This window comes from Canis lupus (genome assembly GCF_048164855.1).
Source record: "Canis lupus baileyi chromosome 15 unlocalized genomic scaffold, mCanLup2.hap1 SUPER_15_unloc_2, whole genome shotgun sequence".
Lineage (NCBI taxonomy): Eukaryota > Metazoa > Chordata > Mammalia > Carnivora > Canidae > Canis > Canis lupus.
Window position 1 is genome coordinate 107,456 of NW_027326421.1, and position 121,896 is coordinate 229,351.

The 121,896-nt window shown below is 43.3% G+C and overlaps 1 protein-coding gene across 1 annotated transcript; it reads right to left on the reverse strand.

Moving 5' to 3' along the window:
* Positions 1-1,751: 1,751 nt before the first annotated feature.
* Positions 1,752-119,502, reverse strand: CREB3L2 (cAMP responsive element binding protein 3 like 2). Its single transcript, XM_072819018.1, has 12 exons — positions 119,007-119,502; positions 51,870-52,086; positions 36,338-36,513; positions 34,837-34,924; positions 30,614-30,798; positions 28,304-28,450; positions 27,262-27,320; positions 25,883-25,951; positions 8,464-8,563; positions 8,057-8,183; positions 6,509-6,725; positions 1,752-4,852 (listed from the first exon to the last, which is right to left on the reverse strand). Exons 1-12 carry the CDS (start codon positions 119,106-119,108, stop codon positions 4,777-4,779), a joined length of 1,563 nt encoding a protein of 520 aa, XP_072675119.1. The 5' UTR covers positions 119,109-119,502; the 3' UTR covers positions 1,752-4,776.
* Between the last annotated feature and the right edge of the window lie 2,394 nt (positions 119,503-121,896).

Genomic DNA, 121,896 nt, shown 5'->3' on the forward strand with positions numbered 1-121,896 from the left:
GATGCAAAGCCTGCTAGCTGGAATTCACAGAACATTGGATGCACAAGACCGGAGAGGAACATCTGGTGGATACTTCCAGCAGGAAGCACAGAACCGAAGGTTGCACGGCGGGGCCAGCATAGGGAGCAGACACTGTGTTTCCTGCCCAGAGAACCTTACAAGTTCATAGAGAGGAATCTGCCCAGCTGAACCCACGAACTGTACTTCCTTGTATCCCTCAGGGGTTGATCTATCTCCTGGTAACTAGTTGCCATTTTCTCTGTCCATAAAATTAAAAGTCAATTTATGACGCACAATACCCAGCACTGAATAAGGGCTCAAGAAATATTATTTCCCACTCTTCTCAAAACACAGACAAAAATAAAGCTTTCCTGAATTATGATGCCCAAAATGACAAAATGAACCCACACCTCGATTTTTTCCTGCACTAAGTATAGGCTCTGTGGCCACCATGAGATTGGGCATTAATCATCAAATGGGCCAGGTTCCTTGGCCCTGAGAAAATATTCTGCTGTGATGATTTATGATAACTTTGATCCAAGCTTGCTGTTGTTTTGATGTGACTGCAGCTTTGCAGAGTGGGATTTTCCTGATGGACCGAACCCTATTTCTTTCCCCCTGATGTGCAAATCTGACCATGGCTCACTTTTAGGAAACCATTTTTGGGCCTTTGGAAAAAGTCCTGTCCCCACGCTCACTTCAGTCTAATACTGCAAGGCTAGCTGTAAAATCTCCCAGGGATGAAGGAGGCCTCGGTCATCCTGGAGGATACGCATAAAGTACATGTAAGACAGGGTTTAGAGCCACAGGGGGACTGTGCGTATGTGTCAGGAGGGGAAGAGAGAGACCCGGTATTTTGTCTTTGGAATAGCTAATGATTGATGAAATCTCCTCAGCCCCCTTAACTCCCCAACAATCGCTAGGGCTCCAGACAGCACTCTTGCCTCAGTAAACTGAAAAGTCCTACGACTGACTAGCTGACTGCGTGGGAAACCTGAAATCCGCTCCGGCTGCTCCACTCAGTCTCTCCTGTAACTGGCCTCCCAGAGGGGCTCAGGCTATCACCCTTCCCCTAATTGCCTCAGCTGAAAAGCATGCAAAGGCAATAGCTCTGAAAGCCTTCTCCTCCATCTCCCCATGTCAGCAAGACCAGCACCGATGGTCCATTGATTCAGCCAAGAGCGGGATGTCTCAATTTGTACGTCATGCTCAAGTACACACCCTACAGGACATGTGTGTTCCAGAGCCGTCCCCAAGAGGCCTCTGATTCTCTCTTTGTGGTTTTGCTTGGTCTGAGGACATGGAAGAAAGGAGCCATGAAGTGTTGACAAATTTTAATGAAACACATGTGACCAGAATTCTGGACACCGCCTTGTTGCCAGAATAAGGATGAATCACTTCAACACTCCTGCTCTATGGGCGCATGAGCTTCACCGCCCTCCTTTGGCATTCAGGCTCAACTGTGAGATTTAGGAAGGAAGAAAAACGTGGTAATTATAGTTGGTTTGTAAATAAGTTGAGCTACAAGCTTCTTTCACAACCTACAAATTAGTTCTCCGAATCAATATCATTTTTATTAGTGAAAAAGTTATCTAATTTTGCCTACGCTGGTGTCAAACCTCACCTCCCCACCCCCACCCCACCCCCACGCACACAAAAGGAGCAACCTAGTTCAGCTGTCAGATTTTTACATAACACTCTCTTTATGTGATCGAGGCTCTAGAGTCCTCACACTTCACAGAAATTCCTTCTTAAATTGGCACTGGGGCCTTTCATCTCCAGCATCCATTTTTAAGTATAGGGTCAAGAGCTGGGGAAAGGGCCAAGCTGGGGGGGCTTGGCTTATTGGGGCTCAGCCAGTGAAAAGGTGCTTGTTCTTTGAATGTTTGCAAGACACCTCCTTCACCGGGGTAATCAAAGAGAGGCAAGAGGAAACGCTGTTCACATGACAGAAAATATAATTAATGTATTAATGAGTAACCTATTTATTATTTATGGTTCATAGTGATGCTAACAGTCTCATGCCTTTCAAAACTCGAGTCTGAAAGTCTGCTTGAACTCTTCAGGGCTAACCAGGTATTGCCGACTGGTCTATTGCAGGGCTTCACCCCAGAAAAGCCAACGAGCACACAGCCCTTAATCACTTGGCATTATCTGATTCCTCTACATCGTCCTGACCCCATGGCATCCTCCTAAAGGTAAATCTTTAGTTCCCTTGATTTGCCGAAGCAGGGAGTGCAGGGCAGAGGTTTTTCTCAAAACAGAGCAGGGTTGGCTCTTGGAACCCCCTGAACATGGCCATCTGAGCACCCAAGTGGATGTCTCCTGTCTCTAGATACAGATTCAGTCCTGGAAGAACGGCTTCCCAGAGAGAACACCCTGCCGTGTGGAGGTCTGCAGAAGGGGACGACAAGGAAAGGTAGGTGGGGCAGAAAATAAAATCCTCAGGACACTAAGGGCAGAGACTGGAGGTTGGCCAGCCTTTCCCTTCTCCGGCCTCATTCGGAAGAGCAGCTCTCCCACCCTGGCTGATCCAGGAGCCTTCAAAGCCTGATCTGGTTCCCTTGCAGCAGGTGGGTAGGATGACCCATTCTCACATGTCTGCCCTTACTTATAAAACCTTTCCTTTCTCGTTGACCAAATACTACTTGAGTTCATTCTTTTTACCTTCTTAGGGCCCCACAGGCTGCCTTTGCCTGGTAATTATATGGTATTTTAAAGAGAGGGATGGGTCGGCAGCAGCCCATGGCTACCTGACAGCAGCCAGGCCCAGTAAGATCTAGAGCAGAAGAGAAGGAGGGAATGGAAAGGAGAGAGCCAGGGGTGGGGGGCACGCTGGTAACCCCCCTTCCCGCACAGCTCAGATGGCCTCTGCTCTCCGTGGCCAAGGTAAGGGGTTGTGAGACTGCAGACAGCTGCCCCAATCCAGCTTTACACACGGCCAAGAAGACACAGTTGGCATCTCCCCTGGTCTGGAACCCTCTCTACCACAGCAGAAAAAGAGAGAGCGCAGAACCACTCCCAGGGAGCCCCAGGTGTACCAAGGCAGACAAAGCAGGGATCTGCTTATGAGGTATGATGGCAAATGCTTAATGACACCAAATCCTGCATCTGATATGGAATGGAAGGCCCAGGTAAGGGCTTAATCCTGTGTAAATGCAGGTTTCAATGACAGTGTAGACCAAACACAGAGTGAGAGAGAGCAAGCGAGGAGTTAAAGCTAAAGGACCTTCAGCTACTACTAAAAATAAAATACAAAATAATAAGCAAAGATAAAATAAGCAAAAAAAGATTACACAAAATCTTTCACAAGCTAGGGGAAAACACTGAAAGGGAATCTTCTACACTATACAATAAAAAGGCAATTTCCATTTCTTATTTGTATGAAAGAGGAAAGAATTCTTTTTTAGCTACAAAAGTTACTTTTAATCATTACAAAAAAAAAAAAAAAAAGTAGGTTGGGGGGTTTAGGTTGTATCTCTTTGGGTAAGCTGCAAAGTAGCCAAACCTGACCACAAAAGGTAAGACTGTGACTAAACAAAGTCACCTGCTCCCACCCCAGGCCTCAGACCCACCCCCTGTGTTGAGGCAGAAGGAGGGTAAAGCAGAAGTGTAGGGGGCTGGGGAGGAGGGCACTAGGAGCAGGTGTGGAGAGGCAAGCCAGCCAGGTTGTCCAAATCGCCTATTATCAGGGACAAGGATTCCCTTCTCTTATGGGAAGATGACAGAAAAAGCATCTGACCCTAGAGCCACAGACCTGATTAAGGCATCCCTCCATCTTTCCCTCTGACTCCATTCTGTAGGAGGACAAGAGCTTAAGGGGATTTCCCAACTAGAATTATAGGCCTCCAGCTGTAGAAGGGGGAGGAGGAGGAGGGAGGAACAGGAGGAAGAGGGGAAAAAAAGGCATCTGGAGGATTGGGGATCCCAGGGCTTAGGGTACCCTCCAAGGTCCCAAGGCCAACAGAACACTGCCAGTTTGGAGGGAGGCGTCAGATCTTTTCAGCGTGGCTGCTAGCAGGAAGCCTCAGCGAGCTAATAAATACTATTTACAAATGGGGAGGAGAAGCTGGGGAGGCAGACCTATGGGTGTGTGGGGACGCAGGTTGTGGGGATGTCCTACAAGCAACAAGATGGGGCAGGTTCGCCTGGAGTAGAGAAGCCTGATTCCTTCAGGCATTGCACTTGCGGCCTGAGAATGGGGAGGGGAGCCCTCGCTCCAGTGCGGGGAGGACGATGTGCGAGGGCTCGGGAGGGGCCCAGTGGCAGGGGTACTCATGAAGGGGCTGTGGGGGGCAGACACATGGGAGATCAAGGCCAAGAAGGCAGGACGTCAGTCAGTGCTTTGCCAGATCCCAGCAGGTATCCTGGTGTTTTTGTGGCTGGAGTCTGGGGTCTCATAGAAACAAGAGTCATCTCATCTTCAGAGAGGTGGTCACAACCCACAGTGAAAATCAGGCTGTATATTTTTGGCACTATTGGTAGAAATGAGCCTGCTCGTCCCATCCCAGCCTCGATCCTAAAATAATTTCCTATGTCAGTAAGCAAGAGGGAGGGAGGGATGCCACGGGCTCCCCTGTTCAGGGGGGCATGTGATGGAGGGGAAGGAGCTCTCTCACTGCAGGTGGAAATCCCAGGCTATCCTCTCATCCAAAGCCATGACTGCTCATCCATGTCTTCGTCCAGATAAAAGGCAAAAAGGGAAAGCTTATGACAAAGGTGATTTGGGGATGTGAAAGCAGAGTGAAGAGAAAGAGGGAGGTGGAGACAGCCTCCTCAGAAGGTGGCGTTCACTCTTCTGTCGAGTTCTACAACTTTTAGTGTCTCATTCCCCTCCAGTTTGGCGCTGACCCTGGAAAGATACCAAAAGGAGAAAAGAATCTCAGTCACCAACTAACAACTCTGATTCTCAAGCTTGGGCATATGACACAATCATTCCATGACTACAACTTTGCGGGCGAGCCCAAGTGGGTTCTCCTCTTTTTCCCACCAACTAGCAACCCTCTGTTCCCAGTCTCCAGCTACCAGCCCATGCGCTCGGTCGTGTTCCTCCCTTTATCCCAACCCAAGAGGAGACATCCCAACCCAGAAGATAAGCATTGTGGCTTGATGCTGATTTGCCACAAATTGCTTTAAGTGAATGTATCTACTGATGATGGCGAGCCCTATGCTAGGCTCTGGAAAGAAGAAAATAAAAGGATAGAGTCCAATTCCTGGTCTAGAATACTAATAACTCAGATAATTTTTTTTTTAAAAAAGCTAACCTGAAATAATACTAAACACGTAACAGAAAATAAATGTAATCAAATTGTACAACAGCCTAGAAAGCCTCTAGGTACTCAGACGAGGGCTATGAGGGCTTTGGTATCTGGGAGACACCCCAGAACAAGTGAGATTTTCAGTGGGCCCTGAATATTGAGCCAAGAGGGGAGAAGACTTGTGGTATGAGCCATGTAATCAAGCAGCTAAGTCTTCTACAGCTCCCAGTGGCATCTCTACAAATTTCTCTGTGATGGAAATAAATAATAATGCCTAGACTCTTACAGTATTTAAAAGGATTTATATATCACGTCGGTACAGTACTTAAGGGAGTAAGTGCTGGTAAATGTTAAATATGCATGTATAATGTAAACATATAAAAGTACATGCAATTATAAACCTTCCCCACAGCTTTAGGGGAAAAAAGCTGAGGAATCCAAAGTAGAATCTTCAAGCGGGGGAGCACTTGCTTTGGAATAGCATCATTTCTGGGAAGCACAAGGGGGAATTAAGCTCGATCAGCAACCACAGCATGTGTAACCAGGAGTGTGCATGCAGACCCTCCTTCCCATGCTGTTTGGCATTTTCAGGAACCTCCCCCAGCACAATAACAATATCTGGCCATCCTATAAGCCTTTATGTTTACAAAAAGACTCCCCCCGACCCTGCAACTACCTAAAGAAACAACTCATGGAGAATTGGAGCCCAGTCTTATTTTCAACATGGAAACATGTTTATGCGCAATGCCTCTCAAAGGATGCCCCTCAATAAAAATATATAATTAATACATGTTATTTATATATGTCATAAAACTGTATATGAACATATAGCATAACATATATGTATCTCTAGTTCGAAGGAAGGTAGGGAAGGTGTCCTAAGGCTGTACCTGCATAGCAAGCACACTGCTAAGGTGGGCTCTGTGTTTACTTATGAGGCTTTATGGGGAGGAAGGTGGGAGTCAAGCCCTTTGCCACTCCTTGCAGGCACCACGGCCAGCTCCCCAGTGACAAAGCAGACATGGGGGCAGCTCACCCTAGGTTTTTCCCCTCACCCCCACCCCATGTCTACTAAGAGCAGCTGTTGGCAAGTAGTAAACTCTTCAGAGTCCCAGGTCCTGAAAATAGGTCCTGAAAGAACCCAGGGTTTGGACTGGGCCTATGGGAAAGTCTACACCCCACATTCCGGGTTGCTGACTCACAACCCATCATCATTAGAGGAGTTGCATCTGTGTGTGTTCTTGACTCACAAGTGCTGCTGTAGCTCCAACAGCACCGATTTCTCCAGGCTGGTCTCATTTGAGATAATGAAATGGGGAAGATCCACATCAGGCCTGGTCTCCAACCCTGATGCCCTGAGCAGGGAGGACCCTCTGTCCCAATGCCCAAGTTCCCCAGCCGAGGCTGGGCTCAACGGCTCCTCCAGGGGAGAATGTTCCTCATAGATCAGCAGATTCCTGGATCTCACTGAGGACAGAGCAAAATAAGAGGTGTTAGGGAGAGACCACAGGGTTTATCACATCCCCTCACTCAATGCCTAGGGCTGGAAGCAGATGATAATTTGTGGGTCCTTTTGCCCAGAACTGAGGGTGCCAGCTAGAGTTGACTTTCCATAAAGGCTTCAGGGTTTCAGAGTTTTGTGCATTGAAAAATTATACCAATTATACAGTGCTGGAAGAACAATAGAAAAGCAAACAAACATGAAGCAAACTGCCACCCCCATTGCTTTGAAAATAAAACTCCCCTCCTTGCCCACCCATAACCATCTGGGGGAAACAATTCATGAAGAATGGAGTCAAATACTTGAAGATGTCCAGACCAGCTAAAATAAGAAACATTTCTAATGAGTTGGTCTTGCATGGAGAGAAGGTACAAGGGCGGAAAACTGCATTTTCATTTAGAAACCGGAGAGAAGCCACAAAACCAAAGCCATAAATCAAATGACAGAGACAGTTTCTTTGTTTTATAGTATAGTTGCATAGCTAGATGGCTCTGTAGCAAATTTTCTACAACACAGAAACTCTGCTCTCATTGGCTTCCATCTAAATTTACAGATACATTCCCTTAGGGAAAAAAGAATTTCCCAAGAGATCACTGAAATTATTTGGTTGAAATGCTAGCATTTCTGTCATAAACCTGGCAGGGCTACAACCACCTGGTGAAGACCAGAGACCTTTCAGAACTGCAAAGAGTGTGCCAGTATCCCCAATCCCACACTCATTATTATTAGTGGATATGTGTATTCGCGTATATATAATGGTCCCCAGAGGCCACTTCATTATTTCCTGCACGCTTGGATCATCGATCTAGGTGAGGCTATCACACACTTCTTCTCTAACACCTGAGTCTGTAAATCTTGGCCATACTGTTGTGTAAGACGGACAGATTCATTTCACGAATTCTTACTACGGTAACATATAATTCCACTGAGTGGAAGTAGAAATACAGGAGGTCCTTTAAAATGTCATGGAGAGCTTAATGTCCCCCTCTATTTACTCATCCCCAAATTCACATCCCTCCCCCTTATCAGAGCTCAAAAAGGAAACCTCAGAATTTGCTAGGGAACATAGAGCAAGAGTTTGTGAAGTGACTCTGCCAAGCTCTAGAGAATTCCCACTGGTGCCTTAGGGACCCCGAAGCCTGGGCACCAGACCCCACCCCTTCAATGGAGAAGCTACGCTTTGACCACTTTTTAAAGATTAGACTTTCTCCTCAGACTTCCTTCAGAATGTTGAGCTTTCAGAAAGCTCCAGAGAAATTCAGCATGGTACTTTACGAGTTGCTGAGTGCTATCTTACCAACAGAGGCTGTATACGGCTCCTGCACAGAGTGCTGGCTGGGCAGAGCCATCTTGGTGGCAGAAGGATAGGGCCCGTAGCCCTGAAAGAAGCTGCCAAATGCAACAGCAAAGCATAGCACAACCACCTGCAGGGGGAGGAGAGAACACAGGGAGCTGTCAATTCCAGGATCCTCAGAGCAAACCTCTAGCCCCGCAACACCCAGGAGGTCCAGGGAGACAGGCTCCCCTTCACCAGGCTGGACTAAGCCAACAGGTAAACCTCGGGAACGTCACAGCAAAGAAACTTCCTCTCAGAGTGAGGTGCACGACTCCTCCAACCTCGCCTGGACTAGGCAAGCTGGGGACAGACTGGAGACTAGGAGGTAGGCCAGGGCATGCGTGGTGCTGTCCCTTTGGGAAACTCACCATGAGGCACGTGCCAGTCTGTGTGCCGGCCAACTTGCAGGTGCGCGAAACCTTGCCCATCACCAAAGTCTGAAGCTTTTGCAGCTGCTGCAGGAGGGTTCTGCATACACGACAAATCAAAGCCATGAAGAGAATTGAGATGGAGGTGAATGCTTTTAGGTGACCTCTGCCCCCATGCTCCAGTGAAGCTGCCATAGCTTCGTGTCTGAATTTGAACACAGTACCGAGGGGAAAGTCTCATTTGGAGGGAGATACGGACACCAGTGCCTTTGGGCCCCCATGTTGCAGAGCTTCCCAGAGCTTGGAATGAGCCCACTTTAACAGCCTGGCCAATTCTTGTGCTGTTCTGAATAAGAGGTCAATGCCCTGAATTATCCCTGACATGCTGCAACTTGTCTGTCAGCCACTGAGAAAGAAAAACCAAAAAGAACATTTTGATGGACAGGTAATGGTGGTACAAGGAGAACTCATTTACCCACTAGACATAAGAAGATGTAAGAAAAGGAAAAAGCAAAGAGAAGAAAACGCCCCAGAGACCTGAAGGAGTGGCCACAGGTGGTGGCCATCATTGGAAATGGAAGCAGTATCAGTGAGCAACAGTCACTCAGATGGCAAATCTGAGGAGAAAGAGAGGGAAAACAAGAATGGCAGGGAGGCACAGCCAGAGGCACCTCAAGCCCCGGGTCCTTGAAGGCTCACAGCATTGCTACAGTTAGAAATGAAGCCCAATAAATGCAACAGAGCAAAGAAGCCTGCTCAACTGGATTTATGCTTGGAGCCAGGGAGCTCGGCAACCATCCTCCCATACAGACTCTGATCCTTCTCCAGAAAGAGATGAGGAGCAGGAGGAAAAAAAGAGTTATCCTCTCCCTAAAATTGGACAACCGTGCATACCCTTAAAAGGAAAGGGTTTGGGATGAGAGTACGATATTCTGGTCTGTATGACATCAGGTCACAGAGAGAGCAGATGGTGACATTCTTTGCAAATTCTGAACACTCCAAGCCGTAGAATAGGATCTTACAGCCTCCTGAATCAGAGGCTCAGGGATAAATCGTTGTGAGCAGCCTAGAGCTGAAGCTTCTCCTTGCCTCACCCCTTTTCCCAAGCCCTATGCACATAGCAAAGTGGAAAGATTTTATAAGCAGATGCTTCTTCTTGAGTCTCAGAAATTTTCAAAAAATTCATGCTGTGATGTCACATCAGAAAGCCAGACAAGTTCATTGGGAAACATCAGCAAATCACTCATTTGCAGAGTTCTGGGCTCTTCCAGAGAACCTGCCTCTTGATACAATCTACCTCCTGAAGAGCCTTCAAGCGCTAGAAGGACAAGCTGGTCTTCCAGAGTTTGCAACTTGCAACCTGACAAGTGCCAATGAAAAGAATTGTCCCGGGGTGTAAGCGAAGCAGGGACGGCTTTGCCATAGGATGACACTGCTTTCAACAGCTAGCTGGCTAAGACTGGGGGCAGAATTTGGGGCAGTCCACAGCACATGGGGCAGAGGCCTTCTGAACTCAAAAGCAAAATAAAACAAAACCAAAAAACCCCCTTGTGGTCCTGGTGAATTTAATTTAAACAAAACAAAACCTTTCATCCCATTAACCAATATTATTAATTTAAATTCTATTAAAATGAAGGTCTTTTTAGTACCTTGTTCATTTTTTGTTGTTGTTCTTTTATTATTATTATTATTGATTTATGATAGTCACACACAGAGAGAGAGAGAGGCAGAGACACAGGCAGAGGGAGAAGCAGGCTCCATGCACCGGGAGCCTGACATGGGATTCGATCCCGGGGCTCCAGGATCGCGCCCTGGGCCAAAGGCAGGCGCCAAACCGCTGCGCCACCCAGGGATCCCTGTTGTTGTTCATTATTATCTAGAAGTATAACCACATGTAGTTTGGACCTGGTTTATATATATTCAGGGAACATGTTCTCTAAAGGTGTTCTGTATATTACTCAAGGCTGAGACATATGGAGAGTATGATTATTTTAAATTCCTCTTACATGCCTGTCATTTGTGAAAATATGGGTGATGAATCTGGAGGGCACTGTGCTAAGTGAAATAAGCCAGAGGGGGAAAAAAAAACACCGTATGGAATCACTTGTACATGGAACCTTAAAAAAATTATTATTATTATTATTTAAAGATTTATTTATTCATGAGAGACACACAGAGAGAAAGAGGCAGAGACACAGGCAGAGGGAGAAGCAGGCTCCATGCAGGGAGCCCAACGTGGGACTCAATCCGGGGTCTCCAGGGTCACGCCCTGGGCTGATGGTGGCGCTAAACTGCCGAGCCACCTGGGCTGCCCCCCCAAAATTATTTTTAAGTTGAAACAGAATAGAAAAGTAGGTACCAAGGGCTAGGGGTTGGGAGAACTAGGGAGAGGTTGGTAAAAGGATACAGACTTTCAGCTATGAGATGAATAAGGTCTGAGGATCTAATGTACAACATAATAACTATGCTCTGTAACACCGTAATGGATGACTGAAATTTGCTAAGAGAGTTGAACTAAAATGCACTCACTAGAAAATTAAAAGCAAAAAAGGTAAATATGTGAGATGACGGATGCATTAATTAACTCGATGCGAGGAATACTTTCACAATGCATGCATATATCAAATCATCATGTATACTTTATAAATAACAGATTTGTCAATTATACTTCGACGAAGCTGAGAAAAAAAAAGGGAAAAAAAGAGCTCATAACTAAATGATCACATAACGCAGCAAGTTTTTTCCTCTTCTCCCACCACTTCTCCCCCATTCTTATTTGCTAGCATAAGACTTCCAAGACTGGGTGCTAAGTGACCTCATGCATGCACCCACTTCCTGGGTGAGCATTCATGCTTGTAGACCTAAGAGGGGGCTGGCAGTAGCTTGTATTTTATTGACCACCATCTGTGGTGCTGTCCCCAAAGCCTTCACTGGGTTCTCCTTGCTGTCTTCTGGGATTCCCAGAGCAGATATACAGGTGAGCCCACAGAGAAGACTTGTACTTGACCAATGGGCCTAAACCCTTTTCTCTCACCATCTGGCCTCCTCCTGTGGCACTGATTAATGTTTTTACTGCCTGCCACACTATGGAAAGGGGCCTCCCAGTTTCCTAGCTTGCTGCTGAGAAGTCATGTCTTGAAGCAACAGCTGCCACTTTGGGTGGGAGGGTGGTGCACCTCAACTCCCACGGGACACTCCTGCAGCCTGAGCTAGCAGCCCGAGGTATTCAAGCCCAGCTGGGCTCTGTGCACCTCTCCATCCAGGCTTCGGTTAGACAGCAGCTTTCCAGATGTTAGCAAAGCTATCTCCCTTTGCTCCCAAGTCCTAAGGTGATTTTTTTTTTAATTTTTATTTATTTATGATAGTCACACAGAGAGAGAGAGAGAGAGAGAGAGAGGGAGAGACACAGGCAGAGGGAGAAGCAGGCTCCATGCACCGGGAGCCCGATGTGGGATTCGATCCCGGGTCTCCAGGATCGTGCCCTGGGCCAAAGGCAGGTGCCAAACTGCTGCGCCACCCAGGGATCCCCTAAGGTGACTTTTAAAGTGAAACCATTTCCATATTTTACCAACCAACCTTATTCACCCATGACCATCCTACACTTCCTCCCTGCCTGTTCTGGCTGCTTGCCCTGCCTTTACAGTGCAAAACACCAAACCAAACCAAACCAAAACACCACCACCACCACCAACAACAAAACAAACAAATTACTTGGAATCACTCCTTCCTTTAAATTTCTGGCTGAGAACACTAGGCCTGATACTCCCTTCCCTAGGCTGAAAAGTCTCCCAGAAGGCTCCTTTGCATCCCCTGAAAGCAGACCTTTAACATAACAGACACACTGAAACACCAGTGATAAAGTGTCTGAGCCTCAAGTTGAGATCTCTTGCTACCGGGACAAAGTGCTATGGGTTCGGAAGAAGAGCTGCTTAAGTCTGGCTGGGGGAGAAGGAAGGCTTGATGTTTTCCAGTTGTATGCGTTTACTTGGCATTCAGCAGCACATCTTCTCCAAACTCAAGATAATTATATTCTGAATCTACTGCAAATGAAAATAGTTGTTTAGGGCAGCTCTGGTGGCGCAGCGGTTTAGCACCACCTACAGCCCAGGGTGTGATCCTGGAGACCCTGGATCGAGTCCCGCATTGGGCTCCCTGCATGGAGCCTGCTTCTCCCTCTGCCTCTCTCTCTCTCTCTGTGTCTCTCATGAATACATAAATAAAATCTTTAAAAAATTTTTTTAAAAAGAAAGAAAATAGTTGTTTAATGGTCCCTGATTTCTAACAGTTTATAATCCAACTCTTTGAGATGAGCAAACATGTAGTTTAAAAATATAATTTTTAGGGACACCTGGGTGGCTCAGCGGTTGAGTGTCTGCCTTTGGCTCAGGGTGTGATCCCCAAGTCCCGGGATCGAGTCCCACATCAGGCTTCCTGCATGGAGCCTGCTTCTCTCTCTGCCTATGTCTCTGTCTCTGTCTCTCTCTCTGTGTCTATCATGAATAAATAAATAAAACCTTTAATAATAAAAATAGAAATTTTAGCTTGAAATTTTGGTGGAAAGGAATAGTGACATAATGTGCTATTTGCTGCTGCTTCTCCTACTCAGATCAGTGAAGGTGAACTGAACTGATGGTGGAAATGATGACACTCTGAAGCCCATCAATCAGCAACTCCGAGTGACTTCACCCAAGGAAGGTGATTGAACTCATCCATCCCCAAATCTAAACAGATTTCTATGATCCAATCAAGTCTGGGACATTCATATATATTCATTCATTCAAGAGAAACACTCATTTTTGTCATAAGGAAAGGAAATTAACAGTAACTGAACATCCACTGATTGAGCTCTAGGAACTCTATACACTGAGATACTAAAAAACTGTCTCAAAGACATGTAACTAATACAAGCATCCATTCAAAAACTGGAAAGAACTCAAATACAGAAGCTAACCTTACACATAAAGGAGCTAGAGAAAAAACAACAAATAGATCCTACACCCAGCAGAAGAAGAGAGTTAATAAAGATTTGAGTAGAACTCAATGAAATCGAGACCAGAAGAACTGTGGAACAGATCAACAGAACCAGGAGTTGGTTCTTTGAAAGAATTAAGATAGATAAACCATTAGCCAGCCTTATTAAAAAGAAGAGAGAGAAGACTCAAATTAATAAAATCATGAATGAGAAAGGAGAGATCACTACCAACACCAAGGAAATACAAACAATTTTAAAAACATATTATGAACAGCTATATGCCAAAAAAATTAGGCAATCTAGAAGAAATGGATGCATTCCTGGAAAGCCACAAACTACCAAAACTGGAACAGGAAGAAATAGAAAACCTGAACAGGCCAATAACCAGGGAGGAAATTGAAGCAGTCATCAAAAACCTCCCAAGACACAAAAGTCCAGGGCCAGATGGCTTCCCAGGGGAATTCTATCAAACGTTTAAAGAAGAAATCATACCTATTCTACTAAAACTGTTTGGAAAGATAGAAAGAGATGGAGTACTTCCAAATTCGTTCTATGAGGCCAGCATCACCTTAATTCCAAAACCAGACAAAGACCCCACCCAAAAGGAGAATTATAGACCAATATCCCTGATGAACATGGATGCAAAAATTCTCAACAAGATACTAGCCAATAGGATCCAACAGTACATTAAGAAAATTATTCACCACGACCAAGTAGGATTTATCCCTGGGACACAAGGCTGGTTCAACACTCGTAAAACAATCAGTGTGATTCATCATATCAGCAAGAGAAAAACCAAGAACCAGATGATCCTCTCATTAGATGCAGAGAAAGCATTTGACAAAATACAGCATCCATTCCTGATCAAAACTCTTCAGAGTGTAGGGATAGAGGGAACATTCCTCGACATCTTAAAAGCCATCTATGAAAAGCCCACAGCAAATATCATTCTCAATGGGGAAGCACTGGGAGCCTTTCCCCTAAGATCAGGAACAAGACAGGCATGTCCACTCTCACCACTGCTATTCAACATAGTACTGGAAGTCCTAGCCTCAGCAATCAGACAACAAAAAGACATTAAAGGCATTCAAATTGGCAAAGAAGAAGTCAAACTCTCCCTCTTCACCGATGACATGATACTCTACATAGAAAACCCAAAAGCCTCTACCCCAAGATTGCTAGAACTCATGCAGCAATTTGGCAGCATGGCAGGATACCAAATCAATGCCCAGAAGTCAGTGACCTCTCTATACACTAACAATGAGACTGAAGAAAGAGAAATTAAGGAGTCAATCCCATTTACAATTGCACCCAAAAGCATAAGATACCTAGGAATAAACCTAACCAAAGAGGTAAAAGATCTATACCCTAAAAACTATAGAACACTTCTGAAAGAAACTGAGGAAGACACAAAGAGATGGAAAAATATTCCATGCTCATAGATTGGCAGAATTAATATTGTGAAAATGTCAATGTTACCCGGGGCAATTTACACGTTTAATGCAATCCCTATCAAAATACCATGGACTTTCTTCAGAGAGTTAGAACAAATTATTTTAAAATTTGTGTGGAATCAGAAAAGACCCCGAATAGCCAGGGGAATTTTAAAAAAGAAAACCATATCTGGGGGCATCACAATGCCAGATTTCAGGTTGTACTACAAAGCTGTGGTCATCAAGACAGTGTGGTACTGGCACAAAAACAGACACATAGATCAATGGAACAGAATAGAGAACCCTTAAGTGAACCCTGAACTTTATGGTCAACTAATATTCGATAAGGAGGAAAGACTATCCACTGGAAGAAAGACAGTCTCTTCAATAAATGGTGCTGGGAAAATTGGACATCCACATGCAGAAGAATGAAACTAGACCACTCTCTTTCACCATACACAAAGATAAACTCAAAATGGATGAAAAATCTAAATGTGAGACAAGATTCCATCAAAATCCTAGAGGAGAACACAGGTAACACCCTTTTTTAACTCGGCCACAGTAACTTCTTGCAAGATACATCCACAAAGGTAAAAGAAACAAAAGCAAAAATGAACTATTGGGACTTCATCAAGATAAGAAGCTTTTGCACAGCAAAGGATACAGTCAACAAAACTAAAAGACAACCTACAGAATGGGAGAAGATGTTTGCAAATGACGTATCAGATAAAGGGCTAGTTTCCAAGATCTATAAATAACTTCTTAAAGTCAACACCAAAGAAACAAACAATCCAATCATGAAATGGGCAAAAGACATGAACAGAAATCTCACAGAGGAAGACATAGACATGGCCAACATGCACATGAGAAAATGCTCTGCATCACTTGCCATCAGGGAAATACAAATCAAAACCACAATGAGATACCACCTCACACCAGTGAGAATGGGGCAAATTAACAAGGCAGGAAACCACAAATGTTGGAGAGGATGCGGAGAAAAGGGAACCCTCTTACACTGTTGGTGGGAATGTGAACTGGTGCAGCCACTCTGGAAAACTGTGTGGAGGTTCCTCAAAGAGTTAAAAATAGACCTGCCCTACGACCCAGCAATTGCACTGTTGGGGATTTACCCCAAAGATACAGATGCACTGAAACGCTGGGACACCTGCACCCCGGTGTTTGTAGCAGCAATGTCCATAATAGCTAAACTGTGGAAGGAGCCTCGGTGTCCATCGAAAGATGAATGGATAAAGAAGATGTGGTTTATGTATACAATGGAATATTCCTCAGCCATTAGAAACAAGAAATACCCACCATTTGCTTCAACGTGGATGGAACTGGAGGGTATTATGCTGAGTGAAGCAAGTCAGTCGGAGAAGGACAAACATTATATGTTCTCATTCATTTGGGGAATATAAATAATAGTGAAAGGGAATAGAAGGGAAGGGAGAAGAAATGTGTGGGAAATATCAGAAAGGGAGACAGAACATAAAGACTCCTAACTCTGGGAAACGAACTAGGGGTGGTAGAAGGGGAGGGTGGTGGGGGGTGGGTGTGACTCGGTGACGGGCACTGAGGGGGGCACTTGACGGGATGAGCACTGGGTGTTATTCTGTATGTTGGTAAATTGAACACCAATAAAAAATAAATTTATTTAAAAAAATGACATGTAACTAGTAGGTTGAAAACCTATTACGTAAATAAAACCTGATTCTGTAGTTTCTGTGCTTTCCAATGCTCTACATCATGGTACCCAAGTTTATAACCTAATAGAATCAATAACCAAAATACCTCTTAGGTAGATTTCCCTTAAACCCAGTGAATTAACATCATATCAACAACAGCTCGATGGAGAGATACATCCACCATTAGATAAGAAAAGGTTACTATGAGGGTGCCTGGGTGGCTCCGTCCGTTGAGCATCTGATTCTTGATTTCTGCTCAGGTCATGACCTCAGGGTCATGAGATCAAGCCTCACATTGGGCTCCATGCTAAGCTTAAGATTCTCTTTCTCTCTCTCTCCTTTCCCCTCTGTCCCTCCCCACCACACTGATTCTCAAGCTCTCTAAAAAGAAGGAAGGAAGGAAGGAAGGAAGGAAGGAAGGAAGGAAGGAAGGAAGGAAGGAAGGAAGGAAGGAAGGGAAGGAGGGAGGGAGGGAGGGAGGGAGGGAGGGAGGGAGGGAAAGGAAGGGAAGGGAGGGAGGGAGGGAGGGAGGGAAAAGAGAAAAAAGAAAAAGAAAAAGAAAAAGAAAAAGAAAAGAAAAGAAAAGAAAAGAAAAGAAAAGAAAAGAAAAGAAAAGAAAAGAAAAGAAACAAGAAGAGAAGGAGAAAAGAGAAGGTTACTATCAACAGGGGCCAAGCCACAGATGGCAGAGCCACAATAAAAATCAGCCCAATGGCAAAGACATACATACTATAACAAAGTTTCCATGATAATGATACAAATAAAAACAATAAGGGCAAATGAATATTTATTTCCTGACACACCTCCAGGTATGCCAAAGATAAACTGCTACGTGACAGGTAAAAGAATCAAGGGTGCTCCTTGTGCCATGTCAGGTGTCTGAAGTCAAATCTGCACTTTGTTTAGGAAAGTGGAAACTATAAGACCTGTCGCTCTGTGAGACAGTAGAAGAGCAGACAGGATGGCTTAGGACTGGTGCATCTGCACCAGCGCAGGAGATTGGCTGAGTTCAGATCTTGATACCACTGTTGCATTACTTTAACCCAGTTATTTTGGTCCTGAGTTTAGGCGGCTAATCAAAGTTTATTCCTTTGACCTCATCAGCTCACAAAATAGTGAGAGAATCCCCCCCTCTTGGTGTCCTCTGGGCTTCTTAGAAGCAAAGCCACCTTTAGAGAGTGCTTGCTGTCTCTTTCCACTGATGACGGATGAAGCCAGCCCTTTCCAGGGCAGCCTGGGACCTCCTAACTGAAACACTGGTCAGAGATGATGTGCGATTCTCCCTGGAGCCACTGGGACAGATGCCACGGCCTGCAGCAGTGGGAGTGTGGATGACAGCTGTTACCCTGCTTGCACGAAGGGCTGGCTGAAGAAGAGACAGGCATCAGAAGAAATGGAAGAATTATTTTAAAACTACAGCTATAAAAAGCCACCCATAGGACAGACCCAACAGTGCATTCAAAGCCCAGTATAAACTTTCCCTTTATTACTGTATTTTAAATCATCAGTGACCGTGGCTAATTATGGCTTAATGAATTCGTGGGCTTCCGGGAGCAAGGTCTCAATTTAGAGAAAGGAGTACTCTTAGCAAACATTTATCTGGGCCAAGAGATTTTTCACAACTTGTTAAATTGGAGTATCCAATTCTTGATTGAAAATGTGGATTTTCTCTTGTGGTGAGATGTAAAAATAAACTTAGTGGCTGTCCTCATACACTTTCTTGCAAAAGAGCAGTCAAAGGCAGCTGCCAGCCTTGCCCAAAATAAAGTATCACCCTGGATCTCGGGAGGCATATCAAGAGAAATTGGGCAAAACATTCAAAAGTAGCCAGGAGGCCAAGACATACTCTTATAATAACTGGGAAATACATCAACAGCCTCATGGTTTTCTTTGTCTTTCACTTAATTTTGTATTCTACTGTTCCCTTTCTTTATGAGAGATGGCGGGGGGGTAGTGGGAAAAGGTCATAGAGTATTGCATGTTATACTTTTCAGGTATCTAATTTCCCACTGGAGTGACAAACCAGAACCCAGGAAAAATAATAAAGTGAGGGTTCCCAAATACTTGCTGTGCCAGAAGCTCCAAACCAGGAATTCAATAGACATACTTTCCATGAAATCTTATAACACGCCTTACTGAGAAATGGAACTAGCCAGGCTACAGTGTGTGGTGCACGTGTGTGTGTGTGTGTGTGTGTGTGTGTGTGTGCACATGTGTATGTGTGTATAAAGCACTCTCTGGATAAGTCAGACTCTTACAGAGATGCAGGAACTTTTTTTCATATCCTTACGTTACTTTCCTTTTTTTTTTTTTTTTTTTTCTTACGTTACTTTCCAAAGTAACATAATATTTTCCAAATTCTCCATGATGAACCATGTGAACCATGATGAACCATGAGCTGTAAAGACACTTGGATTGCCACTGGTATACTTTTTTTTTAAGATTTTATTTATCTATTCATGAGAGAGATAGAGGTAGAGAGAAGCAGACACACAGGCAGAGGGAGAAGCAGACTCCATGCAGGAGCCCAACGTGGAACTCGATCCTGGGACTCCAGGATCACGTCCTGAGCCAGAGGCAGATGCTCAACCACTGAGCTACCCAGGCGTCCCTGCACTGGTGTATTTTTTAATGAAACAATCAACTAGAACACATGGTATCAGAGGACATCATGCATAGTATATAAGCATTCATTTGTGAAACATTCATACTAGTTATGCATGTGATGTACACGTTCCTGTGGTATGTCTGGGTTACTACATAAAATGCAAAATGATTACAATCAAAAAAGTCTAAGTTTGGGCAGCCCGGGTGGCTCAGCAGTTTAGCGCTGCCTTCAGCCCAGGGCATGATCCTGGGGTCCCGGGATCGAGTCCCACACTGGGCTCCCTGCATGGAGCCTGCTTCTCCCTCTGCCTGTGTCTCTGCCCCTCTCTCTCTCTCACTCTCTCTCTCTCTTTCTTTCTGTATCTCATGAATAAATAAATAAAATCTTAAAAAAAAAAAAGTCTAAGTGTCACTTAGCTAGTGCACACGTGGAAAGCAGGTGGCTTTGTGATGGAAGAGCTAAGCATCCGTGTGCTTCTGAAGAAAAAAAAAAATATCCCACTTGAATCCCTTCCCACCCCATCTTGGTCTTTTAGAGTTTAGAGAAACTCTGAGGGTTAGGTCTTTTAGAAATTTAGAGAAATTTCTGAGGGTTAGAACAAGGGTGACCAGAAGCTAAAATATCTACCACAAAGTCCTGGGGTGGAGGTGGAGAGGTCCTGGGATACAGGGAATACAATTCAGAGTTCCACACGCTGCATAACAATAGTAAAGAGACTCACCAACCATCTCCAAGACTTTTCAAAACTGAAGTGTCACATACGCAAATAAATGACAGTCGCACTGTGCTAAAATACTAATTTTTGAATAGATCATTCAAAAATGATCTATTTGTCATCTTTTACTTAAGCTTTGAGGGTTGTTCATGGGGCTTTGGCTTAAATGGGGAAAAAAAAAAAAAAAAAACAAGGATGAATTTTCTCCTCCTTCTTCCTGTGTAATCGCTGTGTCACAAAGGGTTGGTTTTGCAGGGACCAGAGGATACTTCTGAAATATTCTATTATCTCCTTGCCCAGGAACAGGAACAAGAGAGCTCTAGAATGTTCTCTGGGGCTGAGGAATGGCTGACTTAACCACAAAATTATATTAAAATGCCCTTCCAGTCTCTCTGGGGAACTTTGTCTAGTACCCAAAGATCCACTGAAGTCTGAAATATGTTCACGTAAAAAGAAAGCTTGTACTCTTCACACAACCAGAAGTTACAGAAAATGGAGAGATGAAAGTGAATTAAAGCCAGATAAAGTTCTGCAGAGGGGTAAGCTGCATCTTTTGCCAGTACTCTAGTGGCTTCTCTGTGGATGGCAGCAAGCAGGATCGGCAGCTACAGTCAGTCCACAGAGTAAAGGGGAACCTGTGGGAGAGGGTAATAGTGTATAGGGCAAATGGGCACAGCCTCAGGGGTCACGTGAACAAATGAGGAGAGGCAGAAAAAGGTGAAAGCCCAGGGCACTCAGCTGGAAAGACCTCTACCAGGAACTGTATATAGATTCAAAGAACAAGAAGAGTGGAGTTAGAGATTAGAGCTGAGAGGACCTGATACACCATGGAGGATTTCAGACACACACCAGCCAAGGTTCACAGTCCTGACACATCCCATCAGCTTAGGCCCTCTGGTGGCTTGGTGTACTTTTTGGAGAAGACGGGGTAGAGATCCACACAGGCCCTGGAGATAGGCCCAGGTGGTTGGGGCAGGGAATTCCAGAATCCCAGGTACCAGGGTGGGGTCTGGTGGGGTCTGAAGGGGTCCAGTGAGAGCACCACATGCAAGCATCGCGTTGGGCCTGCTGACTACTCTTCTCTTGGAGAGACATGTGGCCAGAAGGGAGCCAGAGCAGGGTCCTTGGAAACACAGGTCCAAAGCAAGGCCCTCTTCAGCAGGTTTAAGTTAGCCCCAAGCTGGGAAAAGGCAGTGGTCCTCGAGAGAGAAAGGGGCACAGCAAAAGAAAAATTAAGGTTTGGACCAATTTAAAAATTAAGTGGCTAAGGTCTAGTCCCTGTTCTAGCTCTAGATATCTGAATGACCTGAACCTCACTGGGGCTCAGTTTCCCCTTCTATAAAAGAAAGTGAGTAGAAGGCAAATTAGATGGTCTCTGCTAAGGAGCAATTCAAGTCGAAGCTCCCCCGGCTCCACACATCAGGGTGGGAGGAGAGGACCTGCAGCTCACAGCCCTACAGATGCAATAGAGCAAAATATGGAACAAGAGGAGCCAACTGAACTGCCAGCACTCAAAACTGCCGGGCTGGGCAGTGTGCGTGTGTCACCTGCACAGGATTTCTCTGGAATGGGACAAGGGCAGGCCTGTCCAGAGAGCCTGCAGCTTAGAGGGGTGAATGATGAGCACAGAAGAGCCAGCACAATCTTCTAGCAGCCACACACACACAATACACACACATACACACACACACACACACACACACACACACGGACCTCGCCCAGACTTTGTAAGTGAAAATGTATTTCCTGATCGAGCGCAGGAAGACAGGCCCCCTGGGAAACTCTCATCTCTCATCTCACACATTTCTTGATGGCACGCAATTAGTGGATCACCTTAGCAGAGCAAGAGCGAAGGTGCTTTCACACTGCTTGGCTCTGCCCCAAGAGGCTCCCGGGTGAGCCTACAGAAGTGTTAGCAGCATTCTCTCCCATCCTCATCCTCTTGTAGCTTCCTGAGCTCAGATAAAAGGGTCTCTATACCTAGAAACCAACAATAAGCTCTGCTAGGTGGCTGCTGCTAAGTCTAGTGTAAACCAAAAGAGTCAGGATTGACTCATAATCTGAGAGCTCATTTTCATCTAGAGAGATGGAAAACTCCCCCGAGGGGCAGGGGGAGTAAAAATAGTCTTCCTTTAATTTGGCCAATGAGGATATATCCACTCACTTTTCCCACCCTGTCATGTCATAGGACACAATGGCTTCCAAAGGGCTCCCACCCCACTCTAGTGACACAGGATCCTGTTCATGTACAGCTGTCCTATGTCTGTCCAGCCTCCTCCAAAGGATAATAAATGCTTATTTTTATTTGCATTTATTCTATGCAGAATTTACTCCCGGGCCATAAGTTTTTGTTTCTTCAGTTTCTCTAAGAAGCATGACCAGGAACACAAACAGAGGTGTGTGTTCACCAGGCCTAGTCTGTATTTAGTTCAAACACTGTGTCACTTACGCAATGTTATGTGACCAAAGGGACCAAAAGTTTCCCCTTGTGACATGGCCAAACCACCAACACCTTATGACAGGTGCAGGGTGGGAGATTACCAAGTTTACATTAGAGTCACTGCAGTTGGTGCCTTGTCCTCTGAGCAAGGTGAGGCCCTTGAGATGGGGTAGGCGCTGGAGGGAATGCAGACCCACCTTCCCCGCCTCAATGAGAACAGCACTGCTTTTATTTCTTGATCTCTCAGGCTAAAACATATTAAAAATTGCTTAGAAATTATGACCCCACGAGTCCCCTGATACGATCATCTGTGGGAAGACTAAGATCAGTCAAGTATCAGCCATCAGCACCATGAAAGAAGGGCTGTCTGCCAGGAGAGGTAAGTTTTGAAGAGGGAACACACACACAGGGTGGGCAAGGGGCAGCAAGGCACCAATATCATGAGGTAGGTTGTTTCTTCAGTGGAGGTTTCACTAGGCTAGATGCTGGAAAAAACTTCCACATGGTCCATGAAGAAGAAAAGAGGAAAATCATCATTGACTCTCTCAGGGAAGAACATATCTCTCAGATATGCTGACCCCAAGCTCAAATATGCCATATGTTCCCATAACTCATATCCTATAATAACAAATAGTGGGTTGAAATCACCATGGCCATTATTTATAAAGATGAAAATAACTGGCAAAACACAGATTGTTGTTACACAGAATCAGATGTACCTTATGTCAGTGTTCCTCACATGATAGCTCTTCATTAGAATCTGATAGAAATAAAGATTCTGTAGAAATACACAGGTACAGGAGTGGGCTGAGGTAACCTCCAAAAATGGTTCTCTACTGCTGGACCCAGAAAACCCTACAAAATCATACAAGTCAAGAGGTTCAAATCTTCGTGTTCACTTTAAGAACACACATCAAACAGCCCAGGCCATCAAGGGTATGCATATCTGAAAAGCCACCACGTATCAGAAAGATGTCACTTTGCAGAAGCAGTGTGTGCCATTCCATCGCTACAATGGTGGAGTTGGTAGGTGCACAGGCCAAACAGTGGGGCTGGACACAGGGTCGGTGTCCCAAGAAGAGTGCTGAATTTTTACTGCACATGCTTAAAAATGCAGAGAGTAATGCTGAACTTAAGGGTTTAGATGTAGATTCTCTGGTCATTGAGCACATCCAGGTGAGCAAAGCCCCCAAGATGCAACGTAGAATTTACAGGGCTCATGGCCGGATTAACCCATACATGAGCCACATCGAGATGATTCTTACTGAAAAAAAGCAGATTGTTCCTAAACCAGAAGAGGAGGTTGCACAGAAGAAAATGATATCCCAGAAGAAACTGAAGAAACAAAAACTTATGGCTCAGGAGTAAATTCTGCATAGAATAAATGCAAATAAAAATAAAAACAACAACAAAAAGAAAAACACAGATACGGAAATATGTCCAGAGTATTCTGTTAAGCAGAGAAAGTTCCTAACAAAAGAAGATGCATATATGCACAAATACATATGTATAAAATATTACAAAGTATAAACATTTCTGAGTGAAAAGATTGCAATTTTTTTCTTTTTTAACTGTAGTTTCTGATTTTTTTTTCTGCAATGAAAAATATATTACATATGTGGGGTTCTTTTAAGTTAAAAAGTATAGGGGTTCCTGGGTGGCTCATTTGGTTAAGCGCCTGCCTTGGGCTCAGGTCATGACCCCAGGGTCCTGGGATCCAGCCCCATGTATGGCTCCCTGCTCCAAAGGAGTTGATTCCCCCCCCCCCCCCGCTCCTACCCCCTCTCTGCTTGTCCTCACTCTCTGTCTCTTAAATAAATCAATAAAATCTTAAAAAAAAATAAAAAAAGATACAGCACAGTCAGCCTAGAGAGGGGAGGAGAGGCCTTTCTCAGGATGGGGGCAGCAGAACCCTTCTAATGCCAAGCACCCTGCTCCCCAGCACAGCCTGTACTGCACCTCTGCTGCCCCCGTGCGGTTTGGGGAAGACCTGGCACCCAGAGCCTAAGGAGGAAACCTGAACCAGACTCCAAGGTTATCTTGGACAAATTCTTCTTTCCCCTTTCACCACTTCATGGTGCGCATTTGTCCCACTCATGAACATGGGACATGGGGCTTCTGCAGCAGCACGTGCCAAGGTGGGCATTCAGGATGCTAACAAGATGGATACAGACTCTGGCAGGGGTTCAGGACCCAGAGATCCACTATGGCAGGAGAGAAGGTGGAGGTAAGACGGGGCCCAGCCTCTGGAGTCGAATATCCACAGGCAACCATGAAACCAGAATCCTAAGGCGGTACTGGAAACTGTCTCCTTTGCCGCAGAGGCTTGAGGTGCGAGCACACAGAGCTGGTAGTTGCACTTATTTCTGCCACCTGTCTGTGGAGCACCTCAGGTGACCGCCCTCGGCCTGCTATTTGAGCATAGACATTCCCAGAAATGCAGAGGGAAGCCCAGTGGGCTTGTCCAGTGTTCCCAACGACGGTAGTTTTAACTTATGAGTAGGAAAGCCTGCTGCCTGGGAATCAAACCGTGAAGATGGGAGCCAAATTTAATGTTATTATCAAATGACAGGCAAGTGGACTTAACCTTAATAACTGCAAAATCATTATTAAGCATTAACACTAAGCCTTAAATGAACAATATTTTTCTTATCTAAAAATCTATTCTTCTCTACTTGAATTGTCAGCTCTATAACAACTAAGGGCGACAGGATCCCTTGACTAATGAACATTTTAATTTTTAAAGTATAAGTAGGCACTGTGTACACACACACACACACACACACACACACATTCTGGATTAAATTCCCCACCCTTTAACCCTGTATCTTAACTCCTTTTTCCTAACTCTATGCCTCAACCTCTCTTGCATATGATGCAGGATAACGTTCATTATGCTTCTCCTATTCTAAGGCTGCAGAGCCAGATGGCCTGCATGACCTTGGGCAAACCACCTACCATTCTGAGTCTCAGTGATCTCCTCTATAGAATGAGGATATTAATAGGACCTCTTCCTAGGGCTGTTGGAAGGTTAAATGAGTTAATATCTGTGATGTGCTGAAAACAGTACCTGGCAAGAAAGTGCTAGAAGAGCCCATTAACTCACTCTGTCCCATAGTTATTTTTAAAAGTAGCCTTGAAATGTAATTAATTAATTTTTATAAAGAGTAATTTAAAAAACAAACCTGGTTTCTTCTTTTCTTCTCACTAATAGCCACCATTTGTTACCAAAGTTGGGTGACGATGAAGTGGCCAGTCCCTCCCTGCCCACCTCTAAAGTTGAGTGTCATTTTCAGGAGAATCAAACTTATCAGCCTTATTCTCCAAGCTTTCTCCCATCTATTTGAGGAAAAGTAAAGAGAACACACATGCGTGTGTGAGTGTGTGTACAAGGGCATGTGTGTGGATAAGGTAAGTGGATCACAGTCGCCCAGAGCCCCTGGGCACAACCATACTTTCAGTGTGATCTCTTCCACTTCCCTCCCGCTCTGGTCCTGGACCTGCCCCCTCTTGTCCCCACCTTCCATCAGGCAGTTTGAGCAGCATCTCACTCTAGCGACACTCACCTGTTGGTATTCTCCAGAACCTCTACTTTCTTCCGAAGCTCCAAGTTCTCCGTTGAACAAGACTCCACCCTATAGGGGAGTGAGAAAGAAGAAAATTAGTTGTATTTTGAGCAAATGCCAAGCTGGGAGCTAGAGTGGAGGAAGATGGGGCTCACAGAAGGAGGACTGGGCATCAGCTACTCTAGAGAGGTGAGAGAGAGAGCCTAGCCAGCCTAGGTCAGGAAGAAGGGTAAAAAGACAAAAGAAAAAAAAAAAAAAGAGATGAGTAACACATGCCTCAGGTACAGAAAATGAATAGGGATGGGACACAATGTAAAGCCTCCTAGAGTGTTCCAAACTTGATTCCTCTCACCTGCCCTATTGCTCTCAATGCCCATCATTCACCTCCCTCATACTATAGGAGCCTGGATGCTGCCAGTTGGATTCACGCCCAGAAAGACTAACAGGAGACTTGCTTGGGGCAAGAGGGGAAGACAAAAACCCAGCCCCTCAAGACAAGGAATCCAGCTGCAGGAGCGTGCATGCCCGGAAGAGGCAAGAGAGGCCATCTTGACCCTGGAAGCCTACAGCAAATAATGGAATAGAGTGGGACCACTTAATGGAAAATTATCAGTATCGAAAGTAGGATGCAGAGACACCAATTTTCAATAGCAAAGTCAAGAGCCAGCCAGAATGTTCCAGAATGTTCTGTTCTTCTCTGCAGACCCACAGGAAGATTCATTTCTGGACTCCATTTCCATCTTAAGTGATACTCCTTTGTCAGCTGGAGAACTATATTCTAAGGCCAATATGGAAATTGTATTTCAATCATGTTTTTTTAACAGCCCTCCTGAGATTTTGGGCTATTTAGAAGAACAAAAGGTGCCTTCCAGTGTTTTTGTGGGAAGTCACTAGCCAGTGGCGTGAATTATAGTGGCTAGAAAGTAAGTAATGCCAGCCCGACTTTCTGCACTGCCTACGTGCTTTCTCTAGGATGTGAGGGATGTGGCCAAAGAGACTGATTAATCAGCCCCGGTCCTTTCAGCCGAAACAGTGCCTCTCCTCTGAGGAAAGCTCCAGGAATGTGAACGAATGTTAATATTTGCACTTGTTTGAAAGGAGACCTTCAAGGACTTGCTTCCGTTAGAAACGGTGTGGTCCAAATGCCTAAGATTGAGTGTACTTTTTACTTCTGGCCCTATTTATAAAGCTTCCCCCCACCCCAGCCCCGCCCCCAAAAGCCACTAGGTGGCAGGCAGCACACAGCTGATGAACCAACGGGCTCTGACGGTGGCCAGAATGAACTTCACTGGCTTCTCGGGGAAAGCAGATGCTTTGCGCACACCCATTTCCCTATGTCTATCACCCAATAAACACACCCAGTTTCGCAGGAGGCTTACTTTTTCTCCAAGCTGTCCATGTATTCTTTCTTCTTTCTTCTACTCTCCTGGGCAGAAATCTGAGATATAAGGGGAGAAAGAGAGATTAACCTCCTGCTCTGTCAGTATGTCAATTACGAGTAAATGGAAGAGAGGAGTCTGTTGGTGCAGAAATCACCAGAGCTCCCCCTCATTTTTGTGGCCCCTCTTCATTTACTTAACCTGCTGGCTCATCTGTGAGTCACTTCTTCTGACCTCCCTGGTTTCAACCAGCCTGTGTTGTCACCAGGTCCCATCAAACTGGGCCCCGTGTGGGAAGCATGGCAGGCCTGAGTCAGAACAGAACATGTGGTTCACAAGCCATCTATATGGTCTTAGATAAATGATTTCAACTCCATGGGGCTCAGTTGGCTCAACTTAACATATAAACGAAGATAGTTGGGCTCAGTCATACATAATCCTCTACTGCTTCTGTACATGGGCCAAGAGTCATAACTGACCTCTTTTTCTTCCTTTTCCTGCCACCTTCCTTCTGGTCTGCCTGTGCCCGAGCCATGCCCTGGGGCCTCACCAGCTCTGATCTGCACTGTAGGGGCCTAGGGCTAAAGAGACTCCTCAATCCAGGCATAGAACAGTGGACAATAGAATTTTTTTTTTAATAAAAAAACCCAGTGAAAAGTTAAACAAGCACCCATACTGCATTTATATTTATTTATAAATTATATACACACTCACTAGAAGGAAATAATGTATATATTATAAAACAGAAACTAAAAAGGCTAAGATTAAAAAAAATTAATGGGAGTTCTGATGTTTTCCTCTCAGCCCCAAATGGATCCCCTCAGGCACCAAGGAGTATGCACACCCAGTTTGGGATCCACTGACCCAGAGGATGGGCAAAGGGACCAGAGAAACACAGCGATCAGTGTTCCAGTTCCCTGCTGGGGAGCTCTCCATGGCTCCATGGGACGGGCCAGTGTTGGCCACAGGGAAGGGGGCAGTGGGAGCACACAGCCTGGTCATGGTCTCTGCTCCTAGAAGCACCTAGATTTGAAGGGGTCACCTTGTTCTTGATTTTCCTCCGAATTTTCTTCAGAGCCTTCTCCTCTGATTTTGTTAGAGGCAATTTGGTGGGGATGGGATAGCCCTCGGCGATCAGGGTCCTCTTCTCCTCTTCAGTCAGAACCAGTGGGCCTGATCCTTGCAGTTTCTGTGCCGAACAAGGAGCAGTAAAGGGTCAAAGCGGGGCAACTGGGCACACTGAAGAAACTTGCAAACATCTGAGAGAAAATGATGCTCACCTGCTTTGGGTGAGAAACGAGTAGTTGGAAATGGAAGCAAAGATGGAGAACACTCATGTGTTCTCATGTGTTACACCCGAGGATTATCACTCAAGGGAAAGGGTAAAGAAACCTCCACCCCTCAGTTCTCAGAAAGTACACCACTGGCTAACACATCAAAGGTAAAATTACAGGAGTCATTTCCCACATCTCCCAAGATTGCATGGCCTTGGAGTGATGGCGGATTCACTTGGAGCTCTGTTTGTGAAAGAGTTTCCTTGTTCTCCTGAAAACACAACTTTGCAAGATGCTCGCCTCACACCAAGGGTCACTTCTTTCCCCCACTGACAGCTCAGGGGCCAGGGTTCCCAGAAATACACCTGCAGGTACATCCCATGGAGGTCTCTGGCTTGAGGACAGTCCTGGATTGTTCATCATCAGTGAAGATGAGAACTGTAGCTCATCCCATTCAGCCCATAAAAAAATGATGTATTTATGTAGTCAAACAAGCTGAGTGCCAACTGTGTATGAGGCCCATGTTAAATGTCAAACACTCAAAACAAACTGCCTCTCTCAAGCTATAGCTTGTGATCAAGACTAAGACTGAATTAACACCTATTAAAAGCTGAGGGCAATTACGTGCTACGCTGTAATATCAACTCACGGTGCACTCAAAATCCAGGGAAAGAGACACACGAGTGTGTGTGACAAGCAAAGCCTTAGGGTAGGAGAGGAGAATTGCACTGGGCCTTTTGAAAAGACGGGGATGACTTACATAGAGGAGGGCATTCCACGCAAAAGGCAGTATTCTGAAAAGCACTTAAAGATGCTACTCTGCCTAGAATGTAGAAGAAGTTCTTGAAACAGTGAAGAGTCAGGGCACCTAATACAGAGTAGAAGCATTAGGGCTTGATACTAAGAGCCAATTGAGCAACACAACACGCTGTGGAGGTGTGATATTGGGAGGATTTCCTCCATAAATATGTAGACTGGACTGATTGTAGGAGGACTCACAGATAATAAGGATGAAAGCTATTCTAGTTACCAAAGGGGTAAGGAGTTGAGTTAGAGTTAATTCCCTCATCCTTGGTAATGGTGAAAGAAACAAACATGGTCACAGATCGAGAACTTTGTGAGACACACTGAATTTAAATTGCCAAAAATATATTAATTGAGAGATGGTTCTTACGGAACTCTTAAACATCTCACCTCATTCAAATTTTCTCTATGTGATATAAATTCAATAAGGATGATTATAATTTTATCATTTTTCAGATTTCACAGAAATCAACGAACACCTCAGAACAGTAAAATGTTAAGTATCTGTCCCTATTTTTATCTGGGAATAGGTGCCCTTATATACGTGAGGGATGAATGATGACTCATGCTTTCTAACCTGAGTCTCTGGATTAGGAGTTGGACCACAGACAAAAAAAGTTTAAACTATATTGTTGAGCTTTTGACCTCAAAACATTTGATCTCAAAGTTTAAAGATCATCAAATATTGTCTATTTGAAAAATAAGCTATTTCCTGTTGTAGGCCATAGGACCATCCAAACTGCTGGTAATATTTGTGACATGACTTTGAGGAGGAAGGGAACACAACATTTTTACTATTTGTGCTTCTGGTGATGTCAGAGAAACATAGGAGTAATAACTGAAGGAGGAAAAGGAGGAGAATTGTGTTAGCATGGTAAGGTTATAGGCAAGTCTTAAAAAATGTTCTTTAAGGAGAGCCTGGGTGGCTCAAGGGTTAAGTGTCTGCCCTTGGCTCAGGTCATGATCCTGGGGTCCTGGGATGGAGTCCCGCATTAGGCTCCCCGCAGAGAGCTTGCTTCTCCCTCTGCCTATGCCTTTGCCTCTCTCTCTCTCTCTCTCTGTGTCTCTCATGAATAAATAAATAAACATTTTTTAAAAAGAAAAAAAAAGTTCTTTAAGATGGTTATCACTGGTTTTAGCAATTAAGCCTACAATTGTCTTCCAAGAACAGAAGTCCAGCAGCCTTGAAGAGCACCTATTCCTAGTGAAGTTCCAAGTGACCAGAGGGAAAGGACTGGTGTCCAGAGCTGCAGATGGGGTTCTAGAATACTCACGTGAGGCGCTGTGAGGAGAGGAGAGTTGGACAGGGCAGAGGGGGCCCGTGCCACAGCTCTGGCCGGGCTGTGGGTCTGAGGCAGGCTGAAGGGGTGCAGGCGGGGGTTGGGGCTCAGGCTGCCCTCTGAGTCACTGCTGTGGCTGCTGGGAGGGGTGGGAGGTAAGTGCAGGTGTTCCACGGAGGCTGAGGGAAAGAAAGTGGATGGCATCTATCAGACAGCAACGAAGCAGAACTTGGGGGTGACTCAACAACTGTACATCCACATAGCGCAACTCAGGTCAGCTGAACAAAGAAAGGGATGAGGGTTCTGCGTGTGCAGATATGGAAAGATCTCCAACATCTATTGCTCAGGGCGGGGGCATCCAAGTGCAGACCAGCGTATAAAGTAGCCTTCCTTTTGTATGAAAAAGGAGAGGAGGACAATACAGACTCATATTTGATTGTCTCTGCATAAAGAAACACTGGGAAATATATAAGATACTGATAAAATCATGACCTCATGGGAGTTGGGGTGGGGAATTAGAGTAGACGGTGGTAGTGCCAGCACAGCTTCTCACTGTGTTCACTTCGTATCATTTATATAGCTTGACTCATCAGCAATGTTCATGTATTAGGTCCTTGAAAAAAAAATCAGCAGAACCTGGGGCCCACGAGGTTTCCCCATGGCTGCTTTGAGAAAAGCTCATTTGTTTCCAAAGGAATGTGCATGGTAGGGCCTGTGGGCAAGATGCCAGGCATTCTTCCTTCAGAAAATACTAAAGCCATCTGTAGATAGGTAGGTAGGCACTGGAAAAGAAATCTGTGTGTGTGTGTGTGTGTGTGTGTGTGTGTGTGTGTGTGTGTGTTGGGGGCCTTTCTGCTCCATAGTCCCCTAGCATCTGAAAGCCCACCTCTTGCCTCTCCTCGGGGGGTCCCAGACATGCTGTCTGCTGGAGCGTGGGCCTCAGTTGGTGTGACCAATCACACATCTCCAGGGCAGCAGGGATGGGCTCCAGAAGGGAGAATTCACTGAGTTCGACCTTTCTGACAAAAGAACTCTGCTTTCTCTGGTCTCCGTTCTATTCCCACCAAGCCCAAATGCCTTGAGAGCCGGCCACTGCCAGTGAGCCAAGGGGCGTAAACTTTGGGTAAGCCTTTCTCCCCACACCCTTCCGGGGACCCAGAACAACAGAGCCCTCAGTGGCACAGCTCAGCCAGAGAAGTGCTATGAGTGGGGAGGGCCTTCTGAGGTACCACTGACCTATGAGATACCACCCAGAGCTGCCTTTGGTGGTGACAAGCGGTAACTAGGTGGCTCTCTCTCTCTCTTGAAATACCTGAATATCCAAGATAACAGGTAATGTGCCTCTCAGCCACCCTTCCTGCCACCCTCCCCGCTATTCACAGCAGAGTTCTTCTCTCTTTCTTTTCTCTCTCTCTAACTATAACCTTCTCTTTCTCTTTTTCTAACATAGTGCCTTGCACTATGCTACCCTTTATCTCTGGCAAAGTCTTGCCAGAGAGCTCCCTAGGTTTTTTAGTGTCTCTGGGTACTCTCAAAGCTGAAGAATATTCTAGAATAATCCTGCATCTCCCCACTGCCAACATCCCTGCCGGCAGTCCTGGGGCCTCACATATGTGTCCACCTAGAAAGACTCCTGAGAGTGTCAACCAAAGAGTCCAATGACTTAAACGAAGAGGCTGTTGGACCGAGGTGGCTCTAATGCCGTGTGGCCTACGTGAGCAAACCAAAATCTACGCCTCTAGATGCATCAAGGTTACCAAATTGAAACCTAAGGACAACCAATTACAAAGAGCCAACAAGGCTTTACACCTTGGCCAATCAATAATTTCCTGACTTTGCTTTGGCAAAGTAGAAAAGTCTCTCCCTGAGCTTCCCGTTGGTGAAACACTCCTAACACCAATCTGCTTTGGCACTGTCAACGTGAATACATTTTCACTCAAATAAACTCCTAAAACAAAATTTTAATATGTCTCCGCTTATCTTTTAACAATGGTGGAAAAAAAAAAAAAAACCCAAAAGCAAAATGTATTAGGGGCTCCCACTGTCCGCCACACTATGCTGTTCAATTCCAGAGAACCAGCCAAGTGTGCCTAGAGCTTACTCGTCCCGTTCACATAGCACCGTCCAAATTAACCTAATATTTTTCTCCTTTCCAGGTAGAAGGTGCTCCACAAAAAAAAACAGAAATGGCATGACAGGAAAGGTGAGGGAAACTCAAGTCCCCTCTTTCCTACTTATTAAGAGCTACTGACCTGGCTCTCAATGGCTCAGTGTCAGATTTCTAAATATCATTTGAAATGCCAGTTTCAGATTACTTAAAAGGTCTGGGAACAACAAGCTACTTTGCCTAGAAGCTCCACTGCATACAAGGATATTGAATTTCCCCCTCTCTGTTTATCTAGGATAACGAGGAAGGACTGCCCGCCACTTACTTTACTGTGAATGTTTCTCCTCCAGTGATCCCAGCATCTGAGGCCACTAGGGGCTTCATTGTTATAGTTGGGACACTTTCTGAAGCATATTGCAACATAAACTAAAAGACTAATATGTGTAGCTTTCATGAAAATGAAAGGAATTACTTTAGAACAGTATATAAACTGAAAGACACCAATGGAGAACACTCAGTGGAAAGAAATATTGTCTCTATATATGGATTCTAGTCAACATTGTTCATTTTAAGAATGTAATCATTTCTTACTGATAATAAAGGCAAATACTAACCCTGATTAAATTGTCACAGACAAAACCCTGAATTTGTTTCTAGTGGAATGAAGAAGGTTATGCTTTCATGAGAACTATTCATTTGTAACACCCATAGATTAAGTATACACAGAAGCCTTTTCTATGACAATTGCACAGACGAATTTCTTATTTGTTGACCACACTAATGAACTGTCCTTCTAACCTTGTCCCAAAGACATAGATGAAAAGGAAGATGATGGCAGGTCCAAAGGCACAGAATTAAAAGCACAAGGCCCCTGCAGGGATGTCTCAGTTAAAAAAAAGGCAAAGAAAGCTTCCTTCGACTCTATGACATTTGACGGTCAGTGTTCAGGATTCCTAATTATGGGCTTTGTTCAAGAACAGGAGGGAGAAGTCAGAAAGAAACTGACATAGAGGGGCACTTGGGTGGCTCAATGGTTGAGCATCTGCCTTCAGCTCAGTTGAGATCCAGGGTCCTGGGATCCAGTCCCACACTGGGCTCCACACGGGGAGCCTGCTTCCCCCTCTGCCTATGTCCGTCCCTCCCTCCCTCCCTCCCTCCCTCCCTCCCTCCCTTCCTTCCTTCCTTTCTTTTTTTCACTTCCTTTCTCTGGATGTCTCTCGTGAATAAATAAATCAATTCTTAAGAAAGAGAGAAAGGAAGAGAAGGAGAAAGAAAGAAAGAGAGAGAGAGAGAGAGAGAGAGAGAGAGAGAGAAAGAAAGAAAGAAAGAAAGAAAGAAAGAAAGAAAGAGAAAGAAAGAAAGAAAGAAAGAAGAGAGAGAGAGAGAGAGAGAGAGAAAGAAAGAAAGAAAGAAAGAAAGAAAGAAAGAAAGAAAGAAAGAAACTGACACAGAGAAGGAAAAGCGAAAAGTGTGACAACTTTGAATATGACATTACTTTGTTATAAATGGATGGCAAGACACCCAGTGAGATGCATGAACTAATTATAAATAATGAAGAGTCTCCTTACAACTACTGTCATCTAAAATTAACATTTAAAAACTCTGAACGACCAAATTGTGAATTTACAAAGAGTTTAGACTAGAGTTGCTTCAAACAGGCAAGGCAAAGTGCCTCTATGCATGTTTGTTTATCTGCCTCTACTGATCACCACCGCAGCACAGGGAACCAGGCTTGATTCACACGTTCACACCCAGAAGGGCAGCACTTGCCTTGTGCATCAGCAACCAAGTCATAGCTGACTATGAAGGTTTTGGAAACAAAACAAAACAAAACAAAACAAAAAAAACCCACCTCTGCTAGGAGTAAAAGTAAAACAAAAGATTTAGCATAAAAGCCTGAAGCATAGACATATTTAGAGAAAAGATTTAAGCATATACATATACGGGAAATTAAAATTTAGCTTTCAAAATGTGTCTTTAGAATCAAGGTTTTAAAGAGCAGACTTCTTGCAGAAAGCAAGCTCTAATCCCGACACTTTCTCCCACATTCGCTTTCTCTGTGCCCTGACATCTGGTCACCTGAAGGAAGGCAGGGAGAGAGTAAACAGACCTTCTCTAGGAGAGAAGTTTAGGAACTGATCCACTTCATGAGGCTCCAGCTTAATCTTAGGAATAATTGTCTGGCACGAGGAATCAACCTGGAGGAAGAATTTCAAACACAGTTTTTAAAACCCAGTAACAAAACTTTAGGGACACCAGGGGAGTTATTTGTCATCAAACTATGTGTCTTCCTGTCCTGGCAGCTCCACTTCTCTCCGCTGGCAGAGGCAGGCTCCTTCTTTGACGGGGAGGTGGCTTTGTTCTTGACCTTTCTCTCCCTGCCAAACCCAGCACTACAGCTGATGGAACACTCAGGATGCCAAAGCCAAAAAACCAAGACTCATCTTTCTATTGTTTTCATGATCATATAAGGCCTTTTATCATGAAATAATCTAGTAAATTTGTAAAGGGCCACAGGCCTCCACTAGTTTGTCCTATAGCAGGAACTAAACAAACCCTCCAGGCTTCCTCGGGACCCACAGCATTTAATAATAAAACTTTCAGTGCAGGAAGGACAAAAGCTCTCTGGCCTATGAGTGGAGCAAGGCTGTGACTGATTTTTCTTAGTTACATACTAAAAAAATCAACTGACCTAACATCTCATGGAACAAGGAGACTAATATACACTCCAGGAGCCCAGTGCCATGAAAAGATCTAGGCAGAGAATGAGAAACGAATTCTACAGGACAGCTGCCGAGGTGCTCTGTCCAGAGTCCCCCATCTTTTCCAAGATGGACTGTAAAGAGCAATAAGCACAAGTACACACCGAAGCTTTGGTGACTCTGCTGCTTCTAGGTGACCTCTTCCTTAACACGTTTGGGTAGATATGACACTTTGCTCAGAGGAGACCTGACTTAGCATCAACAGAGTCAGTGTTTATATGTAACCTCTGGACATTGGAAATGCCGGGAGAGAAGGTGAAATAGGCATGTAGGCATGGAATCAAACAAGGAAGAAATGCCCAATTTTGTATGTTTTTCCATGCATAATACAATAAAACTTGGTTGGTGGGAGATCCCTGAATTGGGTCAGGGCACCTCAACATTGTACTAGGAAAGTAAAACGTCACACGGGAAACAACACTTCCATCAGCCCCAGCATGCAAGCCAAGGATCGCATCATTAGTTACTTCCTCTCTTTCCACTGGTCTAAAAGGCAATCCCATGGAGAGTTTGGCATTTTTTAACTGTGGATATCCATCTATTTATCATAATTTTGTAACAGCAATCATTGGAAAAATAAAATAAATTAATCAAAAAATAAAAAATAAAAAATAAAAAATAAAATCAGACTTGCTACCAATTTTCTGAACATAAACTTCCTATAAAGGAAGTAGTATAATCAATGCTGATCCCAGGTCAACATATCCTTACTATACACCTACATATAGGCAATTATATATCTTGAAACACATATAGGCACTAGCTCCTTAATAGGTTAAATGCCGTATTTGAGAATGAGAATCCATGTCTTTTGAGTCATGTGTGTGTATAGAAGAAAAGAGAGCGTACCCCAGGATTCATTTCCAGAGGGGGTTCCTCCTTTTCACAAGGGGTGGAGATGGCTGTGATGGTCAGAGTGACAGAGGGAACAAGTCCTGGGGGCGGCTCCTCTGTAATCGGCTCTGTCTTGATGGTTGTTGATGGAAAGTCTGTAGACAGGTACCATTTCTCACTTTCCACTTCATCTATGGGAAAAAGACAAGCAGACGTATGAATCTGTTCACAGTATCGGACAGAAGTAAAACAAATGACCACTGATCTTGCTCCTCAAAAAAATAGCTCCAACAATAAGCTACTGAGAGTAGAATAAGAGGAAATAAAGTAAGCGTGTGAGAGAGGAGATAAATGGATAAAGAAATGAATGGTGAAGTAAGAATCTATACTTGTGTTCGCTTGAGTGTAAGTAAGTATGCCTACGGAAACCTCGAGAATACACATAAAAGAAAGAAACCTGCCTTTCCTGGTCAGAGTAGGAAGGAGACTAGGTGGATGGGAACAGAACAGGAAGGAGAATCTCAACGTGTGACGTTTTACACTTTTCGGTTTTCAAACCAAGTGACTGGGTTATCTATTTAAAAATAAATAAGTACATTTTTAAAAAAGATTTCTTTATTTACTTGAGAGAGAGTGAGAGAGTGGGGGGAGGGGAGAGGCAGAGGGAGAAGGAAAGAGAATCTCAAGCAGACTCCCCACTAAGCATGGAGCCCTACACAGGCCTGGATCTTACAAGCCTGAAATCATGATCCAAGCCAAAATCAAGAGTCAGATGCTTAATCAACTGAGCCACCCAGGTGCCCCAATAAGTACATTTAAAATTAAGAAACAGGGGCGCCTGGGTGGCTCAGTGGTTGAGCATCTGCCTTTGGCTCAGGACGTAATCCCAGGGTCTTGGGATTGAGTCCCACATCTGGCTCCCTGTGGGGAGCCTGCTTCTCCCTCTGTCTATGTCTCTGCCTTTCTCTGTGTCTCTCATGAATAAATACCTAAAATCTTTATTTATAAATAAATCTAAAAATAAATAAATAAACTAATTAATTAATTAAAAAATTAAGAAACAAATGGCATGTAACCAGAGTCTCAGGAGAGAGGACTGAGGACCATGGTTAGGTGGGCGCTACTCTTCTGTCAGTGGACAGTTATTTGTTCTCTTTCTTTTTTCTTCTCACTCCCTGTTTTTGTACTCTGGCTTCCCTACAACCCCACTTATGCCTTAAGCCTGACCTAGACTTCCAGAACTTGACCGAGCCCTCTGCAAAATTTCAGAGTTTGTAACAAACATCAGCCTTTGCTGAAATGGACCAAAGGTCTAGAGAAAAGGGCTGGATCTTGGCAAGTGTGGATCTTGGCTCACTACTGGTTTTCATGATTATTACTGGGGGTTGTGACAAAGGAATAACAGACAGACGCACCTCTACATTCTTCTAGAAGCTTACATCCACCTGTTTCTTGCCAAACTACTTCAGAGCTACTAGCAGAACACAGACCTGAAAAGGAGGGAGATGGGCAGGATAGGAAAAGACCAGGAGATTGCAAACAGGTGCAGAACAAGAAAACAGAGATTCCCAAAGTCAGCATTCCTTACCTGAAGCCATGTTTACTGGTGAGACTAAAATAAAGCAAAGATATGTTCCTTGCTTTATGAAAATGTTTAAACACACGTGCACACCCCGCATGCTTAGGGAACCCTGTGTACAGAAGAGCAAAGTTGTTCCCATTAGGAAATGATTTTACCCTCAAGAATTGGACTCAAGCTTTCTTAAGAAAAGGTACATGAAGATCGTTTAGAACTGTTAGAGGCGGGGAAAGAGCAGGCACAGAAGCTAAAAACTAAATTTCACAATAATTAAAATTGTGTTTCCTAAACAACTTCCTCAAAACCCAAGAAAACGTTAGATTCGCATTTACAAAGGAAAATGATTCCCCCTTTCCCAAATCCAGTTTATAATTGACTTGATTAATTATCCCAGCCCTGAGTTCTTTCCTAAGGCAAAGTAAAGATGGGCAAAACTTCTGTGGGTTGAAGATGTTTTGCTTTTGGAACTGGTTCTATAAAGCTGCTGAGTGCAATGGTGTGATGGGAGAATTTCCATCATTCATGGGGTGCACACCACATCCTGGCCGAGGGGGAAGGGTAGGAAACAAAGGGCCTTTTGATGGCGGCCAGGGGAGGGAGACCACACTGTACTTGACACCGAATTCTGCTGGCCAGATGGGCGCCTGGCTCAACTTAGGGAAGCAAATGGTTGAAGAGCCAATAGACGAGTCTAATACCTCCCTCAAAATAAGCTTAAGAACTAGAAAATTCTATCACCAGCAAGGAAGACACACTCAGGACAGATCTGAGGAGGAGCTGGAGAGATAGAGTACACAGATCACATTTTCTCTATTCAGCAATGACATATGGATGCCTTTGCTTTGTGAAGGCAACACTTGCAGCCTGTCCACACTGCATGGTATTTATCCCTGCCAGAGGCTGGAAGTGAGATAGTAAGATGCAATACTGCCTCAGTGTATTTAAAAATCAACAGTAAGGAGGCATTGCTGAGAAAAGGTCCCACCAGGAAGTTGTGAGATAAGGCCAGATCCCCTGGCCATGCGCTTATGACTACTTTAATGAAGCTTAATTCTTGGGGGGAGGGGGAGCGGGGACGGGTGAGCAAAAATAAAAACACAAAGCAATACAAAACTATAAGACAAAATGAAGACAGGTAATGCAATCAGTTCTTCCAGTGTAGCTAAGCCAACCTCAAATATAGGTCAAGATAGTTTATATTCTTTTTTTTTTTTCTTAAAGATTTCATTTATTTATTCATGACACAGAGAGAGAGAGAGAGAGAGGCAGAGACATAGGCAGAGAGAGAAGCAGGCTCCATGCAAGAAGCACGATGTGGGATTCGATCCCTGGACCTCAGGATTACGCCCTGAGCTGAAGTCAGACACTCAACCACTGAGATACCCAGGTGTCCTGATAGTTGATATTCTAAATGCTCAGTGTCCTATAAGCCTATTTTAAAATCATATATATATATGTGTATATATATATATATATGATTATGTATACATACATACATATAAAATTATGTGTATATATATACACATTTATATTTATACTAGATACAATTTATATGATCATATATATACTATATATGTGTGTATATATATAATCATTACTGTGTCAGGAATGGAGACTGAAGGACAAACAATGATACTTGAATTCTGAAGCAAAACCTCCTCTCTCAAAGACGACTGAACTCTTCCAAGTGAGAAGCCCAAGGAAGTTGCCTGTCTTCCCATGAACTTTGTTGAGGACAAAATACCAGCATTGCCTTTATGCTTCCACTTCAATAAAGTGACTTATTACTCCAACTTAAAGATGATTTTGTTTAAAGATTTTATTTATTTACTCATGAGATACACAGAGAGAAGGAGAGAGGCAGAGACACAGGCAGAGGGAGAAGCAGGCTCCATGCTGGGAGCCTGATGTGGGACCCCATCTTGGGTCTCCAGGATCATGCCCTGGGATGAAGGCAGATGCTAAACCGCTGAGCCACCCAGGGATCCCCATGATTTTGTGTGTGTGTGTCTGTGTGTGTTTAGAACACAAAGTTTGCTTTAAATATTTTTTTAAGTGAAGGGATACCAACCATACTCCTACTCAATTAAGAGAAACACTTTTACAATCCTGAGGTCTTTTATTCTCTTTACAGTTACCATGCCATGAATTCATAGGGAATGGGTTCCAGCAGTTCAGGCTCCCTTCCATTGGTTCTCACAAAGTGTGCTTCTTTGGTGGGGACCCAAGTACCTTGCTTCAGTTGGACCCAGGTACCTTTCTCTTTGGCTTCCTTCTTTTTCTGATCATTTTCTTTCACACACTTCAGGAAGCTATCTCAGCTCTTTGAGTGTTTAATATGCTCAATGTGGACATTAATTCTCTTGGCAAGAATCTTGCCCTTAACTTGTTTGTTTACAACAATGCCAACAGCATGCTGAGTAACATTTAGACTCTTCCAGTTTTGCCATGGTAACATTTGAGGGGCATTCCTTTTTCAATAGTGCCCATTCCCTTGATGTCCACAATATCACCTTTCTTATAGACTCGCATGTATATGGCCAAAGGAACAACTCCATGTTTTCTAAAAGGCCTAGAGAACATATAGCGGGTACCTCTCCTCTTTCCCTTTGTGTTGGTCCTTTTGGCAAATTACTGAAAGATGGTGGTTCCGGCCGAAAGGTCCCCATGGTTTTTGAATTGGAAAGAGGTTTAAGGTCATGAAGCTCAAATACATCAATTTTATTATGAGGAAATTGACATGCAGGTCCAGATCACACAGTGAACAAGCGGCAGATCCATATCTCTGCACTCCTGTAGTCTTTCCATTAAAAAAACAACTAAAAATGTAAATAAATATTTGTGCACAGATATGCTTACCGTACCATTATTTATAATCACAAAACACTGAAAATAACCAAAACAGTAAAGAACAAAGGCCAGTTGAATGAACTATGATGCATCTACACATGGAACATTTATATATACAGTAATAGTATATATACAAAGTCTTTTTAATAACACGTCAAAGAAAGATTTATTGTAGAATATTTTTAAAATCTGGATATAAATTTATATACTATTAATAAAGAAAGTGACAGGAAAAAAAGACGGAAAGGAAGTATGTCAAAATAGTAAAAATGGGATCCCTGGGTGGCTCAGTGGTTTAGCGCTTGCCTTTGGGCCTGGGCATAGTCCTGGAATCCCAGGATCGAGTCCCGCATCAGGCTCCTGGCATGGAGCCTGCTTCTCCCTCTGCCTGTGTCTCTGCCTCTCTCTCCCCCCACCACCCCCCTCTCTATCATGAATATATAAATAAAAAAATCTTTTAAAAAATAGTAAAAATAACTCTGGAGAAGAATTCAGAATATGAATGACTTTTTTTTTTCTTTAGATTTTATACTATTTTAAAATTTCCTGTACTGGGAATACACTGTCCCTGGATAATCACACATGGTCATGGCCTGTTTCTACCTGCTGTATTTTACAATGCCTTATGATGGTAATTATTAAACAGAAGCCCCGGTTGCTCAAGGGGGTCCCTTTAGAGTCCCTTGACTCAAGAAAAGTCAATGAGTACTTTCATATTTGTTCTAAATTGCATAATTGGCTTCAGGTCTATACTCATCCCTCTATCATGTCCATTTTGCCATGTAATTTCTCAGTGCCCTCCCGCTGTGGACTAATCCTCACCTTGGATTAGCTACATGACTTGCTTTGGCCAAAAGGATATTAGCTTCCTAACACAGGTAGTGTCTTAAAATGTACTTGTACAACTGGACTTACAAAACTTATAATTTTGCTATCCTAATTAAAAGGATATGCCAGGACAATCCAGTGACCCCAGGAAAAGGAAGGCAGCCATGTAAAACAGATTTTGTCCATTTTGCCATGTAATTTCTCAGTGCCCTCCCGCTGTGGACTAATCCTCACCTTGGATTAGCTACATGACTTGCTTTGGCCAAAAGGATATTAGCTTCCTAACACAGGTAGTGTCTTAAAATGTACTTGTACAACTGGACTTACAAAACTTATAATTTTGCTATCCTAATTAAAAGGATATGCCAGGACAATCCAGTGACCCCAGGAAAAGGAAGGCAGCCATGTAAAACAGATTTTGTCCCCCAATGAGCCTGACCAAGATCAGCCAACTCCCATCCTTAAACATGTGAGTAAATCTGGTTGAAACTAGGAAAATCACTCAACTGGGGTATCTAGAGTAGTCAAGCTCTGGCAAGGCAGAGACATATGAACTGTAAGAGCAAATGATTATTGTTAAAGCTAAAGAGTTTTGGGGTGATTTGTGACATAGCAATATAGCTAGCTTATACAATATAGCTGAACGTATATACAGGAAATTAAATCCATTACATCAGAACCCACTGCAACAAAATAGCTGTACCTATTTGCCATAATTCCTCTAAACTATCATTTGTGAACCATACCAATAAATCTGTAGATCAACTGATTAGATCTACCAGTTACATCATAAAAGAAATGACATGATATGAACAAAGTCAGCCAGTACAAAGTTTGGTGAAAATAACATTCCAGTGGCAGTTGACAGTAGAGTTTTCATCCTAAAAACTACTTAAGGGCTTGTACTCTCTCTCTCACTGGAAATAAATATCAAATCAGAGAAAACAAAAGGACATATGTAACCTATGAGGCAGGGAATTAGCAAAGGGCAGAGTGAAAGGGAGTAAGTAGAACATATATCACAATTTTCCACATAGACTTATTTTTGTAGTTTTATTTTATTAGAAAAAGATCAGTAACGCCACCCGGGCTCAGAGCTGAATTATCCTCAGATGTTTGAATAAAAACAAGAATCAGTACACTCTACACCCACTAATTTCTAAAACCTGAAGCTCAGATATGGAGGAGAAAAAAACCCTTTTTTTCCTAAATTATGCTTACACGCCTTTTAGGTTTCATTTCAGAAGGAAAACATCACCCAATAGGGTCAGTAGTACATACCACCAGGCATAAGAACAACCCCCATATCATCTGATTTTATTTATAAACAGCTTCCTGTCAAAGGTCAAACTCAACTGGCACATTTCCTCAGCATCCCCTTTTAGTTATCAGCAAGGAAATAAAAACAAGCCAGTGTCTCCTAGTGGTGAGCAAGTCCTTCCCCTCCAAGGACAAAATGGAGCTGCTGTGAGAAATGGGGCTAGACTCTAAATAAGATGACTCACACCGCAGGGTGCACGGGAAGGCCAGGAAAGACAAAATTGAAGCCAACGTGGAAGCAACACCACAGTGCACATCCTCAATCACTTCCATATGCAATGCATAAATAACTTCATCGAATAGATCCTGATTCCTTGGGAAGGAGGGGAGGAGATTAAACTCTAAATTAGCAGGAGCCAGGATCTTTGCAAATATGTTACACACATACTTATATATGTATGTGCACATATGTATATAGTGTGTGTGAGTATGTATTCTTAAAAAGAGAAATCACATGGGGGCAAATACCACTTATATGATACATACACCCATATATATCCATTTGCTATTTATACAACAGGACTAACGTGAAAAGGAAATTTTTGTAAAGTATGCCTCATCTAAATACCTCAGCATTTGATAACTATGTTTGCTCTTTGAAATTTTTCAAAGGAGTTGGCAAATCGGGAGTGAGTTTTGCTGCAAACAGCTCTTAAAGGAAGAAATGCTACTAAAGCTGGGTTCTGGAGCCTGGGAGAAGGGCAAGAACTCAGCTGAATGTGTCAAAATCCTATTAAACTAGAGCCCACCACATGTTGGAATGGAAGTTAGAGGCCAGTCTGTCCATGGTCCCCTCCCCGAGAGCCTTCACCCTGAAGTAACCTTCGGTCATGAGTGACATGATGAAGTGTGGAAAACAGTAAAAATAGCAAATGCTCCACTGTGAGTGTTTACTATGCGCCAAGTATTGTTCTAAGAGGTTTACATGTATTAACCGAATCTTAAGAGCAGCTCTGTAAGGCAGGCAGGCACTACTGCTACCCACATTTTCTAGACAAGGAATCTGAGACTAAATAACTCATCCCAAGTTACCCAGCTGGTGTGGGGCAGATCTGGGATTCACAGCTGGTTCTCTTTGCCACTTCAGTATACCGTTTTTCAACAGACCAATAATTAAATAGGTCTCTAGCCAAAAGTGATTTTATTCAGTTCATGTGTTTTAAGACCATAATTAGCCCCTACAAAAGGTGCAATATTGGTTCTTGCTGTCTTCTCAGCTTGGTTTATATAGAATCCAATGCTCCCGAAGATCCACAGATTAAGATCAATGAATAATAGCTAAAATGTTTTGAGTGTTCGCTACATGCCAGGCACGTTCACTACTGTTCTCAATGTTTTTGTAGATCAGATGGACCTCTGTGATCAGCACAATTTCTCTCAGATGCCTCCCTGACTCCGTGTCCTTTCAGTGCCTGTATGGAGAACCTCTTTCCCTTACTCTGGTCATTCCTACTGTGGCCAGCTGGTGCGTTATAAATTTAATTCTGCAGTAATCTGCTTAAAGACAATAATATTTATTTAGTGCTTACTAATTGACTTGCCCTGTTGTGAATATTTAATACACATTAATTCATGTAATCCCTACCACAGCAGTATGAGGTAGGTACTATATCATTATTTTCATTTTAAAGATCAGGTAAGTGAGCAACTTGCCTAAACTCACCCTATTAGTAAGTGGCAGGGTCCAGGGTCAAATCTGAACAATCTGACTCTAGAGATTAGCAAGTGTTCTGCACTCAGCCTCTCAGGTCCTCCTATAGGATAACATGTTTAGAGTATGAATTAAATACCTATAGAACAAATGGTTGACTTCGAAAGATTTATTTAATACACACAAAAAAATCTCTCCTGTATACTTCTTTTCCTTAAGCAAAGTTATGTCTCTCATGCATGAATATCCAAAGTAACTTCAATTGCCAGATAGATGTGCACATTGTTTTCTTCTGCTATTCTAACATTGTAATGGTTGGGCAGACAAAGAAGTCATTCATTCTTTTTTTTTTTTTTTAAAGATTTTTTTTAAAGGGGAAGCATCATTATTCTTTTTGCCTATTATAAAAAGAAAGTAAAGGTGATACCAAGAAAGGAGGTGAGTAGCAAAAGAGCATCTATCATAAACCCAGGCATCTGACTCAGAGAGGACAAATGCTCCTCTGCTTGTCCAACCCACCTCTGTGGCTCCAGCCCACCCACGTCAGAGGATGGGTTCTATCCTTGCAGATGACTTAGGAACTATCTACCTTTCCTACCTTTTCCACCCCCCCTCTATAATGGCTCTGACCAACTGATGTTCTTGTCACCAGCTCAAATGAAATGTGATGAAGATTCAGCTGTTTATTGTCTCTCTGTGACTTTCTGTCCAGTCTCACCTCCTTGGAACATCTCAACATCACGATGTCTTCAACATGTCACACTGCAAACTCAAGTCACCTATGACTCATCTCTACCTTTTACTCCACATACTGGATCATGGGCTATTCGTGCTACGGGTTTCATCTAATTATTTCAAAACCCATTATTTCTTTGCCATGCATGCTACACACCCTCCCTTTCCTCCCTGTATTACTGATCTATGTCCAGACACACCTTCCATGCCCTGGCATCATCAGCCATGCAACATTATTTTCTTCTAGTCTTCCCCAAAACACCATCGTATTTTCCTAAAAATCTGTTTCCCCAAAAGCCGTGAGTCTTGGCTCCTGCCAGGCTTCTCATTTACCAGCAGCATTGCTCATCTTTAGCTCACAGTCTATAGTTTTCAGTCCAACCTGTGACAATAGCTCCATAAATTTAGGGTCTCCATACCAAGCAAGACTACCCAGCCATCCCTCACCCTTGTTACTACTAAAAGCCCAACTGGCTTAATCAGAAGGAAGATGATTATTATTTACGTCCCTGGTCCCACCTTCTCTAGAACCTGAAACAGCCATAGTTACAATCCCTTATTTCATCCAAAATAAAATTACTTTGGCTTGTGCATCATAGAAATATTATATCAGATCACTTCAGTACTTGTATATTTTATGCTGGGTCTGTTGGTATTTTATATATGTTCTAATTTTGTTCCTAAGTCATCTGCAAGGATAGTGGCCATGTCTAGTTCTCTCTGAACAGACTTAACTCCAGTACGAAGTTTCTTCTTTAGGAAGAAGACTGAAATTGAAGAACAAAGCAAATGAATACCTAGTGTCCCAATTTAATTACAAAGGAACATGACTAAAATAGAGTAATTCATGAAGATACCTACCATGTGGTAAGGCACAAGACTTGGACATCCAAATATAAGCTTTTTTCCCCCCTAAATCAGAGTATAAAAATATCCACAGACATTTTACTTGAATGTTTCTGCTTATCTCTTTATAACCTTCTCTTTCTCTCTCTTCCTCTCTGTTTTTGTAGACAGAAAACCCTGCTTGGCGTATGGTTAACTGCCTTAATCATGGGGAGAAATCAATGAACTGGATGCAGGATGTCTTTCTGGTGGTTTGGAAGGCCAAACCCACATTCTAAGGGCTGGCTCTTGTGGATGCTGAGCCCACATGAAATTCTGTAGCTCTAGTGTTTCACAGAAGTCTATAGTCAAATTCAGCCCTGAAGATAGATGACTCCTATGTAATCTTAGATCAGATTTTCTCAACCTCTTTTTTTGGAGGGGAGAGGGTGTGCAGGCTCTTCTGAGGATCTAAAAAAAGGTGTAAATGTTCTCAGCAGAAAAATCGACAAATGTAGATAGCCCAAAATGTTATATACAATTTTAGGGGTCTACAACCCACCTGGCTCCATGATAAGTTAATAGGATAAGAGCACCTACATATACCCTATATATCTGGCGTGGGGTTCAAGGAGGGGGGAAGGGGAGAAAAGAGGAGGGAGAGAACAAGGAAGGAGAAGATTAAGGAAGAATTGGAAGATGGAAGAGGAGAGGTTTTTAAAAGGGAAGAAACAGGGACAAAAAGAAAGAGAAAAATCCTAATAAACTAGGACAGGGTCTATTCAAACTATTTATCACTTTCTTTTAGGCTTAGGAGCAACTACAGAAGAACTCCACTTAATCTGAGTAAAATTGGACAAGGAGGGATCCCTGGGTGGCGCAGCAGTTTAGCGCCTGCCTTTGGCCCAGGGCGCGATCCTGGAGACCCGGGATCGAATCCCACTCGGGCTCCCGGTGCATGGAGCCTGCTTCTCCCTCTGCCTATGTCTCTGCCTCTCTCTCTCTCTCTCTCTTTTTCTCTCTCTCTCTCTCTGTGACTATCATAAATAAATAAAAATTTTTAAAAAATTTTAAAAATTGGACAAAGAGATCTGAATTACTGGCTTTTCCAGGTATAATGAAATAATTAACTCACTATCCATCACTAGAAACTGGGACTCCTAGTTCTGCTTAAGCTCTTTTCCCAATGCAAGAGAAAAAGAATATAAAATTTAACGTGAACAGCAATTATTAAATACGTATGCATTGCCCAAAGAGCAGGTCCCCTTCTCAAACAGGGAGGGGACCTGCTTGACAGAGCACATGGTATAAGAGGGATCCTTGGAATTGATCCTCCCTCAAGGCAGATGCAAAATCGGGGTTCAAATGAATAAAATAATTCTGCGCCCATTCACACAAAACTCAGGAAAATACTAAAAGTTCCCCATCTACTCATGTCCACTGTCTTAACTTTGATTTCAAAGTCCCAGTGGTTACTCTCCTTGTTCATGATTCCCTATTTATTGTACAAGTGTTTTTTCTGGCATAGGAAAGTGGCTTTAATTCAGAAAAATACCAGTATTTGAATATAGACTGTGGATCAGAAACCCTTTGCAAAATATATTTGATCCACACTACCTGTCCCCAGCATATCATTAGCACATCCCCTATTGCAGCACAGGATCTATAAATAGAACAAGGCCCGAGGTGAGGGAACTGAAAGGTGTGTGCTTTGGCCTAATGCTAAGAAAGGCTTCCTGTAAGATTCATGGGTTCTTTTTTCTCCAATACTCAACTACTGGCAGAGGTGGCACTCAGGAGTTCCCCTATGCTGCATTTCTATCGATTACAATTAAAATACAAAGAAATCGTTTCATCATGGAAGAGAAAGAGACCTTGAACTTTTGGAAACCTGCTTATTTGGAATTATTCCACTAGAGATCTTGTTTTAGAGAAATCCATGACCTCACCCTCGGAACATCAGCTTCCACACAGCCAATGCCACTGTCCCAGCTCTACTCAAGGCTTTAAGATTTCAAGATTCCCCGCGCCCCACTGAACCTCCCCTCTCCCCCCACCAACCAAGTTCTGCCTCATTCATGCAACATTTCCTATGATCTTCCTTGGGCATGCTCCCTCTGCTCTGAACTTCTACAGTTTAACTCCCCTTGAGACATTGTTTATATTCCATCTGGGAAAGTATTGGAGTATGTGGCATTTTCACCAGACTCTGAGTTACTTAGAGGTGGGATCCAAGTTTCACTACCATGTCCTTTAAGTATGACACACAGCAGGTGTCCAACAAACACACATGGAATTGAAGAGGAAAGTCAAACTGCCTAGACTATTTAGGCCTTCTCTACCTGCATATTCTAGAACAGCAAGGCTGCAGAATGGCTGATGACTGCACAGATGCTAATGGTCTCAATGGAGACTAGCACTCCAGCCACACAGCCTGTGCCCTGGGCTCTTGCTGTTTCCTCTGCCTAGAAGCCTCTTTCTGAGACATCTAGCTCTTTCCCTCATCTCCTGCTGACCTTTGTTCAGATGTTACCTTCAAAGAAGGGCCTTTTCTGTCTATCCTATTTTTTTATAAATTTATTTTTTATTGGTGTTCAATTTGCCAACATATAGAATAACACCCAGTGCTCATCCCGTCAAGTGCCCCTCTCAGTGCCCGTCACCCAGTCATCCCTACCCCCCGCCCACCTCCCCTTCTACCACCCCTAGTTCGTTTCCAGAGTTAGGAGTCTTTCATGTTCTGTCTATTCTATTTAAGATTTCAATTCCTTGGACAGCCCAGGTGGCTCAGCGGTTTAGCGCCACCTACAGCCCAGGGCCTGATCGTGGAGACCTGGGATCAAGTCCCTCATGGGGCTCCCTGCATAGAGTCTGCTTCTCCCTCTGCCTGTGTCTCTGCCTCTCTCTCTCTCTCTGTGTGTTCTCATGAATAAATAAAATATTTTTTAAAAAAGATTTCAATTCCTCCTCTCCTATTAGGATGTGAATGTTTATGCTCCCCCCAAATTCTGATGTCCTATATGATGATATCAGGAGGAGACCCTATGAGAGGGTCTGAAGTAATGAGGGTGGAGCCTGCATGAATGGAAACAGTGCCATTATTAAAGAGACCCCAGTGAGCTCCCTCACCCCTTCCACCATGTAAGGGTACAACAGAGGTCTGAGACCAGAGAGGGCTCTCACCCAACCGTGCTGGACTTCCAGGCTCCAGAACTATAAGAAAGAAATTTTCTGTTGTTTATAAGCTACCTAGTCTGTGGTATTTTTGTTCAAGCAGACTAAATAGGCTATGACCCCTGCCCATCTTCTCCAGCAATTCCCTATCCATTTTTCTGATTTTTTTTTTCTGTGTATCACTCATCACCATCTAATAAACCATGTATTTTACCTCTTTCCTTTTCTTATTTTCTACTCTACACCCATCTCCTAGAATGTAACCTCCACAAGGGCAGAAATCTTTGTTCATTGTGTTCACTCTTTCACTCTCAAGGACTATGCTTAGGATAGTCCCTGGCAGGTTAAGTACAAGGTAGTGACTCAAGATATTGCTATGAAGTGAATTTTAAGGGTGAATCATAAAGCCTTTATAAAATATCTACTTCTCCTTGGTACTGTTTGCTTCTATACAAGACTGCTACTAGAAGCCAAGAAATACCACCTGATCTAATGCACAAAGCCTAGTGTATCTGCATCATTAGAGAGCTAGCAACGCATGGAAGAGCAGAACAGGTGTCTCCCCTGATGCCAGCACCAGAGAGATTAGGAAAGTGCTTCACTTCCATACCTTCTCCTTTAACAACTTGCTGCACAATTAATTCAATGAAATAACTGTTTAACAGATACCTTCAAAGTGCCGAACACAATACTAGGTGTTGGGAACACATAATCACACTTGCTCACAGCCAGCTCAAAGTAGAGAACAGAAAAGAGAACAACAAAATAAATAGTGACTGAACTATAAGGACAAGTGTAAGAGTCTCCACAAAAATGGCAAAAACAAAACAAAGAAACAAGCAGAAACATGTTTTATATGAAAACATATAGGGTGACAACTTCCAGATGGGAGAACCAGACATTGGATGACGCTGAGTTGAATCTTGAGGGATGAGTGGGAATTTGACTAGTAGAGTTGACAGGAGTGTGAGAGGAAGTAACAAAAACTCAGAGTAATGAAAGCACTGTAAGGCATGGGGTGGAAAAGTCAATGGCAGAGCCATGCAGACAGGGAGCGATGGGAAAGGGAGGTAGGATCAGCCCACAAAGGGCCACAAAAGCCATGCTGTGAGGTTGGCTTCCTTCTACAGAACAATAGAAGACTATTTGAGATTTTGCAACAGGGAGTGAATATGAACAAAAGTGAATATCTAACATTCTTCTTGAATCTTTTAATATCTTCATCCCATATAATTCCTTGGAGTCCTAACTTTATGAGTATCCTAACCACCATCCAAAGAAAGATTTCCCTCCCTTAGTCCTAAGCAACCATCTCCATCAGATTTATAGTTTATTCCTACCCTCTTAAAGATTATCATCTAAAGCAAATTCACTGAATCAACAGAAATATGAAGAATAAACAATAAAAAACAAAATAATCCAATAGTAAGTTTGATGGGTAGGAACCCACTATCGTATTTCATTGTGGTATAGGGCCTGGAAGTTGAGAAATCCTCCACAAAACCTTCCCGATCACCTAAGGTCCTGCCATCCTCTCATAGTTCCTGGTTTGGAATAATAATGATTGCAACAGCAGCTAAGAACAATCACCTTACTATGAGTCAGGTCCTGGGCTAGGCACTGGCATAGATTCTCTTGTTTAATCTTCACAACAGGACATGAAGTAAATGCTGTTTTTATCCTATTTTAACACATGAGGAACCTGAGGCTTGACAGAATTAAGTAGTTTGCCCCTAACTAGTCACCGACATAAATCTTAAACCGAGGTCGGACTACAGAGCACATAACCTTAACCACCACCCTTAGTACATGTTCGACATTTTTATTCTCCATTGTATACATTTCTAATGTTCCCCACATGGGTAAGTTCTAGGAGACAAATGTGCACATTTTTTTCTTTATATATCCTTCAATGTATCACCTGTGAACTGGAGAACCACTAGTGAATGAATGGCTACACTTTAAGGCACTGATAATATATGATAAAGGAGTTCAGACATCGAAGACAGTCACTTTACAGACAAGTGGTCATACAGCTTAATACTCTAAGGCCAAGAAAACTAGACCATCAACAAATACCATTCTGATGGCATGGATGATGGGCAAGAATCACCAAGAAAGCTAGGGGACCTAGGAATGCTCACCAAGATCTCATCTATGTGTGGTCAAGGGAACATGCTGAATATGGGTTAAGAGAATGCCTAAGAAGCTTCTGTGGAGAAGAGTGGTCATAAAAATTCTTTCTCAGAAAAAAATGACATGACCTCTTAAAACAACAGACTTAGTGGAATTATCAACCAGATGGGCCAACCTGATTTGCAAAAGGATGCTCTGCCCAATCCTTAGGGGCAAAGAAACCAATTACTACCATTCTGTTATAACAAGCTCCCAGAGCACCCAGCCAGGGGTGAAAAAAATGTGTCCGATGCCCCTTTCCATTTCCCCACAGCCCAAACTCTAGGCTTTACATGGAGTAGATATGTGGTTAAGTGGGTGCTGACAATAGTGTAACGTACTCCACACCCTCGAGAGGTTCAGAAGCAAAGGTGTCACAATCCCAGCTGCTGCCCCTGCTCTGGGCTTACCGTCATTGACACTGTCACTGGTGGTAACATGGGTAAATGGTGACTGGGCCCGAGGCTCCTCACACAGGGAGTAGCTGTGTTCAGCCTGGATGAGAGGTGCTGGGGATGTTGGGGATGGCTCCACCTCCATCGACACGCTCTTCTCTGAGAGGAAAGGGTCATTCAGGAGCTGACCCAACACGTTCTGGGAAAACTCATCCAGGAGTTCTGAGAAGTGCTACAAGAAACAAAGGAGGAAGAACTTTAAACCATAATCTGAAATTTACACATTATCCTGAGGCAAATACATCATCTAATGCCTCAGATGGAGTCACTTACATACAATGTCCAGTTATCTATTGCTATGTAGCAAACTACCCCAAAGTTTAGTGGCTTAAAATAACTACAATTTATTATTCCTTATTACTCTGTGGGTTGGCTAGGCAGACACGCTTATTTCATGTGAGTTCACGGAGCTGCTTCACCATCTCCCTCTGCCCACTGACTTATGCTCTTTCTTTCACTCTATCTCAAATTTTTAAAAATCTACCATTACAGACTACATTAAAAATAATAAAAACAAAATTTAAAAAAAATTGAAAGTCCATTTTGGCACCAGCTGCTAGAGCCATTTCTTTCCTCTTAACATTCCTGAGTCACAGACTAATAGGTGTCATCCTTACTGATTTAAATTTCGGGATATTTCTGGTATAGAAAGAAAGTTACAAAAGCAGATACGGCAATAAGAAGAACTGATCACAAATGGTGATGCTTAGGGTAAGCAAAGAAAATTCTTGAGATCCACATGGATACTAAGTTCTACCACTGAAGTGTTAATATCACACTCTGAACATGAATTCACTTTGGGGATGGGGAGGCAGGAGGTTAGAGTTCTAAGATTATGCTAGTCATAGGACAGAACTTCTTCTTTAATAAAGGAGAGAAGTAGACAAAAGGGAAGAAGCCCTTGTAGGTTAGGTCCTCAAAGTAGAGTTGAGATTGTGGTTTCGCCAACATCACCAACATGAGAAGTGGCTGCACCTCATCAGGATAAAATAGAGGGAAGCAACAGGCATTGGGCATGGCCTGATAAGCATCAGCCATCTACAAGAATAAGAGAGGTGCTTGGGGAGAGAGAGTTCTCTGCACACAAATATGTTTAGAACTAAGTCCTTAGGAGCATCTAAGGCAAGAATTACAAAGAATTACAAAGGTGTGTCTACATCACAATTACCAGGAGAGTTTTGTTTTAGTCATTTTATAATGAAATGTTTTAAACATTTTTGTTTGTTTGTTTGTTTGTTTTAAACATTCAGAGAAATTATAGAAATGGTACCATGAATAAGTATGTATTCATTCCTTTGGGGAAAAAATCTCATTTTTCCATGTTTGCTGTTGCAACCTTTTTTCTTTACTCTTTCCCTTTTAAGAAATAAAACATGAAGGGATTTTTTTAAATAAATTTATTTTTTATTGGTGTTCAATTTGTCAACATACAGAATAACACCCAGTGCTCATCCCATCAAGTGCCCTTTCAGTGCCCGCCACCCAGTCACCCCCACTCCCCGCCCACCTCCCCTTCCACCACCCCTAGTTCATTTCCCAGAGTTAGGAGTCCTTCATGTTCTGTCTCCCTTTCTGGTATTTCCCACTTATTTTTTTCTCCTTTCCCCTTTATTCCCTTTCACTATTTTTTATATTCCCCAAATGAATGAGACCATATAATGTTTGTCCTTTGATTGACTTATTCATGAAGGGATTATTAAAGCTCTCACCCATTTCCCTTCCTCCTTCCCAAAGCTAACCAATACCCTGGACTTGGTTAACATCCCCATTCAGGTCTACATTCTTATTATATATGCATATTTCCATTACATACTTGGTATGAACTTGGTAAACTTTAAATAAATAGTACCATCCCTCACACATCCTTCTGCAACTTTATTGTCTCCAAAAACATTCTTTTAGATTTCTTTATGTTTATAAATAAATAAAAGGCAGCTCAATTTCATTCATTTGAACTTCTGGCTTGTATTCCATTGTATTTATCTTTTTCTTCCTGAGAGATATTTAAAGATTTTATTATTATATGTGTGATATTATAATTAACATTCTTAAGTATGATGGGAAATTAAAAAATGTATATATAAACCTTGTGACTCACTTTCAAAGGGTTCTGAGATGTTCAAAAGCGTCTGTATGAAAACCATCACCACCACCTGTACTTCTAATGCTCATTTCAGTTTTTCAACCACTGAAGATCAACCCCATCCCCAGTCACTTCCCCCACGCCCTCACACCCCACTCTACACCCCCAGTTACAATTAGTTCCCTAGAAGCTTACAATGTCCCTAGAGGTTGAGATATGCCCAAGTCTTCCAACTCATAAACATTGCAGGCACCATGTGTTAAACCTGAAATAGGTAGTGGGGACATGAGATAATATAGAAGAAAAGAGACACGCCTGTGCCTTTCCTGAGCTTGCTGTTTAGAGAAACCAGTGGTTCTCACACTCTGGTGTCTGTATGAATCCCCTTAAGACCCAGATGGTGACTCGCAAGGCCAGGTGGGCCTGGGGATCTGCATTTCTAACCAGCTCCCAGATAATACTGCTGGCCCCCAGACCACATGCTGCATAGCAAGGAGAACACCTGCAAAGCTAAGATTAGGATACAGGTTTCCAGACTGTAAGACAACCTGAAGTCAGGAGTTGACTCCCTAAGCAGGTCCTCAAAGACAAATTCACTGGTTGCCTGAGGGTGGATATTCCGCAAGTATCTACCAGAGTTCCTCTCAAGACCAACATTCAGACAACAAAAAGAGAAATAAGTAACAGATCATTAAAATGCAAACTCAAGAGCTGAACGCACAGTCCCTGTATTTCCCAGCCACGATTCTGTCCCTTGTGCTGTAATATCAACTCTGGCCAGCTGTGCTGACCCTGCTAAACCTCTGGAATCCTGTTCTACCCTGAGGCAAGACTCTCTTTGATTGTCCTGCTTTCCCAAGGAAGCTGCCAGGTTGGGTTAGTCCGCTGACACCATTTTCTTTCTCCTGAGCAGCACTAATGAATGTTTTCATGAATGTCCCCCCAAATAACCAATAATAAACCTTCTCTAACTCTGCTAATCATCTCTAAACTCCCCCTACTTTGGGTTTTGTAGTAATTATCATGTTGCCAAACAACGTAGCCCTAAATGATAGGCGGTCCTGGGGAACTCGCAGTTGTTACTGAACGCATTATGAACCTCCTCAGAAGAAGGGACCATCTGTACCCGACCTCCACCCATACCTAGGAACTTGGCAAGGTGGTGAGCACTGAATAGGTCCCAGGGGGATACTTGTGATTGAAAAGATATTGTCCCAACTTGTCCCAACAGATGCTGTGACTCAGCCCAGCAGATCAGCTTTAGCTCAGTCTCCTTGGCAGCTGTGGGTTCAGGCACTCGGCATACAAGTCAACATCCTATTGCTGGTGCAGGGATGTGGCCCGAACTGGTCCATCATTACTGGCAGCCAGTGAGGGGAGATGGTATATGGTCTTGGAGACCAAAATCCAGACGAAGGGACAAAGTGAACCTCCTCAAAGAGAGAGCCTTCCCGGATCCTGCAAACACTCTAGCAAAGGACTATGCATGTGAATCTAAGGATTATGAAATTCTAGTTGACATGGCATCATAGCACTTTATCATTCTGCCTAATAGTCTAGTCAAGGTCTCTGGGTTTGTAAAGTATTTTCATAGCTTTCCACTCAATCAACGCTCAGAAGACCTCAGTCACCTACTGCTCGAGCTAGGCCTGGAACTAAGGTCCTCTTATTTCAAACTGACTTAACTTTCCCACAGTATTTCTCCTAGGAAAGAGGTGTTTGAGCTTCATGATCCAACTGCATGGTGAAGTTCCATCAAGTATAACACCAGGAAGCTGCTGATGATCATGGATGATGATGGTGATAAGACCAGGTCATCTGGTGGAGAAGCGCTTCACATATTAGACTTGCAGGAAGTGAGGGAGATGCTCTCCCCTAAAAGGCAGACACATGCCCATTTGCCAGTAAGAAAATGGGGGTTTGGGGCAGGCAGGCACATTGCCCAGGGTTGGAGTCACAGATTCCAAAGTCCATGCACTTTCTACTATAGAATGCTGCCTTATTTAAGTCTATCTCCAAAACTGACACATAGTGGGGGCTGGAGTTTCAAAATTATTTATATAGATTTCACCAACAGCCCGCCCACTTGTCTACCACAAACACAGTCTTCCATATTCAGTGTAGAAACGTGCCAGGGAGTCATCAGACGGGGAGGCTCCTCGCATCACTTCCAAGGGACACCAGCAGTATCGATGATATAGACATGTGGCTGCCCTTAGTACATGGTTCTTCTGCCAAAGGTTTCACGCTTCCATCATAGAATCTCCGAATGGGAACAAACCTCCTGACAGGATTGAACCCCTGCCTCGTGACAGGAGGGTTCCTCACCCACCTCAGTGAAGAAGACCCTCGGTAACTTGCTTTAAGAACTCATGTCAAGGTCTCATCTCCTCCTTATCTAAGACCCAACATTTAATATCCTCCAGCCTGGCCCCAGCTGTCCTGCAAAGTCTTGCCTCTTTATTCTAACACATGAAACTCTCATTCCAATCCTAATCATTTCCTCATGACATTGGGTGATATGGCGTTAGAGCCAGACAGCTCTGAATTTGAATCCTGACTCCTAGCTGTAGGGGCCTGTGTAAGAAGACCTCAAATCTCTACATTCCAGTTTGCTGCTCCGGTACCAGCTTCCTGTTGTGAGGATTGAGATAAATAATGTATGCACTACACCCAACACTTCATTGGCATCACAATCAATTTTTTAAAAGGCTCTTTAGGGGGAAAAAAAACCTATAAAAATGAAAACAATAAAATGTCACCATTTGCACTTGCACCTAGCTTCTCACAGTGTTATTTCTAGAATATCCTTTCATTTTCCTGTCCATTAGAAAACTACATAAAAAAAAAAAAGAATCCATTTCTTGTGCAGTTAGCTAGACAGACATGGCTTGCAAGAGATGTTTTACTTCCCCGACCAACTTCAGCCCTTGGGAATAAGTATCTCCTAATTTGACACCTTTTTACTCGTCCTTGATGTACCTCTCATTGCCAAGTTACTTAAATCCTTTGCCCTTGTGCCTTACAAACTCCATAACCAAGATATAAACATTTTTTTGCCAGCCCTGAGCCCAATACAGACCACAGATCATATGCACTAACAACTGTCTGGTCTCAGTTTATTACCATTCTACAATTTCCCAGCCAAACAGTAAACAAATCTCAATTAAAGCCAGGGCCTCCCTACAATTATAAAGAAGTGCTATCAAATGTTTAAAACATATATCCATGTGTACAAATCAGATAAACTGAGAGAAATTCTTAACCTTCCATAAATTTATTTTTTAAAAATTGACCATGGTTCTAAAGCACTGGCACTGTGTTTGTAGGTCATTTACCAGTTGTCAAAGGAGTGAGCAAGGAAAGAGTGGTTTATAGTCTGGGCTGCTCCTGCTGCTAACAATTGCCCCAAGAACTGAGGTCATGGGGCTGAGGAAAAGGGAGGAGGAGAAAAACAAAGGATTCATAATTCTTGAGCTCAAATAACTAGTCACATAAAGCTACTGAGCTATTTTCCTTGTACTAAGTTTCAATCTTTCTTTTTTTTTTAAGATTTATTTTTATTTATTAGAGAGAGAGAGAGAGAGAGAGATCATGAGCAGGGGGAAGGGCAGAGGGGAAGGGAGAAGCAGACTCCCCTGCTGAGCAGGGAGCCCAACGTGGGGCTCGATCCCAGGACTCTGGGATCATGAGCTGAGCTGAAGGAAGATGCTTAATTGACTCAGCCACTCAGGCACATCAAAGTTTCACTCTTTCAACAAAATATAGTGAGTGGCTACTCTGAGAACAGTACTGTAGTACTGGCCTTAGTTATAGGATGAATAAGGGTCGTTTTACAAAGAGATCGCTGTCCTGAGATGCCAGATGAGTTCCCCAAATGGATGTCCTGTGCCCCTATGGACCAACATGTTCAGAGAGCGTGTTCAAAGCAGCTTTGCCCTCCCGAGGTGGGCCTGACAGGCATCTTTTGTGCTCCAGCTAACAGGAGTAACCAGTCCCAGCCCTGGGCTTCTCTGGCTGGCACACTAGCTCTTCTGGATTCAGTTTCCTTGTCAGTAAACTCTGTGTGTGTATGTTTAGGGGGTGGGAAGAGTGAATGGACTTTGGTCTTGATTTCAAGACTTTGAAATCTCTCCTATTTTGAGCTCTGGACCCCATGGGGAATCTCATGAAAGCTTCCTACAAAAACATGCCCACAAATGCAGATTCCTGGTGGCTCTCCATTTCCTCAAGCCTGTCCAAGGACAGGAAAGGAGGATTCCATGGATCTCCAGTTTAAAAAAACAAAACAAAACAAAACACCCTAGTAGAGATAATGCTAACACAAATAGTTATAGGTCATTGAAATCAACCTATTCAGCTCTAATACCCTATAATTTTCTGAAATGTTGCAGGCAAGACAAAATGCAAAAGCTTTTCAAAACTTTGGAAAAGGAGGGAAATGCCCCCTTTCTGCTTCTTGGGTTTGTTTGCCCCCTTTTATCCTGAGGAGCCACAGGAGGTACCCACTGGACAGCAGTACCCAGCAGCTCCCTCAAGAGGCAGGGATCCCCAAGGCCTGCCACGGCTCCAGCAAATGTGCCCAACAAAGATTCCATTTTCCAGGCCTACTGCCTGGAATGGGGCTGCCTTTGCTGCTGCATCTGGCTCAAGGCTAGCTCTCAGGCTGGGGAAGAAGGGTTTTTAGTGAAAAATTGCAGCTAGGAGCCTTGCCCAGAGCACAGAAGGCTTCAAAGACTTGGAGCCACGGACAGACAGAGGGGACATGGTAGGGGCAAGTTGACAACTCCCAAAGCCTGAAAGAAATACAGAGAAATAATTTTGAGAGCACACCTCAAATTCACTTTAGAAACCAAGGTTTCCCTCCTGCAAAACACACAGTTGGCCAGTATCCCACAGGAGGGAGAGAGGGGGGAGGGAGGAGAAAAGAAGGGTGGAGAAAGGTGGAGAAGGGAGGGAAGAGGAAGGTGGGGAGGAATGAGGGGGGGTAGGGAGGAGATGCCCTTCCCTCTCCACTCTCCCAGGGGCCCCCTCGGAGGAGAGCATTCCTTAGACCCCAGTGGCTCTTGCCCTGCCAATGTGCCCTGGGCATACACCACACAGGACACAGCCAGACGCCTAGTGGAAGAGAAAAAGACTATTCTGTCAAAATCGCTAGGAAAAAAATGGCTCACAAATCAAACACTCATACAGTGAAACTTCAAGGGAACTCAATTTTTTGCTGGAACCAATATTTAGGTATAATACATACTTCTCTAAATAAAGAAATGTGGGGTTGAGCTTTAGAATCCCTTATTATACAGGCAACTGGAAAGTTTTTTTGGGGGGAGTGGGGGGCATTTTTGGTAAAGTAATACATGCTGCACTGAAATTTCACAAGCAGTAGCAGAAATTGTTTCTTAAAGAACCCAAACATCCAACCATTGGTTTGTAGTATCCAGATATGCCTTTCTTTGTAAAAATTAAAAGGTATATGAAATAGGTTAATCAGATTGTAAAGGCACTGGGGGGTGTGTATGTAAAGAAAGCCTTATAAATCCATTGGTAGGATGTATTTTGTTTTTTTTTTTGTAAAAAAGAGTCACCCGTAACTTATTTATTAGGCAAATATGAAGTTTTATGTGGTATTTGTTTCCAGGGAGACACACCAATACTAATTCCTTTTAAAAGACATGATTTTTCATCATCAAAACAAGTAATGGTGCATTTTTTCCAAATGCAATACAGTCTCGACAGTCTGTCGCAGGTGTTCTTGCTCAATGATTGAGGTGAAAAAATTCACTATTTTATACAAACAAATCAGCTAATGAGATGAAGGGAGATACACCCCGTGGGCGGCTCCTGCTGGGGAAGGATTGCTCAGAGATTCAGAGTTAACCGGCACAAAGAAAAATTCAATCTGCCTATTTTTTGGTTCATTTATAAGTATAGCTGCAAACGCCCCAAAATGTGCTTCTTAGTTCTCCTAGAATCCAGCCTTGTAGCTGGTAGAAGGCCTCTCTTTCCATGGCTTACCAGTATCTAACCAGTCCTCACAGGAATCAAATATGATGAGAAAACATGACAATAATAGTAATAATGCGCCATGTTGGATGCACAGTGCTCACAGGACAAACACTTCCACGTCATTACGGTTCCTGATCCCCACAAGATTAAGAAATATCTAGAAGGTGGGGACAGAAACTATAGAGACTCCTGTCAAGGTCAGGAATCCTGGTTTTCACCAACACAGAGAACTCAGCAACCAGATTCCTGATTGTCAAAGGCTTTTTGATTTGTAATTTGGGCCTTAGACCAGGACATCCCCTCCTACTGTGGGAGGAAATTCTTAGGATCCTTTTAGAGCAAGCAGAGCTGTTCCAGAAATAACATATAATACATGTCAGATGGAGTAGTCCTCTTTGATTTGTTTTAAGAAACTCAAACCATCCCCCTTGCCTCTTCCTTCTGCCACAACAGGCCGCTGAATCTCCCCAACACCAACTTCAAGATCATGGTCAAGCCAACCATCCAAGGTGGAGGGCAGTATAGAACCTGCCATTCTGTTCTCTCCAGCCTCAGTGGAGCCACCGACCTGGGACGTTGAGCTGCAGCCATCTTGACAACCATTTTGTCTGTCAGTCGGTCCCTATGTCCAGATTCCGTCTTCACATCGCAGTGGGAGCACTGGTGACCCAGCAAGGGCTCTCTCCCTCATCTATACCACACGCCAAAGCCAACAGGTTTACTTTTAACCTTCCCTAACTTAAAATCCCCACCATAACTCCCTCTAAGTCCAAACTCCCCACAGAGTTAAAGCAAATTTAACTTTCTTATTTGCCATCTCCCAAACCTCTGAAGTTTTTTCCTAATTGATGTTTTGTCCCTTGTTGATAATTCTCCTTCTGTGTTTTACCTTCAATTTGCAGTTTTTATCCTTTTACATTCTCATTACGTAAGCCAGGTGGGAGGCTTGTTATGGCCAGGCTCTTCTGTGTCTCCTGCCTCCTCCAAAGGCATAACCTCCTCCTCTTCTCACTGCCTTCCCCGTCTCCCTGCCCCATCATATACCTTCCCGTCTTCACCAGGAAATACTCCGGGCGTTCCCTCATGGGAATGGCATAAGCTCTAAGGAAGGCATAAGCTAAGATACTCATTGTTTCTATTCTCTTCGGTCCTACCCTAAAACAACTAAAATCTGGTATTTTGCTGTTCCAGAAAAACTCCTGGTTATGATAACAGGCTCCAGATCATAGACTGATGAAGCTTGAAGAAGTATTGGGGATCATCTGGGCCTACCTGGTCATTTTAATTTGACAAAATTGAGGTTCAGGGCAAGATGTGAAATCTTTATCCTGTTGGTTTTGGAACCAGAAAGATGGTGATTCCCACAGGGATCACCAAACAAATGCCCGAAGAGTCTCACAGACTTCCTTCACAGAAGTCTTTGAATAGGACAAATGTTTTGCAATGGAGACAATTCCATCTCAAGTTAAGAGCCAATGCCAAGGATGTCAGGTGTGAAAAATTAAAGGAGCCATAAAGTTTTCACAAAAAAAAAATGGCATACTCCTTTGAACTCTACTTATTTATAAGCCAGATATGTCATCAGATTACCAAGATCACTTTATCCCTAGAATGCCACACTAGAAAAAGGAAAGTGCTTCAAGAGTATACATTACTATCTGCCTTGTTGTTCAAATGCACAGGGAGTGACTCACTGCCAGGAGGTACCCCTTCACCCCCAGATAAGAGCAACAGGAATCCCACGTGTTGCCAAACTAGGAAACCCAGACAAGTTCTGGCTTAAAACCACTTAGACTTTTACTCTGTTAGATCTCACCTAAGTGCCCCACCTCCCTGGAATGCTGGCCTGCTGAAACATACCGGAGGCTCTTGACCATGCAAAGGAGTGTTCCATCCACTGGACTTATGAGTCAGAACACATATATTCTAGGTCAGCTCTGCCATTTTTAGCAGTAACCTTGAGCAAATCACTCAGGCTTTCTACTCCATCTGAAATTAGGAAAAATACAATCTGCCTCTCAAAATTGTCACAAAGATAAAATAAATTCATAGATAGTCTGATCCAGATATAATATGGCACTATGGCAGATAAAAATTGGCTGAGAGGGGCAGCCCCGGTGGCGCAGTGGTTTAGCGCCGCCTGCAGCCCAGGGCGTGATCCTGGAGACCCTGGATCGAGTCCCATGTCAGGCTCTCTGCATGGAGCCTGCTTCTCTCTCTGCCTGTGTCTCTGCCTCTCTCTCTCTCTACAGCTCTATGAATAAATAAATAAAATCTTTAAAAAAAAAAATTGGCTGAGAACCATTAATGGGCTATGACCATGAAAGCTACAGTCACCAACATAGTTATTTCTTATTCCTCTTGACCGGCCAGTTAACAACTGCAAATATTGGGAGCATGACACCTATTGGATATCTGTTCCTGCATGTTCCTTCCTCTTCTGAAACCCAACCAGCTGAGATAATAAACTTCCTTCTATTTCCAAATGCTTTTAGAATCCGAGAGTTCAACAGCTTGGTCAGAACAGAAATCTTAGGATTGTGAGGAGAAAAGAACCACCAGTTAGTTAGCTCCCTGTTAACTGGAGGAATTGGAGGGAGATTGGAAAGGTAAGCTCTATTATTTTTTTTAAGATTATTTATTTCTTGGGCAGCCCTGGTGGCTCAGCTGTTTAGCGCTGCCATCAGCCTAGGGCCTGATCCTGGAGACCTGGGATCGAGTCCCACATCGGGCTCCCTGCAGGGGCCTGCTTCTCCCTCTGCCTGTGTCTCTGCTCTCTTTCTCTCTCTCTCTCTCTCTCTCTCTCTCCATGTGTGTGTCTCATGAATAAATAAATAAAATCTTTTTAAAAAAGATTTTATTTATTGGAAAGAGAGAGTAAGAGAGAGAGCACGTGCAGAGGGGAGGAGCAAAGAGAAAGGGAGAGTCTTAAGCAGACTCCAAGTTGAGAGCAGAACCCCTATGAAGGGCTCAATTTCACCCTGAGGTCAAACCAGAGCCAAAACCAAGAATCAGACACTAACTAACTACATCACCCAGATGCTCCAAGCTCCATTATATTATTCACTTAACTTTTAAAGATTTTATTTATCTATTTGAGGGAGACAGAGAATATGAGCAGGGGAGAAGCAGAGGGAGGAGGACAAGCAGACTCTGCACTGAGTGCAGAGCCTGGTGCAGGACTTGATCACAGGACCTTGAGATCATGACCTGTGCCAAAATCAAGAGTTGGAGGCTTAACCAACTGAGCAACCCAGGTGCCCCAAGTTCCATTATTTTAAATGAAGAAGCTAAAGTTAAGAGACACCAAGGCACACCCTTAGAAGCAAAACGTGATTTTTATTCACTCTGAACAGTTTCTTTCACTAATAAGAGCTCAATAAGACCTGTTTTGTTATCACTACTACAAACTTTGCCGAAATTGGGAAAAATTACTAAGCATTTCTCTGCTCTATCAGCCTATTAACACAATAAGAGATTGTGAGGCTTATTTATTCCTGGTGATCTCATACTAGATTCTAGTTTGTTCTTTCGGTTACCAAGGGGCTCAGTATTCAGTTTATCAATTCCTTTTTTTTTTTTTTTTTTTTTTTTTTTTTTTAGTTTATCAATTCCTAATTGATAAATTTTCCTCTTCCCCTTTTGAAAACCAGGTCCACATCTCCAGTCTTAAACCCCGATAGTCCTCCATAGATCATCACCTCAATTACATCCATGTTTCTTAAAGTGCTTTTTCATTGTATCCAGCAAATTTTTATGGAAACTCTCCACTCAAACTTTTATGACTCTGGTCACAGCCAAACTGGATTATCAAGTGCTCACTTGGTGGCACACCTGACAAAAAAGGCCCAGAAAACCCAAAGTAAGCTGATGAGAAGAAAGAGATCATCACCTAGGGGGTTACTGAGAATCCAAGACAGAGGCAGCAGAAAGTGAGAAATATAGAGCAAGTTGGTTGTGAAAAAATGTCCTGGACATGTTCAAAGATACCTGGCCCTGACAGTGAATAGCAGCCGGCCAAAGCTTCCCCAAGATGGCTGTTTTCAGATTCTCAAGTCTTGCTCTGGAAGTGGAGTTCAGGGGTTCCAAGAGGTATTCATCTGTGTGCTTTGGTCACCAGGCTGATACTCCCAGTCACATAGCTACAACCCTGCCTTTCCTCTTCATTTGACCTCGGAGGGCTTGGACGATGTCTAAAGAAGGTGAAAAAGGAGAGGCTGCATTCTCTTTCTAAGAAAGACCATGCATGGAATGTAACAATCTCAGGGTTGTCATGAGAATAAGCAAACTGAAGATATTTTGCAGTCCCTCTGGAAAACAATGTGCAAACACCATATTTGAAAAGTTAAACATCTTAATTGTGTATTTTCCTCCCAAAAGACAATGCAGAACAATGCTTCTACAGTCTTTCCATTATTTAACGGGAGTGGATACTTGCTTCCTGAGTCACAAAGAGGGAGCAGTTGCTCTCTGGTCATAAAAGGTGCTTTTCCCTTATGCCTGAAGCCAACGGTCTCAGAAATTACATAAGGTTTGACTGTAATAATGATGCAATGCTTCTGTGGGGGCAGGGAATGTTTTGGAAAGAAAGTCAGCAAAGTTTCATTAATAAATAAAATAAGTCAAAAGGGCAGCTGCTGGTGTAGCAGAAGGAACTCTCTATTTGGAATCAAAAGGTCTGGGTTTAGACCTAGCTCTGTCACAACCTGGCTCTGTAACTTCAGGCAAGTATTTAACCTCTTGGGTCTCTTTTCTTAGAATACAAAATAAAAGAGTAAAACCAGCTGGTCTCCCAGGCCTCCTGCAGCTCTGACATTCTGAGATCGGTTATGATGTAGGCGGCCTCTGCTTCCCCTCACCAAGGGGAATAAAACAGTCTGAAAACAAATCTTAAGCCTGAGTCAGTGTTCCCTGCAACTCCTTCTCTCTGGCCTTTTCTGAGGCTCTTTTGGCAAAGAATTCGTACCCCTGAGGATGACTGAGCTAACAGCTGGATGGTACTTGGCTAATTTCTGCCTTTGAACAGCTGGCCTAGGAGACAAACAACCAGACAGGATTTTAGTAGAATAAAATGACTCAACTTTTGCAGGCCAAGTACAGATGGACAGAAATATCCAACCTAAAAAGTGCTATACTGCTTTTCCCTGGCCCACAATCCCTCGCCTGGACCAATATCCTTCCAGCCTTAGCTATGCAGAACCACTATGAGAAATGGGGGAGAGAAAAAGGGTTAGACAACTTCTAGGAAGCCCCAGAAAAATTCACGGCTGTAAGTTTCATGTTTTCTGCTCTGTCCCTTAGAAGAAACCAAATATTGTGAAGTGTTTAGAAGTTCTCAACCAGACCATGTTGTTATTTTAGGTAAAAAGAATCTTTGATTGGCATTGTCCTGCATGTACCGGGGGGCCCCCAGACACTAGATGCTAGTAGCTTCTCACCCCCCATCACAAAGACAGTCCAAAATCTACCATGTGTGTCAAAAAGCCAAAGGAGAACACTTCTGATATGTAGACTCAGCTGGATCACACGGATGTTTATGTTAATTTGGGTTCTTCCGTGGGTCTGTTTTCATTATTCACGAGAAATGCAGCAAGAGGTCAACAAGTTCTCTGGATGGCTGTCTGGGTCACTGAATTGTTTTCCCTCCGCTGCGTAACCACCCACCAATATCTGAGGGCCCCTCTACCCGAGAAGCCTAATATACTCAACATTTGTGAAGCTTGGTTTTCTAAGAGGCTCAATCTCGCAGTAACTTTTAAAGTCTGATCCTTTGCTCACCTTTGTTTAAACAGATTTTTGCCACCAGCAGGGAGAGAAACAGAGCAGCTCACAAAACCGCACACAGAGTCTCTGTGTGGAACCAAGGGGCCGCTGGGGCACGTCACTGGCTCGTGATGTCTGCAACGTGCGGTAAAATTAGTAAATCGTGCCGGTGCTAATACCCCAGTCTCAACAAAGTGGTTTGTTTATTAGGGCTTCTTGCTCACAAAAGAGGTATTTAAAAACTTTTACAAGGAAACTTGGGGATGGACTAGGGGAAAACTAAACATAAAGCACAAGTTCTGCTTTTGCAAGCAGCCAGCGCTCTGTCAGTGACACTGGAGCACCCAACACCCACAGATGGATGAAGCAAGCACTGGGTGGCATCACCAGAATCACAACCACTAAGACAGATTTACTGCTTAAAGGTGGATAATCCTGACTTGATATTTGCCATCCATATGAAATGTAAAATAGCCCATATGAGATTGTTTTCATAAACGAAGGTAAGTAAAGAATCTAAGTTAAGTAGACTCAAATTTGAAACCTAAGTAAATAGATTTCAAATGCTATTGTAGAAAGCTGTTTGTGAACATATTAAAGTGTAAATATATATATAATATATATAATGACATATTAAAGTGTAAATATATAAATAATATATATTATATATATATATATAATCTCAAAGAGAAAACATTACAACAGCTGAATTCCCTCTACATTTCAATTGTAGAGAATTACATACAAATGCTATAACGTACAGGGAGATATCTGACAAAATGTTGACAAGTTTCTGCTTCATAACAGATGTGTAACTAGTCATAGGGTGCAACAGATGCGGGGTTGTAATTCCTATTTATATTTTCGACACTGAAAATCTAGGAGTTACAATGGGGGGAAAACTGTTTTTAAAAACAGACTCCGGAAAAAACAAAAAACAAAAAACAAACAAACAAAAAAACCAGACCGTTTAATCAAATTAAGTGAGACCTGGATTAAATAGGCCTCAGGGAACAAAGAACAGCGAGGAGAGCTGACTAGAAATAGCATTGTCTGCCCAGAAGGCAGATTTTCTATATTTTGTTCCTGATAAAAAAAATAAAATAAATAACCCATTGGTAGGCACAGGCTTACAAGACAATAGGACAATAATAACCCAACTCACAGAGCTGGGTCCCCGTCCACCCTCCCACCAGCACTTTAAATGTTAACACACAGAAAGCTCTTCCCGACGGGGCCTTTCTCCAGTGAGCGTGGCTACCACAAATGAACAGGAAGGGTTTGTTTTCAAAAACGGTTTCAGTGGGGGGACCCGTAAGCAACAGAATCTCTAACACTGGAAATGAGTTCCCTTTTATTTACCATCCCCTCACTAGGGTGGGCCTCAGAACATCTCTGGACTATGGCCCCAACAATAACACTTTTGTAAATCAAATTTTCCTCCCTGAGCCACTACAATTAAGCTTTTATCCTTAGATTGTAGTTTCTCTTCTCTCGTGAGTTAGGGCCACCAGCCATAAATCCCTAAAATAATATCTTCCATCCTTTCTTTCGAACTCCACTTCCCAAATTATAGAGAAAACAGACCAGCACTGGCCACTCACTCTCTCTTAGCCACTGTGGGAGGCTGAATTCTAAGATGACTCTAAGACTTCTGCTCCCCAGTGTATACACCCTATAAGATCCCCTTCCCCTGAGTGTGGCCTGTATGACCTGGGAAAATGATGGTGCTCCGGTGAGGGCCAGGTTATATTATGGTGAAGGCAATTTTGCAGATATAATTAAGGTCCTAATTCAGCTGACTTTGAGTTGATCAAAAGAGAGATTATTCTGAGTGGGTCTGACGTAATCAGGCAAGCCATTACAAAGAAGTTCTAGAAGTCAGAAAGAAAGAGATTTTGCTACCGGCCTGGAAGAAGCAGACCACCGAGAGTCCTACAGATACAAGAAACTGAACTCTGTCAACAACCACATAAGCCTGAAAGAAGACCCCAAACTCAGAGGAGACTGTAGTCCCACTTCACACCTGACTACCGTTTGGTGAGACCTTGAGCAGGGGACCCAGCTAAATCACAGCCAGACTCCTGACCAAGGGAAATTGTGAAGAATATATTGTACTGCTCTAAGCCAGGAAGTTTGTGGTAATTTGTTACATAGCAATAGAAAACTACTACTCCCACAAACTGGCCACGCGTCTCTCTATTCCCTCATCCACACTCTTCTTGTCCACATCTCCAAAGATGTTTTTGTGGAGGAAAAGTCAATCCTGAGGACAAATGTGGAGGCTGGAGACTCTATGTGCCTTGTCGTCAGCCTCAAACTGAAGAGTGTGGCCCTGCCCCTTACTTGTCCAAAGCACTCCACCCCTATTTCTTGAACCTGATGCTTTGCCTCACCTCCCTCTGTTCACTCCTTTTGGGAAGTCTGGCCAAGATGGCGGCTATGACTTCATACCTGGCCTCCTAGACCACAGATCTGGGTTTGGATAAGTCTCTTTTTCCTGGCCAAGACGAAATTGACTTTTTTCTTTTAAAAAAAACTTTTACAATAACACCAAGAGGGGGAAGGAGAAAGAATTTTTGAAATTAAAAAAAAAAAAAGACACATTTACTTAGGACCATTAACTTGCTCTATGTTAACTAAAGGCTAGTCATAGCCTGGGTTGGCTGGTATAGCTTCTGGAATATTAATCACCACATCCGCTTCCCTCCCCCGCCCTGTCATTGCAGGAGGTTTACAACTGTGCCAGTTTCCCTCTGGCCCGACTTGCATTTGAGTTGGCACCTTGACTAGCTCCAGGGCCCTTCCACTCTGCGGCTTCCCTCCCAGGTCCTCCTGCTCTGGTTTCTGGCTCCGTGGATAACCAGGTACCACCCATCTGATTTCAACAATTCCTCTGTTAGGCCTCCTACTGGGGACCTCACAAGATAACACTTTTGTGTCACTCACTGCCTTTAGGTCTCTTTGCTCCTATTCTTACCCTTTTCTCTGAACTCTTCAAACTCAGCTAAAATATATTAAGAATTCACTGTGTCAGGCAACTGTGCTGAATGCTGGAGATACAGAAATGCTGTCATGCAGTTCAAGGCCTACTAGGATTGCCTAAAACATGCTCAATAGTCCATGATTGAGGCTGGTGCTATACTATGCCAAAACTCAATTCATGGTCAAACTATTTTTCTTGGTTAGTGCCTAAGCTTTGTCTTTTTTTTTTTTTTAAAAAATTTATTTATTTATGATAGACAGAGAGAGAGAGAGAGACAGAGAGAGGCAGAGACACAGGAGGAGGGAGAAGCAGGCTCCATGCCGGGAGCCTGACGTGGGACTCGATCCCGGGACTCCAGGATCGCGCCCTGGGCCAAAGGCAGGCGCTAAACCGCTGCGCCATCCAGGGATCCCAGCTTTGTCTTGCTAATAGCCAGAAAAGCAGCATGGTGGCAACCGAAACTTACCTGCAGCTTCTCTGTCTCCTATAAATATACACTTTAGAATTGGGGGGGAAAATGTAATAGGATTTCAGTGTCTAAGGTCCCTAATGGACTTCTCACTACTAGACTGTCTACTTGTAGGTGATCATTGCCAATAACAGAAGGAAATACAATACTGACTCGCCTTGGGGCAATATGAACCAGTACAGGTAAATATTACCTCTAAGAGGGTTCTCTTGACTATTCAAATGTGTGCTGGGCTCAACACAAGAATTCCTTAGTTTGAATTTTCCTATTGAATCCACAGGCATGAATATTAGCATATTACTGAAAAATAACTTCATGAAAACAAGCTGAACATTTACCAACCATGTATCTGTCTTAGACTGTCAGCTCCTAGAAGGTATATCACGTGCATTTTGTTGTCTTTGTTCTGTGACCTGCACAACATGATGAGGAAGTGGCCATTCACATGAGTTCTACAGAAGACAATGAAAACCAGCCTGATCCTGGGAAATTGCCCATGTCAGCTTTGTTACTCTGTCCCAGGCTTAAGCATGACTGTGTATGAGTCATCAGAAATATAATGAGACATTCACACAAGAATGGGAAAAATCTCAAACCAATTATACAAGAAGGTATCCCTCTATCTAGCTGAGAAATCAGTCAATAGCTCACATCAGTGTCCAAAGATCACTGGTCTCAAGCTGATCTCAAAGGCCAAGCCAGCAAAAACAAATGTTTTCCTCAAGGGAGATACCTGATGTCAAAGTTCAGAAAGAAATAGCCAACTTGCACCAGTAGTTTAAAATTCAGATTGCTGACCCAATCACCCCTACCGTTGTCACACAGGAGTTAAAAAAATAATACCAGAAATGTACACCTGTACTATACAGGTGTGAAACTAGATCTCAAACATTTTATTGGACTCAGACATTCTCATGAATCGTAAAATTATCAGGATAAAGGGAATTTTTTTAGACTACCCTCTAACCCTAGTGAAATTAACTCACAGGCTGGCTGCTTAGGAACACCTTATCTAGTTTTGGGGATCTTATTGTGCAAGTCACTTATTTATATTTCACTTTTCCCAACAAAATGGGTGCCTGTGTTGCATTAATCTCTTCCCACACCACTTATTTTACCTTATGCAAGCCTCTTCTATCACTTCAGCTCATTCAACAGTCTACACACACATAAAGCTTGTCAACATCCCAGTCAAGATTAGGAAGAAAATCTAAGGAAGACTTCATTGTTTATTTTGAAACATTTATATTTCTTATATGAGGGGAAAGTCATGAGTTACAGGAGATTAAAACTAAATAGCTATGTGAACTTAGACACTTATTGATGCAGAATCCAATGTACACTGTTTATTTGATAATGGTGCTGGTGAAGGTGGTGATCTCCAGGCAGAATTGCCAGGAAGCAAAGGTCACTGTCAAGATTATTTATTGAAATAAATCTTAAAAAAAAAAAAAAAAAAAAAAGGGATCCCTGGGTGGCTCAGGGGTTTAGTGCCTGCCTGCCTTTGGCCCAGGGCGCGATCCTGGAGTCCCGGGATCGAGTCCCACGTTGGGCTCCCAGCATGGAGCCTGCTTCTCCCTCCTCCTGTGTCTATGCCTCTCTCTCTGTGTGTCTATCATTAATAAATAAATAAATAAATCTTTAAAAAAAAAGATTATTTATTGATTTTCTCTAAGGATCTATCTCCTTGTCAACACAGTTCCTTTTTTTTTTTTTTTTTTTCAACACAGTTCTCATCAGAGGCATAATGAGGAGAGAGTGGCTAAATACATTATTTTGTTAAATCTTCACAACAAACATATGGGTTACATGATATCATTATCCTCATTTTACCAATGAAAACATGAAAGCTAAAAAAAAAAAAAGAAAAGAAAAGAAAACATGAAAGCTCAGAGGGGTTCTGTAACTTGGCCAAGGTTGCACAGTTGAGGAAGGGACAGAGTAGGAAACCAAAATCAGTTTCTCTGTGAAAACCACATTTTTTTTCCAACATGCCTCTTGATCTTCCATGGTAAAAATGTGAGTGGACGGTGTCATGCATTTATGGGCCTTATGACTACTACCGTCTTTTCCAATGGGGATATCGACTCTCACCAAGCAGGCAGCATTCACAGAAAGGAACAAAACTCATTACCTGGGCCTCTACTGAAGGCAAAACACCTGATAGTCATTTCAGAAAGACCAGGTAAGGTTAAGTGTGCTTACCATCAATTCACATTGGTCTTTTTCTGGGAAAACTAAGGTAACAATTCCATCTCCGTCTGTGGGACATTGTAAAGATCAAATTACATACACAACATCAAAGAACTGCGCAAATACAAAAGCCCTTATAAATGGAAGGTGGAATTATCTCCCTTATCCCCTACTGAGACTCAGAGGGCTATTTCCTACTGCATGCTTCTGAGCTACTCCCTCGTAGCACTTGTTTCAGGATTTGGTTTGTTTGGGGTAGGGAGTGAGGAAGGATTATGAAGATTTCACAAACACCAGAGAAGCATGTTGGTACCTTTCCAAAGTGAGTCATTTAGGGTTCAGTTAATCACAGCAAAGCCAGTCAGTACAATAGTGTACACAGCCAATCCTCATTATAGACAGATTCCCTATTTGCAGATTCGCCTACTTGCCAACATTTATTTGTAACCCCTAAATCAATACTTGTGGTACTTTCACGATCATTCACAAATATGCACAGAGAGGCGACACTCTGGGTTTCCTGAAGTGCACATTCTCAGCTGAGCCTGAAGCTCTGCCTTTTTGTTCCAGCTGTCATACCATAAGCAAGTATCTTTTTCATGGGCTATTTACTGCCACATTTTTCACATTTTTGTGCCCTTTGTTGGTGATTTTGTTGTTTAAAATGGCCCCCAGGGCAGCCCCGGTGGCGCATCCGTTTGCCGCCTGAAGCCGGGGGGTGTGATCCAGGAGACCAGGGATCGAGTCCCCCGTCGGGCTCCCAGAATGGAGCCTGCTTCTCCCTCTCCCTCTGCCTGTGCCTCTGCCTCTCTGTGTGTGTGTCTCTCATGAATAAATAAATAAAATTCTAAAAAAATTAAAATGAAAATAAAAAAAATAAAATGGCCCCCAAAGACGGTGCTAAAGCACTGGCTAGTGTTTCTAAGTGCAAGGGAGCCGTGATGTGCCCTATGGAAAAAAATATGTGTTAGGTAAGCTTCGTTCAGGCATGACTTACAGTAAGGTTGGCATGAGCTCAATGTTAATGAATTTTTAAAATATATTAAATAAGGTGTATTTATACAGAAACACACATAAAACAAAGTTACATATTAATCAGTTAATGAAAATATTGTGACCTGAGGCTCACAGGAAACTAACCCTGTCTTTCCTCCAGGGGCAATGACTTAGTCCCCATTGACTCAGTGCTCAGAGCAACTTTATAGAACATAACTACCCCCCAAATAAGAATGGGCTGTATTTAGTCATTAAAATTTGTAGGCACAGAATATAAACATGAGGAGGTGTGGGAAACTGCCTGCTATGCATTTAGAGAGCCACATATTAACTATCTAAAATAATATATTACATAAAAAAGATTGGAGGGGAATATACAAAGTAGGTAATGGTGCCTCTAGGTTAAGAGAATTAGAGATTTGTTTTTATTTCTCCAGCTTCGCTTAAAAATAAAATTCTAAATGCAAAATAATTCCCACCATTAATATCAGTGAGAAAAATACGGAAATCCTCCTCGTCAATTCTGATTAATCCGACATTAGGCAACACTTCCAAATGTAATTAAAACCATCTGGGGGACTGGGGAGGTTTGATTCACTTTTCTGAGAAATTTGAAAATGATCTTCCTAACATGGATCAGACTTACTGTCCAGCATCATCGAAGATTCTTTGTGGTCTGAGTTCTATCCCTACCATCTATTCAGCCTCCTGCCCTACTTTCCAAGGGCTGATAAGACACGGCTTCAAGGCCCTCAGATTCTCAGCCCCTCACCTCAAATGTCAGCTCAGATGGGCAGTGCCTGTGCCGCTCATTGTAGTCACAGACCCTATTTTATCATCTTCATGGCATTTACTATTCTCTTAAGTTATCTTATGTATTCATCTGGTCCAGCTTTTATTGCCTGATCCCTGCCCCCTCCCTAGAACGAAGTGTCTGTGTCTGTGTGGCTCACTGTTTCCAGTCACCTCACCCCACCCACCCCCCCGGAAGGGCCAGCCAGGAGGAGCTCAATAAATATTTGCTGACTGACTCTCAGGTTTTCCTGATTTCTTTTTCTCCTTTGACCCCAAACCAGTGTTTATCATTTATTGACCCGTTATCTTATCCCAGGGGTCTGGGAATATGTCGGTCTTTTCGATGTACATTCCTCTGTGTCCCTTGACTCTGTCCCAACTAATTTCCTGTGAGACAGCAGGGTTCAGAGCTAGAGATTTAGTCTGAACTCAATACAGTCAACTTAAGGTGGGATTGGCCACTGGTGGTGTTTGGTTGAAGACCTGCTTATCACTTAGCTGATTAATTGCTACTCCACATCACACATTCCTTCTTCATGACTAAATTCCTGCGACAGCCTCCTAACCTCTCTGCACACACGCCAATCTGGCTGAGGTTGAGGGGCTGATGGAAGAGCAATAGCACATGAGACTCACCTGTTGGTTTAGTAACGTTTTTCCATGAGGGCCAACAATCCCCAACACATGACCCTCCTGAAAGGGAGGTGGGAGTGAGCTTGTGGAGGAGGGAGATTTGGGCTGGTGCTGAGCCCCTGCAAATATGACTATGGAAAAATCATTTTCTCTCTATTGAGAAATCCTTTTCTCACTCATCTGTGTCTTAAAACCGCAAAGGTGTATATACACTGAGCTATTTGTAACATAGCATCTTAATTAGAAAGCAGCTGTAATAGAGAAAAAATTCTTTACCTAATCCTGTTTTCATGATGGTTTCCAGGCAACTGCCTGATGCTCAGTATGATCCTGGGCTTTCACACAGCCCGGTAACATCACATAGTCATGTAACTTCGCCAGGAGGAGAAAGAAGCAGTGGTTTGTGAAGAATAAATGAATAAAGAATAAAGCACCCATGGAAGAATAAATGGAACTTTCTTGATGAATCATAAGGAGCAAAAAAACCCAGTCACTCTTAATGGAAAGAAGATCAGACTCTTCAGAGGCCCCCTGCACGGGCTTCTGTCTGGGATTCTGAGGTTCCACGAGCATAATGAGAACTGCCCTTGGATCTTGAGATACAAGCTGTGTGTGTTCTGCTGATGCAGGAGGGATAGCTAAAATGATAACTAAAATTATGAAATGACTTGCAGCATTGAATAACTTCTGGGGACAAAAGTAGAGGGTGTCAGAGTTTACTTAATTTGCTCCAATTGTATATTAGTTTCCTGGGGGAGGAGGGGAGACCAGCAAACTAAGCTAATCCCAAGGACACAATCCACAGCTTACAAGGACAGCTCCTTTCCAGGTGGGGGCAGCCATAGCACTCAGGAAGAAATAGAAGTGCCAATGGGAAGGGTCATCTCAGGGGGGGTGCCTGTGTGCTGCACCCCACAGAGGGGACCTTGCAATGGCCTCCACCTGCAAGTTTCATAAATGTTCAGGAAAAGCAATGCAAACAATCAGGACATTGCAGGGTGGTATCACCCTCTATAAAGATAGTAAGTCATATTTCAGTCTGAACTATTTCAGGAGCACCTCTGTTTTAAAAGAGATTGTTCTGTTTTGCCCAGCTCCCCATGCCTACCGTGTGTGAAGTTCACCTAGAATGCTGCGGAAAGGTGTTTGGGATGCTCAGTGTTCTGTGTGGCAGGGAGAGGAGGCAGCAGAGAGAGAGAGACAGGCAGAGAGCCAGAGGGAAGGTGACCAAGTGCCCCAGTTTGCTCCAAACTTCCCTGGTTTTAGCACTGCAAGTCCTACATCTTGAAAAACTCCTCAGTCCCAGGCAAATCGGGACCATTGCTAAACCTACAAAGGAATAGAAAGGAAACTGCAGACATTGTCTAAACACAGGCATACTTAGTCATTCAACACCCTGAGTCATGAGGAACCCAGACTCAGGAAACCCTGCTCTGCATGTCCCTGCTCTAAAATTGCAGTGAGCCAGCGTCTGTGACGCTGGCATTCCCCTAGCCTGATCTCCGAGCCTGGGTTCTTCTTTGACATCAAATAAACTCTAAAGGGCAGCATTCCTCTGACAGCCACCAGCAGAGACACCAGTCCTCCACCTCTTCACCCTCCATTCGGAGGTTAATTAATGGATGGCCATGGTAAACCAGTTACTTTCTTGACCTGTAATTCTTGCCAGGTGAGCCTTTTGTAAGTAGTGAGTACATACACAGCCACTCTATCATTAGAAGCCCTTGCTCATTTTCCATTTTCATAGAGGAAGCCATTAAATGGAAAAAGCATGCATTCTAGACATTTCCTTTAAGAAGCAAGCAGCAAGGGATCCCTGGGTGGTACAGTGGTTTATCGCCTGCCTTTGGCCCAGGGCGCGATCCTGGAGACCCAGGATCAAATCCCACGTCGGGCTCCCAGTACATGGAGCCTGCTTCTCCCTCTGCCTATGTCTCTGCCACTCTCTCTCTCTCTCTCTCTCTCTCTCTATCAAAAAAAAAAAAAAAAAAAGAAGCAAGCAGCAAGGGCATGATGGACAGAAGCAAGTCACATCCTTGTTTGCTAAGAGCCACAGGAGAAGAGTGACAGTTTAGCAACTTTAGGATTCCTTCTTCAGGGCTGCCGCCTCAAGCCAACATAAACATCCAAATTCTTAATGAACCTAAAAATACGTGAGAGCACCTAGCCCTTTCTCTTACAATTTGTGATTAAAATTCTCTTCTAATTAGGAAATAATGTGAAATAAAGAGAAATTCAGACAACAATGTGGCAAAAACCCCTGAATCTGCCACCCAGACTTTTTTGAATGTAACTCTGCAACATTGGTCTTAGATTTTCACAAAAAATGAACTGAACTGTTACAGATAAAATTCAAAGAGGCAGATACCACAAGAAGATGGCAATTGAAGCTCAGTAAGATTAAATCACTTCCCAAAGCTGCATCGGGAGTGTCTATGGACCATTCAAATCTCCGTCTTCCTTGCTCCAAGTAAAATTTCTCTTCTCTCATTGGGTACCTTTCAGTGCACCGAAAATGATTCTTAATTTGATGCTTAAAAAAGAACATGAGCCAAAGCACTTGATTCCAGGACTCAAATTGTGCTGCCACCAAGTGCTCGTAGATGGTGCACGTTTAGAGAACAGTCAAGTCTCCAGAGGAATGTAAAACTTCAAATCAGAAAAAAAAAAAAAAATCCACAAAAAAAAAAACTTTAAAAGTCTCTATAATTGCTTATAAATAGTTGTTCCCTGCTTAGAAGTATAAATGGAAATGAAATAAAAAAGCAGCAATTATATGAAGTGCATAAGATATAACTAGAAATGTACAATTTCAATATAGTTGAACATTTTCAATTATAAAACATCAGATCAAAACAGAGCACCGGGATCCCTGGGTGGCGCAGTGGTTTGGCACCTGCCTTTGGCCCAGGGCGCGATCCTGGAGACCCGGGATCGAATCCCACGTCGGGCTCCCGGTGCATGGAGCCTGCTTCTCCCTCTGCCTGTGTCTCTGCCTCTCTCTCTCTCTCTCTCTCTGTGACTATCATAAATAAATAAATAAATAAATAAATAAATAAATAAATAAATAAGTAAGTAAGTAAATAAATAAACAAAAAAAAATTAAAAAAAACAAAACAAAACAGAGCACCTTCCTATTCACATAAGCACTCAAGACCACCTCAGCCCCTTTCAGACTGTAACTTCCTTCTATACTTTCCGTCTTCGGGGCCTTAACAATCTATCCGCGTGCCAGGCTGAGTGCTTCTAGAGAAGCCAAGGCTCAGAAATGCCAGATTGAAACAGCACAAAATCACAATGACAATTATTTTTATTTGTATTTCACAGTCCAGGTTCTAAATGTTATGATCAGTGCAGAGAATGCAGTGCTTTGCCTGAAAAGTCAAACCATTCTGAAGTTGAAAGAACATTCCCCAGGCTAAATGAACCTTGTAACCTTTTTTCTAGGAAGAGATCTGCCACTTGCAGGAAAGTGGCAAAATTTAATTAACCCAGTCGTTGAATATGGTGCTTTTAGAGAAGAACGGGTTCCATTTTATAAAATGGAGGCCTTTCTAAAACCAGTGTGTATTTAATCTCCCACTGGTATACTTTCAAATTCTCAGAATGTGTGTCTTCCTATCTTCCTGCCTGCACACTCACTCGGCTGCTGCTCTGGTCTAGCCAGACATAACCACATGGATTTCCCCAAATATGCAACTTTCATCACTCCTCCCTGCCTCTGGACACAAGGTCTAGCATCTGGGATTCCCTCCCTCCCTCCCCACTTCATAATCCAGTCTCTTCCCACTCACCCCGACAGTCAGGTTGCTATGCACTCAATGCACACTTGGAGTCATGAGATGTTCTCCTCCAACTGCATTTATCACTTTCTTTGTGCATTTTTTATCTATTTCCCACTCTTCAAGGAAGTGACCACAGGATCTCACCCAGTGCCTAGATATGCCAGGAGCCAAATAAATGTTTGATAAATCAGTGAAAGCCATGGCCTTGTTGCCTTCCCTGTCCTCCTGCACCACATCCTGACAGTCCACGGGACTGCCTGGTCACACCATTCTGTGGTCACTCTTCCCACTGAAATTTTCAATTCAGTTCTGACTATCTCCCATGAGGTAGATAAATAACCAGGCCATTCCTTCAACTAATAAAGAAGGCTTAAACCCAAGAGAAGACAGATAATTTTTATTTTTATAAAGTGAAGAAGATTTTGATAGCCTAAAGAATTCCTACTCCCTCCACTCAATTTACCCACTTTGGGAGTTTCCTAAAGGAACATGCCTAGAGTAAGATGACTGGGTATAAAAGGAGAATGGTAAATGCAATGACCTTTACCTGTTTCCTCTGCCAAGGTAATAACTGATTCATAAGTCAAAACACTTCAGCTCTTACTAATTTTTGCTGTAACACAGGGTAAAATAATGATCATGATGCACCATCTCCTCTCATAAAGTGAAAGCATCACGTCTGGCAAGCTCTGGAGTAGGCCTGACCCATTGGCATCTTAAGGAGCTGAAACCAAACCAGTCACTTGCCAGTTTTCTCCTAAATCCACGTTATCACTGTGCCTAACTTCCATGGTCACTGAGAAGCAGGCAGCTTCCGGACCCTTTTTTTTTTCTTCCCTAATCATGCAGTTCCCCAGGATCAGTGGGAATATAGGTGAGTTTAAAATTCATAAGCCAGAAGACAATTCAGAAAGTTCCTGTTACCCAAGGCATACAGACCAAGATGATGGCTAACACACTTTATGATCTAACAGAGATCAGAAGAGCATTCATATTTTAAAAAAGGATCCCATTAAGTTTAGGACTTATAGAGAAACCATGGAGATCTCTGGTGTCTGTGGAAGATGACTAGAATTTCTAGTCCCTGAAAAAAAATCAGAAAATGAATCCTTAGCTACTTAAACCCAGCCACTTGAGATCATCAGATAGATTAAAAAGAGTTCAAATAACTTTATTTAAGGAACTACCTTATCTGCCTAGCTTTTGCTGCAATACAATGTCTAAACGTTCCAAGAGATCCAGTTAATTAAGTGGAAAGGCTCATTTTCTCATTCCATACCTTCTGTATCAAAGGACGATGAATAAGCTGCTCTTGAGCCATGGCCTCAAACTTGAGCTCTGACTGAAATATAAGGGAAGTACTAACTTAAGCATCTCTTTTCAGTCTGGAAAATACCCATTTATAAAAAAACAAAACACAAGAAGGATGAAAATTAAAGCCTAAGAGAAAGAATCTGTTGACTCCAAGGAATTACAATTAACTAATCAATGAGGATCCTAGAGTCCTCACCTGGAAAGGGTTGTAAAATGTTCTCCATACTGTGCAGTTCCTTACATTGAGAGGTGGTCTCTATTTCCCTGCTTGTTGATTCTGGAATAGCCTTTTGAGTTGTTTTGGCCAATGGATCGTGGGGAAAGTGGCACTGTCCAAGTTCTGAAGCTGGGCAGAACCTGACCTAAGAGTCTCACAGAAATGAGCTGCCATGGGAATAAGCCAAGGCTAGCCTATCGAGGATAAGAGATCTGAGGTCCTGCATCCCCACCATTTCCTTCCTCCTCTGCTCCAGCTGAACACCAGCCAACCTCAGGAACAACTAGCTGACCAGCAGCTGACCACAGACTCATGGGTAAGCTCAGCTGACATCAGCAGAAGAACTACCCATGTGAGCCAAGTCCAAATTGTTGGTCCACACAATTGTGGTTGTATGTTTTGAGTCACTAATCTGTTATGCAGTAAAAAGTCATACATCATCCTCTAAAACTTTCTGAAAGAGAAAAGATAATCATATGTCTGAACGGCTTTCAACTCTTGAAGACAGAAAACCAGGCCAATAATTTCACAGATATTCTTCAAAGTAGGGCAAGTGAATTCATGATGAAAAACCAAAGTCCTAAAGACCAAATGAAATTATCATTTGATAAATTTCATCCTTTACCACTCGATGAGGGAAGTGGGTACCATATATAAAAATTAATTTTATTACTGAGCTTACCAGTGCAACAGAAAATAGAATATAAAATCCTTGCCCCAATAACTTTCACTTCCACTCTCTTGCCTTTCTTAGAAGAGACTACTTGCCCATGTTGCAGGGTCCTAATTATTATAATTCCCATTACTTTGTATCCCCATTGTAGTCCTCTAACAAAACAACAGAACAGCAGTAACTTCTGCTGATAGAGACCCTTTACTAGGTCCTTTATACATTATACTGTGAATTTTCACAATCACCCCCATTAGATGAGATGATTAGACCCATTTTATAGAGCAGTAAACCAGGGCTCAGGGAGGTTAAGTAACTTGCCCTGGTCACATGGTTTGAATGTGCTGGAAACAGAATTTAAACCACCACCTGTGTGATTTCACAGCTCATGAATTTTCCATTATGTAACAGCCTCTATGGAGTAGTAAGTGCTGAGCTCCTGACATAGACTTCTCATGAGAACACAAGCTTAAAATACAGTGACTATAAATAAGTAAATAAATAAATAAATACACACACACACACACACACACACACACACACACACACAGAGGGTGGAGAGAGAAAAAGATTCAGCTGTAACTCTGCCCCGAAAGTTGGAACTTTATTGACTTTGGCCAAAGCCTCCCCAAGACTTAGAGTGAGAGAGAGAAAGAAAGAGAGAGAACAGCAAAAATGTAAGATGGTAAGGATTAGCTTGTTATTTAATTATCTAATAAAAGACATCACTGGAACAATGGTCTTGGAACCTAAAGAAGACACTTGTGAAGGCATCAGGAGGGGAACTATCTGAAATTCACAGAAATGCAACCTAGGCTAATTGTGTATATCTATGAACAGTTTTGCCATAACACAACCACTACTAAAGTCAAAGATGGGTTTTATTTAAACGAACAAATAAATGTAATCTTATTCATCGATTACTTTAAACTCAGAAGTAAACTATTATTTGACTTTTAATTAAAAAAGAAACGGAGCCATAAGAAGTACACTTACTGTTTTCGTAAGAAACTTACATTTTCAAATTAAATCTTTATGCTTTTCACGAAATTCATTTCCTTCTTCTAAATTATTTATAAACCAGAGGAGAGAGAGAAAAATTTTTAAATTTCAACTGCCCTTAATTGTTTTGATTTCAATTAATTCATCCAGTGTCCCTGAGATCTAGATATAATTAGGCAGCAGTTCAGGCAAAAGTGTGTTAAGTCCCCTGAATCAAAACTGGGGAAAGAACACATCCATTTTTTGCCAAAGCAAAGCAAAGTCTGATTCCCTCTGATTGGGTCACTCTCCGCACCCAAGAGCCCCAGAACTGGGGGACTGTGTGTGTTGGGGCAGGGGGCGGGGGTGTCTCTCAGCCTTTTCGTATTTGCCCTCTCTGAAGGAGATCCTTTCTTCCCACCTTTGCAATAATGGGACATTCAGATACTGGGGCTAGACCTCACCTCTGGCTGTGTGGCATTCTAGAATCACTCACCTGTCATGTCACCCCTCCACCCTCCATTTCTACACTAGGGGTCCTGCCTTTCTCTCTGGTGAGCTGGTCCCTGGAGAATTGATGCTTTTCCTTATCTTGCCCCGGGGCACACCTCACAAGACTCTGGATTGCCACCTTGACTGCAGTCTCTAGGCTCTGTGCCTGGAAATTCTCAAGCCCATCCTTCACTCTTTCCCCCTGCCCCCCCATTGCCTACCCGCCAATACACTGTCCAGGCCTCTGTCCCTTGATCTCAGGATGACATCCTCCTCAGGCTCGCCACTGCCAGCCGCTCATCCCCCAAGGTCAGGCTCCCTCACTTTTCTGGGTGCTTTCCTCCAGACTCAGATTGTTTTCAGTCTTCCTCGTGTCTCCATGAACCTATAGCCAGCCCTTTGTTTCTCCTTCCCATTACCCCCTCTCACCGTGATTCCCCTGCCTGGCTTCCCCATGAGCCATCCCACTGAAACTCCAGGCCAAAGTCAGGAGACTCTTGTTCTCCAAAGGGGAAGAAGCAGAATGTTCACACTGAAAGGGATGCTGGAGATTTTTAAATTTACACCTGTCCCAGTGCATGGATGCTGCCTACAGCACCTCTGAAGGTAAAGACCACACCCCATAGCTCAGACCACTGCCTAGCAGCTTGATCACTAAGCTGTCATACGCTGAGCCAAAAGCTGCCTGCTTTGTAACTTTTGCTCGATGGTTGTGGTTTGGACTTTGGAACTTATTTGAAGACTGTCAGTAAGGACTCTTGAGTGTTTACTCTCAGATCTTGTTGCTCATTTGGATGAACAGCTGGCTCCCAGCCTCTCCTTCATGGGCCTTCCACCCTCCATCTCCTCCAGCATCATTATCCCCTCTTCCCCTCCACTCACTCAACTCCAGGCACACCTGGTTCCACGGGGCTCCCTCAGGACCAACTTTCCCCAACTTCCTTGGGCTGAGTGCTGCCTTTAGGCTCAAATGCCATAATATGTGAGGTCTTCCCTGACACCCCAGGTAAACGAGCCACCCTACCTGTTTTACTCCCCATCACACTATCACCTCCTGAGAAATTACCAATGTGTTTGCTTTCTCCCTCACTAGCATGGCAGCTCTAGGAAGGCTGGACCTTTGTCTGCTTCATTCCCTGCTGCATCCCCAGCACCCAGAATATAGCACCTGGCACCAAATAAGTGCTTGATAAATATTTAGTCAGGAAATGATTTCCTACGTCTTTCATGCTCACCATCCCCGTAACTCACGTGCTTGCCAGCCCTACACTGGCCTGCATGTCCTACTCACAGGGTGATTTTGAACATGAATTCTGACAAGATTAGTCCCTTTCTGCCTTGATTCTTTGGGTTTTCAGCCCTCCACCTTCCTTTCCTTACTTCCCTTCCTCACACCAGCCCCCTCTTTCCTTCCCCTTCCCACTCCAGAAACTTCTACCCTAAAAAAGCCTGGATAAGTACATGGCATATGCCATCTTCTAATATGCTGATAAGAAAGATGAACAGAGATAACCAAAGACTCCACTCTTCTTCAGTTTTAAGCTAGAATATACATTCTCTTGACTACCTCTTAGCAAACCCATGCTACCACTAGGCCAGTACTGCTCTCTTCCTATTCACAAAGAATCTATTCCATAATAAGCTCTAGATGCTTTCCAGACATGAATGTCAAGCTTTTCACTTTTCAAAAATCTATACTGTACTCACTTATCTCTAGTTTTCTTGGAATACACGCTTCACTTTGGAAATCCTTATACTGTGTTTTTTAAAGATTGATTGATTTGAGAGAGAGAGAGAGAGAGTTAGGAGGAGGAGCAGAGGGAGAGGGACAAGCAGACTCTGTGCTGAGCACAGAGCCCAACGTGGGGCTCGATCCTATGACCCTGGGATCATGACCTGAACCAAAATCAAGAGTTGGATGTGCAACCAACTGAGCCACCCGGGCACCCCCATATGCTGATTTTTTACATCACACACAACTTTTATATTTATCTTCCAATAGACACCAATCCATCTTCTGGATACATTCTTTTGTTTCATTGTTCATGTATTTTTATAGGTTGGATTTATATTCTTTTCTAACTTCATCAACTACATTTATAGTAGACTCCTTGCTCATAAAGCATATCTAATTTTTTTCCCAGGATCTAAATCTTTCTCCCCAAATTTCTGGTCCAGGGATAATTATGTTCAGGTGTTACTAGGTTTGTTTTGATAACCTTAAAATAGAAATGGTCATTCCCCTCTTGGTTTTGGTAGGGTTTTTTTTAAGCCTATTTTTTTGTGTGTGGCACATCTGTTGAAGAAAGAAAGAAAAAATAAATATGAATCAATGATGGCAGCACCTAAGTAAATTTACCACAATCTGCTTTCAGCAGAAATAGATCCCGAGAAAATGTAAATGTCCCCTATCCCCTTTAAACTTACCATGTTAAAGGAACCCTCACCTAGTCTACCAGGCTCCCAAAGTACTTGTCACAACCAAATCCATCATGTATGTCAACAGGGGAATGTTTTCCTCGGGTATTTATTCTTCCCACCACAAACACAAGAATTCTAAGTCATCCAGAAAAACCAGATCATTGGAAAGAGGGGAAGGGGGTTCAGCGGTGATATGCAAGGTAGTTGGACACTGAATTATCTGGACAAACTGCTCCCAATTCATTGAAGGCTACACTTTCCTTGAGATTATAGCAATTCGCAAACCAGTAGTGAGTAAAATCTAGTTCCACCACAGGGATTACCCACTAGGGGAAAAAAAAATCAATAAGGAAAAGACCTTTGTGAAGACACTGGAAATGCAATGGTCTCCAAAATCAGAGGCAGATCAGGGGGCACTGCCATGCCCGGTGCCCCACAAGAGTTCAGACTGTTGCTGACTCCACCAAGGACACCCTCTTCAGATAACTCAGTTTCCCTATGAACAGAAGCTTCGTTCTCCTTCCTCTCTCTCAACACATATCATATACACACAGCACACAAATACATTTATATTCATTACAGGAAAGCAAAAGCCATAAAAAAAAATATGTGGAACTGTGCTAGTGTAAGCAATTGGGGTTTTTTCCTCTAGAATATCTAAATGAAATCAGTGACAAAAGCTACATGATTCTGAGGCTTTGGAGTCCACACTTGCATTATTAGAATATTACTAATATTAAAATATTAGGAGAATCCACAAGTGATTAGGCCAATTCAAGTGGCTATTCCAAGAATATTTCCTCAAGCCATCTTACAAAGAATCCTCTTTTCAGAAGGCAGTGATTAAACAGTCTTTAGAGAAGGAACATGGCTCATGTCAGGAACAAGTTGCCCAGAATAGGAAGCCCCAGTCTCCCATCTGAATGATGTACTCTCTGCAGAGCTTTGGCATAGGCCACGAGCTCTCTTCTATGGGGAAGTGAAGTCACCAGAATGACCTTTAAAGTCTCACTCCACCAGCCCTGTCTGATTCTACATCTGAGGAAGAGCAAAATCAAAGTCCTGTTACTTAAGCCAAAATCAGCAATTGGGAGATAAATCCACCCAATCTAGAAACCTAGCCTACAGCAGAAATTCTGCATTTAGCCATTTCAGGTCACTATAACAAAATACTGCAGACTGGCTGGCTTACCAATATCAGAAATTTATTTTCCAAAGGCTGAGAAGTCCAAGATCCAGGTGCCAGCAGACTCAGTGAGTGGTGAGACACAGTTCCTCACAGACTACAACTTATCACTGCATCCTTACAGGGCAGAAGGGGCAAAGGAACTCTCTGGTGTCTCTTTTATGTGGGTGCTAGATCTTTTTTTTTTTTAATCTTACTTACTTATTCATTTTAGAAAAACCCACACAGGAGGGGCTGAGGGAGAGGGAGAGAGAATCTCAAGCAGACTCCACACAGAGCACAGAGCTGGACACCTGGTCGATCTCATGACCCTGAGATCATGACCCAAGAGGTAACCAAGAGTTGGATGCTCAACAAACTATGCCACCCAGGAGCTAAATAGCACATGGGTGCTAAATCTTCTTGACCTCTGGAAGGCTCCACCTCCAAATACCATTACATTGGGGGTTATGATTTTCACATATGAATTTTGGGTAGACATAAATATTCAGTCCATTGCAAGTATCTATCGGAATCACCTGGAGGGTCAATTAAGACCCAGACACCTGGGACTCACCCCTGGAGTTTCTAATTCAGTTGGCCTGGGATGAGGCCAAGAAATATGCATTTATAACCAGTTGTCAGATGTTGTTGTTGTCTATGGAGCATATGTTATGAACCACCGGTTGCTAGGAAAGGCACATGATGTTCTCTGATGGGAATGGAGACTTAGGGAGCTGAGGTTGAGAGGGGTATAAGCCAACCAAGGCAAAGGAGCCAAAGGAGACACAGAACAGAGAAAGGTACAGCCATGAAATTCTTCCAGAAAGTGAAGACACAGGGCTAGTTGCATCTTCTTAAGTTCTATCCTAATATATATTACCTTATAATTTGTAAAAATATGTTATTTTCATTGTATGTCTTATTTAAGTATTAAAAAAAAAAAAAAAACTCAAAATCATGTCCTAATAAGATTAGGTTGTAATTTGATGCTCTTTCAGAAAGCACGAAAAAACAAAAGTAAATTTGATCAACAAAAAAAACCCGGAAATTCCCTGAGGCTCAGTCAGTGCACAGAAGAAAGGAGGGGCTATGTACTTGGTTTGAATGTCAATATTTAAGAGGTGTATGTTGATTCTAGTTCCTGCTCAGATAGAGAAGAGAAAGCTTGGAACAAGCTAATCTCTTGGACAGAAGAGGGAAAATGTCTCATTTCTAACAGAAAGTTCAATGTGGAGATTTCACAAAGAGCAATAACATATTTTGCCTCAGTTTCATGCCTCTAGAGTAAAAAGTAAGAAAAGGAAAAAGAAAGATTGGAGGCAAAAGGGAAGCACCTATGTAATATGACAGTTAATTAGAGCTCCCCTGAAAAAGCTTTTCATTGACAAGCTGCAAGAACTATGGCTTAGTGTCATTTTCCTGCTTCTAGATACTACATGTGAGCAGCACTCTCTTCGAGGTGACACCTCTCCTTACATACAGACTCTTAAGTGTCTGGGAATGGGAGCATGGAAAGAGGTTGTCATGAACTGAATATCTATATCCCTATAAATTCCTATGGTAAAGCCCTAACCCCCAGTGTGTTGGTATCTGGAGGTGGGGCCTTTGGGAAGGGCTTAGGTTCAGATGAGGTAACGAGGGTGTAGTCATCCTGATGGGATTAGTGTCCTGCTGAGAAGAGACCAGAGAGCTCCCTCATGGGTGCATGGAGCATGCACTTTCTCTCTCTTCCTCTCTCTCCCTCTCCCTTGACCTATCTCTTTTTCCCTCCCTTTCTCTCTCCCTCCCACCACGTCCACCTCCGGCTCTCTTTTCCTCCCTCCTTTCATCTTGATCTCTCTCTCCTTCTCTCTCTCCTCATCCCTCCTCCTCTCCCTCCCTGCCTCTCTCCCTCTCTGTCTCCCACCCTCTCCACCTCCCCGCATCCAATTGGGAGAAATGAGTTTCTGTGGTTTAAGCCATCAGTCTACATATTTTGTTATGGCAACTGGAGCTCAATCAGAAGGGGAGTGAATGTAGGTCAGCTCAGCAGTTTGGGGCTCTGAACTCATAATCAAGGTGTAATCACCTACCTAGTGACAATTTATCTAACTTCAGGCCAAGTATCCAAGAAGAAAAGAGCCTTTTTAGGTACACCTGGGTGACTCAGTGGTTGACCATCTGCCTTTGGCTCAGGGCATGATCCTGGGGTCCCTGGATCGAGTCCCTCATCAAGTTCTCTGCAGGAAGCTTGCTTCTTCCTCTGCCTGTGTCTCTGATGAATATTTTTTTTTTAAAAAGAGCCTTTTTCATATAATAATGTCATCACACCAATAGCAGATCTAAGACAGAATAAATGCCAGACTTGGTTGGAGTCCCAGCTCTCCTCCCACTCCCTACCTGTAGTTCCTCCCTAATGCTGATATCAAACAAGAGATACTCTCTACTTGGCTCAGCAGCAAGTCACCCTTGCCATTGACTTGAACCTGATGGGACTGTTTGGTTCTGGCACCTGGATTCTCTTCAGATCCCAAACACCATAGCTTCTAACTGGAGTCTGGCTTCTGATCAGTTAGCTGCCTACAAGTTCCCAGTAACAGGAGGCCTGCCTGAACTTCATTCCAAAGGACCTTCTTCCACTGACAGATCAGCCTCATGCTGGCCACCTGCATGAGCTCACCACTGTCAACTACCTGTGATTCCCATCCATTTGTTGCAAGACCATGTGAATACCTAATGGCTACTGTTGATTGAGCACCAACTGTGTTGAAACAAAGGATTTTTGTTTTAACATGCATTACACCTAATCTTCAACACAATACTGCAACATAGATATTACTCTTCCCAGTTGTAGGTGAAGAACCTAAGACTTAAGTTAAATAACTCAACTATACTAAAAAATAAATACATAAAACAAAAACCAAACAAACCAAAGTTAAATAATCTTACCAAAATCATACAGTCATTAAATACTTGCCAAGTCCTAATCTTCCCACTATGCCATAGGGGCATTTTCCCTACATCTTGGTACATTTCTTCCTTTCCCTATCCTCCATGGCTGATGTTTCCCTGGACCAGAGCTGGACATTCCTATATCCATCCTCTTAGCCTCATGCAGTGCCATCTCAGCCTCCTCCAATAAGGTCCACAACTAGGTCAGTGCCCCCCTCCATATTCCCCATACAGCCCCTTAATCTCATCACCTGTTCCAACCTATAAGTGAATCCAGTTTGGCAGCGCCCACCCTCCACACCCCCAATTTCCAAGCTGGAGCATAACATCATCATCATGCATAAGACCAAGTCTTGTATATATCATATGGGGTGGGGGAAAAGGAAGAATAAAGGAGAGGAAGAGAAAAAAGAAAGGAAGGAGACGAGAGAATTAAAGAAAAATAGTGCTGGAGAGAGAAAAGGAAGAAAAAAGAAAGCAGACGACGTGGTGCCCAATAAAACAACACATGTCAAATAAGGACATTGGTGAGGCTGCTTAGTCAGGAGGGATGGGAAAGTCTGGACCTGCAGCACAGTCCCTGGTCTTCCCAGTTCAGCCAAAGCAAACTGTTCCTAGTCTGAGAAGGGAATGTGCCTCATATCAAGAATTACAAATCATAAAAGCAAGGTTTGATCTTTCATCACATCCTGGGTAAGAAAAGAATCCAGCTAGAAAAGACACTTGGGGGCAACCAGGGTGATCTGAACACCGACATATTAGAAAACTCAATTGTTCTGATAGGAAGTTGTTCAGGAGCATGTCTTTGTTCCTCAAAGAGCACCTGCTAAAGTACTTCAAGATGAAATGGTTATAACATCTCAACTGACTTTTAAAGGGTGAGAAACAAAACAACACATACAGACACACACACAGAAGGACAGAGAGAGGCTAATATGGGAAAATGTTAACAGTTGGTGAATTTAGTTGGAGGATATATGTATTCACTGCACTATTTTTACAACTTTACTCAGGTCTAAAAGTTTTCTAAATAAGTTTAGGGGAAAAAAAATATAAATTAGCCCAACCAAAGAAACAAAATTTCCATTAGCCTCAGGACATTTCCATTGACCCAATAAGTTCCTCCCACTGATATTGGAGGTTGTTATGTGAGGATTAAGGTCACTTGGAGCTCTGGATTCAGGCTGCCTGTGTGGAGACGCCATCTACCATGGATGAGCAGTACAAGTTCCTTTACCTCCTCAAACCTCAGTCTCCTCACCTGTAAAATGGGGAGAAAAATAATACCTAACTCAAGGGGTTAAAGAGTTAAATGAGATAATTCAAGCAATTATGAAAGATAATTCATCAGCATCATCATAATATTATTACTGATTTGAGAAAGGACAAAATAACACTATCCTCACTTAGACTGCCCAAATAGAATCCCAATGGATAGACCAATTATTTTGTTTTAGTTTTTTTTTCTTTCTTCCTCCTATGTAAAACACAGAGAAGCAATTTCAGAAAGATGGCATGTGCCAAAACCCACAGATACTGGAATGGATCCATATGTCACATCTGTAATGGGAGAACAGGGTGATGCCTCTCTACCAAACAAAGCTTCCTATAAAGGCTGTTTTTAACTTTACATTCAGGCTAAAGCACTTGCAGTGAAGCAACCAGAACTGTAAGAGAGAAAAATGAGCCTCCTTCTGTAAGCAGGGCAGTTCATGGAGCAGGGGCAGGGGCTAGGTGGGAAGCCCAAAGTCAAACCAGATTCCTCCTTTTGGCAAGAAAAGCTCAGGCCAACGACCTGGAGGGCTGGCTTCTCCCCTCCCCACAGTAACTGCCCTTGATGCCTGGGAGTGTGGCCCAGACACAGCACATTCCTTGGGGCTGGAGAGCGGGCGTGGGGCCAGCAGCCGTTAAACACCACTCTTGTATCCTCCAGCAAGAATGTCTGGAACCAACAGCATATGCCTTGTTCTAAGAACACATTTCTCCTCTAGCTATTTCTTCAGCTTACAGAAGAAGTGTTATACAGCGCACATCCACCTATACTGCACTTACTTGGAAACTGTGGGCCTCAGTTTGAGCTACTTCAGAATATCCGTGTTTTGGAAAAGCCGAGAATATGACATGCTTCCAACATCGGCAGGAACGTTGTCCCTGAATTAAGTTAGCAGGAATACCGAAATACACAAATTGAAAAGAAAACAATTAAGTCTACACAGAGACCCACAGATGCCCGTAGATTCCTGGAATTTGAGTTATATGTTAAAAAAAAGTTTTAGAAGACATATAGGCAAAAAAAAAGAAAAAAAAAGAAAACATATAGGCTGTTATGTGGGACGCCAATGGGAAGCCAAGGGGGAGCTTCAGACACTGCAGAACCCAAATTCGCTCCCTGTGGGGCAAAGCTCTGAAGTGTGGGTGCACACAAAACCAAAAGCCTTATGCTGTGCATTCAGAATACCCGGGCCTCCTTCCCCATTGCAAGCCACTTGGTCATGTTCTTCTGACCTGACTCATGGATTTCTCTCGATAGTCACAGAAATCCATGAAATGTTTATGTATATCCTGGCTCCTCTCACCTTTCTAATATCATTAAGTAAAAATTAAGTAAACAAACAAAAAAAAAATTTAAGTAAACCTGGGGCACCTGGGTTAAGCATCTACCTTCCACTGGGGTCATGATCCCAGGATCCTGGGATCAGGCTCCTTGCTCAGTGGGGAGCCTGCTTCTCCTTCTTCTCCCTGCTTGTGCTCTCTCTCACTATCTCTGCCACTCTCTCCCGAATAAAAAAATAAAATCTTTATTAAAAAATTTAAGCAAACTATTTAAAAGAGGGGGGAAAAAAGGAGGAAAGATACACCAAAATTCTAACATTTGAATATTAAGAAATACATAACACATGTACAGTGAATACTACCTAGGCATTAAAAAGTGATAGGTATGAAATACAAAGAATAAACAAGTGGTTGCCAGAAGGGAGGTGGGTGGGAAGATGGGTGAAAAGGGGATGAAGGATACATTTATCATGATGAGCACTGAGTAATGGATGGAATTGCTGAATCGCTATAATGTACACCTGAAACTAATATGACACTATGTTATTTATAGTGGAATTTTTAAAAAATAGGTAAATGTTTAAAAAAGAAAAAAAAGTCTATCATTGGATGTAAGAGTATGACACAAAAGTTATATGAAGAATATAATTACAGCTATGTAAAAGAAATATTCACAGAAAAATGTCTGAATGCAAATGCAATAGAAACTTACAGCAGTTTGAGGGGGATATAATGAGTTTTTGAGAGATGTACTCTTCAGTTTCTGTAACGGGGTAATATTCTTTTTGTAATAAACAATAATAAAAGTTATTCTTGATTTTAAAAAAGGAAAATAATGAATCTAGAATAACAGCAAAGTTCTGATTATGAACCTATAGTTATCTAAGGGAATTAAATACTGTAACATTTAATACAATCAATAAATACACTGTGCATCAACCCACACTTGTTAGTGTGAAAATATGCACAACCTGGCAACAAAGTTCTCTTATTTGCTTTGGGGAGTGTCCCCACTTACCAACACAAGGATAGAGGCTTGAGGGTCTCTGCAAAATATTTATGTATGAGAATATATGCCTGCATGTGCGTGCGTGCACACGTATACTCACACCAGAAAGTTAAAGAAATATCCTATATGAAAGACTAAAATGATTTGAAATTCCCCAGCTAAAGGTGGATATAGTCACAGAGAGGCCTATTACCATTTTTTGCCTTGTGTAAATGTGGGTCCTCAGGGATAGAGATCCTGGGTGTTTTCTAAACCCACAAGCTCACAGTGAGTGTGCTCTCAAAGTTGATAAGATTTTAACTAAATCAGCTTAGTACTACAGCAAGGAACACACAACACAGTTTCCTAGACAGTGACGCATGGGTACCCATTCTCTTTGAACACAGTGGAGATCCACGTGGCCCTGGGAAGCCAGAAGAATGTACAGCTAGGGCAAGTTAGTCTCCTGTGTTCCTCAGAAGGAGTAAGCAGCCAAATGTAATAGGAGATGTCTTATGGCCAAGAGCATAGTAGCATAGGAGAACATCTGGCACAGATATGTCATTATATTTGTCATTTCTAATGGCTGAGTAATATTCCATTGTATACATAGACCACATCTTCTTTATCCATTCATCTTTCGATGGACACCGAGGCTCCTTCCACAGTTTGGCTATTGTGGACATTGCTGCTAGAATACCCACCATTTGCTTCAACGTGGATGGAACTGGAGGGTATTATGCTAAGTGAAGTAAGTCAATCAGAGAAGGACAAACATTATATGTTCTCATTTATTTGGGGAATATAAATAATAGTGAAAGGGAATAGAAGGGAAGGGAGAAGAAGTATGTGGGAAATATCAGAAAGGGAGACAGAACATAAAGACTCCTAACTCTGGGAAACAAACTAGATGTGGTGGAAGGGGAGGGGAGCGGGGGGTAGGGGTGAATGGGTGACGGGTACTGAGGGGGGCACTTGACAGGATGAGCACTGGGTGTTATTCTGTAAGTTGGCAAATTGAACACCAATAAAAAATAAATTTATTATAAAAAAAAAGAAATAAAATAAAACCTAAACTCAACCACAAAAAAAAAAAAAAAAAAAAAAAAAAGATATGTCATTATACCCAAACACTATAAGAAATACCATAGGAGACAGGTTATTTTTCTAATGCCGTGCAGGTGAAAAGTGAGAATGGCAAGAGGGTCTCAGTCAGCTGTGGATTTATCATTCAGTCTCAAAATCTTCCCCTTGGAAACCCATTTCATTGTTTAATTATCCATACAGAGCTTCTAATTAATGACTCTCCTATCCATATTCACAGTTTAGTTCTCCAGTAGTTAATTATGCAAGTTTCCATAAGATTACTAGCAATCTAAAAACATTTTATGAATTGGCATTGTATGTTCTACAGAGCACTTCCAGGCCAATGATTGCTCATCATTGACTCTACTGGAGCAATGATAGAATCAGCTAGGAATGAGAAATGATAGCAGAAGGAACTGATGAGAGGCAGAAATACCCATATCAAAGAATTAAAAATAAAAGAGAAGAAATAAAGAAATGGAAGTAATTAGAAAGAAAAGTAAAAGGCTGAGCATCTACGTTAAAAAATCCTCTTGTGTTAAAAAAAGAAAAAGTGAATAAAAAGACCTGTTCTATCTACCCCATTGGGTTCATCCACTGAACAAATATTTCTGCATGCTGGGTATGTAGCAGAGTATAATGGTGATGAGAAAAAAATAGATCTTTGCTCTACTGAAACTTATACTACTGGGTGAGAAGGTGTCCATCAATCAAAATAATGAAAAGAAAATATAAGGCACCGGGGTGGCTCAGTCAGTTACGCATCTGACTTTGGCTCAGGTCATGATCTCAGGGTCCTGGGACTGAGCCCTACATCAGGCTCCACTCTCAGTAGGGAGTCTACTTGTCCCTCTCCCTCTGCTCCTCCCCTTGTTCATGCTCTCTCTCCATCTCTCTCTCAAATAAATAAATAAAATCTTAAAAAAAAAAGGAAATATAAAAATGTCCTAATACCTCTGAAATAAAGGGAACCAGATCTCCAAAAGCAGGGAGTTTCCATAAGGTTCAAGCTGAATCTAACAGATAAGCAGCAGTTAACTGGGCAAAGGGTGAGGGGAAGAGTGTTCCAGATAGAGGAATAGTATGTATAAAGGCCTTTTGATAGAAATAAATAGATTTTAAACACTTAAAACAGGGAATGGCATTCTTAGGGCTGTAGCACAGATTGCCAGGGAAAAGTCACATAGAAGTCAAACCACAAGGAGATGCAGGATTTTTTGTTAAGATTTTTTTTAAATCATAACAGCAATATAAAGCCATTGAGGGGCTTAAGGAATGACAATGACCCAGTTAGATTTGTGTTTTGAAAACATTTCTCCTAGATTTGGAGATAATGGGAAGGAGAAGACAAAATAGATGTGAGGAGAGTGATTGATAGGTTATGCAATAGGTCCTGGCAAAAGATGGGGGGCAGCTTTGTCCTAATGAGGTAGCCAAGGAGACAGGGAGTGGAGGGAGTCAAGACATTTAGGAAGGTCCGCAGGAGACTGAGTGACAGGCTGAATATGAGGATTTAGGGAAAGGATGTCAAGGATGGCTCATAGGTACCTGGCCTGCCTGAGCGATGAGTGCCTGTACCCATCACTGAGACAGAGAACAGGCTTTAGGTAGAGCCCAAGGGAAAGAAGCATCACAAGTTCAGTGTTTGACATATTTCATTGAGAAATCTTTGAGATAGCCCAGTGGAGAGACAAGCTGGCAACAGGACAATCAGGTCTTAGAGAGAGATCCAGGCACAAGATATAAATTATAGGCCTATTGTAATGTAGATGGTAATTGAAGCAACAGAAGTTGCTCTAGGAAAGGTTATAGAGTGAGAAGAGACATTTAGGCATCATGCCCTGAGATGCTCAAGCCCTTTCAGAAGATCATCTGACTCAAAGAAGAGAATGTATAACAACGTATTTTATAAACCGTAAAGCATTAGTTGCTATAAAAGCTGAAAGGCTTGGAGACTAATATTTCTCAGTATTTTATAGGTGTAGAAACTAAAAGAAAAGTTATATATCAGGCTCAACATGGCAATTGGTTGTGCAGACAGATTGGGCAAGAGTTTAATTCATATCAAAGCTTCAAAAAGTCCAGGAGAACAGACTGTCTGAGTTCTCTGTGAGCCCCAGAGGCTCTGGGAAGGGGGCTGAGTGTGACTCATAATTGGCAGGGCATTTCTTTTCGGGAACCCACAAACGAGTCCCATACTTTGGCCTCTGCAACAGGCTGGCTGCAGCTCCCAGGGGGCTGGCTGACACACTGTAACCTCACATCTGCAGGACTCTTGCCCCATCTCCCTCCCTTAAAGGGCCTTTGTTGATTGTTCCTCGACCCCACAGGCGAGACAGAAGGGTCTTTGCTTCTGCACTCTTTAAAAGCAGCGAAAATGTGTGGGAAATATCAGAAAGGGAGACAGAACATAAAGACTCCTAACTCTGGGAAACGAACTAGGGGTGGTGGAAGGGGAGGAGGGCGGGGGGTGGGGGTGAATGGGTGACGGGCACTGAGGGGGGCACTTGACGGGATGAGCACTGGGTGTTATTCTGTATGTTGGTTAATTGAACACCAATAAAAAATAAATTTATTATAAAAAAATAAAAATAATAAAAGCAGCGAAAAGTTTGGGAAGCAAGGAAATAAGAAAGAGACCTCATTCTGCACATTTCAGGGAGGACCAGGACTCATGCATGACTCAGCGGGGAGTAAAACACAGGCAGCACACAGCACGCCCTCCTTGAGGCACTGTTCTTCTCCCACAGCCTCAACACCCAATTGTAAAATAGCAGGAAAGAGAGAAGCGATCAAGCCTTGCACATAACAGCTTTTATTTTTCTCTTAGGAAAGCTGTTTTAAACTATATCCATTTACCAGAATTAAAAGTGATGTCACCCTCAAAACAGGGACCTTAGAATCACTCTGCCCAGCTGCACAAATCAAATGTAATTCAGCTCAAGCCATTGAGAAAGACACAGAGTGGGAGGCTGGACCAGATGACCCTCAATGGCTTCTCAACTCCAAGATGATTTGGCTCACACGTGGAAGAACCAGATGTTCTTACAAAAGAATCAGCATCTTTCAAAAACATCTATTTTTTTTCTCTGCTAATAAATGAATTAATGGCACTCAGAATATCAATTAATCAAGTCTGGGTTCAATATGGATGTTTTATCAGACAGGAGATTGCTCTCATCTACTTTCTGCGGCATTCCTGGGGTCCCTTTCCTAAAAATACAATGGTCACCCAGACACCAGGCCTTTGCTCAGAGCTGGTGACCCAACACTCTTTTCCCAGAGCAGATGCAGTCTCTCTCCACACAGCTCAAACATCAGGCTTTGGGTGGCATCGACCCCAAATTAATCATCTGGAGAAGTGTGGGAGGTTTGGTTTCTTTTCCTTCAACATTCTAATTTGAAAAATGTCAATCAGAGCAAAGTTGAAAGAATTCTATACTGAACACTATATGCCTACCTCCTAGATCCTACCATTAACATTTTATTTTTCTTGCCTTATCAAAAATCTATCCACCAGTATATTCATCCATCACCCCATTTTACTTTTTAGGTGTTATATAATAAATTGCAGACCCCAGTATAAATACAAATCTGATCCGGGGACTATTTTAAAAACTCCAATGCTCTATCTTCAAAATATTTGACTCAGTGAGTCTTGAAGTAAGGCTCAGTCATCTGTGATTTTTAAAAATCTCTTCAAGTAATTCAAATATGTAGGCAAAGGGATAGGCAAGAATGCAACTGCTTGCCATGAGCACTGACCAGTGGGAGTGGGACAGGCCAGAGGGTGGAGACAAAAGAATTCCACAAGCTATGCAGCTTGCAGTGCTCAGCCTTCCTATACGCGCACACCAATACACACAACAAACACGAAGGGCAAAAGTGCAGAGGTGGGTGTTGGAAAGATTTGCTTTTACTCCCTTAGAACCAAGGCCACAGCAGGAGGTGGAAGGGGCTGAGGGGGAGAATTCATGTCTAAAGCCACTCCTTGAACTTGCTTACATACTGGTTCATCAACCCTGTCTCCCTCCATCCTTGCCACTGCCTCCTTACACTGCCTCTTATCTAGAGCAAAAGGCTGCATGGAAAGGGGGTTGCAAGTCTTCTCAAAATCTAGCAAAAAGAAGAGGATTAGCAATGAATCCTGCCTAGGTTTCTCAGTCCAGACAATCCAGAAGGAGAATGCTTTGGTGGAAGCAGCTACTGAAGCACCAATATCTCCCTTTTTGCTCAGAGAGTCAGAGTGCACATATGAGGTGATTATGCAATAATTTCAAGATAAAATTGTGAGGAAAAATAATACCCATAGGAGTTGAGAAAAGGGAATAATAAATAGTGATTAAGAGAAGAACCTTGGTATAAACCATTGGGCATCTAATCAAATAATTAGTGGCAATATCATAAAAGACCAGATATTAATTTCATGTTGAGACAATAGATAAATCAATCATATGCAGCAACACCAATAAACCTTCTTGTGTTTTAAGAGATGTAGAAGCAGTATCCTGCAGTGCCTTTTAGTTGAAACTTAATACTTTACAATCAAGGAGCACTCTTAACATTTTCTAAAGTGATTTCACATTTTTAAAAATCTCATTTATTCCTCATACTAACCCTGTGAAGTCAATGGTTTGTTTTTTTCCTTTTTTTTTTTTTTTTTTGTCAATGGGTATTATCATTCTACTTTACAAATGAAGCAAATGAGGCCAAGATAAATAAAATTAAATCAGAGATTACTGAGCTCCACAAACCCAGAATGTAATTACCTGACTTCTAGCCACATTTTTGTAATCTAAAAGTACTTTACAGAAAAACTGAAATCAAGGTCAGATAGAATAATCTCTCTTAAAACAGACTGAGCAATGGAAAAGATGAGCTTGAAGCAGTCAGGACATAGCAAATAAAATGTCCTATTGCCATTTCTGGTTCTAATTCCAGCAGCATTTCAGATGGATGTAGAAACAGCACTCTTTTTATGAAATACATATAAACCAGAATGCCATGCCTTGATCAGGACAATCTCAGCACAGTTGATGTGGGTTGGAGCATTTGCTAGATTTCTGTGGATTTGGAGAGTCTACGATTTGTCTCTGAATGGCTTATAAAGACATCTACTTTGGGAGCATCTCTCTATTTGCTAGATGGAATGCTGCCTCAGTCATGAATCACTTAATAAAGCCAATTAGATCTTAAAAAAAAAAAAAGACATCTACTTCACCTTTTTTGCTTTAACTCATTGGTAGGACATGGGAGTGATTTTTAAAAAGCAAGAGATTCACTCGAAAGTCTATTATCTCTGGCTTCTTTTAAAGCCGGGTACCTGCGAACTTTGGGTCTAAATTCCTGTCAGTCTGTTGGGGCTGAGTGACAGCTGCTTCCTGTGAACAGGTTCTGAGTTCTCACAGTCTCTCTAGTCCCTCCTGCTCACTATGACCCCCCTGGACCAGCTTCACTCCTTGACAACTTTCCTATCCACCTACTTGACCCCTGAGCTCAAGTCAACATGAAGGCTGATGGTCCAAGAAGGTATTAAGGGTCAGCCCTGATACTATATGAAGTTTACTAAGTCAGGTCACATTGTTTTCCAAGCAGGGAATAGGCAATGAATGGAGGACACTGGTCAGGCCTTAATACTGGGAAGCAGGAAGCCAAAGGACCCCATGCACTGCTAGTCCCACCAAATGACAAGGAATGACAGGAAATGAGGCTGTCTGAGGAGGGCTGCAGGGGTGATGCACTGGCTGGGTCCCCAGTAATCTGTGCTTCCCTAAGTCCCAGCCCATTGCAGTACTGGCACAGAGTGCTGCTTGAGAAAGACATGTGGAATGGAGACATGGATGAAAATCTCAGAGACATGTGCATTTGGCTGACCAGTTGCCTGTGAGGGCCTAGAAAGGGGCAAAATGAGGAGAGAGGTGCTGGTGGTATTTCAGAGGTTACTGAGAACTCAGAAGGTGTGCAATGAAAATGAAGAGTGAAAATAGAAGTAGTAACTGATACTACTCTGGGAAAATGGAAATTCAGAATAGTTGTATCTTAAGTGCAAAATCTGAGGAATCGGCAATGTCTGCCTGGAATGCCCTTTTGAGAAGGGCTAGGACCAAGTGCGAGCTGGGAAGGGAGTACAGTGAGGTTCAAAACAGGTGTCTGCTGCAGGTAAGCAGGGGGAAGACCACCATGGGTGCTGTGCACCCATCATCTCTGGTCCAGTGCTAGCTCTAGTGTGTTTTATTCATTATCTCAAAACTTCAATTTTTATTCTCTTACTTCCACCCCAGGGTTAGGGCAGGGCAAACTCTGCCAAGGAGACTAGGCAAAGAGGTCAAGCCCTCAGGCCAAGAGCCCCCAAAGCACAGATTGCAGCCAGTCCCGTTGGACCTTAACTTCAGAATAGGATTACTGCCCAGACCCTTGTACCCAGGTGTAGAACTGACCCCCAAGGGGCACGTGGGGCGGGGGGGAGCCAAATCAGTTTCTTGGGCTCTATCTTGTTTGACCTGGCATCAGCACTTGATGTGGTTTGGCAAGGTCGGGGTCCAACCAGCCTCCCAGGAAGGGCGGCAGGACACCTCCTCACCTGTGGTTCTCAAACTATAATGTACATGAGAATCATCTGAGGAGCAATAGATCTTCAGCATATCATCCAGAAAGTCTAGAGTAGGGGCAGAGATAATGGGTCAGTGACAAAGTCCCAGGGATGCTGATGCTGCTGGTCTATGGACCACACTTTGAGTAGCAAAGCTCTAAGCCAGCAGTTCTCAACCTTCATTTCATTTTGGAATCACTAGGGAAAGCTATTAAAATTTCCTGATGCCCAAACCTCATCCCAGAACCAATCAGATCAGAATCTCTTGGGCTAGGATGCACACATCAGTATTTTTTAAACTATCAGGTAATTATAACATGTAGCCAAGATTTAAAAAAAAAAAAAAAAAAAGCATTGCCATAGGCAGTGGGTTGGTCACAGCTGGAGGCTCATAGTTCCAGGATATTCATCTGGCCTGAAGCAACTTGAGGGTGGGGTCAGCCACAGAAGTGACCAGAGGCCTAGTTAAAGTCTCAGCCTAGAGGCCACACCCCTAGGCCCTAAAAAACACAACTGGAGAAAGGGTTGGGAGGGGTTCCTGGTGCCTAGGGCTTCCACCAAGCTTTACAGACACTTGAAAATAGAAAACCTAGATCCAGACTTCCCAAACAATGGATCAGCTTCTAAATTAAAATACATAACTGGCTAGCTCATGTTTGCTCCAGAACTGGTAGAGCTATGGGCTAGAAGTCTTCAGTATTTCAACTGCAGGGACAGGAGACAAGAAAGCGTAGAAATTTTCCACTATTTACCAAAACAATTAATTCCTCAGGGACATGTAAGAGTGACCAGATCGTCTTTTTTCTTTTTTAAAAAGTTATTATTTATTTATTTGAGAGAGAGCACAAGCAGGAGGAAGGGCAGAGAGGGAGAAGCAGCTGAGCAGGGAGCCAGACATGGGGCTCAGTCCGAAGACCCTGAGATCATGACTTAAGCTGAAGGCCAGATGCTTAACCAACTGAGCCACCCAGGCTCCCCATGACTGGCTCTTCTCTTGGCTACTCCTGCTCTTTAGTTATACATTAGCCTGGTTACTCCACGTTGTAACCTTTCCAGGGTCCCTAGCCACCCCATACATTTGGAAAGTCAATTCTGAAGTTTCCAATCCCCGTCAAAGACCCTACACAATGTACAGCATTATTGTGACCACCTCCTGAATGCCATCATCGGCCAGAGCCCACAAGTCCTTGCCATGAGGCAGGAGAATCTGAGATTCTAAACCCTGTATGGGTCCTCTTGGCAGTCAGGACTGAGCAAAGCTGTAGGAACAGTGGCAGAGTCAGAACACAGAGTCAGAGAAGAAGGGAAGAGCCCAGAAAAGAGAAGAAAGAAGGACAGCAAAAGACACTAGAATGGAAAAAGAGAGAAACAGGAAGGAGAAAAGAGGATGCCTGGATGGGGAAAAAGAGGAAATGCCTCTGAGGCTTCAGGGACTGTGCCCAGGTCAGGAGCAAGCCAGCCTTAGGCTAAGCCCAGTTTCTAGGAAGGTCTGTGCTTCCAAAATTTCCCCATGTTTACCACGTTTCAAAAATGATTTCAATCGCCTAAAGGAAACCTATAACATTAGGCCAAATAAAATTCTAAATGGACGCAGAGAAGAATTTATGATGTGGGAAAACTAGGAAGTGGAGAACAAAGTAGGGGTGAGCTAGCTTTAGCCCTGGGTGCTATGAATGAATAGGTGGGCAAGAACCCTCCATTTATGGTCAGAAAAGACAGCTTCAACTTTTGTCTGCTTTGAGTCAGTATCTTGAGTATCCTACAAAATCTTTAAAAAGTAAGATTTTTTTTTCGTATGATGTAAACCGCTCATTTTTCATGCATTCTCCAAAAAAGTGTTGGGAGGTGGAGGGGGGAGTTTGTTTCCAAAAAGACAAAGACAAAGGGTTAGGTTTAAGAGACAAACAGTGGTGCTTGCAGGTAAAGCTCTCTTTAGGGCTTGGGTGGTAAGCTCACCTGTCAGCGATCAGGGTCTAATTAGTGCACAACAGCAAGAGGGAGCAGGGCTTCCTTGGAACATTCTGAGGAATGGAGAGCAGCACAGCAATGGTTCTCCGTCATGCACACAGGATGCTGGCGATAGGCACCACTATGCACAGACCCGATCCCTTTCAGCCTCCACAATCTCCAGGACACTAGCTCTTAACATCTGGAGAGTCATAAATAACTTTTGAAAATGTGATGAAAAACACACATTGGCACTACACCTCAATATCCTGGAGAGCATCTCAGGAGGTTCCCAGACCCACCTGGGTCTAGGATTCAGCTTTAGAACCGCCCACCACTCGACAGGTACTCACTTCTCACAGAGGTCTTCCAGCTGAAAGCACATTGCTCTGGTCACCACCACTTGTCACATGGGAGCCTCATGAAGCTCTAGTGAACCCTCATTGCCATGGACTGTGTCACCCCAAAACTCATATGTTGATGTCCTAAATACCCAATGTGATGGTAACTAGATGTGGTTATAAGGGTGGGACCCCTCCCATGATAGGATTAATATTCTTTTTTTTCCAATATTTTATTTATTTATTTGAGAGAGACCATGAGCAGGAGAAAGAGGCAGAGCCCCATGTAGGGCTCAATTCCAGGACCTTGAGATCATGACCTGAGTCAAAGGTAGACACTTAACTGACTGAGACACCCAGGTGCCCAAGAATTAATGTTCTTTGAAAATGAAACACCCAGAGCACTCTCTCTCCACCAGGTGAGGACACAGCGTAAAGAAAGCCAGGAAGAATTTGCTTCAACGTGGATGGAACTGGAGGGTATTATGCTGAGTGAAGTAAGTCAATCAGAGAAGGACAAACATTATATGTTCTCATTCATTTGGGGAATATAAATAATAGTGAAAGGGAATATAAGGGAAGGGAGAAGAAATGTGTGGGAAATATCAGAAAGGGAGACAGAACATAGAGACTCCTAACTCTGGGAAACGAACTAGGGGTGGTGGAAGGGGAGGAGGGCGGGGGGTGGGGGTGAATGGGTGACGGGCACTGAGGGGGGCACTTGACGGGATGAGCACTGGGTGTTATTCTGTATGTTGGCAAAGTGAACACCAATAAAAAATAAATTTATTATAAAAAAAAAAAGAAAAAAAAATACTGGTCTAAAACAAAAAAAAAAAAAAGAAAGAAAGCCAGGAAGAAGGCCATCACAAGCAAGAATTTGCTAATCCCTTGATCTTGGACTTCCCAGCCTCCAAACTGTAGAAAATAAATGTCCATTGTTTCAGCCACCCAGTCTATGGTATTTTGTGATAGCAGCCCCAGCTAAGATACCTAGAGACTCTCAATGCCAAACACTGTCCATCTGATCCATACGGGACATAAGAGCCTAAGACACCTGTCCCCTCATTTTTGCCTCCTCTGCCACATGGCCCAAGGGTGGAGAATGCCCTCCAGAGCACTAGCAGGCACAGACCCAGCACTGAGGAAACAGACTGGCCCCCAAAGAAGTGGGGGGGGGGGGCTCTCAATTCACAGCCCACTCACATTCCAGGCACAGGAGAAATAAGGGCAGAAATGAAATGTCAGGGCTCCCAGGCATTCCTAGGAGGTGGGGGAAGGGAAAAGGACCAACACTGAAAAATCAAAGGGAAAGCTGGTACAGAGCTAGTGGTCCTTCAGATATGTTCCAGTAAATCTGGCTAACTTCACACTCCCTCTGTAAGGAAGGAATCCATAAACAAAGTCACCTTCAGCCGCTCTTCTAAGAAAACACACCAGGCTTCAGGCAGCTGTTAGTAAAGGCATCCAACCAGGCAAACTGCTTACTCTCAGACCACTGTTTTTTACACCATTGGTCTCCACCAAATAATAAGTCTTTACAAATCCCTGCTCATGGCCACTTCCTGAAGCCACCTTCCTGGCCTGGCTACTCGGTCTGCCAGGGATTGTCTTCATCGTCAGCCTGCGTCTCTGCTTGGTCTTACACATGTGACTGTTCTGGAGGCCTTGTTAGGCTTCGCTCCTCAAGGGCAGGGCTGAGCTTCTATTTTTTTGTGACCATTCCAGGAGGCTAGGTTCCAGGTTCTGTACTCAGAGGCACCCATAATTTCTGTTGGCCAGTGGCTTTTCCTGAGAAAGCATAATCAGACCTTTTGATTCCCATATACAAACCGCCTGTGTCCCTGCCACTCTATTCCCTGGTGAAAGGCACTTCACAGCCCACTCACATTCTGGGTGCAGTTTAGTAGGGTGAGCAGCTCAGCCCAGGAGTGCCAGAAAGTGCAACTGGGAGTTTTGGGCACACTGAGCAGAGAAGTAGAAAGGAAATAAAGCAGTTCCCTTATCTGTGAGGTGAAGGGGTTGTGCTCAGCCATTTTCAAAGGTCCCTATGAGATCCATGACCCTAATAAGTTTGGGAAAATGTTATTTCGTAGTGAGGCAGACACTGCTGCTTGGCCACTTAATATCCATCCTGCCCTCTGTCCTCACCATCAGGTATGTCCACCTTGTTCAGAGTGGCAAGGTATCCGACTAAACCATTCACCTTCCTGGACACTCTGTGACAGTGAGGGATAGCCAGAGAAACCTAAAAGGAATTCTGATTGGGACCTCAGGGCAAGCCTTGGCTTTTCCAATACAGCTTTGCCCTCTGCTTTGCCCTCCCAGAAGGTGATGTCTTGCTGGAGGTGATGTAGTTGTCTTGGAGTCATGAGGCAATGCCCAAAAGGACAAAGGTCTACCTGCTATAGATGGCAGGATGAAAATGTGAGACAGCCCGGGGACCCACTGTCCAACCACTACACCAGTCCTGGAAAGCCTAGCTCAGGACTTCTTGGTTCATAAAGCTAAATAGACCCATGCATGTTTAAATCAGTGTATTTTAAAGCTAAGTGACATATATAGTTCCACCCCTCAAACTTTGGTTCTTGTTCTTTTTTTTTTTTTTTTTTTTTTTCTAGAAGCAAATTTGGCACAGGTAATAGTTTTTCAAAAGGGCAATGAGGAAAAATAAATCTACCTACCAGGATATTTTTCTTTTGGTTGGCAAATACCAAAGAACAAACTTGTCATGAAAGCCATCTGCATCTCACGAAAAACCAGCAAAGGGCTAACCAGTCCCCGAAACCGCCAGCTGCTTCGCAGTAGTGCAGCTCCACAAAGGAGAACCATAAGGTAACTCATTAAAATTTGTTAGCCTCCATAGCAAAGGATTTTCTCTCACTGGCATTCAGCCCCATTTCCAGCAACTTGCTGTTGTTCTTATTTAAAACAAAGATGTATGCCTTCCAGAGAGGGTGGAGATTTGGGCACAGGTTTCTAGCAGCAACCCCACCAAAGCCTTATGGAAATTGCCAAAATAATAACAAGGCATTATGGGAGTAGGTCCTTTCACTTGACAAAACCTCTGTGGAGCTTCTACTGGATGGGATGCTGGTTTAGTCCAGATAAAAGGCAGGCAGAGAAGACCTATATTAGTGTGCATCAGAAGCTGAAAATTATACTCCCAATGATCAACATATTTTCTTTTTTCTTCTTTTTAAATCATTGAGGCCTTTTATAGAGCAGCAAATTCCCAACGTGGAGTATTTTTCTGCCAAGCGAATCTTTTAAAATCTAGCTCTGTGGTTGTTTAGATGTCCTGGAATCTGAGAATTCCGGATTTGGGGTTTTTTCAGGTGCTTAGAACCTGCTCCCCAAGAAGGAAGACTCAGGGCAGGTTCTCTCACTCAATTGTCTTTACATCAACTACTTTGGAAGGTCAAAGGGTGAATGCGGTCAGGCCCTGGGTCAGAAAGAGAGCCTGTAGTTTATATGTCAGGTGATGCAGCTTATCAACAGCATTCAGGGGCACCTGGGTGGCTCAGTGGTTGAACATTTGCCTTTGGCCCAGGGCGTGACCCCGGGATCGAGTCCCGCGTCGGGCTCCCTGCGTGGAGCCTGCTTCTCCCTCTGCCTGTGTCTCTGCCTCTCTCTGTGTGTGTGTCTCTATGAATAAATAAATAAAATCTTTAAAAAAAAAAAGAGCATTCAAAATTGCTCTGGTGGGGAAGGTCCAGGAGACAAGCAGAGAGCCCTTCAGGCTTCTCCCTGATGCTACAGCAGGGCCCCACAGGGCTGCTCCACCATGCTTCCACTTCCTTTCCCACTCTCATGCTAATGGATTCCTCAGCATATCACAATCAGCTCCAGAAATCTGATTCATATTAGATAAACACTGTAAATGATCTAAATGCCCACTCAAATCGTCGTTTCAGGGGACAGCAGGGACAGAGAATAAGCCACACCCCCTCTTGCCTTCCTTCTTGAGACTGGAAGAATGTTAACACCTGCCACCAACCCAGCCCTCAAAACCTCCAAACAATTTCAGTTTTGTAGAAGCAGGTGCCTGAAAAATCCAAGCACGAATTTAGTCATGCAAATCGATACCAGGCATTAGGGCTAAAAAGATTCAGGTAGGAACTAAAAAAAAAAAAAAAACTTTAAGATTCCTGCCACCCTCCAAATGTCTGGTCACAACCAATCAGGCCACATTAGGGTGAAGGGGGTCAAAGGTACAAATTTCCAGTTATAAGAGAAATTAGGTTTTGCAGATGTGATATACAACATGATGACTATAGTTAACAATATTGTGTTACATATTTGGAAGTGGCTACGAGAGAGTAGATCTTAAAAGTTCTCATCACAAGAAAAAGAATCTGTCACTGTGTGAGATGACAGGATGTTAATTAAATGTATTGTGGCATCATTTTGAATATATACACAAACCACATCATTATGTTGTATGTCTTAAACCTATACAAGGTTAGATGCCAATTATATTTCAATAAACCTGGAGAAAATAGATAAATGAATACATACATGCATTTATTTAGGTCACATTAGAAAGGCTTTGTTCTATTTATATTTTTTTTCCCCTGAAGTTTACAACTCAGCAAGGTTTTTCTTCCTACGCATCCCTGAAATTACTGAAGCAAAAAAAAAAAACAAAAAACAAAAAAAGGATCACAGGAAACTAATATCTCCAAGGCAGTGGCCACACACCAGGCAGACAGATAGACACATTATTCATATCATGTCACTCATCCTCTCTCATGGCCTTGTGAAATAGCCTCAGAAGGATACCCAGAGTAGGGAGGGCTAGCACCAGGCTGTATGCCCAGAGTCACTGATTCACCCACTCAAGCATCAGGTATTTCTTTGATTACCTGTGCTGTGCTCAGCACTGTTCTGGTAGCTTCCCAACCAGTGTGCCTAAGGAGTGCCAGAGGCTGGAGCTGAGGGCCCCTGGGGCTGTGAGCAGCCTCACCCACAGCTTCAGTGCACCCAGCAGATAACAGCAATGCCTACGAGTGCCATGCCAACAAGGCTTGGAAGCACTGAATGAAATAATTGCTTGCTGGTGACAAGGGCTATGAAGTTTGTGCTGACTCCGAACCCCTGCCTTTTCTACCGACCCCCTGCTCCCAGTGGTTGAGCCATCAACGGACATGGGGACATGTCCCATGCTCAGAGTCCCACACCGGAAACAAGAAGGGTAGGAATAAGAAAGCTGAACATTGGTCGGGCTCCATCTACTCAACCATCCCATCTCTCAGCTGGGCCAGGCTTAATTTCAGTTTCCTCCTATAAGTGTGTATTTAAATCAGAAGGAAACACTGGGTTTCGACCCACCTCATGTTCCGACTATGTAAACACAGCTGAAACACCAAATGGTTTTCTGGCTGCTATTTTTCTGCTTCTCTTTTTGATCGCACACGAGCAAATGCCCACGTTAAAGACTGCTGGGGCTGGTGGGCGCCTTCAGTTACAACGTGATGCCCTGGAGCCCAAGGGGAGCAGGGTGGTGTCCATCGAGGTTCAGTCCTCCTCCACCTCCTCAGTCCAGAGCACCAGGCCTTCCAGCTGCTCCCAAATGTGGGTCATGGGCTGCCCAGAGCCCTGGAAAGAAAACTTGCAAATCCAGAGCAGAACCAGAAAAACAACTCCTGGCAGTGCCTCAAAAATGAATGCCATCTCAGGGTAAGAAGTTAAAAGTCACAGCTATGAAGATGGGCTTGGGCGCTTTGGTTACTAAAAATATGGTATTTCCCCCACTCGATCCCACCCTGCTTTCCAAAGGATGGAGGCATCTAGTGCCTATGCCATTCGTAAATGGAAGGTTGGAGGTGGGGGTACCATATTTTAACTTCATCATTATATTCCACTGAAATCCATAGGTCTGCTCCCAAATTGTTTGAAGTAAGTTTTTATTACAACAAAAAAAACTGCCTACACACACATATATTTAAGGCTCTTGAGGACCAATTTGGCCTCTTGCTGGACTACAAAGGAAGCTTGTCTGTGACCAATTTTATTTTTTTAAGCTCAATTAGCCAACATATTTTTAAAAAAGAAAAAAATGTTAAAAGCAAAAGCTGCCACAGGTAACCCCAGCTTACAAATCCATATTCCAAAGGTGGTAGCAGTGGGATGTGGGCAGTGGGGGTCGGCTGGGTGTGGTGCGGGGAGTGGAATTCCAGGGGGTGTCCAGGAATTCCTTGCACATTCTGTTCCATTTTACTGTGAACCTAAAGCTATTCTAGAACATTAAGTCTTTTTTTTTTTTTTTTTTTTTTTTTAAGTTTCTAAATGTAGGTGCTTCCATCGAAATAATGGGGAAAAAAAGAAAGCATCCATTTCCTGGTCAGCCGAGAGACCACTCAACCCACACAGTAGCTGAAATTTGGGGTGGCTCCTAAATTTTGCATCTCCTCACAGGTGTCTGCTCTGCTGCAGGCTGAGAAGCACCAGGTGCCTGCTTCCTGCTTACCCCCACCCCCTCTTCTTTTGCCCCCTGGGCCTCAGCCCACAGGCCTGTAGACCTGGCTACCAAGCCCCCCTACTCCCATGCCTACTCCTCATCTCCAGAGGGCCAGAGGGCCGAGGGCCCCAGCAGCCAGGCAAAGAACATAGGGAGGAGCCAGCCTCAGCAAGCAGGGGATACACAGAGGATCTGGGGATGACCACAGGATGTCCCACCAGACTCCCTGCTCATTTTCTTTGAAGTGGCATCATTTATTTTAATGTTCCTTCCTCTGGAAAACCCTTGGGCTCATATTCTTATAATAAAACCATTTGTCCTTATCTGCTCCTATTATCATATCATACAAAACTGGAGCCAATTAGGTGTCTTTTTTTTTTTTTTTTTGCCTACTGAATATTGTTGATGTATCTGTGATCAAACCCATCTTTGGCCATCGGTGGGTCTACTTGATATTTTTTCATGGGAAGAGTCAGAAGAAATAAAGGAAAAGCCTCAACCCTTACAGGCATTTGGTAAACCCAACACTCTCCTACAGGGGTCAGAATCCAGAGACCAGCCTTTTGCATGCCTGAAGGCCGGAAAGGACATATGCCCAAAGGAACCCAAGCTCAAACTCCGGGTGGCCAACCAGAAGGACATCCAGGGACAGATGAACTCAGCCTGGAGAGAAGAATGAACAAAGTACCCTCATAAAAGTGCAAAGGCGCTGTGACCATCTCCAAGGCCAATTTTAAGGATTGCTTTTGGGTTTGTACTAAAACACAGGAAAGAAAGAGGCAGTGTTGTCTACATGCCCCACCATGCATCTTTACCCCTAGTTTCTGTCCGTCTGCCCTCCACTCCGGAAGCCAGGCCTCCACGCCCTGGGCGCAATGCTGCCTAGCATGCCTCATGCTCAGACCACAGGTCCTGCACTGAGCTGACATACACACGGTCCTTGAAGCCAGGTGAAGTGCAAACTCAGCCTTTATTTATCTTAAGCACTGTGTAGCAACTCTCTCTTCTCTTGGAACCTGTGATGGGATTTTCCTGGATTTTCTCCACATTTTCCTGCCGGGTCTTTCCGAGTTCCATCTGCAGATTCCTCCTCCCTGGCCAACCCCTCTAGGGCCCCCAAGGCTCTATCCTTAGCCTTCCTCTCACTCTTCACTCTCATCTAACCTCCCTGGACCAGCTTCTGTGGGCTATGGGCTTCACTGATCCCCACAGACTTGCAACATCCAAGTCTACACCTCCAGACCAGACTTTTCTCCAAACTCCAAACACAAGTTCCCAAATGCCTTTTAAGCAGAGCTCCTGGATGTTCCATGAATGCATCAGACTCACTATGTCTCAAACTGAACTCATTATTTTCCCCACCACTCTTCTAAATATCCCCTTTCGGGGGCACCTGAGCAGTTGTCAATGAAGCATCTGCCTTCAGCTCAGGTCATGATCTCAGGGTTCTGGGTTTGGGTCCCAAGTGGGGCTCTCTGCTCAGCAGGGAGTCTGCTTCTCCCTCCCTCCCTCCCATCATGAATGAATGAATGAATGAATGAATGAATAAATAAATAAATAAATAAATAAATAAATCTATCTTTTAAAAAATTGTTTTTTAATATCCCCTTTCAGATCACTGGAAGCATCACCAACTCAGTCTGCCATCAGAAAACAGGAGGTCTCCCACCCCCCACCCCACCCCACAAAGTCACTAAGTCTCCCAGTCTAGCTCCTAGCCCTTGCTGATTGATGTGCTCCTCTCTGTCAGGTTCAAGGCTCTCATGGTATCTTGTTTAACCTCAGCGATGAAAAAGCCAGCCACAGATCATCTTGCCACCATTAATTCTACCCTCCAATCCATCCTTCACAACCACTAGGGTTTCCTTTCTACAAGACATTTTTGCTCCTGTCCCTTTCTCGTTAAAAGCCCTCCCACTCTACTACCCACAAAAGAACATCTGAATGGTTAACAAGGCATGCAGACTTTTTTTTTAAGATTTTATTTATTTATTCATGACAGGCACACAGAGAGGCAGAGACACAGGCAGAGGGAGAAGCAGGCTCCATGCAGGGAGCCCAACCTGGGACTTAATCCCGGGTCTCCAGGATCAGGCCCTGGGCTGAAGGTGGTGCTAAACCACTGAGCCACTCAGGCTGTCTGGCATGCAGACTTTTTATGATCTTGTCATATCTCCCAATACTCCCCATAGAGTACTCTCAAAGTACCTGAAACTATTTGGGATTCCTAGAATCAACCATGACATTTAACACATTTCTACTCTATACCTGCCACTCCTACTGCCTAGAGAATTCCTATTTATACATCAGGACCCGTTGTGAATATCATCTGCTTTGTGATCTCCTTTGGAATTGTGGTTCCATCCTCTGTGCTCCAGGAATATCTTGAATACAGCTCTGGTGCAAAATGTACATCAGGTATTTAATGACTTGTTTATATATCTTCTTTCCCACTCTACTGGGAGAGCCACAAGGTCAAGATAATGTACATCCTCCTGCCTAGAACATGCACAGGTTTAGAAAAGCAGTTCATTAAGTTCCTCAAATTGGAGGAAGGACCAGCTGTGAGATATGCTTCCCCAGGATGCATGGACAGGAAGCCAAGGGAAGGAAGGAGTTAATAGTTCAACCTTTACAATGCTATGATTGGTAACCTTGGATTTGAATTTCTGTTTAACACAATTGGCCAGTGAGAACGCATTTTCATCACAAATCCTCATTTCCTCCAAGTTTTCTAAAAACATCACCCTATCAGTTTGAATCCTGCAGTCTCTTTCTCAGCCAAAAGGAATTTCCCTTTAAACAAAAACTATTCAGACATTTCCAAGATATGAAATGTTAAAAACCAGGATTTTCCACTCAGACAACTAGGAAACTGTTTGTGGATTTTTTTCCCCAGACTCTTCTTAAGTGCCAAGAAGTCTGAAGAGGATTTTTTTTTCTGATGTTAAAAAAAATGTTTCCTACCTCTGTGCCTCTCTGTTTTTCCATTCTTTATATTGTCTGGCTTTTACAGAAGCAAGGTTTTAAGTCAGGAAAGAGAGGCTACAGAATGCAACACAACAGCTGCCAATTGAGCTGTTCCAACTATACAGGCAATCAACTAAATCTTGTTGGTGTGTTAAATCATTTTTTAAAACTGAAAGGCCTTCAAAGAGCATGATACCCAGAATAGAACTATGGGGTTTAAAAAAATAAAAAAAAATAAAATAAATAAAATAAAATAAAATAAACAACCTTGGTGGCCGTGTGATACAAATAGAGTATTTTAGTATTTTACAAGTTGGATAAACTGACACCCAGAATGTCAAGTACCTTGTAACACAAATTTACAGATCAAAACAACATGCTCCAAAGAAAAAGTCTCTTCCAAGAGCCATCATTGATACTTCTGACAAGAAGCAGGCATAGGAATTTGGGTGGCTCAGAGTAACCCATCTCTACTCTTAAAAACACCTCAAAGCTCTTCAGTAATGTCAGCACGGTTTGGGTAAATAAATTACTCCAGAATAGAGCAAGTCAAAGGCAGGCAGTTCAACAGGAGACAATTGCAACTGAGCTTGACAGCAGGTATACACAACGGAGGAAATATACGGTACACGATTCTAAGAAGTTATGTCTGATTTTTGCTGACCTTCCACACAGTCCTAGAAAAATTTAGACATACCACCTCAGAACACCACAAAGTGTTTCCCAACCCAAAGAGTAAGCACAAGCCCAGCTAAAACACAGCTTGCATCTGACGAGTGACACTGACTCTAGAAACAACTGTGTCCCAGTAATGACCTGTGAGTTTCTCATGGGTCTATACTGCAGGAGAGCTAAGTCAGTAAATATTCCCTGAGATAAATGGGGTGCAGTGATAAAAGGAGTTCAAAGTGTCCCCTACTCTTCTCAGAATAATGATCATGAAGATGCAGGATTACCCAGTCACTGCCCTTCCAGAACTAATGAAGGCCCAGAAGAATCTTGGGTTATACCAAACTTTCCATCAATAGGCAAAAAAATAGATACAAAGATCTGAGAACCGGCTGTATTGAAAGTGATAGAGGGGAGCATACAGAAAGAATAGAAGGCCAAGTACCAAACACGCACATTTAGGAGGTAGCAAGGAAGCCAGTGAAAAAGGAAAAGCTGAGCCCCTCAGACTGTCACGGAAGCCGATCACGAATGAGTTATGAGATGACCTTGTAGTCAATGCTGCCAAATTATGTCCATGAGGCCTAGTAGGTCAGGACAGAGAAAAGACTAGGTGTAGTGGTTATAGAGAAGTTGGAGGACCTTCTAGCAACAGTGGGTACCAGAACTGACAGGGTGCAGAAGTAAGTAGAAAGTAAGGAAATGCAGGCAGTAGGTATTGACTACTTATTTCAGAAAAGCTGGCAGTAAACAAAAGGGGAAAAATGTGAGCAAGAAGGAGCAACAGCATCTGGCAAACATGTGTTCAAGGCAGAGACCTGTGTTTACAGCAGAAGGTAGAAGCTGGGGAGGGCAGGAAATGAGGATGTGTGCGAGAAACTAATAACAGGCTCTCGTGCTTCCTGAGTGATGTCAGACTCCTAAGGTCAGAGCATCTCTGCCTCAGAGAGAAGATGTTAAGTCAGGGGAGACGGAGGAAAAGCCTATCTATTATGGGCCAGGCAGTGACATGTGAGGTAACTTGCCCATGGCCCTTGACGTCGAATCTGCCTGACTTTGCCAAAGCTCACCCTTTCCACCATGCTGCCCTCAGCTCCACACTAGTGGAAACCAGGGCTGTTACACAATCACCCACACTCCCACCTTGTTCTCCAAACTAAAGAAAAGATCATTGACACCAAATTACCCATGTTGCTTTCACACTAAATTTTCAGATTTCCAGAAGCATTTACAAGAATTCAGAGTTTAAAAAATATATGAACGAAAGAGGTCAGGGTCACCGAACTTAACCATTCTCCGAGAGTGCCTCACTCCACTTTCTTTAGGCATCAAGCAATTATTGTGTATCTCTGAGCATCCTGCACTTGGCTAAGTAAGCATCATGAGAATACAGAAAAGCCAAAGTTGTGTCCCCTGTCCTCAAGGAGCTTATGTTTCAGCTAAGCCAATCTCTTGACTGCTCTAGGCCTCAGATTCTCGGTACATAAAACAAGCCAATGCCTCCCATGCGCCCCGCAGATGACCTATATGTTTCAATTCAGGAAAAATCTAGGTCACTTAGAACTTCATTTGGAAGAGATGGAAAGCATGTGATGAGCAGGGAGGAAGAGGAGGAGGCTCAAAGTTGATCCAAAGATCATGCTTTTCATCATTTTCTTTCGATCCTGACTCTGCAGTGGCAGGGAACATGAACACTCCCCCTCATTCATAAAATTACTCACTTGGACAATTGAGACATCCTATAGCCGTAGGCCCAAAATCCTACCAAATAACCAAGCAACACCTAGAGCCATCTGCCTCGAGACAGCAGACAGACAGGTCAGAGCCATGCCAGGCTGAGGCAGGCAGTTCAGGATGCCAATAGGTACACCTGGGCTTATCACTATTTGAATAGCCACGAGCAACCAAAACAAAATAAAACAAAACAAAACAAAACAAAAAAAAAAAAAAAAAAAAAAAAAACACCAGCTTCCTTGAAAACTGACATTCAGCTTTCCACCTGCAGATCTGAAGTTGTGTGGACCTCCCAACAAAACAAGTCATTCTTGTCTTACATGATAAGCATGATTGTAGGCTTAGTTACCTTTAGCCCTGATATTTGACCCTGATACAGACAGTTCAGATAATATAGTCAATTCTACATTTCCTAGCTAGTGAGTTGGGACACAGCAGCACATCCTCCCTGATCACCTTTGTGTGCATTTCCGAGAGGCCAGTCTTGTCTCTGTGGTCTTCCTTCATTCGCTACTATTAGCACAGGTAAAAAACACTCTAAGAGCTTTGCAAGTGGCACAGTACCTGGTTTGATCTTTTATTTCCAAGGCTAATTATTGTGGATTATAAAACATTTTCCATCTGCTAGCCCACCTCTGTGAGGAAAACAGCCATTGGTCAAACAAACACACTAATGAAAGGACTGCCAACTCAGACTATTTTTCCAATGATCATGCTGAGTGAGCTACCGATAGCTCTTCAATCCCCAGATGACTAATCTGAGCCAGTCATGTAAATCCTGTTCTAGCCATTGGTTTTAAAATGGTTAAATGACCCCATCTTTGTTGATGAAGCTCAAAGAGAAATTAGCTGGTGGACTTCTGAGAAAAGTTTTTTCCATTCTAAAAAAGGACGCAGCAAGACTCAATCTCTCTTATTCCTCTGAATATTGCCATTTTGAATCAAATACCAGAAACTCATATGGCAATGAGTTGCTTTCTCATTGCATCAAGCCCAAAGATGAAATTTGCACATAGATGGATGGCTGTTAGGACCATAATGACACGGAGGAGTTGCCCAGTCAGTCAAACAAGGAGCTATATACTTACAACGTGACATAATAATTTACTTATTGAATAAGCAATCTGAATCAGGTTTCAGTTACTTAAAGCTGCAAAAATTATAATTTAATTCAATTAAATTAGATGCAATACCTTGTTTCTCTTGCAAGACCAGCTTCACATCAGACTTCCCTAGATGCAATACCTCGTTTCTCTTGCAAGACCAGCTTCACATCAGACTTCCCTGCTTCCATAGAACATTCTTACTTGAGGGTCTTGCAAGAAAGAGGGCAAGCACAAAACCCAGTAGTGCCCTCTCAACTTTCAGCAGTATGCCTGAGTCCACCTGCCCCCAACCTGTGTTATCACCATGAGAACAATTTCAGAGACAACAATCTAATAGGTCAAACAAATTTCACCAAGATCACCAGGATCTATGATCACTAGATCATAGATATATTAGCAACACATGTACCTGGCTGCTTTATGAATAAGAGCCAAGTATATGGAATAGTAGAAGAATAGTGAGTGCTCCCCCAACTCCCCAAATATTCCTCCCCTACAACTTGGGTATTGCCAGAAGTTCTCCATTTAGAGATCCACCTTTTTGAGTGGAAGTAATTACTGTTAAATATAAATGCCCATTTAGGGGGTCATATGTTAAACCTTACTAATATTTAAATTTTCAGTGTAAGCTCATCAAATCTTTCATAAGAGCAAAATTTAGGAGTTAGAAAGAGAACATCATTACAGTGAGTACTTGAGGGCCAAGAAGGGAGGAAAACATGAAAACAATGGTCAAGAAAGGTGAAGTGAGGGCCTTGAAGACAAACTATATTTGCTTTGCAATTCGACTAGAACTCATTACTTATCTTTCAGTGCATGACGATCAGGTGACAAGCAATGATATCCTCAAGCCAGCAGGACCCCGGGTTCCACCTCAGAACCTGGTCAGGGGCCAATAACAGGAGTTGTCCCCAAGGTGGTACATCAGCCCCAAATCTTCAATATCCCATTGAAGCCACATCAGTCGCTGGGCCAGCCAGGAGGAAGGGGAAACCACCAGCCTGTGAGATTAGCCAACTCCATCCCAGAACTCAGTGATAGATGTGGAAGCTAGATGGCCTTCACATCCGGACACAGGTTTAACAGCCCCTTAACTCTCTACCCCACACTGTCTGGTATTGGTCATTTCACTTGAAGAACCAACCAGATATAAAAATTTAGTGCACAGTCACTAAATTACCTTACAACTACTAGATTGATATGAACAGCATTGAAAACAAAACGGACCATCATTATCTTTGCAGACTCCATTGTATAGTTTTCTACAAAGATTAAAATAAAAAAGAAAAGATTAAAAATTGAAAAAAAAAATCCCAATTCTCCAGATTGTTAAACTGAGATATAAGAAAGTTACCAAGATCATAAAGTTTATCAGACCCAAACTCACAGTTAATCTTCCACCCGTAGAGCCCCCTTCCACCTAGGATTCCGGCCTCCTCCTCTCTTCACCAAGGCCTCCACTGACTTGGAAAACGTTGAGCCTTTTATTTCTTTTTAAGATTTTATTTATTTAATCATGAGAGACACAGAAAGAGAGGCAGAGACATAGGCAGAAGGAGAAGCAGGCTCCCTGTGGGGAACCTGATATGGGACTCAGGACTCAATCCTAGGACCCCAGGATCACGACCTGAGCTGAAGAAGGCAGATGCTCAACCACCGAGCCACCCAGGTGCCTCAGGAAGTGCTGAGCCTTAATGGAGCACCAGATCTCCTCTCCCCCTAGGGAGACTCAAGTTAAAATCACCTCTAGTCCAGTCTTACATGGTGCCTTTAAGCTTTAATTTTACATTTTCTAAATACATTCTGGAGGTAAAAAAATAGAACAGTATAAAAGGGGTAACATATAAATAATTCTCTCACCCCTACTCCCTCTGTTGACCCCCCCCAGACCCCAGATTGCCGTGCCAGAAACAATTATTCATTTCTTGAGCGTCCTTCCAAATATGAACTGTGTCTATATAAGTAGATAAAATTTATAGCCTGTTTTCCTCTTTAAATTACAAAATCCCACAACGAATGCCCAGAAATATAATTTGCACCGAATCTTAGAGGAACACAACATATGTGTTAGAAATGCCCAATATCCGGGCAGGTTTGGGGGAAGGAACAAGGTTTCTCACAATGCTTTCAAACCAGAAAAGAGACACACTCTCATTTTTAGATCTACCATCTTTTCTAGGCCCACTTTTAGCCTATACACACTCTGGATACAACAGCATCCATAAAAGTACTACTCACTGTTTTAAAATAATATGTTGTCATCTGTATGGAAACTACTTTTTAAGCTCCAAGAGGAAGCCCAAAGCTCTAAAAACTTGGGATCTAATAAGCAAGTGCATATTCATCCTATCCATGTACTTCATTATTTTGTAAGCTTGGAACCTGTCCCTTCTAAGCCTTTGTCCTTCTGAACCGAGAAGTCTTCTCCCCACTAACCATATGAGAAAAACACTGCTCCAGCTGGTTCACAGAAGGCGCCAGAGAAGGTACAATCCCAGCCTCAGGCGATATGAACCCTCTACGTTTTTAAAATCAGGTAGGTGACAGGTTTGCTAAAACAGGGCATTAGCAATCATGCATGTGGTAACTAAATCCCTATTTAGGCCTGGGGGTCAGACTATTCCACATTTTGGACAAACAGCAATTTAAACCAGTTCTGCAATTGGATACCCAACAGAGTTCAAGAAACAGATGGGAAAGTTATCTATATTCACATCTCTGCCAAAACTCCCCTTAGTTTAGAAGCAATACAATCCAGTCGTCTGTTGCTACTAAATCCAATACCTCTTTCAACACTAATTCATATACATAGTGTATTGGCAAGGACCCTTAGTAATGATGAGTGGCATTTTATAGGAGTGAGCTGCCCAGAAGAGAGACACATTCCTAAGTGGCAGACATAAAAGTCATTTTAAAAAAATAAAAAATTAGAGGAAAAATAATCACACATCACTGCTTCATCACAGTTTCATAGAAAAACTGAGCTCTTGGGGGATCCCTGGGTGGTTCAACGGTTAAGCGCCTGCCTGCAGCCCAGGGTGTGATCCTGGAGACCTGGGATTGAGTCCCATGTTGGGCTCCCTGCATGGAGCCTGTGTCTCTGTCTGCCTCTCTCTGTGTCTCTCATGAATAAATAAATAAAATCTTTAAAAAAGAAAAACTGAGCTCTTAATACCAAAAGGAATGTAAGGTCTCTACCCCTGACACTCTTCATAAAGATCTTAATTAGAGCCAGTCCAAACTGTTCTGTCTGGAGTTAATGTCATAGTCACAGGTAGCATCTTAAATCCTATATGTGATCTCACAAATGCAAGTCACAGGCCGAAAGGGAATGTGTATGCCTGTGCACTATTCATGCCACCAGCTGAAAGACAACCCCAAAGCTGTGGCATTACAGCTGCTGGATGAGATATTTTCATAGTATGTTTAAGAACAAAAGAGAAGAACTGTCTCCCCCCTCCACCCCATGGTTCAAATGCCGCCCATGTCAGTAGAAACACCTGGAGCACCCAATTACCAGAAGATATTTGAGGGCCAATGTGTTCTAAGTCCTGGACTGACAACAGGAAGTTCATCTGGGCCCCCAAACCAAATGCAGCCCAAATGGTCTCCTCGGGGAAAGCCTCAGTGAGCAAAACCCAAATCCCACTACACATCTGGCTTTTGCCCCAGCATGAACTACCACTCCCTCTCCACCCTGCACTCTGCATTTTTCCAACAAGCCATTCTCAGCCATCACAAATGCTTTGGTGGGAATCACAGGGAGGCCCTCATCCCTTTTCCCAAAATAACGTAGACCAGAGGCAAAGGCCAAGGAGGTGGGGCCTGCAGGCCATTTTGCAAAAGTTTCAAATATCCTGGCACTGACCCCCTTAAAAAAAATCATGAAGGGAAAACAGCCAAGCTTCTCGTTTTCTCATTAGTTCTCTGTCTCTCTCACTCATTACTAACTTCTGCATTTTTAAGAAACAAGCAAAAAGTAGATCTCACATAAAATCATATTAACATTGCTGGCTGTTGGAAGCAGGAGTTTATTTTGCAAACTCAATGCCAAACACTTGAACCTGACACCTTTAAAAGAAATGTGCAGTGTTCTGTGACAGTTCAATCCCCAAACGGGTCCCTGAGGCATAAGACGGAACAAAGAACTGGGGAGCCGTTCCACCTCCTCCAAAGCCTTTCTGACATATGCAACTGCCTCAGATTTCCATACTCTGCTGATCTTTCCCCTGAAGAAGAGAGAGGAAGCAGATTTATTGGCTGTCCAGTTAAAGAGACCAAATAACGTAGTCTCTCTCCTACATGTCAAAGAAGCTTTTCCAATACACACACACACACACACACACACACGCACACCCGTGCAATTCCTTCCAGAAACATAGAAAAAGTAAAGAGCGAGACTGTGACAGCGAAGGGAAGAAAATGCCACTTTGTTTAGTTCTCCAAACCTTCCCAGGGAACAGCAGCAGACTCAACAGTGGCACCGAATTCTCCACCACCTACCCCTTGGGCTCTCCCCTGCCCCCCAGCAGGGGTGAAACAGGCTCGGGAACAGAGCCTTCCTTGCCAAAGGAACACAAACTGTCACTGCGATCACGGAAGCCCGAAAAGGGCCAGGGGCCCACCCTGGTCTGTCCGGGGGGCAAAAGCACACCTGTCGCTGGGTGTCTGCCCCGGGCATGCCTGCCTCCTCCCCGACACTTCCTCCGCAGCCCCCGCCCCCCGTGCCCTTCAGGTCCTCACCGTGTGGTACATCAGAGCCTCGGTTTCCCCGGGCTCCGACAGCTCGCTCAGCTTGCGGTCCCACTGCAGGACGCTCTGCTCCCCGCTCTCCAGCACCTCCATGCCGGGCGAGGATGCTGCGGCCTGAGCACAGCGGGTGGAGATGCCTCCGCGGTTAGGGTCCCGCGCGGGGTGTGCGCGTGCGCGTGTAGCTTAGGCACCTAGGAAGGAAGCGCGTCCTGTGCTCTATCTACCTGCCGGAGAACCAGCTGCCAGGTGCTCCCGGCCGGTGACCTCGGAACTCTGAGAACTGCCGGGGGAGACAGGCTGTCCAGGGACCCGGCTGAAGGCTGATGGGGCTACAGCAGGGCGCGCATCCAAAACAGAGGCAGATCAGGTCTCACCCCAAGAAAATCCCTTTGCAATAAGCCCACTTCCCACTACCGCCCCAGACGCAAACTTTGAGACTTCCCCAGGGCTCCTCCGCACGGCTCCAGGACCCCAGCTAATGACTCCACCCCCCTCCAGGGCAGTGACCAATCGGATGCTCACCGCGCCCGCCCGACCCAATCAGAAGTCAGGCTTCCCGCCCCGTCCCGCCCCGAAAGGCTGGGCAGCGGGAAGGCTCAGCCCAGGCTTTGGAATGTGGGCGGGGAGCGCCTCTGACGTCACCGGGGAACTCCCTCTGCCCCGGCGCGACCAGCCACCGCTCTCTGAGGCAGCGGACCAATGGAGTGCCCGGTCCGGGCGTGATGGACGGGGGGTGTGGCCAATGAGAAAGGGGCGCCTTCAGGGGCCAGCCAATCAAGTAGCGACAAGAATACATTTTATAAAAGAGGGAGGGGTGGGGATCCCTGGGTGGCTTAGCGGTTTGGCGCCTGCCTTGTCCCAGGGCGGGATCCTGGACACCCCTGATTGAGTCCCGCACGGGGCTCCCTGCGTGGAGCCTGCTTCTCCCTCTCTCAATGTGTCTCTCATGAATAAGTAAAATTAAAAAAAATAAAAATAAAGAGAGGGAGGGGTGAACTCAGTACCTTCGCTAGGAATCCACAAAGTTAGCACGCCCTTCGAGGAAAGAGTCCCTGTGTGGGCAGGTTTATATCAGGTCTTTAATATTATATATTTATATACGGTCTTAAATATTTTATTAATATAGATTCGTTCATTTGAGTTTCGAGAGTCTGAAAAAAAATGAATTACATATACACAAGCATAAATATTTCCCCTCCTGCGTGAATTTGTTATTAGCACAGTCATAAAACAAATGGTCACTGCTTGCTCCTCAAAATTTTCGCCCTTGTTCTGCTATGCTCTTCTCCTGACATGGTTTTGGGTTGTTTTTTGGTTTTGGTTTTGTTTTTTAAATGCGCTTCACTTATTTTTCCCTTTCAATTCACTCCGCAGACTCTACTGAGAAGAACCAATGGCTTGCTGAAGAGCTCTGAGTTGAGACCTTGAATTCATAGAACTTTCATATCCGTGGAGGAGCCGGGCAATAAACAAAGAAAATAAAGGCATAATGTAAACCTAAAAAAAAAAAAAAGAAAGAAAAAAAAAGTTTTTATTTATTTATTTGAGACGGAGAGAGAGCACTCCCGGCAGGGGTGGGGCAGGAGGCTGGGGAGCAGAGGGAGGACAAACAGGGTGCACAGCCGGCTCAGAGCAACCAGAGTGACCTGAGCTGAAATCAAGAGTCCCATGAATCAAGGCGTGATGTAACTTCAGGGACTGGTAACTGGTATGAAGTGACATTGGAGCAGGGACCTGAATGAAATGAGGTTTGTGGAGGAGCCGGTGTTTTGCTGACTGACCAGCCGACCAATAGGGCAGCCGCAGGACTTGCCAACGCAAGTGGCAGAGGGGGCCTGAGAGGTGGGCAGGGACCGATCACCAGCCTGCCTACACCAGGGAAAAGAGAGCCTATCCTAAAGTATTTGTCCTCAACACGTTTTTCTTCCTTTTTTAGACTCTTCCGTGTAGGGATGCAAAGTCATTGAAAATATAATTTGGTCATTTTGTCTTTGATATTTTTAATTAGTTTGCTCATTTTAAATATAAAGGAGTCTGCCTTGTCTCTAGAAGTTTCTTACAATAGCACATTCAGATATTGGGTATTGCTTCCTCTCCTTTGCAAGCATTTCTTGGTGAGTGGGGTCAGTCAAAGGTCTCGGAACTCTGCATTGTCTTTAGGCAGTAGATTATCATGTGAACTCTTCCATTTGTCTGATCCTGTCTCTTGGGGCTTTTGAGAATGTTTTAATACTTGAGTAGAAATTCCAACTTATGGGCATGTAGCTTCTTCGTGGAATAGGTTTTCTCATTTTCTCCTGGTCCTCGATTTTCATTTTTCAATCTGCTACCTCCTTCACCATATCCTTTTAGCATAACATTCAACATGAGTAAGTTAGAAACATGTATATCCTCCTTAATGTTGGAATACAAACATTTATCTGTCAAACATTTCTTCTTTTGACAAAGTCAGTCTCTGGTTATGCCCCATGTGGTAGGCAGCTTCTAAGATGGCTCCAATTATTCTGCTTCCTGGTGTTTACATCCTTGTGTGACTCCCTATCCTTGACTCTGGACTGGACTTCCTTCAATCACATAAAATATAGCAAAAGTAATGGCCTTTCAAGGAAGTTTCTGGCTCCTCACTTGCTTGATCTCTCTTCCTCTCTTGCTTGCTGGCTCCAAGGAAAAATATATGCCATGTCGTAAGCTGCCCTATCGAGAGGCCCACATAGCAAGGAACTGAGGAAGATGTCCAGCCAATAGCCTGCGAGCAACTGAGTCTGTTGATCCAACAACTCTTTAGCAACCGCAGCCTGCTAATAACCGTGAGTGACTTTGGAGCAGATTCCTGCCCTCCTCCCACCAAGTTGAACCTGGAGATGACCATAACATTATGAGA

Bases quoted from the DNA above. Each gene is read 5' to 3' on its own strand.
- CREB3L2 (XM_072819018.1), bottom strand. From the start codon at position 119,108: ATGGAGGTGCTGGAGAGCGGGGAGCAGAGCGTCCTGCAGTGGGACCGC. The intron at 30,799-34,836 runs GTCTGTTTACTC...TCTTTCCCTCAG, and splicing joins AAACTTCTCTCCTAGAGAAG to CCTCCGTGGAACACCTGCAC. The intron at 8,184-8,463 runs GTGAGTTTCCCA...CTCCCCCTGCAG, and splicing joins AGACTGGCACGTGCCTCATG to GTGGTTGTGCTATGCTTTGC.